The sequence below is a fragment of the Cajanus cajan genome, chromosome 10, assembly GCF_000230855.2.
Source record: "Cajanus cajan strain Asha chromosome 10, NIPB_CcT2T_4, whole genome shotgun sequence".
Lineage (NCBI taxonomy): Eukaryota > Viridiplantae > Streptophyta > Magnoliopsida > Fabales > Fabaceae > Cajanus > Cajanus cajan.
In genome coordinates this window covers 10,405,357-10,549,535 of record NC_138526.1, presented here as the reverse complement: position 1 = coordinate 10,549,535, position 144,179 = coordinate 10,405,357, and the positions used below count along the sequence as shown (strand labels likewise).

At 33.8% G+C, this 144,179-nt stretch overlaps 4 protein-coding genes, 1 long non-coding RNA gene and 2 pseudogenes across 18 annotated transcripts; 2 read left to right on the top strand and 5 right to left on the bottom strand.

Moving 5' to 3' along the window:
• Window positions 1–9,278: 9,278 nt before the first annotated feature.
• Window positions 9,279–12,968, bottom strand: LOC145952677 (uncharacterized). 6 transcript variants are annotated; one of them, XR_014430193.1, is made up of 5 exons: window positions 12,553–12,968; window positions 12,299–12,464; window positions 10,760–10,854; window positions 10,573–10,640; window positions 9,279–9,910 (listed from the first exon to the last, which is right to left on the bottom strand). It is a non-coding gene; the product is annotated as an uncharacterized LOC145952677 (long non-coding RNA). The 6 variants fall into 6 exon arrangements; XR_014430190.1 differs by having other exon boundaries at window positions 12,339–12,464; XR_014430192.1 differs by having other exon boundaries at window positions 10,573–10,854.
• Window positions 12,969–41,779: 28,811 nt separating this feature from the next.
• On the bottom strand, window positions 41,780–42,259 carry LOC145952294 (uncharacterized). Its single transcript, XM_083064636.1, has 2 exons — window positions 42,024–42,259; window positions 41,780–41,942 (listed from the first exon to the last, which is right to left on the bottom strand). Exons 1-2 carry the CDS (start codon window positions 42,257–42,259, stop codon window positions 41,780–41,782), a joined length of 399 nt encoding a protein of 132 aa, XP_082920762.1.
• Window positions 42,260–43,497: 1,238 nt separating this feature from the next.
• Window positions 43,498–46,163, bottom strand: LOC109789850 (uncharacterized). The gene is made up of 5 exons (XM_083064635.1): window positions 45,832–46,163; window positions 45,128–45,714; window positions 44,316–45,006; window positions 44,063–44,204; window positions 43,498–43,965 (listed from the first exon to the last, which is right to left on the bottom strand). The coding sequence occupies exons 1-5, from the start codon at window positions 46,161–46,163 to the stop codon at window positions 43,498–43,500; spliced, it is 2,220 nt and encodes a 739-aa protein (XP_082920761.1).
• A 5,125-nt stretch (window positions 46,164–51,288) lies between these two features.
• LOC114915191 (uncharacterized) lies at window positions 51,289–67,176 on the top strand. 9 transcript variants are annotated; one of them, XM_083065340.1, is made up of 12 exons: window positions 51,289–52,343; window positions 52,447–52,497; window positions 54,955–54,984; window positions 60,814–62,198; window positions 62,349–62,555; window positions 62,655–62,771; window positions 62,852–62,979; window positions 63,059–63,226; window positions 63,296–63,400; window positions 63,488–63,563; window positions 63,658–63,753; window positions 66,409–67,176. In XM_083065340.1, the coding sequence occupies exons 7-12, from the start codon at window positions 62,945–62,947 to the stop codon at window positions 66,481–66,483; spliced, it is 555 nt and encodes a 184-aa protein (XP_082921466.1). In that variant the 5' UTR covers window positions 51,289–52,343; window positions 52,447–52,497; window positions 54,955–54,984; window positions 60,814–62,198; window positions 62,349–62,555; window positions 62,655–62,771; window positions 62,852–62,944; the 3' UTR covers window positions 66,484–67,176. The 9 variants fall into 9 exon arrangements, with proteins under 9 accessions (XP_082921466.1, XP_082921464.1, XP_082921470.1 ...); XM_083065338.1 differs by having other exon boundaries at window positions 60,814–62,271; XM_083065337.1 differs by having other exon boundaries at window positions 51,290–52,343; window positions 60,814–61,754; window positions 61,901–62,555.
• Window positions 51,959–57,186, bottom strand: LOC114915193 (autophagy-related protein 18a-like; annotated as a pseudogene).
• On the top strand, window positions 57,154–60,807 carry LOC145952604 (uncharacterized; annotated as a pseudogene).
• Window positions 67,177–68,028: 852 nt separating the features above from the next.
• LOC114915192 (uncharacterized) lies at window positions 68,029–123,335 on the bottom strand. Its single transcript, XM_083065791.1, has 6 exons — window positions 122,770–123,335; window positions 121,919–121,989; window positions 111,496–112,433; window positions 87,281–87,424; window positions 70,528–71,066; window positions 68,029–68,979 (listed from the first exon to the last, which is right to left on the bottom strand). Exons 3-6 carry the CDS (start codon window positions 112,379–112,381, stop codon window positions 68,338–68,340), a joined length of 2,211 nt encoding a protein of 736 aa, XP_082921917.1. The 5' UTR covers window positions 112,382–112,433; window positions 121,919–121,989; window positions 122,770–123,335; the 3' UTR covers window positions 68,029–68,337.
• Window positions 123,336–144,179: the final 20,844 nt, after the last annotated feature.

Here is a 144,179-nt window from a genome sequence, read left to right as displayed (position 1 = left end):
TTTCCGACGGAAAATTCTGTCAGAAATTTCTGATGGATTTATATTTCTGTCAGAAATTTCTGAGGGATTCATATCTGTCAAAAATTTTCTGTCGAAAATTTACATTTTTCTTGTAGTGAGTAAATGTGAGAATAGTTTCCAAGCCCTTAAGGAGAAGTTGACTAGTGCACCTGTTTTAGTGTTGTCTGACCTTAGTAAGACTTTTGTGGTTTATTGTGATGCTTCTAAGATAGGTTTGAGTGGAGTGTTAATGCAAGAAGGAAAGGTTGTATCCTATACATCTAGACAATTGAAAAATACATGAGAAGAATTACCCCACCTATGATCTTGAATTAACAGCTGTGGTATTCACACTTAAGATTTTGAGATATTATTTGTATGGTTCAAAATTTGAGGTGTTTAGTGATCATAAGAGTCTTACGTATTTATTTGACCAAAAGGAGTTAAATATGAGGTAGAGGAGATGGTTAGAGTTCCTTAAGGACTATGATTTTGATCTTAGTTATCATCAGGGCAAAGCCAATGTGGTGGCTGATGCTTTAAGTAGGAAATCTTTGCATTTGTCTTCTCTTATGATTAGGGAGATGGACCTTTTGGCTCAATTTAGAGACTTGAGTTTGACTTGTGAGGTGACTCCTAGTAGTGTAAGACTAGGTATGACTCGAGTAACTAGTGATCTGTTGAGGGAAATTGGAAAAGCACAGTTAGTGGATTCGTTTTTAGTTGCTAGACATGATGCTATAGGACAAGGTATTAAAGGAGAATTTACTTTGGGTGTAGATGGATGGTTAAGATTTAGAGACCGAGTGTGCGTGTCTAGTGACCCTACACTTTGACGTTTGATCCTAGAGGAAGGTCATAGGAGCAAGTGTAGTTTTCACTGTAACACCCCAAATTTTTCTACTAATACTATGAATAATTATTATTTATTTTTGTATTTTTAAAGGTTTTTAATAATAATCATTTATGAAAATTATTTTTATAATATTATTAATTATGACATTTTGTTATAATTATTATTTGAAGAAAATCATGTTTTAAATTATATTGATATTTTATTTTAATTTGATATATATATATATATATATATATATAATTTATTTATTTATTAATTAGTAATTCTGGATTTTCATAGCCCCGGAACGGGCCGTTCAACTTTGGGAACGGGTCGTTCCAACTCGAGCATGCATGGGTAAAATTTCAACCCAGAACGGGCCATTCCACTTTGGGAACGGGCCGTTCCAGATGTGGTTTTAAAGAACAAATTATTGACCCAGAACTGGCCGTTCTGGTTTTGGAACGGGCCGTTATGGGAGAGGCTTTTCTACATGTTCTATGTGCCTAGAACGGGCCATTCCGGATTCAGAACGGGCCGTTCTGGCCAAATCCTGATGCCTATAAATGCGTTCCGGCACTCCAGAAAAACGCATTTTTCCACTTTTAACCTTTTTCTTCTACACTTTCTGGAGACTAAGGGGAACCCGGAGGAGGAGATCCTGCTTCAGTTTCAACCCTTGTTTATCGAGGTAAGGGGGGGAGTGAGAAACCTCACTCTGGGTATGGGATTGTATGCTGGGTAGTGGGATTGGCCCTCAATTCTGTGTTTGTTGTATTTTTGTATGCTTATGTATGAGGGGTTTTCCCCAATTGTATCTATTTTGCCTATTATTTTCTTATATGTAATTAATTGTATGAATTGAGATCTATGTTCCTATGAGAAACCCTAAGGGAATGCATTGATAATTGTAAGAGGCAAATTTTAAATATTTTCTGTTTTACCTTCTGAGTTTTCTGTTGTGTTTCTTGATATTTGCTAAGTGAAAATATGTGTCTAATTTTGAAAATAAATAAGTTTTGATATGAATTAGAATGCTCTATGGGTTCCTGTGGGAACCCTATGAGAAACAGACATATTTCTAATATTTTCTGTTTTACCTTTTGATTGTTCTGTTGTATTCCTTGTTGTATGAGATGTATGAGTATATGTTTACTTTCGCAAATATATGAGTTTTGATATGAATAAAAGTGCTCTATGAAAATTCTGAATATGATGTGATAATGCGAATGTGATGATGAAATGTAATGAGGAGATGTGTTGAGACATGAAAATGTGATATGAGAAAAACATGGAGTCTTGATTGACATGCATCATTTGCATAAATGTTTTAAGGGTACGATATGGAATACATCGCCAGAGAAGGCCCCCTAGTGTAAAAGCTTTGGGGATTAGTCCTTAGAGATAGCTCGGTTTGGAAGTCCTAGTCTCGCCCATTGTGTGCATGGGATGTATCTTGAGCGACTTAGCTATCCCGACGAGACTCTAGTCGTATATCCGTCTAGTGAGAGTGCGCAGAGCGTGTGACCTGGCATGTACTCCTAGACTACTCTTCGTGTATTGCTAGCGGCAATATGCCATGTGATGTTTTACTGGCGCCACATGTATGATAATGTGAAGTCTGTGTCCATGCATGAGCATTCTTATTATTTAATGATGATAAATTACTATTTGTATGACTTGGATGATTGGATAAGCTATTGTTGTTGATTGATCTATGAGGTAATTGTATTGTTTGTGTTTGGCTATCCGGTGTGCGTTCCTACACCGTGAGCCAGAGTGAGATGTTTCTCACTCCCTTCTTTTGTGTTGTTTCTCTTGTTTGATATACAGGAGACCATCAGTAGCATGAGGCTGAGGATCTGGACGATGGAGCTTAGGCTTCTATGTGGAATTTTGCTCTGATAGGACATGTGACATCGGGACATAGATAGAATTAGAATATGATGTTGTTTATGTTTTATTAAAATATGTATTTTGGAAAATTCAATTTTTATTCTTTGTCATTTTATTTGCTATTTGGATTAAGTACATGAATGTGAATTCTCTACTCACATGGTTATTGGAATTGTCGTTTCAATTTTTAAATATATTTTTTTTTAATAAGATATTTCTTTTTTTAAAATATTTTTTTGCTATGATAGGACATGTGACATCGGGACATAGATAGAATTGGAATATGATGTTGTTTATGTTTTATTAAAATATATATTTTGGAAAATTCAATTTTTATTCTTTGTCATTTTATTTGCTATTTGGATTAAGTACATGAAGGTTAATTCTCTACTCACATGGTTATTGGAATTGTCGTTTCAATTTTTAAATTTTTTTTTTCAATAAGATATTTCTTTTTATTATTATATATATATGTTGGGGTAGAGGGTGTCACATTAAGTGGTATCAGGGCCTGGTTGATCCAATCAACCGTGTGTGTTATGTGCTTATCACGACTCTGTTGTGTACTCTGCCTGTGCCTTGTTTGTTGTGTACTATAATGATGTTTTGCTTTGATGATGATGATGTTCTTCTTGTGTTGACATTGTTGAGTTTGATATTGTTAAGTTATTTTGTAATTATAGGAATGATAGTCATGATATTGTTAGCTAATACCATTATGACCGTTCTTCTTCATTCTTATGATTGCTTATTTGTTTGATACTTCTTGCTTACGTAAGAAGTAGTGGTTGAGTGATATCGCTTGTGTTGCAAGAATATGTGCGAGTAGTGGTAGACGAGATATTGTGCTAATATTGTAGGAACTATTGAGGCCTTAGATTTAGGTAAGACATCGAGTTTTTTTAGTGTATTAAGAGTTTACGATTGGTGGAATTTTTGAAAGCTATAGTTGTAGCGATTGAATCCAAGGATAATGTATGTTGAGAATTGGAGTTTTGGTATTCTTAAGGAGAGATTGAAGTGTTGATGATTTCTAGAGTTTGATGGTTGCATGTTGACCTTTTATGGTTTAGGTAGCATGTGAATTTTATTTTCTAAGCCTTTTGTACTGAATATGTGAGTTGTTTGGTTTAGATTTGTAGTGGGAAACTTTGATATGAATTTGAGGTGGAAAGGAGTAAGTTTGGAAGGATTGAGGTATTTTGTGGCCTAGATGTTGATGCGTTATTGTGTAGGGGATGTTTGCACTCCAGTTATAGCTACTTTGGTGATCAAAGGTTTAGTTGTAAGCGTTGAATATATCTGTGGTGATTTTTTAATTTTTCGCTAAGAAGATGATCCTTTTAAAATCTCATGTCTCCATAAGAGTTGTAGCTTATTCACTTAGCTTTCTTTGGTGATAGGTTGAGATCACGTGGATGAGTATAACTCTCTATGTGTTGTTTTCTTTGATAGTTGTTGAAAGGAGAAGTAGACTGTAATAATGTTTTTGGGTTAGTAGGCAATGCAAGGATAAGAATTGATTTAGTTAAGATGTTTTGGGGTGTTTTTATGTGGATTGAGAGGTTGTTTAAGGTTGTATGATGCTCTGTGGTAAAGGTTGTTCATGTACATGCTTATGGATGGTATATATGAAGGTTTAAAGTAGGTATTCTAATATGATTTAATATGAATGTATGTTGATATGTGGATAGATGACCTTAGGGATCAATTGGTGAATGTCGTGTGGTTAGTGAGATTGATCTTAGGGTGTGATATGATCATATTGTAGTTGAGGGTGGAGATATATCCAAGACGGTTGTATGTTAAGTTATCTAAGTATTACTATTTGATTTTATCTTATTTTATTTTATTTTATTTTATTTTTATTTTATTTTTATTTTTTTTATTGTATGAGGTAAGTTTTCTAGTTCCTGTAAATTCCAGTTGAGGTAAACATGGATCTGTCTCAGGTAGAAGTTGTGTTTAAGTGGGGAGATATCTAAGCCAGTTAGTGAGGATAAGAGTTTTATGAGGTTAGCTTATTATTATTGGAGATTTATTGAAGGAATTTCTAAGGTAGCATTGCCCTTAACTACATTCACTAGGAGGAGTATTGTCTTTATGTGGGATAGTAAGTATGAGAGTAGTTCCAACTCTTAAGGAAAGATTGACTAGTGTTAATATTATTGGATTTTAGTAAGCCTTTTGTGGTATATAGTAGTACTTATAAGATGAATTTGGATGCATTGTTGATGTAAGAAGGAAAGGTAGTAGCTTATGTTTCTAGGCAATTGAAAATTCATCAGAGGAACTACCTTATCTATGAGTTAGTGGTTATGATATTACATTAAGACTTGGAGACACTACCTATATGATTCTAAGCTTGAGGTATTTAGTGATTGTTAGAGTCTTAAATATCTTTTGACCAAAGGAGATAGTTGGAATTTCTTAAGGACTAGGATTTTAATCTCAGTTGCTATCAAGGTAAAGGCAATGTGGTGACAGATGCCTTAAGTAGAATGATTTAAAGGTTAAATTTGATTGAAGAGTTTAGAGATTTAAGCTTGATTTGTGAGCTTACCCTTAGAAGCATTGAATTGAGTATGTCGAAGGTGACTAGTGAATTAATGGATGAGATTAGAGGAGCCTAAGAGTTAGATCCTTTCTTAGTGAACCAAGTAGAGAGGATTGGTAAGGGTATAGATAGCCCTTTTTGAGTGGAAGTTGATGGTGTTTTGTGGTTTCAGGATAGAATCTATGTGCTTAATAATCCCGAATTAAGGAAGATGATCTTTGAAGAAGGCAATAAGAGTACTCTTAGTATTCACTTAGGAGTTATTAAGATGGATTGTATGCTCATAGCCCTTTTGTTTTTTGTATTTTCTGTTGTGTTTCTTGATATTTGCTGAGTGTAAAAATGTGTCTAATTTTGAAAATAAACAAGTTTTGATATGAATTAGAATGCTCTGTGGGTTCTTGTGGGAACCCTATGAGAAACAGGCATATTTCTAATATTTTCTGTTTTACCTTCTGATTGTTCTGTTGTATTCCTTGTTGTATGAGATGTATGAGTATATGTTTACTTTTGCAAATAGATGAGTTTTGATATGAATAAAAGTGCTCTGTGAAAATTGTGAATATGATGTGATAATGCGAATGTGATGATGAAATATAATGAGGAGATATGTTGAGACATGAAAATGTGATATGAAAAAAACATGGAGTCCTGATTGACATGCATCATTTGCATAAATGTTTTAAGGGTACGATATGGAATACACCACCAGAGAAGGCCCCCTAGTGTAAAAGCTTTGGGGATTAGTCCTTGGGGATAGCTCGGTTTGGAAGTCCCAGTCTCGCCCATTGTGTGATGGGATGTATCTTGCGCAGCTTAGCTATCCCGACGAGACTCTAGTAGTATATCCTTCTAGTGAGAGTGTGCAGAGCGTCTGACCCGGCATGTACTCCTAGACTACTCTTCGTGTATTGCTAGCGGCAATATGCCATGTGATGTTTTATTGGCGCCACATGCATGATAATGTGAAGTCCGTGTCCATGCATGTGCATTCTTATTATTAAATGATGATAAATTACTATTTGTATGACTTGGATGATTGGATAAGCTATTGCTGTTGATTGATCTATGAGGTAACTGTATTGTTTGTGTTTGGCTATCCGGTGTTCGTTCCTACACCGTGAGCCAGAGTAAGATGTTTCTCACTCCCTTCTTTTGTGTTGTTTCTCTTGTTTGATATACAGGAGACCATCAGTAGCATGAGGCTGAGGATGTGGACGATGGAGCTTAGGCTTCTATGTGGGATTTTACTCTGATAGGACATGTGACATCGGGACATATATAAAATTAGAATATGATGTTGTTTATGCTTTATTAAAATATATATTTTAGAAAATTTAATTTTTATTTTGTCATTTTATTTGTTATTTAGATTAAGTACATGAATGTGAATTCTCTACTCACATGGTTATTGGAATTGTCGTTTCAATTTTTAAATATATTTTTTTTCAATAAGATATTTCTTTTTTTAAAATATTTTTTTGCTCTTATAGGACATGTGACATTGAGACATAGATAGAATTAGAATATGATGTTATTTATGTTTTATTAAAATATATATTTTGGAAAATTCAATTTTTATTCTTTGTCATTTTATTTGCTATTTGGATTAAGTACATGAATGTGAATTCTCTACTCACATGGTTATTTGAATTGTCATTTCAATTTTTAAATATTTTTTTCAATAAGATATTTCTTTTTATTATTATATATATATATATATATGTTGGGGTAGAGGGTGTCACATTCACCCAGGAGCGACTAAGATGTATTAAGACCTTAGGAAGGTATTTTGGTGGTTTAGGATGAAGAAAGACATAGCTGAATTTGTGAGTGCCTGTTTAGTACGTTAGAACCCTAGATAGAACATCAGAAACCTTCAAGACAACTTTAGTCTTTAAGTAATACCCGAATGGAAGTGGGATAACATTTTTATGGACTTTGTAGTTGCTTTGCCTAGGACTGTGAGAGGGCATGATTACATTTGGGTTATAGTTGATAGGTTGACTAAGAGTGCACATTTCTTACCTATTAACATTAGGTATTCTCTAGAGAGATTAGCTAGACTATATATTGATGAGATTTTGAGATTGCATGGGATACCATCTAGTGTCAGATAGAGACCCTAGATTCACCTCTAGATTTTCGGAGAGCCTACAACGAGTTTTGTGGACCCAACTTAGACTTAGTTTAGCTTACGACCCTCAGACTGACGATCAGACTGAGAGGACTATCTAATCCTTAGAGGATTTTCTTAGAGCCTGTGTGATGGACCAAGGAGGTAGTTTGGATAGTCTTTTACCTTTAATAGAGTTTACCTATAATAATAGTTATCACTCTAGTATAGGTATGGCACCTTATGAAGCCTTGTATGGTAGGAGGGGTAGGACCCCTTTGTGTTGGTGTGAGCCGGGTGATAATGTTATCTTAGGACCTGAGATTGTGCAACAAAACCACCGATAAGGTTAGGATGATACAAGAGAAGATAAGAGCAGCTCAGAGTAGACAGAAAAGTTATGTTGATAGGAGGAGGAAAGACTTAGAATTTCAAGAAGGTGACCATGTGTTCTTGAAAGTCACTCCGTGGACTGGGGTTGGCAGGGCATTGAAATCAAGAAAACTTACTCCTCGATTTATTGGCCCTATCCAAATTCTAAAAAGAGTCGGTAGTGTTTCCTACCAAATTGCTTTGCCTCCTAATTTGTCAAATCTTCATGATGTTTTCCACATCTCCCAACTTCGGAAATACATTCATGATCCTTCGCATGTGATCAAGTCCGATCATCTTGAGGTTAAGGAGAACCTGACAATGGAAACTACTTTGGTGAGAGTCAAAGACCGAATGGTGAAGCAACTTAGAGTTAAGGAAATTTCTTTGGTGAAGGTAATTCGGGGAGGAGCTACACATGAAAGTGCTACTTGGGAGCTAGAAGAGAAGATGAAAGCGTCATATCCATTTTTATTTTCTTAAGGTAATTTCGGGGACGAAATTTCTAAAAGGAGGGGAAAATTGTAACACCCCATTTTTCATAATTTTATTGAGGGTAATTTAGTAATTTTCATAAATTTATAGGGGTGATTTAGTAGCCCAAAACGGGCCGTTCCCAAATTGGAACAGGCTGTTCTAAACTACTAAAATGAGGTTGATTTAGTAGTCCAGAACAGGTCGTTCCAAACTACTAAAAAGGCCTATAACCCTAATTGGGAACGGGTTGTTCTAAACATAGCTGTTATGGGTTAAAATGTAACCCCAGAACAGGTCGTGCTGGTTTTAGAACGGGCCGTTCTGGATGTGGAATTTTACACTAAACAAATAAGTTCAGAATGGGTCGTTCCGGATTTAAAACGGGTCGTTCTAGCCACTCTTCATGCCTATAAATACCACACTCTAGCACTCCCAAAAGCACACTTTTCACTTCTGACTTCTTTCTTCTACACTCTCCGAAGACCAAGGGGAACCCATAGGAGGAGACCAACCAGATCCTGCTTAGTTTCAACTACTGCTTAACAAGGTATGGGGGAAAATGGGATATTTATGTGTAGAGTCACAGGAGGGAATGGGTGGAAAGAGTTCCTGTTGAATTTTTTTAATAATTTTATAATTATTTCTGTTTGGAGAGTTATTGGTATTATGAGATTCTGTATGTGTTTATGATTATGAATACATGAACAATTGTTAAAAATGATGATCTGGGAGAGAGAACGAAATTGTAGAAAAGTACTTGTGAGTTAGGTTTTGGAAAAATTGGGGGTTTTACTAATTGAGTTAAAATTCTATTAAATTGGTGATTCAATTGAGTATTATATGAATTTATAAAGTTATTGTTATATTATATGGTAAAAATTGATGATCTAGATGTGAATTCATGGTGAATTGCTTGAGGGGTATGTGAACAACTATTTTATGTGAACTTATCTATTTTATGTATGTGATGTCGAATTGAGTTATGGAATGTGGTGTGATGCCTTCGCACAAATGTATACATTATATCTACCGTTTTAGTATTGAATTGATAACATGATGTGGTGAATGGTATATTATTGTTCAATTAATTATGATGTGAGTATGTTGACATGAAATGAGATGTTGTATTGATTTTGAATAAAATGTGATTGTGGTTCCTCACACATATGAATCACTACTACAAGATACATATTTTACATTGGTTCTCTAAGGTCATCTACATCGGTTCTAAAACCGATGTAGAATAGAGCGACGTAGAAAATATATACATTTTTACATCGGTTCTGAAAAACCGATGTAGATTTAAGCATAAATCTACATCGGTTCTCTGGACAATCAATGTAGATTTAAGAATAAATCTACATCGGTTGTCCAGAGAACCGATGTAGATTGCATTTTTAAAATAAATAAAAAAAGATATTTTTTTTGGTAATGAAACTGGGACAATTATTGCTTGAATATTTTAGCACATTGCTCACTATCAACAATAACTTGCCTACATTTAAACCAAAAATAAAAACACTAGAAACCTATCAGGCAAATTTGCAGCAGATCCTGTAATTGGAGTACGTGTATCAATAGGTGATTCCTTATTGATATAGATGTCATTTGGCCTAAGGATTTTCCCTGGAGCGGCAATACCATCATTATCAAGTATCTACAGAAAGCAAAAAAAAAAAAAACATCCAATGGCATAAGAAACAATGTCAGAAAACTATATCATTCAAATTAATAACAGGTAAAAGAGAACAAAGAATTATGTAGTGTGTTTACCGTACTAGTTTGGTTTACACATGAATAGAAACACAAGTAAATTATAAAACTATAGATAGACACTTTCAAATACCCTATAAATTACAATATTTCAAGAAAGATATACAAATGTTAGCGTGTACAGATAGAACAGTCTCTTTCAGTTAGCTTGATAGTTGTATCTATCACTTTCATTTTTACAGTTGGATAGGTATAACCAACTCCAACACCATACATTAGGTGCTTTTCCTATAAGTTAATTTTAGATTTCAATTATAAATATTTTGTCAGTATTCCATTTTCTCTCCTTGTTAACTTAAAACTACTTAATTCATTAGTCTTATTTAGATCATACTATTACTTAAGTCATAGTATGATTATCCTTAATTTTTAAGAAAAAGGATAATCATACTGTATAAAGCAAATTAATAATTTAAGAAGAAAAAATAATTTATATAAATATGAAAGAATGAAAATATAACACACTAAGAGGCACTCATGACATCTATATAAATACTTTTCTGACCAAATATGAATAATAGATGAAGGAAACCATAATTTGCTTACATAATAGGTACGCCCCACCACAAGATATCTAGTTTAACATGAACCCCATTTCCACTATAAACCAACTCCTAAACAGAAGACAAAGGCTCGTGAGGTACACTGCTATGAATTTGATGCATGATTGCATGTGTCTAAACAATTTACAGAACACAAAATGGACAAAAGAATCACCCATTATGCACCACACCTGGCCAGCATTTCGAGAATCAGGATCAATCTTAAGACATTGCTCATAAGCATTAAGTGCACGAGCTATATCACCAACATCCCTATAAAGAACTCCTGTACAACGTAAATAGAAAAGCATATGATGAAAGATGATGAGCTCAGAATTTCATTGACATATGCCTGTGAAATAAATCATATTTTGTAATTAAATATAACGAATAACAGCTTATTTAGGGGAGAAGAAGTGGTAGGATGAATTCCAGAATCCTCTATGGATCAATGCAAAGAATACAAACACAGTTATATTTTTCAAGAAAAGATTTATAACCAGCTACTTGGCTAATCTCGAGGAATATATCAATTAAATAACTATTTAACTACCAAAGAAAATTCCCAACCCAAAAGAAATCAAGTATACTTGACTTGTATATGAGCATTCTTTGCCATTGTCTTCTGACCATGATGATAAAAGTCTAAAACGGAACTCAATAATTATAAGAAACTTGGTAGAATCACACCAAAAAGTTAGCAGTAGTAGTTGGAACAATACTACTCATATACACTCACATAAATTAAGGAGGCAATACTCATATAATGGAATTTTTTTATTATATATTTCAAATTATGAGGGCAATTTGTAATTATACATGTATATTATATTGAGAAAAATTTAGAAGTTTCTGGAGGCAGCTGCCCCACAAGCTCTAAATTCACCTAATAGGCAAGAAATTTGAACCCAAAAACAAAGCCACAATCAACCAAGTTAGCCCAGCTAAAACTCAGCTTATGAACCAATCAATAATGAATCATAGAAACAGAACACAAAATTCTCTTATGGATTATTTAATCAATATGGAGGGGTCAGTGCAAGTTCTTTTGGCCTTCTTTATTCCACTTTCCCCTAACAATTAACATCACCCTTACTGCCTTTCTCATGAATGAAAACAATTAGAAGCCAGAAGTTCAATAGCTTAATATCGGCATTCGGATTTTCAAAAAAATCCAAATGTCATAATACGTAGATACTTAGATAGCTTCTCATAGTGCTACTCTTTTTATTTAAGATGGAAGAGGTGAATAAATCCAAAACGAATAACGAAATTACAGTTATCAACCCCCGAAAGAGAAAGCATCAGCTAATTCTTTAAAATCAGTATCACCAGCTAACTAATAGGATAAACGGCAAATTCACACAATGCACCTGAAACATTTCAAATCAAACAGCAAATTGAAACCATTGCAAGCTAAACACAACCAATCAGCAACGAAGATCCACATCTTCCAAGCAGAACTTCTCACATTACATCGAATTTAACAATCGACTAAGCGCTTCACAACATTCAAATCATCCAGATAAAACGCAAACCCCTCACCCTCACCACCTCAAAAATATTAAATAAAACAATGAAAGGGAACGTCGATTCAAACGCACCACAAAAACAAACTCCAGAATCAGTCAACAGGCACCAAACAGCTCGTTTAAACAACGATATTCAGAATGAAAAAAAAAAAGAGGGAAGTAGAAAAGAACAATTTCCTTTTGGAATTGAAACCCTACATTACAGATCTGGAAGCGGAAGTGGTTCGGCGGCACTCACCGATGGTAGGGTTTAGCAGATTCCTGGTGAAGGAAGAGGAAGAAAAGAAGTGGCAGGGTTTAGAGTTTAGCCGATTCCCGGTGAAAAATGCAAATACGCAGGAAATTTAGTTTGCAAACTCGTAACCTAATAGGCAATAAATAATAAATAAATAAAGCCGAGAGAAGCACGATCAAGAGTGAAAAAAGGAGTTTCTCGATGCTAAAAGACTTACGAGATGAGGGGAAGGCAGAAGGTGAAGCATCGCCACCGCCGCCCTAAAGGTATTGTGCTTCCAATGGAGATGAGCGTGTGCGAAAGTTTGCGAAGTCCCTAAAGGGAAAGGAGATCAATTGCTCAACTATTCTACATCGGTTAAAAGGAAACCCGATGTAGAATACTTCATGTTTACATCGGTTTTACGAAGAACCAATGTAAATGTACTTATAGTTTCTACTAATTTACAAGTTTGCCACCGCATATGTTTTTTACATCAGTTTTCGAAGAACCGATGTAAATGCAGCGACGTAAAACAGTAATTTCCTAGTAGTGATAGGGATGGCACGACCCTTGGGTAAGTGATGCTACAGGGATAGCGTGACCTTGACATAATGTGGGATGTGTGAGGTAATTAACACATATCATTTATGTCAGGATGGCACGACCTTGGGCAAGAGATGTTACAGGCGTGACCTTGGCATAGTGTTAATTGTAAGATTTGTGTTGATTATGAATAAAATGTGATTATGGTTCCTCACACATATGACCATGGATGGCATGACCTTGGGTAAGTGATGATACAGGGATGGCATGACCTTGGAATAGTGTGGGATGTGTGAGGAAATTAACTTGTATCACTTATGTCAAGATGGCACGACCTTGGGCAAGAGATGCTACAGGGGTGGCGTGATCTTGATATAGTGTTAATTGCAAGATTTGTGATGGATTGGTGTAATTGTGAATTGTGATGTGAAGATGATGCATGATTTATAAAATTATGATATGTAGAAATGTTTGTGAATATTTCATTAAGTAATGAGTTATGATGAAATTATGTTATGGATTTTCCTTGTGTGTACTTTACATATAGATGTTTTCTTTTCTCAACATACAATTTGTGGATGTTTTAGGTGAGGAAGATCTGGTTTTGAGTGTTATCCATAATGTCAACAGTTGAGTTGTGGGTGTGCTCTGATAATGTGACATCGGGGCGGAGGATTTGTAGGACATAGATTTCTATATGTAGTTGGAATTGTACTAATTATTTTTAAAACAATTTGAAAACTCTTATGTTTTATTTTCTAAATTTTTATTATCTTGGATATTGAAGAAAATTTATGAAGATTCTCATGTGAACCCTTTTACCAATATTGAAATATATTTTTTTCTTAGTTTAATTACATTATTATGATATATGTGTTGGGGTAGTAAGGGTGTCACAGTAATTGTCACACAATTTGCACCTTCAAACAAGACATAAAACATGTAAAACATCACACAGGGATCATGCCCAGCGCATTAAATGTCGCACCAAAAGCAGAGTATCATGCCTGGCGCACTTTGAGTGTGCCTAGCGAGTTAAATATCACGTCTAAAGCGGAGAAATTTGCCCAACAAAACTTTCCTGCATCCAGCTTAAAAAAATTACACCCGGCTTAACTATTAAGCCTGACTTAAAAAAATTGCGCCTAGCTTAACTGTTAAGCCCGGCTTAAAAACTGGGCTTGGCACGAAGAACTACGACTGGCGCCCCAACGCAAACCTACATTACTTTGTGAAATTTTGCGTATTTCACGACCAATCACATAATTATAGCATTCAATTGGTAAAAACACTTCAAATAACACCCAGATCACGAATCCATACTCAATTTTATGTAAACTACCTTAAATCTTGTGAAAAGATCATACCCCTAATTGTTTCTCATAGGGTTTCCCACAAGAACCCACAAAGCACTCTAATTCATATCAAAACTTACCTAATTTCGAAATCAATCACATATTCATGCATCACATCCAACCAGGAACCCAACGAAAAAATCAGATATTAAAACAGAAAAATTTCATAATTTGCCTATTCCTAAAGCATATATCAGGCAAGGGATTGCAGCCAATATTTCTACCGAACAATTATTCTCATACCCCTAAGCGAGGTTTCTCACTCCCCTTTACCTTGATGAACAGAAGATGAAGCACGAGCAAAATCAAGTTTGTTCTTTCCTTCTTCAAGTTCTCCTTGGTGTTCAGAAGCATAGAAAGAAAATGAGTTAGGAAGAAGTGAATGCATGGAATGACTCAGATAACTTCTAATAACCTCCCTTTTTCTCAAATTAATAAAATAATAATAATAATAATTTACAAAAGACTACTATATCCTTCCTTCCCTTCAATAAAATAATAATAATCATAATAATAATAATAACAATAATAATAATAATAATAATAATAACAAAAATAATAATAATAATAATAAACATATCTTCTCCCTTTCATAAGATAACTTAAACATAATTATTAATAATAAAATACATTTCATAAAAATAACTCCTGCTCCACTAATTAAACAAAACATAATTACAAATCATGTCACATAATTAAAATAGAGCTCATATCACTAATTAAATATTATTCAAAATTCTAAAATAAATACATTAAACATTAAAATAATTTCTAAAATACTATTTATTATAAGATATGAAATTCAGGGTATTACAACTCTCCCCCCTTTTTGAAATTTCGTCCTCGAAATTTACCTGCTAAGAATAATATCGGTTACTCTCGTATTTGGCTCTCAAATTCCCAAGTCGCACTCTCCTTGATCCTTTATCAAAACTATACTAGTAATAAAACCCATGTAACCTCACTACCTCACTGATGTACAACTCTATCAATCTCTCTAAACAATATCTAATATTAATAAGGGTAAGGTGAGCAACCTTGCTGAGTTTATCAAATATAACCCAAATAGAATCAACTTTCTTAAGCATCTCAGGCAAATCTACAACCAAGTTCATCGACACAGCATCTCACTTCCAAACTAGGACGTCTAAAGGCTACTAAAGTTCTAAATACTTCTAGCATATTAAACGCGAGTACATAAATTCTTGTACTTCTCTCTCCACCTTAACCCGCTAGAAAATCTTCCTAAGGTACTGATACATCTTAGTAGCTCCCAAATGAATACTAAGAGTACTCATATGTCCTTCTTCTAAGATCATTTTCTTAATTTCGGATTACTAGGCACCCAAATTTTGTTCTTGCACCTCAAAACAACGTCGATTCCTACCAATCTTCTCCACTTGGTTCACTATGAAAGGATCTAACTCTTGGGATTTTCAAATCTCATCTATTAATCTATTAGTCCCTTCCAACATACTTAATCCAATGCTCTTAAGGGTGAGCTCACATATCACGCTTAAGTCTCTAACCTCCTCAATCAAATCTAACCTTTAAATCATCAAAGATGATAGATGAATGGTCATCCTACTCTAGGTGTCTACTATAATATTAGTTTTACATCTATGACCCTCTCCAAAGATCAAGTGCCTAAGCGTAAGTTCACTTGGTACATATACTCAGTCTCCAAGCCTTACCACTCCATTTATACCCAAGGCAAACTCCTATCCACTACCTTGTCCTATAGCCTCATGTGTTGTCACCAAAATGAATCAACTAATTATGCTTCTCCAATTTCCTTCAACAATCCACTCATTACTCGAGTCATACCTAGTTTCACACTACCACTACAAGAAATTTGTCATTTTGCGTGTTTTTTTTCATATTGTGGCGGTTTTCACCTCCCTCAAAATAAGTAATGGGGTTTTATAAAAACGTCGCAGTTACGTTCGTGACAAGCAATATACGACATTTTTTGCCAACCTCCACTACCTTTTTCATTCTATAGCATTTTCTTTAGAGGGGCTTTTTGACCTCCTCAATTTGAATGATGTTTTTTTTAAAATTTCACAAAATATTTTACTTTTTTTAATCTAAATTACATTTAACCTGTATACAAAAAATTAAAGAGATACGCATAACATAATTCAAATCCCATTGTATAATATTAACTTTTTTATTAGAAAAAAAAAAAGAATTAATAGGTCGTTCCCAAACTGGAATAGACCGTTTCCAAACTACTAAAATGGCATATACACCCTAGATTGGAACGGGTCATTCCAACACAGGCTGTTATGAGTAAAATTCAAATCCAAAACTGGCCGTTCCACTTTGGGAACAAGTCGTTCCAAACATGACTGTTACAAGTTAAACTCAACTCCAGAATGGGTCGTTCTGGTTTAAGAACGGGGCATTCTAGATGTGAATTTAACACAGGATGAATGAATCCAAAATGGGCCATTCTAGATCCAAAATAGGTCTTTCTGGCCACTTCTGACATCTATAAATGGAAAACTCTAGCACTGCTCCTAGACACACTCTCTGAAGACCAAGGAGAACAAAGAGAAGGAGATCAACCGGATTTGGCTATAGCTTTATCTTCTGCTTATCCAGGTAAGGGGGAGTGAGAAACCTCGCTCGGGGGTGTGGGAATAATTGTTGGATAGCAGGGTTGACCCCCAATCCCTTGCCTGATGCATGCTTTTAAGAACAGGAAAAATATGAAAGTTTTCTATTTTGTTTTTTGATTGTACTGTTGTGTTCCTTGTTGTTTTCTAAGTGTGAATATGTGTTTAATTTCAAAAATAGATAATTTTTAATATGAATTAGAGTGCTCTATGGGTTCCTAAGAAAACCCTATGAGAAACAGGCATGATATGAATGTTTTCTATTTTTCTTTCTAATTCCTCCATTGTGTTCCTTGTTGAATGAGATGTATGAATATGTGATAGACAAGTTTTGATATGAATTAGAGTGCTCTGTGAGTTCTTGTGGGAAACCTTATGAAGTAAAATTATGAATATGATCTTTGGATGATTTTGAGGCAATATATGTAAAATTGATGATGGCTTCATGTTTAGGATAATTTCTTGGTATGATTTATGTACTATTTTGATGTATATGACTACGAGGAGTTTCTTGTATAAGACTATGTGAATATGACATGAGAGTGTGAAAGGTGAACATATGATCTGTGATATGATATTGTGAAATAATGTGAGATGAGATATGATGAGACGTAATAAGTGAAATGTTTAGTCAATGAAATAGTGAATGTGTGACATGCATCATGTGCATATAAGACTCTAGGTGTGCTACTTAGGCCGCATACCAGTGATGTAACAACCTATTCCAGGTGTACTTTGGGTCACCAGTGATGAAATGATTTATTCTAGGTGCGTTGCTTAGGCCGCATACCAGTGATGTAACAAGTTATTCCAAGTGTACCTTGGGTCACCAAGGATGACATGATTTATTCCAAGTGTGCCGCTTAGGCCACATACTAGTGATGTAACAAGCTAGTCCAGGTGTACCTTGGGTCGCCAGTGATGAAATGATTCATTCCAGGTGTGCCGCTTAGGCTATATACTAGTGATGTAACAAACTATTCCAGGTGTACCTTGGGTCACCAGTGATGAAATGATGAGAAATGTGAAACTTCTGTAAGGAGCCACATGCATGAATTTATGAGTCGAGTCCATGACATTATTGCATGATAAGTGAATGTATATGAATTTTAATGTATCTATAACTTGAGAGTTATGCTTGGTTATGTGTAACTTGTGTGGTATTTTTTATGATTATGTGAGCATTACCTAACATTTATTTATGCACCTGAACCTGAGTGAGATGTTTCTCACTCCCTTGTTATTCTATGTGTATTTTATTGTGTTGCAGGTGATCATCAACATGAGGATGTTAGTGATGAGGCTTAAGCTTCAGTTGGGCGTGCTCTGATAGGATATGTGACATAGGGGCGTAGTTAGGACTAGTTTAGAATGTTGTTTCCATTGAACTGTTTTGAAAACCTCAATTTCTTTCCTTTGTAATTTTCGCATTGAAGATATTGTTTATGAGTTTATGAATGTGATTCCTCTAAGTAAGATACTTGAGAATTTGGTTTCATTTATGAAAGATTTTAATTATTCCTATTTATTGCATAATCATGAATGTAGGGTAGAGGGTGTCACATTTAGTAGTATCAGAGCCCGGTTGATTCAAACCGGAATGTATGTTATATGCTTATCATGATTATGTTGTGTACTCTGACAGTGTTTTTCTTATTGTGTACTTTGATGATGCTTTACTTTGTTATGATGATGATGATGCTTTGTTTGTGTTATTGTTGTTGTGCTTAATTGGGTGTTTATCTTCTCGAAATATGGATGTTAGACATAATAGTGTTAGTTAATATCATTATGACTGTTCTTCTGCATTCTCATGATTGCTTATCTGTTTGATACTTCTTGCTTACATAAGAATTAGTGGTTGGGTGGTATCGCTCGTGTTGCAAGCATATGTGCGAGTAGTAGTGGACAAGCATTATGCTAATCAACTAGAAACTATTAGAACCTTGGATGTGGGTGAGACATTAATTTGTCGAGTGTATTAATAGTTCATGATTGATGGAGTTTCCAAAATCTATATTTGTGGGAATGAATTCAAGGAAGTTATATGTTGAGAATTGGAGTTTTGAGTGTGCTTGAGGGAAGGCTGAAATGTTAGTGATTTCTTTGAGTTTTGATGCTTGCATGTTAACCTTTTATGGTTTAGGTAGTATATAAGTTTTATTTTCTAAGTTTTTTATGCTGAATATGATGGAATAACACTAAGGCCAAGAAGTCCAAGAGGTGATGTATTGAAGGAAGCAAAAGGAATGGGTTAGTGTTGAAACACCATAGGAGGAGTGAGGCCACTTTTGGACCATAGCTCCTAGGTTTTTATTAGCATAACATTTATTTTTATTCCTATTTTGCCCTTATCTTTAATTTCCTATTTTACCCTTGTATCTTGGGGTATTTTAGTCCTATAATTTATTTTACTTGTATTTCCAATTTTACCCTTGTATTTTGGGGTGTTTAGGACTTAGAATTTATTTTTCCTTGTATTTCCCATTTTACCTTTGTATTATGGGGTGCTCTAGATAGATTAGGTTTTTAATTTGGGCTAGGGTGTTACATTAGAAGGGTGACGCATTTTTGGTGTTCATTGGATCTATTTTTGGTGTTAGAAAGGCTTAGGCCCAAGTGGAGGGCAAAGGTTGCATGGTCTTATCATGCACCTAGATATAACCAATCTAAACCCAAAGATTCCATCCTTGGCCACCAAGTTGCATCTAGGGTTCATTTGCGTTTCATTTGGAGTGCATTTGCCTTATGAAATGCAACCCTAGATGCCTCCCCTCCTATAAATACTCAATGTTCCACACCTTGTAGATACTTTGGAAATTGAATATAAAGAGAGCATTTTTGCCTTTATATCATCCTTAGTCACCTTGGCTATTTTCGGCCACCTCCCATCCTATCTCCACCTTGAGAGATAAACCCTAGAAGTGGCCTTCATCTATCTTGAAGTGAGCCAAACCCTAGAGTACCCTCTCAAACCTTTCATCAAACACTTCATCCACACTTTCCATTTTTATCCATTCCACCATATTCCTTCTCTAAATCACGCATCACCCTTGAAGGACTTGATCCTTGGAGTAGGCTTCCTCTTCCTTTGCTCATCATCTCATGTTCATGCAAGTGAGGTTGCCATCAAGTGGTATCTAGAGCCTTGGTTCTTCAAGGGTAACAATCTCTTTATCTCTAAAAATATTCGGTCATGTCATGTCTTCCTTACATGTCTCCTAAGTGTGCCTAAATGAATCATCATCATTGCCATATTTTGATGATCCATAAATTTCTTCTCATGTGGTGATTCATACCATATGTTCTTTGTGAATCATCTTGGCATTTTAGGCTTTCTTATTTAGGTTCTTGCCTTTTTCTTTAAATTGTTGATTTGCTGGAAATTTTGGGCTGCATGTTATACATTAATGTTTTTATTTTTTTAATCCATCCGGTTTTGTCATGAACTTGTCTCTTTGAACTACCCTAAAAAAAAAAATTCCAAGTTTTTATGCTTAGCCTTTGAAATGAACAAAAATTGACATGCATGCCACTTGTTTGATAAAATGGCCGTGATTCCTTGATGTGCTTTAGAGAGTCAATCATGCATGCTAATTAGTTCTAGCATGTTCTACATTCCTAAAATATCATGTGTGATTAATTCCTTTACACATACTTGCTTCAAATTTTCGGCCAATTTTTGTGTATTCCTTGGTGAACTTGTATCCTACATGATGTTTGATAATTTGAGTGTGAAATTGATTTCCATATGCCTATCTTTGCTGCTGGACGTGGGCTATTAAAAACCTAAGAAAAACACTCAAATTTTGTCTCATTGAGCTAGTGTAAGTTGTTAAAAGAATACTCCAAAAAGTTGCTAACAAAACCACCAAAAACAAGTGTAAAACCCAAGCAAAGGAATAGTATAAAATTCAAAAAAAAAAAAAGAAAAGAAAAGTGGCTGGACTTGGAACATTAAAACCAAGACTTGGACAAGCCCAAAAAGAACAAAGAAACCAAAAACAAGAAAAAGGGAAACCTTTGCTAGACTTGTGGAGTTTTGGACCAACTTTTATACCATAGCACTTGGAGTTAATTCTTGGACCCTTGGACAATGCTTAATGGCCAAATGAGACAATAAATCAAACATGTTAAGTGCATAATTTTTCTTTTAAGCCTACTTGCTAAATTCTATTCTAGTGCCATTCTAGGAATTACTCTTTTGGGTGCTTTCCTTTTATTAATGTCCCTTAATTTTAGTTTTTGAGTCTTCTTTCTACTCTTAAGTTTGTCTCATAAATTCCATTTGAGTTTAGCCTTTTCTTAATTGTGCCTTTTTAGTTTTTCTTTCTTGGACTTTTGTACTCTTGGGTTGTGTTTTTTTCTTCTTGACCTAGGTGAGGAAAGCTTCTAAACACCATACACTTTCTTGGTGGATTGAGTGGAGGGGCTGTCCGATTTAAGTTCAAGGAACTTTGGAGGATCACGCCAAATCAAAGAGTGCAAACACCATTGAAAGGATAACCTTGGGTGTTCATTGTGAAGGGGTGGAGATTTGAAGACTTGGAGACTCATAATTTTATTTTCTTACTTGTTTCTTTCTTGTTTTATTTTTGGCCTTTTTGTATTTGGCCTTTTCTTTCTTTCATTTTGGGTTGTAATTGGCCATTTTAAACCTCTTCATTTTTTTTGGTGGTAGTTTCGTGTAGTTTGAAGGTGATTTGAAAACCTTCACCTAGGAAACCGACTAGCATATACTTGTAGACCCCTAAAATTGTCCGGGTCGGAAATAAGTCTCAAAGACTCTCGAAGACCGAAGGAAAGTCAGCCGGAAGGACTCCTGGAAGACCCTAGGATGATTATTTGTAGGTCTAGAAGTCTTAGAGTAGCTTAGAATAAGGGTGTGTGAGGATTGGAGCTCAATACGCCCTCCCAAAGGTTCAGTACGGCCGTACTGAGCTATTTGAACTACAATACGGCCGTACTGAAACCAATACGGCCGTATTGAAGTTTTTGAACTTCAATACGGCCGTATTGAATTCAATACGGCCGTACTGTAGTTCAAAAACTCAGTACGGGCCGTATTGACCTCCCAGGCCGTATTGCGCCTCAATCCTATAAATAGGACGTCATTGGCACGTCCTTCCACACTTTTTCCACACTTCTGGACCCTCGTGCTGAGTATTCTTGGGTTTTTGAGCTATTCTCTGCCCTAGAAGTCTCTCCGAGAGTCGATCCGACGAAGTTCTTGAGTCATGAGCCATTAGCTTGAGACTCGAACAAGTCGAAGGGAAATCTCTTTGATTTCCATAGTAAAAATTATCTTTAGGGAAAGGAGCGAGCGTACGTGTAGTGGGAAGGAGCGCCAAAAAGCCTCCTAAACTTCGTTTTGAATATATAAAAGCCCGCTTCGAAGGTTTCTTTCCAAATCCTTTCTTTTACTGCTTTTATTTACTGCTTTCTGATTGTTGCATTGCATGTTTAGAGTTTTCATCATGTAAATATTTTACTTATAATAGTTTCTAATAAATAGGGGTAATTTAGTAATTTTATGCTATTATTTATGAAATAATCCGTCATAGGTGTAGACCCCTAAAATTGTCCGGGTCGGAAATAAAGCTTGAAGACTCTCGAAGACCAAAGGAAAGTCAGCCGGAAGGACTCTTGGAAGACCCTGGAAGACCCTAGGATGATTATCTGTAGGTTTAGAGGTCTTAGAGTAGCAAAAAATAAGAAAGTGGAGGGAATGAAGCCCAATACGGCCTCCCAAAAGTTCAGTACGGCCGTATTGAACCTTTTAAACTACAATACGGCCGCACTGAACTCAATACGGCCGTATTGAAGTTTCTGAACTTCAATACGGCTGCACTGAACTCAATACGGCTGCACTGAACTTCAATACGGCCGCACTGAACTCAATACGGCCGTATTGAGGTTTTTTGAACTTCAATACGGCCGTACTGAATTCAATACGGCCGTATTGTAGTTCAAAACTTCAATACGGACCGTATTGACCCCCAGAGGCCGTATTGCGCCTCATCCCTATAAATATGACGTCAATCGGACGTCATTCTACACTTTTGGACTGAGTTTTAACCCTCTTCTTGAGTATTCTGGGTTTTTTTGAGCAGTGCTCTGCCTAGAAATCACTCGGAGAGTTGATCCGACGAAGTTCTTGAGTCACGAGCCATTTGCTTGAGTCTCGAACCTAGTCGAAGGGAAATCCTCCGGATTTCCATAGTTAAAATTTTATAGGAGGGAGCGAGCGGTCTTGTAGAGGGAGGGAACGCCAAAACGCTTCCCAATTTCTGTCAAGATATATAAGAAAGCACGCTTCAAAGGTTTATCTCTTTAAAGTCCCTTCTTTTATCGCTTTCTGTGTGTACATATTTAAACTGTCATCATGTAGATAGTTAATTTATAATTGCTTAGAATAAATAGGGGTAATTTAGTAATTTCGCACTATTATTTTTAAATAATCTGTCATAGGGAACCCGAAAGGGGCGCTGTGGGGTGCTAACACCTTCCCCACGCGTAACCGACTCCCTTACCCGACTCTGGTTGTAATGGCCGAAGTCGATTTTTGAATCGATTGCCTTAAACCTCTTTTTCCAATGTTTTGAGTAAAACATTGGTGGCGACTCCATGAACCCTTCCTTTTTATGAAAATCGCTAATCCATGGAGGGTCCCGCTTGGGATTAACATGGATTGGTGAGCCTTTTAATAAAATTGCTCGTTTGATGAGGTCTCAGTTTGAGAATAAGTCATTCTAGCAATCCATATTTTTAAACAACTAAAAAGAGTCCAACCATCCTTCGCGAATGCCGAAAGCCCGTTTCGGGCCGGTGGCGACAGATGGCGACTCCACTGGGGAAGCCTCGAGAGTCAGTCCCATTTAGTGACAGATTATTTTTAACAAATAATAGTTAAAATTACTTCATTACCCCTCGCTTGTATGATAATATGTTTTATCTATTTGGCTTTAAATAACTGTTGTATGTTTAGTTTCTGCAATTGTTTGAAATATAAATTGCACACAAACCTTTGCACACAACAGTTCCCTCTATACCCGGGGGCATGAGTGGTAAGCCATAGGGAGTGGATGTTAGTACGGCCGGTTGTCGAATGGGTCTATAGGTGCCCGTAGACCGTTGTCGGAAAGCATCACTCAAGGTGATAACCATGAACTCGAGTCCGACAGTGCGTTGGAGCTTTCCATCGACTTACGACGAGAGGAATTGGGTCCCTATAATGGGGGCACCTTGGGGGCCTCAGACCGGTGAGAACAGTTAGAACCACCTTGAATATGCACCTTTCTGCAGGATACCCCTACCTCGTGATTCGCTCGTGACTGTTCGTGGATGAGTGAATTGTTTGTGCATTTTTATGTGACATTGTATGAGCATACATTGCACCTTTTAAACATACAACATTCCTTTTTAAATAAAAAGAATAAATAGAAATAAAGATCTTCTAGTACATGGTGTTAACATCTACCATCATCACATTCATGTAGGTAGTTTCCCTTTTCACCCAAAAATACAAAAAAAAATAATAATAATAATAATAATAAAAAAATACCCAAAAAAGAAAAAGGGTTATTTATCCAAACCAAGCAATATCATGCATCATCTTAGGGACATCCTAAAAACATGATAATGCTTAGTTGAATAAACACAATGCATGCATATTCAACGCCATCATCTCATATCATGCATTCTTATCAAAGATTATGGAGGGATCTAGGTTTGCATTTCATACATCCCTCCTAGTAATTCATTAATAAACATTAATAAAAAGAAAGAATTAATCGATGCGTATGTTCAAAGAATGGATCGCACGCCGTTTGTTATTAAGTGTAAGCCAACAACCGCGCCAAGCGAGCGCACATCAACTCCGTTGCTGGTAATCAAGACGAATAAAGGGGAAGGTCCAACACCATTAAGGATCACTGCTCCAAGACCTTTCCCCTACGAATCAAATAAGGCTGTGCCGTGGATATACGACATCCATTCTTCTGCCGACAGCGATATCTCTAACATCGCTGGACTTGGGGGCATGACTAGGAGTGGCAGGATCTACACTCCCGATGATCTTCATGATAAAGCTCCCAAGAATAAAGAAAAAGAAAAAGAAAAAAACCGAGGAAAATAAAGAATCCGAGGAGGAGACTGATGAGCTATTAAAATATATCCGACAGAGCGAGTACTCCATCATGGATCAACTTCATAAGACACCAGCAAAGATTACTCTGTTGTCGTTGATCCTATGCTCCGAAACGCATCGGCAAGCTCTGTTGAAAGTCTTGAACGAGGCATATGTGTCGCACACTATCTCCCAAGACAAGTTTGAGGGGATTGTTAGTCACATCACGGCTAATGATCACCTCACTTTCACCGATGAGGAAATCCCCGCTGGGGGACCGAATCATAACAAGCCCTTGCACATCTCTGTAAAGTGCAAGGAGTATCACATCGCAAAAGTCTTGGTGGATAATGGATCTTCCTTGAATGTGATGCCAAAAAGAACGCTCGATCAAGTGGTAATCAAGGGAGTCCAAATGCGCCCGAGAAACATGATCGTTCGAGCCTTCGACGGTTCTAAAAGAGAAGTGGTGGGAGAGATCAATCTTCCAATCCAAATTGGACCCACTATCTTTAATGTCGAATTCCAAGTGATGGACATTACTCCTGCATACAGCTGTCTCCTCGGCCGACCTTGGATTCATGATGCGAAAGCTGTTCCCTCTACGCTCCACCAGAAAGTCAAATTCATAGTGGGTGACAAACTGGTGACCGTACAAGCTGAAGATGACATACTCTTCAGCAAGCCATCCGCCATACCTTATGTGGATGCAGCGGAGGAAGCTTTAGAAACCGCCTTCCAAGCATTGGAAATTGCCAATGTTGAAACGTTTCCCCAAGAGATGAAGAAGGTAGCCTCCATGCTCACCAAGAATGGATACTTGCCAGGACAAGGACTTGGCAAGGATTCCCAAGGAATTCTCGAGCTACCTACTATCAAGGATAATCCGGGGAAACAAGGGTTAGGATACAACCCTAATAAAGATCAAAGGACGAAGAGGAACCAAGATCCTTCTCGACGTTCTTTAAGCCAGATCTTTAGGAAGGCCGGTTCACAAACGTCAAGGCCGGTCGTTGTCATCAAGTGCTTTTCTCCTTCTGATAGGGATGTATAGACCTGATGACTATTAGAGATTACTCCTCGGGGACAGCCCGACCCCCGAGCCTCGATAGGGCACATGTTTCCACTATGATTATAATAAAATCATTCTTCATTATTTCTTATTGCTTCTTTTCTTGCTTACAATAAATCTCTAGACCACAGTATTTAACCCTGTTTGAATAAACATAAATGAGGTTAAAATCGTCTTAATAAAAATAAACCCGCATCTTTTTTATGTGGAAGTGTGTGACAACTTGGAGCACCTTTCCTTGGCCTCAATAAGTGCCGTCATGGATAAAAAGAAATCCATTCAGGACAAAAATCCTAAAAAACAAAAAGCTCGGCAGGAAACCCAAAAAGGGGACTGTGCAAAAATAAGAGCAAAAGACCCGCTAGGAATCCCACAAAAGGGTGACCTAGGCAAAAATTAGGGTTACAAAATAAAGAACAAAAACAAAAGCCCGCTAAAACTCCACAAATGGGTGTTTTAGGCAAAAGTTAGGGCAATCGAAAAACAGAATAAATCCATGATGGTACCACCAGCTGAATTCAACAAAGGGGCTCAAGAAAAGCTATCCAAGTTGTCAAATCACAAATGTTAATAACCAAGATGTGCTTAACTTCATAAGTGTTTAATCAAACAAGCCTAAACACTTAAGCCTACCATTGGCCAAGCCATTCTTACAAAATCCATTTTTCAAAAAATAAATAATCCCCTCTAAAACACAAACTTTCGAAAAAAATATCCTTTCCTTCTTTTCTCTCTTGTCCCAAACGATTTTTGAATAATCTAGTGGAAACATGGAGATATAGTAGTCAATAGGAGAGTTGACACATCTTCTAAAGGAAAGGAAAATCATTTGGTTGATGACACCAAATCTCAATATAACATGCATCATTCCTCGGTTACAGAAATCGGCAGCACACAGCCCGTCTAGAGGAATGGCAAAAATCCAAACAGAGAAACGCATCGGTTAATTCTTTTGAAAAGTGAATCAAATAGAATTAGGTGCATCATACTGCATACATGCATACAGATGATAGGTGTAATGGAAGATCACTTATTCTCTGTTTATTGAAAAAAAACAAAAAATATAAACTTCAGAAAAACAATACGCCCGTATCATGTTCAGTACGCCCGTACCAAAATTAGGGTTATGAACAAATTTTCAATTCAATACGGGCATACTGAAATGATTAACGGCCGTATTGGCAATAACAGAAATCCTCCCTCACGTCGATGACAAAATTCCTCCAAGAAGAAGAGGATAGGGGGAGCCATTCATTTTTTCTAAAAAAAAAAAAAAAAAAAAAAAAAAAAAAAAAAACACAAATTAATAAAATAATTAAACTTGCATTTTGTGCATCACGCACATTAATTGCACATTCAAAGACCTCATCATGAGGCAGTCGCATAAAATAGAAAAAATAGAAAAATTGCTTGTGTATGACAGCGGCAAACAAAATGCAGAAATTCAGAAAATCAATAAAACGTACAGAATAACTGAGCCTGGAGAGGCTTGCCGAAATAATACTCTCAGAATAGCTGAGCCTGGAGAGGCTTGCTGAAATAATACTCTCTCAGAATAATTGAGCCTGGAGAGGCTCGCCGAAATAATACTCTCTCAGAATAACTGAGCCTGGAGAGGCTCGCCGAAATAATACTCTCTCAGAATAATTGAGCCTGGAGAGGCTCGCCGAAATAATACTCTCTCAGAATAACTGAGCCTGAAGAGGCTTGCCAAAATAATACTCCTCAGAGACATTTCTGTACAGAAAAAGCCAAAACCAACAAAAAAGGCAAAAATACAGAAAAAGCCAAAATCAACAAAAAATACAGAAAAAGCCGAAATCAACAAAAAAGGCAAAAACACAGAAAAAGCCAAAATCAACAAAAAAGGCAAAAACACAGAAAAAGCCAAAATCAACAAAAAGGCAAAATACAGAAAATCCAACAAATTATACAGAATAACTGAGCCTGGAGAGGCTTGCCAAAATAATACTCTCCAAAAGACATCTCAGCTTGCATTCTTGGGCAGAACAAGAAAAGCAACTCATCGTACAGAATAACTGAGCCTGGAGAGGCTTGCCGAAATAATACTCATACAGAATAACTGAGCCTGGAGAGGCTTGCCGAAATAATACTCCCACAGAATAATTGAGCCTGGAGAGGCTTGCCGAAATAATACTCCCACAGAATAACTGAGCCTGGAGAGGCTTGCTGAAATAATACTCCCACAAAATAATTAAGCCTGGAGAGGCTTTCCGAAATAATACTCTCCAAAAGACGTCTCAGCTCGCATTCTCGGGCTGAACAAAAAACCAATTCATCATACAGAATAATTGAGCCTGGAGAGGCTTGCCGAAATAATACTCCCACAGAATAATTGAGCCTGGAGAGGCTTGCCGAAATAATACTCCCACAGAATAACTGAGCCTGGAGAGGCTTGCTGAAATAATACTCCCACAAAATAATTAAGCCTGGAGAGGCTTGCCGAAATAATACTCTCTCAGAATAACTGAGCCTGGAGAGGCTCGCAGAAATAATACTCCCCAGAGATATCTCAGCTTCCACTCACGGGCCAAATTCCCCAGTGAAAGCTATCAAACCAAGATCAGCAAAATTCCCCAAGGGAGGCTTAATCATCTAAACAGAATATCTAGTCAAAGGACTTAAAACTTCCTCAGTGGAAGATAGCTCTCCAACTCAGGCGTTGAGTGAGTCTAAGCCTGTAGAGGCTTCCTAAATAATACTCTGGGATACATAAGATCCCCAAATCCCCAGTCGCCTACTCAAGAGGCATTCCTACAAAAAGGAAAAAATCAAAAGATCAATAATCATTCCCCAAGTGGAATCCGGCTCTTGGCCAAACATCAAGCGTCAAGATGATCTGCCTAACAGAAGAGGCTAATCACAATCAATGACAAAATCCCCCAGCGGATAACAGCCTACACAGAGGCGACAAAACCAGAAAAACAAAAAGAGTCACCCGAATAAGGATAACCGGGATACTCCACCAACGTCGAAAGGACGTCAGCCAATCATAAGGCACCGCTCATCTCAGAAAGAGCATCTTCGTGTCTACACCCCAGGGAAACAGAAATTCCTCAATGGGCACCAACTATGCAAAGGAAAGTTGGGACACAAGAACCTATGAGTAACTGCACATCCCCTAGACGGATCCCTGCGTTATCCAGCCCTTAGTGGCACAAAAATCAAAAACAATCGTCAAAGCAGCATCGTGGACTGTGGAGACAAAATCAAAATCAACATCCAGAACCCCCAGTGGATAATAGCCTACATAGAGGCTACAAAATCAGAAAATCAAAGAGAGACACCCGAATAAGGATAATCGGGATACTCCACCAACGTCAAAGGACGTCAGCCAAACATAAGGCATCGCTCAATTCAAGAAGAGCATCTGTGTCTACACCCCAAGGAGTCAGAAATTCCCCATGGGTACCAACTATGCAAATGCAAGTTGGGGCACAAGAACCTATGAATGACTGCATATCCCCTAGACGGATCCCTGCGTTATCCAGCCCTCAGTGGCACAAAAATCAAAAACAATCGTCGAAGCAGCATCGTGGACTGTGGAGACAAAATCATCACAAATCCCTGGAGAGGGAAAACTCACGCTACCCAGTTGTCGAGAGCATCGAGGTATGCACAAGTCTGGAGAGACGGTACTCAAACAAAGTCTGGAGAGACGGTACTCAAACAAAGTCTGGAGAGACGGTACTCAAAGTCTGGAGAGACGGTACTCAAAGAAAGTCTGGAGAGACAGTACTCAAAGAAAGTCTGGAGAGACGGTACTCAAACAAAGTCTGGAGAGACGATACTCAAAGTCTGGAGAGACGGTACTCAAAGAAAGTCTGGAGAGACGGTACTCAAAGAAAGTCTGGAGAGACGGTACTCAAACAAAGTCTGGAGAGACGGTACTCAAACAAAGTCTGGAGAGACGGTACTCAAACAAAGTCTGGAGAGACGGTACTCAAACAAAGTCTGGAGAGACGGTACTCAAACAAAGTCTGGAGAGACGGTACTCAAACAAAGTCTGGAGAGACGGTACTCAAACAAAGTCTGGAGAGACGGTACTCAAACAAAGTCTGGAGAGACGGTACTCAAACAAAGTCTGGAGAGACGGTACTCAAACAAAGTCTGGAGAGACGGTACTCAAACAAAGTCTGGAGAGACGGTACTCAAAGTCTGGAGAGACGGTACTCAAAGAAAGTCTGGAGAGACGGTACTCAAAGAAAGTCTGGAGAGACGGTACTCAAAGAAAGTCTGGAGAGACGGTACTCAAAGAAAGTCTGGAGAGACGGTACTCAAAGTCTGGAGAGACGGTACTCAAGGTCTGGAGAGACAGTACTCAGAGTCTGGAGAGACGGTACTCAAGGTCTGGAGAGACAGTACTCAACCATCAGCGTCGTCAGAGGCACGTTGGTGTTCAACTTCCGGCTCGGGTGTCGAGTGAAGTTGATCCTGGAGAGGGTAAACTTAGCTACCGAGGTTGTCAGAAGCGCCGAGGTATGCAACAACCTGGAGAGGCTACTCAACAATTTTCCACCGGAAGACGCTACAAGTCAGAAGGTTGGCACATCACCCGGACAATTGGGTCAACTCCTTTACTTGTCAGCCGGTACACCAAAAGGCCGTCCGACTAAGTAAAGGGGGGGCAGCTGTAGACCCCTAAAATTGTCCGGGTCGGAAATAAAGCTTGAAGACTCTCGAAGACCAAAGGAAAGTCAGCCGGAAGGACTCTTGGAAGACCCTGGAAGACCCTAGGATGATTATCTGTAGGTTTAGAGGTCTTAGAGTAGCAAAAAATAAGAAAGTGGAGGGAATGAAGCCCAATACGGCCTCCCAAAAGTTCAGTACGACCGTATTGAACATTTTAAACTACAATACGGCCGCACTGAACTCAATACGGCCGTATTGAAGTTTCTGAACTTCAATACGGCTACACTGAACTCAATACGGCTGCACTGAACTTCAATACGGCCGCACTGAACTCAATACGGCCGTATTGAGGTTTTTTGAACTTCAATACGGCCGTACTGAATTCAATACGGCCGTATTGTAGTTCAAAACTTCAATACGGACCGTATTGACCCCCAGAGGCCGTATTGCGCCTCATCCCTATAAATATGACGTCAATCGGACGTCATTCTACACTTTTGGACTGAGTTTTAACCCTCTTCTTGAGTATTCTGGGTTTTTTTGAGCAGTGCTCTGCCTAGAAATCACTCGGAGAGTTGATCCGACGAAGTTCTTGAGTCACGAGCCATTTGCTTGAGTCTCGAACCTAGTCGAAGGGAAATCCTCCGGATTTCCATAGTTAAAATTTTATAGGAGGGAGCGAGCGGTCTTGTAGAGGGAGGGAACGCCAAAACGCTTCCCAATTTCTGTCAAGATATATAAGAAAGCACGCTTCAAAGGTTTATCTCTTTAAAGTCCCTTCTTTTACCGCTTTCTGTGTGTACATATTTAAACTGTCATCATGTAGATAGTTAATTTATAATTGCTTAGAATAAATAGGGGTAATTTAGTAATTTCGCACTATTATTTTTAAATAATCTGTCATAGGGAACCCGAAAGGGGCGCTGTGGGGTGCTAACACCTTCCCCACGCGTAACCGACTCCCTTACCCGACTCTGGTTGTAATGGCCGAAGTCGATTTTTGAATCGATTGCCTTAAACCTCTTTTTCCAATGTTTTGAGTAAAACATTGGTGGCGACTCCATGAACCCTTCCTTTTTATGAAAACCGCTAATCCATGGAGGGTCCCGCTTGGGATTAACATGGATTGGTGAGCCTTTTAATAAAATTGCTCGTTTGATGAGGTCTCAGTTTGAGAATAAGTCATTCTAGCAATCCATATTTTTAAAAAAATAAAAAGAGTCCAACCATCCTTCGCGAATGCCGAAAGCCCGTTTCGGGCCGGTGGCGACAATAGGGAACCCAAAAGGGGCGTTGTGGGGTGCTAACACCTTCCTCGCACGTAACCGACTCCCTTACCCGACTCTGGTTGTAATGGCCGAAGTTGATTTGTGAAAATCAATTGCCTTGTATCTTTTTCCAATGTTTTGAGTAAAACATTGGTGGCAACTCCAAGAACCCTCCTTTTTGCGAAAACCACTAATCCATGGAGGGTCCCGTTTGGGATTAACATGGATTGGTGAGAATCCTTTAATAAAATTTTTAGTTCGATGAGGTCTCAGTTTGAGAATAAGTCGATTCAACAATCCATCATTTTTCAAAACTAAAAAGAGTCCAACCATCGTCGCGAATGCCAATGTCCGTTTCGGCGGGTGGCGACAATACTTTAAGTGCTTTCCTTTGCATGCTTTAAAGCTTTGGTAGTATATTTTCCTAGGACTTTACTTTGTTTATTTGTTTCGTTTAGAAGGCTTCATTTGCCTACTAGGGGCGCGTGCACACACACACCTTATTGTTGTGCCAAATTGTTTTGTGAGAAAAGTAGAAAAGGCTTAGTAATTTTTACTTGATAAGGCTTGGTTATTAAGTGATTCTTTGTAGTCCACCTCCCTTTGAAAGTTCACTTTGTACAGTTAGGCCTTTCCTACCTATCTTGCACTTTGAAAACCCTTTTGTGAAAACCTTTTTTTATCACTCATTCTTTGTGAAAACCTTTTTACCAACCTTTTGAAAACAAATTTGTGAAAACCTTTTCTTGATCAAAGATGAGTTCTCATTCTAGTGTCCATGGTCATAACTCTTGTAGTACTAGGTCTAGTGTTAGGGATGAACTTAGGCAACTCAAAGAGTACCTAAGAAAAAAAGAAGAGGAAAATATAAAAAGAGAAGAAGAATTGAGAAGAAAAGAAAAACAGTTTGAAAAGAATAATGAGGAAATAAGAAATTTACTTGCAAAGTTGGTAGAAACTAGTGAATCCACACCTAGGATTGTTCCAACTAGATCTCAAATAGGAAAAGAAGTTAGAGTCCCTAGGAGTATGCATGAGGAAGAAAATACAACAAGAGAGGTAGAACTTAGAAGAAAAGAAAAAGAAAAGAAAGTAGAAAAGAAAGAAAAAATAAAGAAAAGTATAGAAAAAGTTCAAGAGTGGTTAGAAAATGAAAAACAACAACCAACACTCTTAGAGAAAAGTAAGGAGGATCATGTCTCTTCCAAAGGGCTTATGCTTGAAGAGAGTCACTTTCCCATTGAAAATGATTTAAAAAAGACTCTCTTCATTTATCAAGACCTTAACTCTTTCTCCCACGTTGCCACTAGTCATGAAGTGGAGATTCAAAAACAAATCCTTTTTAAAGAAAAAGAATCTCAACTTCAAGATGTAGTGAAGAAGAAGTGGACTTCACTTAGTCCCACTTCTTGTGCTACTTCCTTGGTGGTGCCCAAGGAAGATAAGCCTTCTTTCTTTAAGACTCTTTCTACTTTAGTTGTCCTCATAAAGCACCCAACTTTTGATTTGTATGATTTGTTGGATACATCTCATGGTGTCCTATTTTCTACTTTTGATCTTGAGGGAAGTTCAAACTTATTTCAACTTAACTTGGCTACTTCCCTACAAGACAAACTTAGATTATATGAGTTTTCTAGATTTCTCTTCACACCTTTTTCTCATATGTATCTAACAAATAATGCAATACAAAGTTTTTTAGGTAATTGTTTAGTTAAGTTTTCTTTATTTTCTAGTACATACCTAGGTCACTACATTGGGTACCTCCAACAAGATATTTTAGTTTTTAGAACTAATGCATTAGTGTGCTATAGTTTTAGTCTTTTTACCTTTTTAGGTTTTGGTTATACATCTAGACTTCATGGGGAGAATCCTATCTTTCGTATTAGAGAGTCTAGTCCTTTTAATTTAGACAATCTTTTTAGCATTTTTAGTAGAACTTCTCTTAGGATACACTTTCCATTTCTATCATATACTATTACCTCTAATTCTTATTTTTATGTTTTTGTTGGTCATGATGCCCACCATGAGGAACCTCTTGATTTGAGGTCAAATCCTTTTCAAGAGGGAGGGAATGATGGAATAACACTAAGGCCAAGAAGTCCAAGAGGTGATGTATTGAAGGAAGCAAAAGGAATGGGTTAGTGTTGAAACACCATAGGAGGAGTGAGGCCACTTTTGGACCATAGCTCCTAGGTTTTTATTAGCATAACATTTATTTTTATTCCTATTTTGCCCTTATCTTTAATTTCCTATTTTACCCTTGTATCTTGGGGTATTTTAGTCCTAGAATTTATTTTACTTGTATTTCCAATTTTACCCTTGTATTTTGGGGTGTTTAGGACTCAGAATTTATTTTTCCTTGTATTTCCCATTTTACCCTTGTATTATGGGGTGCTCTAGATAAATTAGGTTTTTAATTTGGGCTAGGGTGTTACATTAGAAGGGTGACGCATTTTTGGTGTTCATTGGATCTATTTTTGGTGTTAGAAAGGCTTAGGCCCAAGTGGAGGGCAAAGGTTGCATGGTCTTATCATGCACCTAGATATAGCCAATCTAAACCCTAAGATTCCATCCTTGGCCACCAAGTTGCATCTAGGGTTCATTTGCATTTCATTTGGAGTGCATTTGCCTTATGAAATGCAACCCTAGATGCCTCCCCTCCTATAAATACTCAATGCTCCACACCTTGTAGATACTTTGGAAATTGAATATAAAGAGAGCATTTTTGCCTTTATATCATCCTTAGTCACCTTGGCTATTTTCGGCCACCTCCCATCCTATCTCCACCTTGAGAGATAAACCTAGAAGTGGCCTTCATCTATCTTGAAGTGAGCCAAACCCTAGAGTACCCTCTCAAACCTTTCATCAAACACTTCATCCACACTTTCCATTTTTATCCATTCCACCATATTCCTTCTCTAAATCACGCATCACCCTTGAAGGACTTGATCCTTGGAGTAGGCTTCCTCTTCCTTTGCTCATCATCTCATGTTCATGCAAGTGAGGTTGCCATCAGAATATGTAAGTTGTTTTGGTTTAGGATTGTAGTGGGAAGCTTGGATATGAGTTTAAGGTGGAAAGGAGTGGGTTTGGAAGAGTTGAGGTATTTTCGTGGCCTTAGATGTTGATACATTATTGTTGTCTGGTGTAGGGGATGTTTGCACTACAGTTTGGTTGTGCCCGTACGAGTTTGTTATTGACAGATTTAGATTTTATGATCTTCACAAAAGTTGTAGCCTTGGACGTTATCTTTCCAATGGAACTGGAATCAGGTAAAGTAGAGATCTAGAACTCTAATTATAGTTGCTTTGGTAATCAAAGGTCTAGTTATAAGCGTTGAATATATTTTTTGTGGTTTTTGAATTTTTACCTAAGAAGATGATCTTTTTAGAATCTCATGTCTTCATAAGAGTTGTAGCTTATTCTCTTATATATCTTTATTTTGAGATAGGTTTGACCTTATTTGGATAAGTATAACTCTCTTCGTGTCATTTTCTTTGATAGTTGTTGAAAGGAGATGTATGCTGTCATAATGTTTTTGAGTTGTTAGGCAATCCAAGGATAGAAACTAATTTGGTTATGATGTTCTAAGGCATTGTCATGTGGATTGAAAGGTTGCTTAAGGTTGTATGATGCTATGTGGTAAAGTTGGTTCATGTACATGCTATATGGAGTAAATGGTGATTGATTCGTACATGCATAGGGATGGTATATATGAAGGTTTAAAGTAAGTATTCTAATATGATTTGATACGCATGTGTGTTGATATAAGGATAGATGACATTATGGTTCAGTTAGTGGGTGTTTGTGTGTTTAGTAAAATTGACCTTAGGGTGTGATATCATCATATTGGAGATAAGGATGAAGATATATCCAAGACAGTTTTATGCTGTTATCTGAGTATGATTTTTGATTGTATGAGGTGTGTTTTCTAGGTCCTGTAATTTCTAGCGGAAATATAACGTAGATTTATCTAAAGTAGAAGTTATGCTTAAGTGGCAGATACCTAAGTTAGTTAGTGAGGATTAGGAGTTTTCTTGGGTTAGCTGATTATTATAGGAGGTTCATCGGGGAAATTTTATAAGATAGTCGTACCTTTAACCAGATTGACTAGGATAGGAGTTGCCTTTGTGTGGGGTGGCAAATGTGAGAGTAGGTTCCAAACTCTTAAGGAAAGATTGACTAGTCTTAATATTACCAGATCTTAGTGAACCTTTTGTGGGGTATGGTGATGCTTCAAAGACGGGTTTGGGTGGATTGTTGATGCAAGAAGGAAAGGTAGTAGCATATGTTTCTAGGAAATTGAAAATTCATTATAAGAATTACCTTACCCATGACCTTGAGTTAGCTGTTATAATATTTACACTTAAGATTTTGGAGACATTACTAGTATGGTTCTAACCTTGAGGTATTTTAAGAGCCTTAAATATATGTTTGACCCGAAGGAGTTGAATATGAGATAGAAGAGATAGTTGGAATTTCTTAAGGACTACGATTTTAATCTTAGTTGTTATCTGGGTAAATCCAATGTGGTGGTCGATGTTTTAAGTAGGAAACCTCTACATTTATCTTCCCTTATGATTGGAGAGATGAATCTTTTAGCTCGGTCTAAAGATTTAAGTTTGGCTTATGAGGTTACCCTCAATAGTGTGAGACTAGGTATGACTCGAGTAACTAGTGGATTGTCAAAGGAAAATTGGAGAAACACAATTAGATGATTCACTTTGGTGGAAAAAGGTGAAGCTATAGGACAAGATAGTGAAGGGGAATTTACTTTGGGTATAGATGGAGTGGTAAGACTTAGAGACTAAGTATGTGTACCTAGTGAACTTACTCTTAGGTATTTAATCTTTGGAGAGGGTCATAGTAGTAAAACTAATATTGTAGTTGATATCTTGAGTAGGATGACCATTCACCTACCGTCTTTGATGATTTAGGGGTTGGATTCAATTGAGGAGTTTAGAGACTTAAGCTTGGAGTGTGAGCTCACCCTTAGAAGCATTGGATTGAGTATGTTAAGAGTGACTAGTGAATTAATGGATGAGATTAGAGAAGCCCAAGATTTAGATCCTTTCTTAGTGAACCAAGTGGAGAGGATTGGTAGGGGTATAGATAGCCCTTTACGAGTGGAAGTTGATGGTGTTTTGGTGTTTAAGATAGAATCTATATGCCTAGTAATCCCGAATTAAGGAAGATGATCTTAGAGGAAAGACATAGGAGTACTCTTAGCATTCATTTAGGAGCTACTAAGATGTATTAGGACCTTAGGGAGATATTCTGGTGGTCTAAGGTGAAGAGAGGGGTAGAGGAATTTGTGTACTCGTGTATAGTATGCCAGAAGTCTAAGGTAGAACACTAGAAGTCTTTAGGAATTTTACAGCCTTTAGACGTCCTAGTTTGGAAGTGAGATTCTGTATCTATGAACTTAGTTGTAGTTTTGCCTGATATGCTTAAGAAATTTGATCTTATTTGGTTAGAGGATACATTCACCAAGGTTGCTCACTCTATCCTTTGATATTAGATATCCCTTGGGAAGATTGATAGAGTTGTACATCAGTGAGGTAGTGAGGTTATATGGGTTTTTCTACTGGTATAGTTTCTAAAAGGGAACTGGAGAGACTACGACTTATGAGTTAGAAAGCTAGATGCGAGGAGCCTACCCATTTATGTTTTCAGGTAAATTTCGAGGACGAAATTTCAAAAAGGGGGGATAATTGTAACACCCCAATTTTCATAATTTATATTAGGGTGATTTAATAGCCTAGAATGGGTCGTTCCCAAATTGAAATGGGTCGTTCCAAACTACTAAAATGGACTATAAATCCTAGGAATAGGTCGTTCCAACACAGGCTGTTATGAGTAAAATTTGAACCCAGAACTGGCCGTTCCACTTTGGGAACGGGCCGTTCCACTTTGGGAACGGGCCGTTCCAAACATGGCCGTTACGAGTTAAACTTAACTCCAGAACGAGCCATTCTAGTTTAAGAACGGGCCGTTCTAGATGTGAATTTAACACAGGACGAATGAATCCAGAATAGGCCATTCCGAATCCGAAATAGGCCATTCTATCCACTTCTAACATCTATAAATGGTAGACTCTAGCACTGCTCCTGGACACCTTTTTTGAAGACCAAGGAGAACCAAGAGAAGGAGATCAATCAGATTTGGCTCTAGCTTCATCTTTTGCTTATCCAAGTAAGGGAGGAGTGAGAAACCTCGCTTCGGGTGTGGGAATAATTGTTGAGTATCCGGATTGACCCCCAATCCCTTGCCTAATCACTATTACAGGATGCATATTTTACATCGGTTCTGCGAAGTCATCTACATCGGTTCTAAAAACCGATGTAGAATAGAGCGACTTAAAAAATCTATACTCTTCCACATTGGTTTTAGAACCAATGTAAATTATGCATAAATCTACATCAGTTTTCTTGAGAACCGATGTAAAAGTATACACAAATCTACATAGGTTTTCCTAAGAACCGATGTAGATTTATGCATAAATTTACATCTGTTCTGTAGAAAACCGATGTAGATTGTATTTTTAAAAAATAAATCATTCTTGTTTTTAGATTCTTTCTAATTACCTGTAATGAACATATATATAAATCTTAGACATTTTTCATATATAAATATAATGGATAAATATTGTGCATCAAGATTAACTTGGCCACCAAATTACAATAATAAAAATCACACAAACAAATTATAATATACATGTTTATGTATAAATTTTAATGAAACGAATAAATATTGATGATGCCTATAGCAGTAGCATAACCATAAAAATGAAATTGAAATCCAAATGTGATAGGCAAATTGTAGTGTCAGATTTGATAAAATATAAAAAATATTATCCAAATGTGTAATTGAATTTGCAAGTAGGAATAATATTGATACCACACTGCCAATCAAAATTAGATGTTTATGGTACACAATTCCCTAAATTAAAGCACCAGACACATCGGTCAGAGAATCCTACACATTAATTGCTCTTGCCACACTCCCTTTTGTGTACTCTAAAGTCATGGTATACAACTCATGATGACTCTCCATAGTGGTTGTGGAGCACTGTGCAGTAATAAGAATAATGCATTGGTTAAGTGGCCTGTTCAAAATCCAATTAGATAACAAACTAATTAAACAAATAAAACATGTAAAAAATAATTAAAAAAAGGGAAAGGATTGTTCTTTTTAATGGTAAAGCAAAATCAATTAATAAAATTACAATTATTAAAGCTTATTTGTTCACTAGATGATTAACGATATTCTTAAAAATTTATAATAAATCAATTAACAAAAGAATTTAAATTGAACGTCAATTTTTTTTTGTTAATTTTAGCAAAAATATCCTGCCTTCAAGGTGTTATTTGGACTATTAATAAAAAGGTATTATTCTTTCAAACTTAACCTTGAAATACTACTATTCTTATGTTCCTTTGCCACATAAGGACACCCTTAAGCTTTTTTCTTGCCAAATTTGTTGTGAGTTGCTTAAACAAATTACTAATTGTAGGTAAGCATTATTGGAGAGGAGATGCAATACAATCCACGCCTAACAAAGGATGAGGTAACGTTTGATTATATCTTTTTTTTATGAGCTCAATCCACTAAATGAAACTTAAAAGTGGTTAATTAGTAGAAAAAACTCTTGTAGAGATCCTAATGGAAGATTATACACGCTATTATGATTTAAATGGTTAAAATAGAAACCAATTTACATCACGGCTGCTACCCTACCCAGTAATATCTAAGTTGTTATAATAGAAAAAAACATTACATTTTTATTGGTAGATAGAAGTCAACCTAACCATTAACTAAATTTGTTTTTAGTAGAACTAATGTAAAATTGCTGATGTAGAATAATAATTTTCTAGTAGTGGGGACAACATGCACATCAGGTTGATCTTTCAGAGTACAACATATCGAATTGCTACTACCATATATATTAAAATTAAAACTCACTGATCAAATATGTTAACATATACATATAAGAAAATATATGACAAATTAAAAATATCTCTATGCACATTATTTTCAAATTTTCTAAAACTCACTAACACAACCAATTCCAATGCTTGCAAGAGTTTATCTAAGAGGTTTTAATGTCAAGCTACAAAAAGGGAAGAAAATAAGCTAACAAATTTAAGCTCACAACAAGTCATTGCAAAGAGTCTTTCCATAGATTTAATTTTGTTCTAAAATTGAGTAAAAAGAAAATAATTAGATGGTAACTTGTGCCCTTAACAAACAAAAAACAGACGAACAACAAAAAATTACGGCACATGCCTCTTAGTTTCGTTGTGACAGTTCAAAATTTGTTGTTGAAACCTTAGACTCAGTAATTACTATACTAAATCTTCAATTATAACAACCATTTTAATCATGAGATTTGAGATATTAACTATCATTTTTCTTAAATTTCTAATATTATAATGCAATTTATGATATTTACTCATCACTTGCTATTAGGTGCAGACGTGTGATTAAAAAATCACGAGAAAGAATCAAAGTAAATAGATTATGGACCTTTATAAGGAATATAACTGGTCCTCGTAAGATTCCTGCAAGTTGAAGAATACTATGAAGGAAGCGAAGTTTGTTAGAGTGAAAACCAAAGAGAAAAAGGAAATAATTGGTTTAATTAATTTTATTTTATTTAAAATCAAATATATAGCTAATTTAATGTAATTTTGTAAGTTTATCCAATTGGCCCGAACTAAATAATAACAAAGCATGCTGAAGAATAATGAAAGACAAAATAAAAAAACCTCGATCAAGCATTTCTACGAACAGTTAGAGTGCAAAATGCAGAATTAACTCATTGAATAATGCTAGAAACAAGAAACATCTCAATTATACATTTCTTTATGGAATTAAGTTAGAGATAACTCAATTCGCATGTAAACAAGGCATTTCTAGTAGTGATCAATAACCTTAATTCATAGCAAATTAATATGTATTTCTTTCTCCGTAATCCACATTGTTGTCTGAAGCTCTGTATTTGGGACATAAATCAAAAAAATTACAAGCTATCCTACTGATGTGAACTATGTCTATATGATAAAAAATCACATCAACTTTCTAAACCAAATTATTTTTCTCTTTCTTTCACGTCAATACCTACCCTGCCCCAATTTAGATATCTAATCCAAATTATGTGATCATTATTTAATACTCTCTAAACCAAACAGTGACACGTATTCAGATAAAGCACCTTGCTGGCATGGGCATTTTACACTACCATCCTTTAGTTAGCTGCTGTCAATCAACAAGTCAGCAACCAAGGATTGTTAGATCAATGTACTATTAACCTCTACGTTTTGTCTATTCAATTCTTGCTTTCTCTAGCTGTGTATATTAAAAAAAATACAACAAACAAGAAAGAGTTTGAAATTCATTACCTGCTATACTAAAGTTATTCTTTGATAAAAAGTGCAAAGATGTAATGCTGCAATTTATTGAATTGACTACACTCTCATATATATACATTATGTGCTATGATCAGTTCTAGGAATTATGGAATTAACCCGAACAACTAAGAAGAACAGAGAACCTTGGAATAGAAAGAGTTCTGAGACAGTATGATTGATTCACAAGATTGGGAAATTTGTTTACACAACTGATTTAACAATTCTGTATCAGACAGTTTTCTAATATACTAGTTGGTTTTCCCAACGAACTACTAACTACTAAAAACATGGAACTTTGACCAAAATAATCCTCCTATTATTAACTATCCTCACTTAACTACCTGTAATTCCATCTAATTACAATTTGACCCGTATCAATGCCCCACCCTTACAAAAATCCTTGACCTCAAGGATGGAAATTTGGAAATCTTTTCATCAAATCATAGTAAAATTCCCAAGTTGAGTCTTCAGGTAGCCGATGCTTCCATTGTACAAGTACTTTGGTGACTGCCTTGCCTTGTCTCTTAACTGTCATACGATCAATTGTAGCTTCTGGTTCCTTCTCATTGCTGGAATCAGTAGCAGAAATAGGAATATTGACAAAAGTAGTAACTTCTCAAACATGCTTTTTCAATTGAGAAACATGGAACACATTGTGGATTTTTGATTCAGCTGGAAGTTGCAGCTTGTAAGCTACTGAACCCACTTGATCAATGATCTTGTAAGGTCCAAAATATTTAGGAGCCAATTTAGCATTGATTCTGAAAGCTACTGAAATTTGTCTATATGGATGTAACTTCACATAGACCAAGTCTCCTATGTTAAACTTCCTGTCAGATCTGTGTTTATCAGCCAATTGCTTCATTCGATCTTGTGCTCTCCTCATGTGGAATTTCAAAAGTTAAGCATTTCCTCCCTCCTTTGAAGACTTCTGTCGACCAACGCCACCTTAGATTCACCAGGTAGATATGGTAAGTAGATAGGTGGGGGCTAACCATATACTATTTCATAAGGAGTTGCTTTAATGGTGCTGTGATAATTGGTGTTGTACCACCATTCAGCCAAAGCCAACCATTTAGACCACTGTAAGGGAGTGTCAGCACACATACACTTGAGATAAGTTTCAAGACATCTATTCACTACCTCAGATTGGCCATCTGTTTGAGGGTGGTAAGCTGTAGAAAGTTGAATCTGTACTCCTTGGAAAGCCATAAGTTCCTGCCAGAATTGACTCACAAAAATAGCATCTCTATCGCTTGTTATGGATTCAGGAAACCCATGCAATTTAAAGACATTGTCTAGAAAAGATTGAGCTACTTCAGCTGCAGTATATGGGTGAGCTAATGCCATGAAATGAACTGCTTTGCTTAGCCGGTCAACTACCACAAAAATAACTTGTTTCCCATAAGAACTAGGCAATCCTTCAATAAAGTCCATAGTAATATGTTGCCACACATGCTCAGGAATAGATAAGGGTTGCAAGAGACCAGGAGATGCCACTGTCTCATACTTACATCTTTGACAAATACTACATTGTTGGATAAACCCCTTCACATCCTTAGTCATGCCCTTCCAATAAACCATTGCCTTTAGTCTTTGGAGGGTTGCAGTTCTTCTCGAATGACCACTTGAAGCTGCTGTATGCATCCAACCCAAAATATCCTGTCTTAATTTGAAATCCTTACCAATAACCAGCCTACCCTTCCTCCTTAACTCCCCTTTATCCCAACTGAAATGTTTATGTAAAGTTGTTTTGGTCTGAACCTCACTGATTAACCTTTGAATATCACCATCACTTTCCCAAGATTGCTTGATTCGAGCTAATAAATCAGATTCTAACTGATGAACTTGGATAGCACAACAATCTGTAGTTCCCAACCTAGAAAGGGCGTCAGCAACAGTATTGTCCTTCCCTTGCTTATATTCGATGGAAAAATCAAACTCCATTAATTTAACTAACCATTTCTATTGAAAAGTGGTAGTTAATCTCTGTTCTAACATGTACTTGAGGCTCCTGTGATCAGTCCTGATAATAAAATGTCTATTTAACAAATAGTGCCTCCATTTTTGGACAGCAAACACTACTGCCAATAACTCCTTTTCATATGTAGAGAGGGATTGTTGTTATTGACTCAGGACTCTACTTATGAAAGCTATTGGGTGCATCTCCTGCATTAGCACAGCTCCAATTCCAAACCCCGAAGCATCTACCTCCACCACAAAGGTTTTGGTAAAATCTGGCAATGCTAAAACTCGTGCCTGTACCAGTTTTGTTTTTAAGGATTGAAATGCCTCCTTTGCTTCTGAAGACCAACAAAACCCTTCTTTCTTTAACATATTGGTTAATGGTTTAGCTGTACTTCCATATCCCTTAACAAACCTTCTGTAATAGCCTGATAAACCCAAAAAACCTCTCAGTTGTTTAATGGATTGAGGCAGTGGCCAATTTTGGATTGCTACAATTTTGCTTGGGTCAGTGGCTACCCCCTCTCGAGATATATAATGTCCCAAGTATTCTACCCTTGTAACTCCAAAATAGCATTTAGACCTCTTGGCAAACAATGAGTGTTCTCTCATGGTTGTCAAAACTTGCTGTAAGTGGCCAATATGGCTTTCTAAACTACTGCTGTAAATGAGTATATCATTAAAAAAAAACTAGCAAGAACTTCCTCAAATAGTCTTTAAAGACCTCATTCATCAATCCCTGAAAAGTGGCAGGAGCATTGGTGAGGCCAAAAGGCATTACCAAATACTCAAAATGGCCACTAGGTGTTTTAAAAGCAGTTTTATGGATATCAATAGGATCCATCCTCACCTGATTGTAACCGGATCTGAAATCGATTTTGGAAAAAATCACAGAGCCATACAACTCATCCAGAAGATCATCAACAAGTGGTATTGGAAATTAATCTTTCACTATATTCTTATTTAATTCCCTGTACTCTACACATATTCGCCAAGAACCATCTTTCTTACCCACCAAAACAACAGGACTTGCATAAGGACTATTACTAGGCTGAATGATACCTGACTTGAGTGACTCTCTCACCAATCTATCAATTTCATCTTTCTGTTGTTTCGCATATCTGTAAGGCCCTTTGTTCACTGGATTAGAGCCCTGCATTAAGGGAATCTTGTGATCATATCCTAATCTCTTTGGAGGTAAGCTGGTTTGTTCATCAAATATATCCACAAACTGACTTAGCAGTTCATCTATTGCTCTTGGTATTTCAGGTTGGTCAGCATGAGTTGTTAAAGAATGCAACAACCCTTCAGAAGCATCACCTACCTGTAAGACAGACAAATGAACACCTTCTTTAAGAGCTTTAGTCACCTGTTGTTTCCTTATAGTTTTAATATTGGTAGAAGAAGCACCTCGCAGCACATGCTTCCTGCCACTATCAGAAAATTCCATAAAAAGTTTGTCAAAATTCCAAACTATATCTCCCAATGTAACCAGCCACTCGATTCCCAAGACCAGGTCATAACAACCTAAAGGTAGTAACATCATGTCAGAAGAAAAATTAGTATTCTGAATAGTCCAACCAAAGTTCTTGACCATTGAAGAAATTCTGACTTTAGTACCATCAACCACAATAACATTCATAGTTTCCATTTGTTGTATCAAGCAACCTAATTTCCAAGCAACTTGAACATCAAGGAAATTATGAGTACTACCACTGTCTATAAGGATATGCAAGGGTTTTTTTTTTATAATAGCCTGTAATTCGCATAGTTCTAAAACTAGCAATACCAGTCAGGGCATGTACAGAGATCTGAGGTTCAATCAAATCCTTTGGACTGTTCTCCACATCCACATCTTCACTAGTGTCAACTGACTCACCATCATCAATTTCCATGACATGAATTTGGAGTTTTTTATGGGTTAATCCGTGTTCTGCGGTAAAAGGTTCATCACAAAAGTAACATAGACCTTTAGCTCTTTTCTCACTCATATATGCGGGTGACAGGTTTCTAAAGGTTTTGGCCTTCATAGGTGTGGATTCTGCAGGTTTAGATGGATTGGATAGAATAGGTGGCTTAGAAGAAAATTGTGGTTTCTGGTTTTTCAGAATTGGTTTGAATTGAGGGTTACTTAAGGTAGAAGCTTCATAAATTTTTGCAAGGGAAAATACTTTTCTTACCGAATCAGGTTGGAACATTCTGACCATCATTTGAACATCTTGTTTTAACCCTCCCAAGAAACAGCTTAATTGGTGTGCTTCAGATAATTCCACGTGTGACACAATCGAATCGAATTCTTCATGATATTCCGTAATAGAACTTTTTTGTCTTAGCTTCATTAAGTCCGCCATTGGATCCTCACAAATTTCCCCAAATCTATCCAGCAAGATTCGTGTATATTCCAGCCAAGAAGGTAAATTTTCTAATCCTACAGTTTTCACATATGCACTATGCCATTAAAGTGCCTTTCCTTCGAAATGTACCACTGCTAACCTCACCTTATAATCTTCAGGTGTGTTGTCAACCGAAAAGAAAGTCTCACACTGGATTAACCATTGTTTAATCCCGTCGCCATTAAATCTTGGAAAGTCTAAACGCGCCAATCTTGTATTGCAAGAATAAGAAGATTCCCCGCCACGTATGGAACTGCCCGAATGAGAAGGTGGTGAGTTATCTTGTGTATGTTTTTGAAACAGTTCTTGCATGTGCTGGATCAAGGTTCGCTGCATCGATGTTGCAAGTTCCATGAATTTCTCCTCCATCTTGGTACTGATGCGCTCTTCCGCTTCACGAACAGATGCTTGAATGCGCGTGTTTTCTGCCATAGATGATTGTGAAGGAAGGAACCAAGCTAATACCAATTGCTATGATCAGTTCTAGGAATTATGGAATTAACCCGAAGAACTAAGAAGAACAGAGAACCCTGGAATAGAAAGAGTTCTGAGACAGTATGATTGATTCACAAGATTGGGAAATTTGTTTACACAACTGATTTAACAATTCTGTATCAGACAGTTTTCTAATATACTAGTTGGTTTTCCCAACGAACTACTAACTACTAAAAACACGGAACTTTGACCAAAATAATCCTCCTATTATTAACTATCCTCACTTAACTACCTGTAATTCCATCTAATTACAATTTGACCCGTATCATTATGCCTGGAACTATACTTACACATCCAGATTCCTCTCAAAAGGAAATTAAGGATAGAAAAGGGGTTATTGGCTAGGCGTTCAAGGACACAAAATTTTCATAAGCCACCGATAAGGACAAAAGTAGAGGAGGGAGGGGGCAAGGGGGAAATTTTCCTTCTTTCTTGTAAGAAATTTAAATAAATTAGAGAATTAAATTTTTTTTTATCATTTCCAGGTGTGTGATACATAGCGTTAGGAAGTTACAATCCATAAGGACAAAGGCTCATCTTTCAAACTATTTTCAAGACAGAAATATTAGATTTAATTAACTTGTAAAAATGGTGGAGTTTTAAAAGCTAAAACATTTGATTCTCCTGTCCTTTACAAAGCCATATCCAAAATAAACAAAAAAGGAACCTTTATCAGCCTATTTTATATGAAAATCAGAATACGAGGTAAAAGTTTCACCTACGAGATAACTACCTAGGTACAAACCGTACAGTCCAGTAACTATTTATTTGAAAATTCCATTGGTAGCAATGTTAACAATGACAAGAAACGGATGCAAGTCGAATGCGGCAGTTAAGTAAGCATAATTAGATCAAATATGAAAATTATTAGAGTCTCCACAAAGACCACTTGTTCTATTTCATTTTATAGCAAAAAAAACCCTAAAAAATACAAATTGCTCCATACCCTCAAACCAGCATTCACGAAGTTCTCAACAGAAAGACACAAATTAAAGGAAAAGAGAAAGAGATACCAGAAAGGAGTTGTAGATGCAGAGAGGTCAAGGCCAAGAGAAATGAGTATCGCATAGAAAAAGGGTTAACCCTAGAAAATGCGAGAATGATGGACAGCGGAGAATGGTAAGTTTATACCTGAGGGTCAAGATTGCCGACATAAGCCATGGCATCTTGCTTCCTCTCGGTGGCGTGTTGACAAAGCAAATTGGCTCCAACAACAGGCACAATTCTTCAAAGAGTGATGAGAAGCTTTCGTTTGGAGAGGGCTTTCTACGGAGATGGCACGAGGGCTTTCGTTTGGAGAGGGTTTGGAGATAGCACATACGCATGGGTGAGGGAAAGCTATTCACTACTACATCGGTCATAAAGGGAACCGATGTAGATATGTTTACTTTGTTTCTCTTATTTACAAAATTGTCACCGCGTTTTCAATTCTACATTAGTTCTCCAATAAACCGATGTAAAATATTCAACATTTACATTGTTTGTTCTTAAAACCGATGTAAATATGCTTTATATTTTTCAAATAATTACAAAAATACCACCATATTTTGTTTCTACATCATTTTTACTAAAACCGATGTAGAATTGGTGACGTTGAAGAGTCCTTTTCTAGTAGTAAATGCATGCTTCTAGGAACAGGCAAAATATGAAAGTTTTCTATTTTCTAGTAGTAAATGCATGCTTCTAGGAACAGGCAAAATATGAAAGTTTTCTATTTTGCTTTCTGATTGTTCTGCTGTGTTCCTTGATGTTTTCTAAGTGCGAATATGTGTTTAATTTTAAAAATAGATAAGTTTTCATATGAATTAGAGTGCTATGTAGGTTCCTAAGAGAAGTTTTTGAGAAATAGGCAAGATGTGAATGTTTTCTGTTTTGCTTTCTGATTCTTCTGTCGTGTTCCTTGTTGAATGAGATCTATGAATATGTGATAGACAAGTTTTGATATGAATTAGAGTGCTCTATGGGTTCTTGTGGAAAACCCTATGAAGTAAAATTAGGAATATGATCTTTGGATGATTTTGAGGAAATATATGTAAAATTGATGATGGCTTCATGTTTTGAATAATTTCTTAGTATGATTTATGTATTATTTTGATGTATATGACTATGAGAAGTTTCTTGTATGAGACTTTGAATATGACGTGAGAATGTGAAAGGTGAACATATGTTCTGTAATATGATATTGTGAAATAATGTGACATGAGATATGATGAAACGTCATAAGTGAAATGTTGAGTCAATAAAATAGTGAATTTGTGACATGCATCATGTGCATATATAACTCCAGGTGTGCCGCTTAGGCCGCATACTAGTGATGTTCGTAACAAGTTATTCCAAGTGTACCTTGGGTCACTAGTGATGAAATGATTTATTCCAGGTGTGTCGCTTAGGCCGCATACCAGTGATATAACAAGTTATTCTAGGTGTACCTTGGTTCACAAATGATGAAATGATTTATTCCAGGTGTGCCACTTAGGCCGCATTCAAGTGATATAACAAGCTATTCCAGGTGTACGTAAGATATTTCCTTTGTAATTTCTGCATTGAAGATATTGTTTATGAGTTTATGAATGTAAATCCTCTACGTAAGATATTTGAGAATTTGGTTTCATTTATGAAAGATTTTAATTATTCTTATTTATTGCATAATCATGAATATGGGGTAGAGGGTGTCACATTTAGTGGTATTGTGACACCCTCTACCCCAACATACATATACAATAATTATAAAACATATTCTCGAGGTAATAAAGATCTTTTGAATTAAAAGAATGATTCCACTAACATAAGAGTAGAGCATTCACATTCACAAGCGTAAATCATGGTCAAATACGAAATTTACAAGAAAATGAAACATGAGTTTTTTCCAAAACTAAATAACAATAAGGAAATCCTAACTAAGCCTAACTATGCCCCGATGTCACATATCCTATCAGAGCACGCCCAACTAAAGCCTAAGCCTCATCACCAACATCCTCATGTTGATGATCACCTGCAACACAATAAAATACACATACAAAGCAAATAGGGAAGTGAGAAACATCTCACTTGGGTTCAGGTGTAAAAATAATAGTCAGGCAGCACACACACAAGTCTTAACAAGCACATCCATAGCTACACATTAATCAGGTGCAATTTTAAATTATACATACAACCGTAACTCATACACAGTCATTCATCATGAAATGATGTCATGAACTCGACTCATAAATGCATGCATGTAGCGCCAGTCACGTGTTTTATAATCACATATCATGTGGTATGTTGCCGAAGCAACATACTTGGAGTAGTTTTACATGCCAGCTCTATCGTGCGCTATCAACTAGAAGGATGTATTGCTAACTAGGGTCTCATCGGGATAGTGAAGCTGCACAAGATACGTCTTATGCACACAAACGAGAAAAATTAGGCCTTCCAAATTGCACTATCCCCTAGGACTCCTCCAAGATGTTTCACACTTGGAGGGCCTTCCCTAACGATGTACTCCATATCGTACCTCATCACATAAATGCATATGATGCATGTCACACATTCACAAACTCATGGACTCAACATTTTACTTGTCAAGGAATTTCATGTTTTATCTCATTTCATCATGTTTCACATTCTCATAGTCATAGTATTCACAATAACACGTAATTCACAACATGTCTCATGTCACTTATTCACATTTCACATTTCATATAATCATACTCATAAAATCATCATTTGGAGATTCTTGTCCTTATCATGCTCATAAAACACATCACTTACGTTAACACAATAATAAGGTAATTCCCACATAATTTGCCCCTTCAAACAAGACATAAAACATGTAAAACATCATAGGGATCACACCCAACGCACCCTAACTCGCGCCCGACGCATTAAATGCCACACCAAAAGTGGTGCATCACGCCTGGCGCGCCCTGAGCGCACCCGACGATTTAAATAACACACCTAAAGGGAAGAAATCTGCTCGACAAAACTTTCCTACACTCGGCTTAAAAAAATTGTGCCCGACTTAACTGCTAAGCCCGACTTAAAAAGACTAAGCCCGGCTTAAAAATTGTGCCAGACACGAAGAACTGCACCTGGTGCCCCAACGCGAACCTGCATTACTTAACTTTGCAAAATCTTGCGTATTTCACTGCCATTGACATAATTATAGCATTCAATGGGTAAAAACACTTCAATTAACACCCAGATCATGAATCCATACTCAATTTTATGTAAACTACCTTAAATGTTGTGAAAAGATCATACCCCTAATTGTTTCTCATAGGGTTTCCCACAGAAACCCACATAGCACTCTAATTCATATAAAAACTTATCTAATTTCAAAATCAATCATATATTCATGCATCACATCCAAACATGATCCCAACAGAAAACTCAGATATTACAACAGAAAAATTTCATAATCTGCTTATTCCTAAAGCATGCATTAGGCAAGGGATTAGGGGCCAATCCTGCTACCCAATAGTTATTCTCACACCCTCGAGCGAGGTTTCTCACTCCTCCTTACCTTGATGAACAAAAGATGAAGCACGAGCAAAATCGGGTTGGTTCTCTCCTTTAGGTTCTCCTTGGTCTTTAGAAGCGTAGAAAGAAAATGAGTTAGGAAGAAGTGAATGCGTGGAATGACTCAGATAACTTCTAATAACCTCCCTTTTCTCAAATTCATAAAATAATAATAATAATAATTTGCAAAAGACTACTACGTCCTTCCTTCCCTTCCATTAAATAATAATAATAATAATATTAAACATATCTTCTCCCTTTTATAAGATAACTTAAACATAATTATTAATAATAAAATACATTTCATAAAAATAACTCCTACTCCACTAATTAAACAAAATATAATTACAAATCGTGTCACATAATTAAAATAAAGCTCATATCACTAATTAAATATTATTCAAAACTCTAAAATAAATACATTAAACGTTAAAATATTTTCTAAAATACTATTTATTTGACTAGTTCAAACTTCCCAAGTTTAATCCAACTTCGTCACGCCTTACGTATGAAATATCCTAATAAACTCCAATGTAGCCTAACTAACTTTTCACATTTTATGTCACACCCTACCCCTATATAAATGGCACCACCTTTAGCTATTTGTAGGTTCTTTAATTACCATACACTAGAAGAAAATTATCATATAGTAACTTACATTGTATAGTAACACTATACATGTCACTAAAAATTACTTTTACTCACATAAGAAATGTAATATATGTTGTTATATATTGTTAAAAAGTGTGGATATACACTATAGTGACATATAAAATATGTTATTAAATCTCATTCAAAATCAACACTAAAATTATGTATAACTATATGTCAAATAAATATATATCCACATATATTAATTATATCTATAGTGACACTTTTTGTATGTAACTATATGTGATATTTCTTTTAGTGTTACTACTACCCTCGTCTTCCTCCCTTCTTGAAGAGCTATATATCTTGCTAGAGTTCAATGTCAAACCCTCACTTATCACTACTAGAAAGATATTGTTCAACGTCGTCAATTCTACATCGGTTTAGGTAGAACCGATGTAAAAATTGGATGTGGTGGCATATTTGTAAATAAGAGTACAATGTAAAGCAAATTTACATCGATTATGGACAAAATCGATGTAAATATTGAGCATTTTACATCATTTTTGGTGAGACCGATGTTGTTTTGAATGCGCGGTGACAATTTTGTAAATATTTACAAGTACATCTATATCGGTTCACGCAATAACCGATGTAGTATAGAGACGCATACGTAGGAGCCCTTTCTCCACGAAAAATTCTAGTGAAGCATCTTGTTCAACACAGAAAGTCGCGCGACCCAGCCATTGTTGAATCGCCATTTCCCCCTGAAGAACCCTGTCTCGAAGCATCTTGTTTGCTTTGTTTGGTGACCTGCGCAAGCCATTTCCCCCCGAAGAATCCCCTCTTGAAGCATGATCTTCTTCTACAAAGAAGTGTTCGCAAGAAGTGTGGTGTAACCCTAAATCGTGTTTCTTCTCTACACGAAGGTTGAAGGTGTGATAGGCAATTTGTTTCGCTTGGGCCGAGCATTGTGGTGAAGCCAAGGAATTCAGTTTTGGTTAGGGTTTCAAGGGGTTTATGGTTTGGCTGACTCTCATCTCCTCTGTCGCCCTATTTACATTTAGTTTACACATAATGAAGTAACAAAGTACAATTTACAATTAGGTTTTGTTTTCATTCACAGGTGACTAAGAACTAGTGATGTTGGTGGATGCAGTTGTAAAGTTCCCTTCTGGTGAGTTTTTGACTATAACAATCGTTCTTGTTGTATACTAAGATTAATTTATATATGATAGAACAGAACAGCGTTGATTTGCTGGCTTGATCTGTGATATGGTTGAATTCACAGTTGATGGTTCCTATGTTATGACTGGTTTTGGGAGGAGTTTTTGTTGCTGAAGTATGTTAGAATCCCTTTGTACGAGGTTTATGTAATAAGTAATGTAATATTTATTTCATTGACATCTAGTTCCATGGGATAAAATTGATGGGTATGTAGTGGATAATAATTTAAGCAAACTTTTGGTTCCTTTTGTTTTGGAGTAGACCATTTTCGTAGCCTTAGCTGCTAGTTTGTATTTTTGTTACACCTGACCATTGTATGAACTATGAAAGTGATCTGTGGTGTTCTGGAAGAGGTTATATGTCAAGGTTAAGGTACTCAGTTTTACAGTAATAAAGAAAAGCAAGTGGTGAAATTTAGAAAAAGAGCATCCCATTTTATAACCATATTAGTGCTTGAATCAACTGAATTTCAAGTTATACTCTACTATGCTATATTGACTGCAGGGGCTCGTTTTCTATGATAAAGTATTGGTGCAGTGGTGATTTTCTTTCAAATCTTATATGAAGTTATTTCAGCAAGTTTATAATAATCAAGAAAGAAATTGCTGTCAGTTGGAAAACAAAACAAATAATTCTGAAGGTCCAAATTTATTACGTCTATTGATTACTATATTATACCGACTGGGGGTGGGGGGGCAGTTTTCCAGAATAACATTGTTGTTGGAGTGATGAATGATGATCTTCTTTTCGAACCCTGTTTATATATAGTGTTTGTATCTAATGTGAGCATGAGATGTAAGAGGAGTTAAATCTTGGTCATGCTACTAAACATGGATAGTCAAGATTGTTTTACTTAAATCTAATGTTGATTATCTATTTATGATTTTATGGTAAAAATCAGTTCCTCTCATAAGAGGAGGAGCTCACTAGATATACTCCTAAATTCCTATGCACACATAATTAATAATTTAATGAATAATGTCTTGAAAGTCTGATATGAATTTCTTGTCAGGAAGCACATAATAATAAAAACAAAGTTGCTGTCAGTTGGCAAAACAAAACATAAGGTCCTAAAATTACTAAATGCATTACATCTGTTGATTTGATAAGTTGATCACAGACCCAAGAGAGTAAAAGTGATGCTTTATTTTTCGCATGATGCCAACAGTCCTGTTGGCTATATTTGGTAATTTTTGTAAAATTACTTGAACTTTATATTTTTGGCCTGGGACCTTGATCATCTCTGCATTGTTATGCTTCAAGTGTTTTTCCTTTAGATAAAATAATTTCATGAAACTTTGTTATAATGTAGTTTCTGGATGCTTTGTATTCAAATATTCATTTGGAGAAATAATATATCTATATTACCTCTTTGACTTATGATACCCTCCACAAGTTGAATGGTGGAAGATGTCCACCTTGGTAATCAAATTTTGAAACACCTATAGATTAGAAACCTTGGTGAAAATATTAGCAACTTGAGAAGCTGAATTGATGAGCATTGGATTACCAGCTATGTGCAATGCACTTTGGCTGTCACAGTACAAAATAGTCATGAAAAGGAGATTGGCGTAGTTCGTAAAGCAAGTAAGCCATTGAAGCTCCTTAGTGGCTGGCATGGCTGCTACCAGTTCAAGATATTTAGTCTCAACTAAAGAGCAAGATATCTTGTTTTATTTGTTGGATTTCCAGGCAATAAGAGAATGTCCTATGAAAAAATAGAATCCAGAAATAGAGTTATGAGTGTCTAAACAATTTCCAAAAATGTATTGACATTAAACTTATAATTTATTTTGGATTCTTACAATTTCCAAAATGTTTAATTCTAATTGGATTTGTGCCTTGGCTACTAGGTATCCATTAATTTTAGCTATAAGATGTAGAAACTCGATATGATAGGCTGGTCATGTGGGGGAGTAATTAGAAACATTTGGTAATTATGCAATCTAATTTGAAACTTTCTTAATATTGGTATCTGTTGAACAAGAAAGCATAGGTGAATTCTATGTATTTAGAGCATAGTGGAGCTATTGAATTTATAGTAAAGAGTATATAATTACAGAATATTTACTTACCTATTTTTGGCTATTTACATAAATATAGAATCAATCTAATTAATCCTATTATACATAGTTACTATATTTACATGATTCTAATGGTATATTAGAATGTGGGGTTAGACGATAATTTAATTTTATTCTAATATAGAGGAATTTTATAGTAGATCAATCACATACTTCTACTAACCAGTATCAACAAATTAAAATAGGCATGTTTCAAATTGATTTGGTGTACTATTTAGTTAGATAGAAATAAATATAGACTCTAATATATACAATATTTTTTTGACTTGGTGTACTCTAATATTTATAATATGACAAAGATTTGTTTGATTTCCTTTTATCAGGTAGCATTGAGGCACAAAACGTGGCTTGAGGTTAGCTATTGAGTTTTGTCACTAGCTTTCTGCTAGGACACTCTTAACTAGATTAAATCCCTTTTAATTTATTTTCTGTGCGCATGTTTGTAGAGCTTCAAAATGAAAAAGGACTTCAAGCAGCAAATAAAAATCATTCATATTTATCATATTTACACCTTACTAACTGAGGTTGATCTTTTCAAATATATGAACAATAAAAATGCCAAATTTCCATTAAAGAGACTCCACTCACATAGGGAAACAAAAGTTCAGGTGTAGACAACAATAATTCAAGTACAAATTAAATTAGAATTATGGTCTATTTGAATAAACTTCTTTATAAGAACTAGTCGAAGAAAACAAGAAAAAATGAAATAAGTTTCTGCACAAACTAAAACTAACTTATGCATAAGTTTAAAATAAGATTTTTGGAGAAGCTAATATAAGAGAAATTCTACAAGTTAACTAATGCATAAGTTAATTTTAACTTATGGAAAAACTTATTTTATCTTTCCTTCCTATTTTATTTTCTCCTAGAAATGCTTGTGGAGAAGTTTATTGAAACAGACCCTTGGGATATGATAAGCAAATTCTTTCACTTTGGTTAGATGATAGATACCTAAGCCCTTTTAACAAGACTTTACAAAGAATATGCGCTCAAAGATTAGCCAAACAACCAATTAGAATTTAGGGGCAAGGGAGAGATTGTAATTTATCAGTTTAGGCAAGCATATGCCTCTATCTAGAAGGAAAAAAAAATTCCAAAGTCTGCATCACGTTTTACAAAAACATTCTCAGAATTATTCGTGACATCAACCAAAGTGTCTATAAACCAACAGAGCCTATGGGGCCTTAAAGTTAGTTCCATCAATATCTAACATAAGAATGTATATCCATTATAAATTGAAGAGAACATATTAAAGATCCACAAGAAGCTGAATCAAGAAACAACCACTATGTAAATCAAATCCATAACAAATTAGAGTTAGATTGGTTCCTTTCCCATCACAGGACCATCCTTTTAGAGAGAAAGACAAATACCAAGCTCTCCACATTCCTTCTCAGTTCCCTAATTTGAAATCAAAGTTCAACACATCATAAATACCAATATTTTCAACCTCCCAATTTCAAACATGAAACAACAACCCAAGAACACTCGAAAAAATAGAAATAAAGAAAAAATCCAAACCACAAGATTCACAGGAAAAAAAAAAGATCGTGCTAACAGACACATAATAAGAAAAGATAGCGTTTAAAATAACATTCACAACGCACAAACCTTTAATAAATGAAACTCTAATTCTGATTGCAAACCAATACTATAAGCAGCCATGCAACCAAGTTGCAATTCCTTGGGTGATTTTGGCATTGTTGTTCATTCTTAATTGAAGTTTCTTCTCATTTACCTATGCTGTTCTTAAATGCATAGAGTATATAACTGAAGTGAAACTCTGATTTTGAAAAGAGAACAATGGAAAAAGCATTTTAAGTTTTGTCCCAAGTGAAAAGCAAGAAAGAATGAGATGGAATAGACCTCTTGGAGCAAGGAACTATCGAGGGTGTTGAAGAGCCTAACAAGGGTGCCCTTGGAGCTGGCGGTGGTGAGCAAGTGTCCATCGTGAGTGAGGGCGAAGGGTCCTCTTGGAGGCGTAATGCTCAACCCTAACCTGGCCCTTCTGCAGGCCAGGGCACACCAACACCATGGTGGCAGAAATATAAAAGAGGTCGTAGAGGCCCTTAGGGTTAGCAATAGTCTCAATCTTGTGGGCCAGGACCACCGCGATGCGGTCACACTAGAGACGGACGCCCTTCACCTCCGACCGAAAAGAGAGCTCGTCGATGCACCAGGACTGGTGGTTGTCCCAGATCATCAACTTGTTCAAAGCCACCGCCCACGAAGGCGAGGATGTTGCATTGGAAGAGCATGTGGACCAGACCCACGCCGTCGTCGGGGCCGAAGTCGCGGCGGAAGATCTCGCGGAAGGGGTCGCAGTTGTAGATGTGGAAGCCATGGTCGGTGGCGGCAGCGAAGCAGCCAGAGTCCTGGTTGAAGGAGAGGTGGAGGAGGGTGGAGGAGTGGGAATCGGGGGTTTGGGTGGCGGTGGCGGTGGAAGGAGCTACCTCGTCTGAATCTAGGGTTTGTAGTGGTGTAGGAGTGGAGGAGGGTTTGGGGATTTGAAGAGAGTGGGAGGGGGTTGTTGATGAGTGAAAAGACAGCATGCACCGTGCGCGAAAAAATTAGAGTCTCGTTTCTACATCGGTCATAAGCAAAACCGATGTAGAATAACTCCTGGATTTCATTTTTACATCGGTTATAAAAAAAACCGATGTAAATATGTTTGTATTTTCTATTTATTTACAAGTTTGCCACCGCGTTAATAATTTACATCGGTTTTACTAGAACCGATGTAAATATGGCGATGTTAAATATTGTTTTTGTAGTAGTGATAATGTAAAATACATTCATTAGTCAACACATAATATCATTGATTTAGTATATGGTTTGCTCTTGTACTATAACGAGACACCATAAATACTCAATTATATGAATAAATTTGTCTCATAGAAGAAGAAAAATGGACCGTAGTTGGATGAATGCAAAAAGAATCACTACTGAGTATCAAAATGGGGTTGAACAATTTTTGGAATTTTCTCAACGAAATCAAGCAGACTTGAATGGAAAATTTTATTATCCTTGCATTAATTGTTTAAATGGGAGAAGACATGCAATTAATGAAATACGAGACCATCTTATTTGTGATTGGTTTTTAATGAGCTATACATCATGGATATGGCATGGTGAAAATAAAGAAACTTAAACTATGTCCCAAGCTAAGCAAGGTGATGTAGATATAGAATATCAAATAGAAGACATGATTCATGATGTGGGACAAGAGTTTTTCTAGCAAGCACAATCACGTGTGTATGACACTTTAAAAAGTGACTCAGAGACACCTTTGTTTCTTGATTGTACAACCTTCACATGATTATCAGCGGTGTTGAGATTGATGAACTTGAAGGCAAAATATAGGTGGAGTGATAAAAGTTTCACAGAGTTACTCAAGTTGTTGAAGTTAATGCTTCCAAAAGACAACACTTTGCCAAATCGTCATTATGAGGCAAAAAAGGTTTTGTGTCCGATGGGTCTACAATATAAGAAAATACATGCATGCCCTAATGATTGCATATTGTATAGAAAAGAGTTTGAAACATTGCACAAATGTCCTCGTTATGGGCTATCACGGTACAAAGTGAAGGATGGTGGTGGTAGTAGTGATGAAGATGTAGTTGAGAAAGGGGCCCCAGCGAAGATGTTATCGTATCTTCCAATCATTCCAAGGTTTAAGCGATTGTTTGCTAATGCAACTAATGGAATGAACCTTACATGGCATGCAGACAATAGAAATTGTGATGGCATGCTTCGCTATCCGGCTGATTCTCCGCAATGGAAAAAAATTGATTATTTGTTTCTAGATTTTGGTAGTGAGGCAAGAAACCTTAGGCTCGGACTTGCTTTAGATGGAATGAATCCTTTTGTTAACTTAAGCACCAACCATAGTTCATGGCCTGTTTTCCTTTCAATTTACAATTTTCCTCCTTGGTTGTGCATGAAGAGAAAATATGTGATATTGTGTATGATGATTGCAGGGCCAAGACAACCAGGAAATGGCATAGATGTTTACCTAAGTCCCTTGATTGAGGACTTGAGAATTTTGTGGGAAGAAGGGGTTAATGTGTTTGATGGGTATCCTCAACAGAGTTTCAAGTTGCGTGCAATGATATTTTGTACTATTAATGATTTTCCAGCATATGGAAACTTGAGTTGATATAGTGTTAAAGGACATCACGCATGCCCTATATGTCAACAGTAGACAAGCTACCTACAACTAAAGCATGGAAAGAAAACTGTTTACACTAGGCATCGAAAATTTCTCAGACCTAATCACCCATATTAAAGATTGAAAAAAGATTTTAATAGATGTCAAGAACATGAAATTGCACCGATACCCTTAACTGAGAAATATTATCTTTGGAAAGATCCAAAAGAAGTCAACTGAGAAAAACTTGTGGAAGAAGATGTCAATATTTTATGATATTCCATATTGGTGCCATCTAGATGTTAGACACTGCATAGATGTTATGCATGTGGAGAAAAATGTATGTGATAGTGTAATAGGCACACTTTTGAACATTAAAGGCAAGACAAAGGATGGATTTAATGCTCGTCAAGATTTGTTAGAGATAGGTATACATTCACAATTACATCCAAGGTCAGAAGGTAAGCGTACATATTTTCCTCCAGCATGTCATACTTTGTCAAGAAAAGAGAAAACAAGTTTTTGTCAATGTTTACGAGGTGTGAAAGTTCCACAGGGATACTCTTCAAATGTTAAGAGCGTTGTATCATGGAATGATCTTAAATTGGTTGGCCTAAAGTCTCATGATTGTCACGTCTTGATGCAACAACTCTTACTTGTGGCTATACGTGGAATTTTGCCTAATAATGTCAGAAGTGTTTTAACTCGTTTGTGCTTCTTTTTCAATGCTATATGTGCTAAAGTCATTGACCCTAAGAAGTTGTATGAGTTGGAAAATGAGTTTGTTATTATCCTATGCCAATTGGAGATGTATTTTCCTCCTGCTTTTTTTGTCATCATGATTCACTTGATTGTTCATCTAGTCAGGGAGATCAGACTATGTGGTCCTGTTTATTTACGATGGATGTACCCAGTTGAGCGTTACATGAAGATTTTAAAAGGGTATAGCAAGAATCCATATCGTCCAGAAGCATCTATTATTGAAAGGTACATTGTAGGAGAAGCTATTGAATTTTGTATAGATTACATGTCCAAAGCAAAACCTGTAGGATTCCTAAGTCTCGTCATGAGGATAGATATAAAGGCAAGGGTACAAAAGGCCAAAAAGTTAAATTCATTCTTCGAAAGGAATTACTTCAAGCACATCTGTATATATTGAACAACACTGAGGAGGTCCTCCCTTACATATCTGAGCATCAAACCCTTTTGAAGAAAAATAACCCTAGAATGAATGAAAAATCATTGGTCAATGAGCATAACAAGACATTCTTAAAATGGTTCAAAGAAAAAGTCTTTAGTGATGATAGTGTTTCTGACACATTAAAATGTCTTGCAAATGAACCTAAATATAATGTTTTTACTTATACCGGATATGATATCAATAAATTTTCCTTTTACACAAAGTCACAAGAAGACAATAGTACCATGCAGAATAGTGGGGTTACTCTTCAGGCTCAATCCATGCATTTTTCTAGTAGAAATGATAAAAATCCTATTGTGGCATCTACAAGTTACTATGGAGTCATTGAAGACATTTGGGAGATCAGTTATGGTGCATTTAAAGTTCTTATTTTTAAGTGCAAATGGGTTGATATTAACATTGGTGTGCAAACAGATGAAATGGGATTTACAATGGTAAACCTTAGCAAGGTGGGTCATAAGGATGAACCTTTCATCATGGCCAACCAAGCAACACAGGTATTTTATGTCAAAGATCCTATTGATGAAAAGTGGTCCGTGGTTCTACAAGGTAGAAGTGTACACAATGTTGATGATTCAACAGTTGAATGTTGGGAGAGTCTTTCTTTCTCAACATGTATGCCTACTAACAATGAAGAAATTGAACAAGATGACGTTCATTCCACTCGTAATGACCATGATGAAGGCATATGGGAAAATATTACTATCTAATTACCGTATTAAGTTATGTTTATCTTGATGTATAATTTAATATTCTATTCATTCATGTTTTTAATTCATTTAATTACTTCTTTTCCAATTGACCTTGGTTATTTTTTTGTCAAAATAGACACATGGATACTCAACCGAGCTCTACTCCTCAAAGCTCCCTTGCTCCTCAAGGCTCCCCTACTCCTCAAGGCTCCCCTGCTCATACAGTCCCTACTTCACAGGCTACATCTAAGAAAAAGAGGAAGTCGACACGAATGAAAAGTTTAGCTCCTAAGCACGTGAATGGGCCCAAAATATCACTTGATGTGGATCCCACTACTAGGATTGTTTCAGGGCCAAACAAAGTTCAATTTGCAAGTTATTTAGGAACCCTTGCTCGAGACAAGATTACTATTTTAGCTCCTTCTTGGAAAGAAGTCCCACAAACAACTAAAAACATGATTTGGTAGGATATTTTGGTATTTCCACTATATTTTCATAATTTGAAAAAATGATGATTATTTTTAATGTTATTATTATTAACTCTTAAATCTGAAATTATTTTGTATGAAGTGTATGACATCAGTGATACTAATATATTCAAGAGTAAAATGTTTTCATCTGTTGCTACAAAATTTAGGCAACATAAGTCTTATCTTACAAGTGAGTGGGTACATGGGAAACACAAGGGTAAAAGCCTTTGTGATGAGTATAATATTGACCCTGAAGAATGGGAAAAATTCATGAAATTCAAAATGACCCTTCTTAGAAGGTAAGTAGTGTTTATTATTTTTAAAATTTATATTATATTTTTATTTATTTTCACTTTTACTTATGGTGTTATTAAATTATTGCAACTTGTAAGAAAAAAAGCACAGGATATCCAAAAACTTAATGATACTCCCCACCTATTATCTCGTGGGGGTTATGAGCTGCTTGTGAGAAATTTTACGAAAAGTGAAATTAAGAGACTTAAGGAGGAAGCAATACAATCTGGTGCTAGTGAGGATGTAGTGATTGATCCTCCACGTCTTCCTCCATGCCATATGTTGTGGAAGATGGCTCGCACAAAAACTTCGAGTGAGATGACTTCTGAGTCTGCTAACCAAATTGCATAAAAAAAATTGTAATTATTTTTTTATAAAAAAATCTCTTTACGTATCTTAAGATTTGTGTTATAATTTTTTATTGTAGGATATATTATAAACAAAGTTTGTTTACTGTAGAATGTGTTAGAGGAGCAATCATCACAAGGTTCTTTTATTCCCGAAGGTTGTCAAGATATAGTGAATACTGCCCTTGGGCGATCAGAGCACCCTGGTCGTGTTCGTATAGCTAGGGCTGGTGTTACTATATATTGGTGATTACTTTGGACCATTGTCACAAGGCTCATCGTTATCTAAATTGAGCCCCCAGGATTTTGAAGCCCTCACACAACAAATATATGTACGGGTCACACAAAGTTTAATGTCAAAGTACCCAAATGTGAGTGCTCAACAGTCATAGGATGTTCCTCCAGTTGAGGTAGATCATGTTATTCTGGCTCGTGCTAGCACTAAAGGCAATTTTCCAACTCCTTCAAGTGCTACTGTTGTTGGTAATCCCTTTGGGGGTGAGCCTCATGCTAATATATCCAATCAATATGAGTTATGCATTAATGAGATTCCTCCTCAGGTAGTGGCCATTGGTAGAGTTTATGAGGGGAGTTTAGCCATACACCATGTGCCTTTGACAAATGATTTGGTCAAAGTGGTTGTTGAGCAAGTTCAAGATTCTAATGCTCCAGTTCCTGTACCTACTTTAGAGGTTCAATTGGTTGGATAGGCCCTACAAATTTTCATTTCATGGCCGAGACATTTTGTGATAGATATTTCAGCCATGGTATATATTTTTTACCTATGGTTTTCATTATTAATATTTTTATTTACCAATACATATTTGCTTATTAATATCAATATTTGATTTTTGATTATTGTATAGGGTATTGATGGAGTAAATATACGAGTACCACCTCTTGATAGGTCGAAACCTAATAGTGATCCTATCAGAGACTTGTGTGAGGCATCAAAGTCCTTACTTTATGGCCAACCTTTTCAGGTGACTTGTCTAACTAATATCAAGAGTATTTAACATATTTTTATTTTAGGTTTGTTAATTACCCAATCTAATCATTTCAGGTGATATGACCTGCAAGTCTATTTGGTGTCAATGATCATGATTTTAAGTTGTATATTTCATTTCAATATATATATGAATTAATACAACGTGAAATGCTTAACATCTCAATCATACGATTATGGATGTTGTAAGTACACAATTCTTAGTATCATTATCTTTTTAATTATAATGCATTCATAATTTTCTTTCTTTTGCATATATTTCAGATATTTGAATCAAAAAATTGAAGAGCTTGGCCATGGTGACTTGTATCGATTTTTTGAGCCCCAGACAATACAGAAATCAGGGAATAAAAAAGCTGAGTCTCAAAATTATATCAATGAAAGGATAAAAACTTCACCAAAGCAAATTTACTTGGCTCCTTATGTCGATCAGTAAGTGCATGTTTGTTAATTGCATTTAATGTATGTATATGTTGTGTAACTAATTGTGGTTCAATATAGAAATCATTGGAAAATCTTGGTTCTTTGTCCTATAAACAATGTTGCAATCTGGTTTTGTTCTTTGCATCGTAAGCCCAATGTACAATTCAAAAATTTAATGAAAAGGTAAACTTTAATTTGTAACACGTACTAACTTTATGCTCTCTATTATAAATTTTAATCATGTAACTTATCTGGATTTGTTTTCTTTAGTGTTATGGTTGTGTATAATGTTATGAGTGGTAGATCTACAATACAACCAAAGAACCTAGATTGGATTTATCCCATGGTAAGTGGTTTGTAACCTCAATATACCTAAAAATGTCTATTTATTAGCTTAATTAAAAAACTATTTATTCAACTCAAATTGATATTCATTTTAGAGTAATCTACAACAAGGACATTATGAATGTGGATACTACATGATGAATTGGATTTTAGACATAATTGAAGGGGAAGTAACAAGTGATTGGATCAAGGTAATATAATTCTTTTATTTTTAACAATATTGATTAATTTCTTTTAATGATTATGATGTAACTAATATCATGATGTATGTTACAACTTTTTGACGATGTTGCACCATTGCTAGAAACAAAATTGGAAGACATTCGGAGTCAATGGGCAAAGTTCTTTTTAGAAAAATTTAGAAATAGATCATGATTTTTGACGATGTTGCATTTTGGTTTCTAGTTACGTGGAGGGTTAGATCACATTTTAGATTTTATTTGTGGCTGATTTGGTGTTGTATTGCTATACTTATTCATTACTATGTTGTACTGGATCAAATTTTAGTTTCTATTTTTGATTTGGTGTTCTACTAGATGTTCAATTTTATCAAGTTGTTCTACTAAGTTGGCTGATTTTCTTGGTTGCACAATCTACCTTTTTTTTACTGGCATTCTCCTTAGCATGATTTTGCTGCAGGTTCATATTTTATTTTTTACTAAACTGTAAGTTTAACTGGTTGATGTTGGATGATTGGAGAAATTGGCTACATTTAGGGCTGGAATTATTGTTGCTCTTATTTTCTTTAAAATTATAGTAGTATAAAAGAATGAGGGTCATCACATGAAAGAATGGCAGTGATCATATAGATGAAGCCCACAAATAGCTTATAATAGTTGCTTGGGAACAAATACCATGCCATAGTGGGCTGGTTCATGCTTTAATATGGTTTGTTAATGTGATTTGGTGGCCAAGTTTTATTTATAAACTTGTTTCAGGATTTTTCTACGTTAGTTATAGATGAAAATTAAAATTAATTACATATGCCATATAGTGTATTTTTTGTGAAAGTGAATTTGTTCTTTTTGTCTATTTTGATTTGTTTGTGGGTTTTGTTTAATCTTTTGATTTCATGCACATCTTCAAAAATTTGGCAGAGAATTATATATGTGTTTATTACATGTTAAATTAGAAAGAACCTAAAATCAAACAAATTTTTCAAAAAAAAAAAATCTACATCGATTTTTTTAGAAATGAACATATGTATATGAGGGTCTAATTTTACATGAGTTCAATAAAAAATAGATGTAAATTTCTATACATTTTTACATTGATTATGTAATAAACTGACGTAGAATTGTATATAAATTTACATCGGTTATAATAAGAACCGATATAAATTGGCGTACAAATTTATATTGGTTATACGAAGAACCGATGTAGATTTATGATTATTCAACATCGGTTTTAAAACTGATGTAAAATTGTATACATTTACTAAGTCACTCTCTTCTAGATCGGTTTTAGAACCGATGTAGATAGTATTAATTAAAGAACTGATGTAGATAACATGTTTTGTAGTAGTGTATTGTATTTTAACATGCTATAGACTGTTGTTCTGTTTCATTTTATTTTCATATTCTTTGGAAAAACTCACATTTTTATTAAGTGTGGAGCAACAATCTTTAAAATATTATATATATATATATATATATATATATATATATATATATATATATATATATATATTATTGTCTTTTCTAAGACTAGTTACGGTGATGGCACCTTAGCCAAGTTAATACACCCGTATCACTAACTTAACGTACTCGATTCACCTACTTTAATATATATTAAAATATTGAGAAAGAAAGAAATAAGATCAAAGGAAAGATAGATCCAACATTTCCTTTTCTTTATTCAAAAACTTAATGCATTCATTTCATACTCGTTTCTTCTGCCTTTGCTATTTCATTTTCACGATATTATTGCTTCACGTGAGGATGATCACTTCTCCTCTTTGTTCTACTTTTTTATGTTCACAATTGCATTGTTACATTTCTTAACATTTGTCGTTGCTTAGTTTTCACATTGTATTGTGGCTTCTCCGTTCACTAAAGGTGAGTTTTGCTATGTTTTAATTTCTTGATTTTGATACTTTTGCCTACTCTAGTTTCTTTTTTCCTTTGTAGGATTTTAGTTACTTCATATTTTGTGATTGTCTTTTGCTTAAAACTTATTGTGACCTAATAATGATACTGTTTTCATCATTAGGTAGTATTAATTTGTTGATTATCGTTTGAGGAATAAGGTAGTTTTAATAAATATTTTTTATTATTTTTTCCACATTTTAAAAGAATTTATTTCATAAAGATTATTGCTCGTCAATTGTTCATTTCACAAGAATTATGCTCGAAAATATTGAAGTCAGAAAAAAGGAAATAATTTCACATACTAGGGGTCTAAACTTTTGTCTAGGAAACAGCATGAGATGGTGAGTAACTCATATTTTATTGTTGGCTATTAGTAAAGAATTAATTTTATAGTTAATTTGAACTTACATGAATAATATGTATTTTAGGAACTAGAGCTTGGACACTCCGTGGGCCGAGGTGAACTGTAAAAGCTCACAAGAAAAAGAAATGGATCCTATATTAATGAGAGGGCAAGATTTGTTGGGATAATTTATAGGGACTTTATAGTATACCAACATCTCTTTGAACTTTGATCGTTATAGAAAATTTAGTTAGTCTAAATGTTATTTTCTTATATTTTTTTTTTTTACAATTTCTCCTAGTGTTGAATATTAATGGTCCATATTATCGGTATTTCATACAAGTTTGTAAATGTTTGTTTGGAAGGTGATCAGATGCTTATATTTAGAACTTGTTTTCTTTTTTCTTTTGCAGGAGAAGATTGCACAAGAAATGAGTCAATTCGAAAATTCTACAACAATTTCATCTAGTGATGTGTACCTTGCTTAGGAAAATTAAGGAGGGCTTCATAGTATTATACCTTTAAGTGTAACATAAGATTTTATGTTGTAGGATTTAGTTCTTCTAGTTATGAATCTGGTGAAAATTCTAATTAAAAAAAGAAATTATTAGTTTTAAGGCTAATCTAGCAACAACAAACGAAAATGTCAAGACATTATTAAAAACTGTAATGCTTGCATATACATTCAACTGAAGGAAGACTATATTCCCCCAGAGTTAGCTTCTATGATAAACAATCTTAGTAATCCAACGGAAATAATTATATTAGCTTGAATGAAATTTATGTCTTATATATATTTTATTAATTATGCTAACATGATGAAATTATTTGTTTTTTTTCATAGGCTGAAAAGTGAGCAAGATGTTCTAATAACACCATGTGAAGGATTCTCATTATAGCTAGTAATCCCAATAGTGTTTGACATATTATGTTGGTTTAGTGAAGCTTTTTGAATAACATTTTACGAACTATATAATTAGTTCAAATTTTATGTACTTAACATATTTGAATTTCACATATTATGATTTTTAGTTCAATTTTTATGTACTTAGTTGAATTCATGTGTATTTGATTGAGTTTGGTAAATCATAATGTTTAGTTTATTTTTGTGTACTTAAGTATTTGCGTTTTTATTTTTTTAATTTATATATATTTAAAAAATTAAGAAATTATTTTAAAAGGATGTTAGTTTTGAAATAATAATTTAGATGGAAAGTAAAATAAAATGTAGTTACTTAAATGATAATATTGATAACTTTTAACCAAAAAGATTTGAATAAAATAATTATTAATTTATAATTATTTTTAACAATTAAAACAATTACGTTTTGTGGCGGTCAAGAAAACTAAATACAAGTTATAAATAATTCAATGCAATTTTTGGCGATATTTAGCCACTAATAAAAATAAAAGATTTAATGGTGAATTTATTAGCAGTTATTTTAAATCTGCCACAAACTTTAAAGGTGACAACTATTTTAACTTTTTAGAAAAACATTTATGGCTGCTTTTAGCTGTTAGAAATTGCAATTTTAACTGTCACAAATTATAAAAAAATAAAAATAAATTAGTGATTAAATACTTTCCCATATATATAATTTCTACTTGAGGACTTGTTTTTAAATAATTCACACACACAATTCAATTCCCTTTGTTGTGTCTTTGTTAACTTCACAAGGTGCTTTCGAAGATGTTGGAAAATAGACTACAAAAGGTCATTTCATGTATAAATTATGCTCTAATCATAGAGGGATGACAAATTTTAGATGGGTCCTTATTGCAAATGAGGTTGTACCTCAACGAAGAAAAGTTAATTACAAAGGAAATGTTATGTTTTAAATTTGAATTTGAGAAAGCGTACAACTCTCTCAATCGGCAATGATAATGTATATGATGGAATACATTTATTTTAGAGCAAAATGGAGAAGGTGGATTAGAGAATGCATATGATATGATCAACTACAATTAAATTATTTACATATCTTATTCATATTTTTGCATCTTTATTAAATTATTGAAATTATAAAAAGAAAATAGGCCAGGATGTTACAAAATATACTTTTGCATACCAGGAAGAATCAACAAACCTTGCTACAAGGATAAAAATTACACGGTACAAATACAATACAATATGAAGCACAATATTTGAAATTGATAAAATATTGTGTGCATATATAAGATCATTAATATTTTTCATGGTTTCGATACAAACACGTGATAATCCCTGTATCATTATTGATGAGTAGCAATGATCCAATTGTCCATCTCCATAAGAATAAAAATGAAAATAACACAAAGGTTCACAAACTTCAGGTTTTGAGTGTATGTCAGGTTACATACCTTCAGTCATCTTGTTTATCCAACCATGTCTCAAACAGAAAAGGATAGTAAGAAATGCGTCGGATAAATGGGTTTCTTGATTCTGAAGGGAACCAGCAGAGAAGAACATACAGAAACAAAAGCATGAGAATGAAGATCACACATAAAACCATAATAGTGGTGGCCAGCCAACTGAGATCACTTATGACAAGGTGGACAGCAGCCATGAATGCCACTGATAGAGATGTAAGAGTGACTCCTAAAACGGGCATTGCCACTTTAAGGGAATAAATGGCCAAAGTTATATCTCCCAATTGAGCCCAAATGAGAATAATAATAGCACTAATGGAACCGTACATGGATACTGTGATGCAGAAAATAAATAGCTTAAACCATGCATGCTTTAGCATGAGGGCCATTCCATGTCCTGGATCAGAGCTATTAGTTCCTCCTGGCAAAGTAATTCCTGTGGAAAATGCTACTGTAGTTATAATGGTTGAAACCAGAATAAGGGTGTTGATTCTGTCCTTGTACAGGTCCATGTTTTCGTTTTGCCATCTCTGATAATAAATTCCACTTTGAGGGAGAGGGACCTTGATAGAATGTGACCCTTTTTCAGCATGTTGCACTACGCAAGCAGATTTAAGTGCAGTCCACACTAGCCGCTACAAATACATGTTTGTGTATCATACATTAAAAAATTCAACAATAAAGAAAGAAATAGTCTAACAAATGTTTAATGAAAGGACTGATGATGCTAATTCTTTTTTGTTTTTTTTGGACAACTTGTGCATGCAAACTATCACAAATAAAGAGAAAGAAACAATGTAAGAGTTTGACCAATAAGAAAATATATAAACAAAATCCTTCCCCTAGCATATTCATCATTAGGTAAATTTCGATCAAATTAAGAACAAAAAAAAGAGTAGATTTCGATAAATCTAAAATTTATTTACTAATGATAAAGTTGTTATCTTAATTTAGAAGAAATTCACTGAGAGGAAGAGGGGGTCTGAGATGGAAATCTGAGATGGAAATCTCTGAGGATGTGTTGGCATGACAAGGTTTTCCCCCATTAAAACTTCTTAACAGGGGTAAGGACATGGCAAAAACAAGGTTTCTTTTCATGACAATAGTGCACTGTTCATTTCTTTGTACTTATGTTGTGATTAAGAGAGCTTCAGGTGTGGTAATTACTTAGTATCCGACAACTCCGGTTGTGTTACATTGGTTAAAGGTGATGATAGGTTTGTATGGTGTAATAATCCCTATTGGATCATGGATCTTATGGTGTCTAGGGAATAGAAGTGTGTTTGAAGATGTTCATGCTCACTTAGCCTATTATATTTCATAAGTTCATTACAAATTTCTAGCAGAACCATATACAAGCACCATAATTTTGAATGTGGATGGTAGTGCTCAGACAAATCAAATATTGGGATTTAGGAGACTTTGTAGAGATCATAATGGTCTTTTCTTAATGGGTTTTTATGGTAGTGTTGGTGAATCTAACATACTCCATGATAAGATTATGGCCTGTTTCATAGGACTTGCATTTGTTGGGAATTTGGTTTCAGAGAACTGATATGTTATTCAAATTCTGCACACAATTCAGTTGGTTCAAGATGAGGTTTAGCATCACTTACCCACAAAGGAGCTCACAATGATTCGTAATTAAATACCAAAGATTGAAATTTCTCTCATATAATATGTTTGGAGAGGGAAATAAGTGTGTTCATCTTTTAGCTAAAATGGTAAATCCACACTGGGAGAACTTGATTACCCTTCATAATCTGCCAGCCAGTCTTGTATTAAGGTCCTACAGGGTGATGGTATCGGAGTTTGTTTAATTAGATCTTAGTTCTTTTATCTTTTTTTTTTTCCTTCATATATCGCTTGTAACAAAAATAAAAAGCTGCTTGCTCTCTTTGATATAGTTATTTTTTCTAACGAAAGTGCATATAATTATTAGTTTAAATATTTTAAATCTACATGGGACTAGTTGTCATGCATATACTACAAACAATTGATGTATGTCATCAATATACATTGAAAAATGGATATGATAAATCATAAATATTTTTTTAATAAGATATAAGTACTCTTTGATTAAGGTGATCAAATGTCGAACTTCTTAAGTTATAAGTTTTGGTATATGATAAATCAAATTGTTAAGAAATATAGAACTTATATAATAATAATTTAATACTTGCCTGGCGAAGGGACGGATTGTTTGGTTTATATTTCAGAGAAATATCAAGAGCTGTTTCATTCTTTTTGTTAACCGAAGTGAGATCTACTCTTTCATTCCATGTTAAGGCATGCACAACTTTTGGATGACACTTCTTGGTAGCCAAATGCAATGGAGTGTTTCCCTCGTTATCCTGGTCATTTATCATGTCTACTAGTCCATCATCTTGCAAGATATATTTTATCACATCAAACTTTCCCATTAGAGCTGCAATGTGAACCATATTTCGACCATAGTTATCAATTATTTCTCTTGGATCTGGACAGTGGTCATGTTCTAGCAATTTCTCCACCACTTTAGTATGCCCACCCGCACAAGCCAAATGAAGAGGAGAAAGACCATCCTTGTCCTTTTCCATGATACAGGAAATACATTCTTGAAGCAACACCTCAACACCATGAACATAACCTATGGATGCGGCATAGTGAATAGGAATCCTTCCTTTGTCATCCTTTAAATGAATCCACTCTTTCTTTGTTGATAATATCATCCGTAAAATACCTGACATATATGTGCGAATAACCAATTAATTGTAGAACCTCATTAAGAAGTATCAACAAATGAATTATGTAGGGGAAACAAGGAATATTAAGAAGAATCCAAATAATTAAAAAGATTTATAAATATTAATACATGAAAAAACAACAATTATAAAAATGAGCTTAATGATGGGAATGTTTAGCTATAGAATACAATGAATTTCATTGATTAATGTTGACCTATCAAGAGAATACTAATTTAATCTATATATGTAACCTTCCCATCTCTTTGGTAGGGATGGCAATGGTCCATGTGAGGGTGGGAAGTAAGGTACCCGTTCCTATACCACCAGAAAAAAAATTAATCTTGTACCATCCTCAAACTTATGTAATTCATGTTTATAAAATTCACAGATATTTATAAAATTTGTTATTTATGTTTATAAAATTTGTAGATTTTTATAAAATTTACCAGATAGGAGTTTAGTCCAATAAATCAACTTAACACCTAGCATTTTTTTTATTACTTGCTATATCAATAAAAAAAAAGTTTTATTTTTCTCTATCATCTTCATTTCTTCTTTCATGACAATTCTCAAGTCAACAACTTCATCAAATCTTTTAGGTTCCAATGTAGTAACATTACATCTAACGTAAATATCTTCAAAGGTTCTACACCTCTCACTCGAAATTCAGTGTTATTATCATAAATTTCTTCATCTTCATAATTTTGCTCTCGCAAATTATCTTCTTCAAACAACACTTGAGCTTTTTTCTTGACATTTCTCCTAATTTCAGTTTGAAAACTCATCATGTTTCGCAATGTGAACCTTTTATTCCAAGTGAACAATAGTATATTATTTAATTCTAATTTATGCAATTTAATAGTAATTATACAAAAAATATTTTGGGGGTAAACGGTGTCGCAAAGAGGATAAGCACAGTGCACCAAATTCAAAAATGTTTATATATGAAATTGATAAATAGTGAAAAGCACGGTATTCAAGTGAAACCACAGGGAACCTCTTTTCCGAAAAGCTCATATAATTAAAAGGTGGGAAGAAGCCTCATCTTAAAAAACTCAAGGGGTGCATACCATCACAGACGTGCATATATATCATCAAAAAGGTTCAACATCAAAAATATGAATATCATATTGGAAAATTCCACAACCTTAGAAGGATACACTACATCAAAAGTGTGTTAGAATGTTGACATCAAAAGAGCGGAATAATAGATTGCAACATGTTCAAAATGTAATTTTACAAAAAAAAAAATGTAGATTCAAATGGTCATATCTTGAGCTCAAAAATAATGAATATGTGAAGACCTTAGTGGTTATGAAGATCCTAAAGAAAGGTCTACATATTTCATGCAGAAGTTGATATAACTCATATGACTTGGATAATGGAAAAAAAAAATTGACATGATACAAACTTTGAAGTTTCTTGACAACATGTCATAACTACAATATTTTTAGCATAACTTAAGCTTTAGAGGTGAAATTAAGGTGTTCTAATAGATATAGATATGGATTTGAGAGCTAACATATTTGTATCAATTAAAAAATTGGTTTGAAGAGAAAAAAGTTATGTCCCGACAATTTTATTTAGTTGTATTTTAAGTATGTCTTCTAAAAACAGGTGTTGTTTACTTGTGTTAAACTCTGAATACCTAATGTGTGGTGTTGTGGTGTGGTTGTGATGCTATTATGGTGTTGTGTAGGTACTAGCTAGTACTATCTTTTGATATGTGTATTTGTTGCATTCCAAGAATTGGTGTGACTATGGTTGAGCAAGAGGTTTTAAATATTGGTTGTTGATTAAGCTTGAAAGGCCACGAAAAAATAAATAAAATACTTGTATATATGGCTGATTGTTATAGTGGAGAAATCCCACCTTGTCTGTGGATACTGGACATAGTCCAAAGGATTGTTTGAGTAAACAAGAAAATTTGTGTGATATTTTCTCTCTTTTTTTATTTATTCATCCATGTCATTGCTACATCAAAGCATATTGAACATCAAAATGTTCTACATATGAGCTTTCTATACATTAGAATGCCAAATATCGTAAAATTGAACATCAAAATCCATAACATCAGAACACTAAGCAACACAATGTTGAACATTAAATGCTATCTGAATACTAAACATGATACTATTTCGCATCAAAATTCATATTTGTGAAAATCCTGACCAAATTTGACATTTTTTTTTCCTTTCAAATATGCATACTTGAGATGTATAAATTTTGTTTGTCAAAAGTGTTAAAAAGAAAGTGTTTAGGGTTTAGAGTTTAGAGATTAGGTAATTAAATAGTATATAAGTGGAAAACAACCCTCACCTTACAAGTCAGTTTTGTAGGGTCGAGTTAGGCCCAAATCCACTATTCTAAGATGGTATCAGAGCTATCCTAGATCCTTAAAATGGGTCGTCTATCCTAGATCATTCAAAAGGGTTACTCACCATTTATCCACGTACCAAGCCCAACAGTGCTGGATATGAGGGGGTGTCTTGGGAATAACCACTACAAGAAAAAAGATTATTATCTACGGAATATTATCTACGGAATTTTTTCCGTAGATAATGCTTAGTTATCTACGGAAAATTATCTACGGAATTTTTTTCGTAGATAATTTTTAGTTATCTACGGAATATTACCTACGGAATTATTTCCGTAGGTAATATTTAGTTATCTACGGAAATTTCCATAGATAACTTATCTACGGATTTTTCCGTAGATAATTTATCTACGAAAATTTCCGTAGAAAACTTCACCCATAAATAAAATTCGTAGGTAAAACATTTTATTTGAAATCAATTAACATATTTTATTATCGTTTCATTTTAATTTATTGTAAAATAATTAAAATATTTAATTTAGCATCATTAAAAAAATAATCATTATAAGATTTATTTTTTTAAAAAATTTAATTATTTATTATAATACTTTTAGTCACCGTATCGACCAAAAAATATATTTTTGATTAAAATATATTTTAAAATTTAGTTAATTCATTATAGTATTTTAAATAAATATTTTTAAAATTGTTATTAGATAAGTTATCTACGGAAAAATTCGTAGGTAAGTTATCTACGGAAATTTCCGTAGATAAGTTATCTACGGAAATTTCCGTAGATAAGTTATCTACGGAAATTTCCGTAGATAACTTATCTACGGAAAAATCCGTAGATAACTTATCTACGGAAAAATCCGTAGATAACTTATCTACGGAAAAATCCGTAGATAACTTATCTACGGATTTTTCCGTAGCTAACTTATCTACGGATTTTTCCGTAGATAATTTAGTAAATAAATTTCGTAGATATAATATTTTATTTGAAATATCAATTAACATATTTTATTATCGTTTCATTTTAATTTATTGTAAAATAATTAAAATATTTACTTTAGCATCATTAAAAAAATAATCATTATAAGATTTAATTTTTTTTTAAATTTAATTATTTATTATAATACTTTTAGTCACCGTATTGACCAAAAAATATATTTTTGATTAAAATATATTTTAAAATTTAGTTAATTCATTATAGTATTTTAAAATAAATATTTTTAAATTGTTATTAGATAAGTTATCTACGGAAAAATCCGTAGGTAACTTATCTACGGAAATTTCCGTAGATAAGTTATCTACGGAAATTTCCGTAGATAACTTATCTATGGAAAAATCCGTAGATAAACTATTTACGAATTTTTCCGTAGATAACTTATCTACGGATTTTTCCGTAGATAATTTAGTAAATAAATTTCGTAGATATAATATTTTATTTGAAATATCAATTAACATATTTTATTATCGTTTCATTTTAATTTATTGTAAAATAATTAAAATATTTACTTTAGCATCATTAAAAAAATAATCATTATAAGATTTAATTTTTTTTTCAATTTAATTATTTATTATAATAATTTTAGTCACCGTATCGACCAAAAAATATATTTTTCATTAAAATATATTTTAAAATTTAGTTAATTCATTATAGTATTTTAAAATAAATATTTTTAATATTGTTATTAGATAAGTTATCTACGGAAATTTCCGTAGATAATTTATCTACGGAAAAATCCGTAGATAACTTATCTACGGATTTTTCCGTAGATAATTTAGTAAATAAATTTCGTAGATATAATATTTTATTTGAAATATCAATTAACATATTTTATTATCGTTTCATTTTAATTTATTGTAAAATAATTAAAATATTTACTTTAGCATCATTAAAAAAATAATCATTATAAGATTTAATTTTTTTTTAAATTTAATTATTTATTATAATACTTTTAGTCATCGTATCGACCAAAAAATATATTTTTCATTAAAATATATTTTAAAATTTAGTTAATTCATTATAATATTTTAAAATAAATATTTTTAAAATTGTTATTAGATAAGTTATCTACGAAAAAATCCGTAGGTAACTTATCTACGGATTTTTCCGTAGATAAGTTATCTATGGAAATTTCCGTAGATAACTTATTTACGGAAATTTTCGTAGATAACTTATCTACGGATTTTTCCGTAGATAATTTAGTAAATAAATTTCGTAAGTAAAACATTTTATTTAAAATATCAATTAACATATTTTATTATCATTTCATTTGAATTTATTGTAAAATAATTAAAATATTTAATTTAGCATCATTAAAAAAATAATCATTATATGATTTAATATTTTTAAAATTTAATTATTTATTATAATACTTTTAGTCACCGTATAGACCAAAAAATATATTTTTGATTAAAATATATTTTAAAATTTAGTTAATTCATTATAATATTTTAAAATAAATATTTTTAAAATTGTTATTAGATAATTATCTATGGAAACATCTGTAGGTAACTTATCTACGGATTTTTTTCGTAGATAAGTTATCTACGGATTTTTTCCGTAGATAAGAAAATTTTCGTAGATAAATTATCTATGGAAATTTTCGTAGATAACTTATCTACAGAAATTTCCATAGATAACTTTACTCGTAGATAAATTCCGTAGGTAATACATTTTATTTGAAACATGAATTAACATATTTTATTATCTTTTTATTTTAGTTTATTGTAAAATAATTCGAATATTTAATTTAGCATCATTAAAAAAATAATCATTATAATATTTAATTTTTTAATTTAATTATTTATTATAATACTTTTAGTCACTCTATTGACCAAAAAATATATTTTAGATTAAAATATATTTTAAAATATATTTTAGATTAAAATATATTTTAAAATTAGTTTTGATTAAAATATATTTTAAAATTTTAGTTAATTCATTATAATATTTTAAAATAAATATTATTAAAATTGTCATTAGATAAGTTATTTACAGAAATTTCTGTAGATAAGTTATCAATTGAAATTTCCATAGATAATTTATCTATGGATTTTTCTATAGATAAATTATCTACGGAAATATCCGTAGGTAACTTATCTACGGATTATTCCGTAGATAAGTTATCTACGGAAATTTCCGTAGATAAGTTATCTATGGAAATTTCCGTAGATAACTTCACCCGTAAATAAATTTCTTAGGTTACATATTTGAAACATCAATTAACATAATTTATTATCTTTTCATTTTAATTTATTGTAAAATAATTAGAATATTTAATTTAGCATCATTAAAAAAATAATCATTATAAGATTTAATTTTTTTAATTTCATTAATTATCATAATACTTTTAGTTATCGTATTGACCAAAAAATATATTTTAGATTAAAATATATTTTAAAATTATTTATGATTAAAATATATTTTAAAATTTTCTTTAATTCATTATAATATTTTAAAATAAATATTATTAAAAATTGTCATCTTAAATTTTTTATTTTTATAAATTAATTGATGATAAAAAAAATAACATACTAATATATGGTTTTAAATTTGATATGAAAATATTAGGATATAATTAGATAAGATTTTAAATTCGTATTTTATTAATGATTGAAAATTTAAGATTATAATTTTAAAATATATAAATTATTATTTAAACTTTTAAATTTATAATCATTAATTTAAATTGTTTCATAATATTAATTTTAAATTGAAATAAGTAGATTGTTAATTATACAAGTATGTATATTTATAAGTAAATATTAATTAAATATAATATAATTATTATTATTATTATTGGTAATATAATTATTATATATATTTTTATATTTTTATAGCGGTCAGAACATACCAAAATGAGAGGGATCCAAAAATAGTATAAGTATGAGATTGTACTTAAATGAATTAATTTGTACTACTTATACTGATAACATGCATTAGCTCTTCTGTAGCCTATCTCATAAGAACTCCACAGTTAAGCGTGCTTGACCTGGAGTAGTATAGGGATGGGTGACCTTCTGGGAAGTTTCCCAGAAAATGTGCAATAAGAACAAAACATGTTGAAAAGTGAAGTGTAATGAAATAGCATCCTTGAGAGGCCAAATATGAGAGTTATTACATTAATAAATTTATTAAAATTAAATAAAAATTTCCTGAAATGAGTTATCTACGGAAAATTCCGTAGATAACATTATCTACGGAAAAATCCGTAGATAACATTATCTACGGAAAAATCCGTAGATAATGTTCCGTAGATAACGTTATCTACGGAAAATTCCGTAGATAACGTTATCTACGACCATTTTATCTACGGATTTTTTTCCGTAGATAATCCGTAGATAATTGACATTTATCTACGGAATTTTATGTTTATCTACGGATTTTTCCGTAGATAATCTTGATTTTTCTTGTAGTGAACTCAAGTCCAACATCGACTAGAGATTAAGCAATTAAATAACATATAAGTAGAAAACAACTTTCACCTCATAAACCAGTTTTGTAGGGTTGAGTTAAGCTTAAATCCACTATTCTAAGAGTAGTACACACACGTTTCGATGTAATTGACGCACGTCTTGTCTCTCAAGATCATCGCTTTGATGCTTTTGTTCAACAATCATCACAACAACCCACAAGCATTATGGCTAGGCTTTAGCACATCTACAAGTAGTTTCCACCTCTTGAGTGAAAGAAGGTCTTCTTTATAATTTTATCCTTTTATTTTCTTAATTCAATCTCTGTTTTGTGAATTTTAGAACTTTATTTGGGACTACTTTTAACATCGGGACTATGCTTGTTATCAGTGTGGGGAGGGATTTATATAACATGCATTATTGTGTACTCCTTAAACACTTTATTGATAGATGATTATCCTTACACAAGGTTGTTGTAAGAAAAAGGCTATATTTTTCCTAAATTTCTAAGAAATTGATGTATTAAAAAAAATTATGGCACTAAGTGAAAGATATAATTAAACATGTGGGAACCTATCACACACTATACACTCTTAAGTCTTTAAATAAAAATATTGGGAAAAGTTCTTCAACTTAGTAAAATGCATGAAAGAATCATTTGTTTAGTGACATTCACTACACTGAGTTACTAGAGAACTGCATGACTATAGAGAAAAAAAAAATAAATAAATAAAGTTTTGCGAGGTACCCATTTGAGGCTTTAGGATATTAGAATGTTCTAGAAAAATGGGCTACTAAGAAAATGGTTAGCGAAAGAAGCAGCTTTTAGTCAACACTCATTTGAGGCTTTGGGTGGCAACTACAAAACATTTGAGTGGAAGACCTATGCATGGTTGGCAAGTAATTGCCTTTTAAGTAGGAAACTTGAGAAACATGGCAATAATTTTGAGTTATTTTTCTTGATCCAATGTTTAAAATTAATTGACTTAATAAAATTCTACACTTGGAAACCTTTGAGCAATTACGAGTTTTTGCCCTAGATTCTACTAATAAATTTTGAAGAAGACACAGTGAGTTCTTGATTGTTAAGATTATATTTTCATGAACATTGATTATTTATCTTTCTTTCTACTTGAGGGCAAGCAAGATTCAAGTGTAAGGAGGTCGTTAAACTTTCAAAATGCTACATTTTGGGATAGTATTCATTGATCTTTTGCCTTAATTTTTTATAGGGGTGTACATTGTTTGATTTTTCAAAAAATCACAGTGAACCACACCACACCATTTTATCAAACTGAATTGGTTTATAAATCATTTGAACCGCATCAATAAACTGGTTCAAAACCAAATCACTTTTATAAACAAGTTCAAAGTTGGTTTAGAATTGGTTTCATAACCAAACCAATTTCAAACTGGTTTTAAGAACTAAACCACTTTTAAACCCGTTTTCTTATGAAAAAATAATTTTTTTCTTTCAAAATTGTGAACAAAGTCATGATCAGTACACTCTTTAGAGATAAATCAAAAATCTTTTACTAGTTGGACATTTAACTCAAAGACTAGTTAAGTAGACAAAACACATCATACAAGGTAGAAAATTTTATATTTTATTAAAAAATATTTTTTAAAAGAAAAAAAAGTTTATACAAACAAATTGGTGGAGGGCCACCTATGACAAAGAGTTGTATGCCCTTATTAGAGCCCTCCAAGTTTGGGAGCACTACTTGATGACTAAGGAATTCATTATTCATACCGATCATGAGTCATTCAAGTACATTAGAGAGCAAGGGAAATTAAATAAAAGGCATGCTAAGTGGGTTGAATATCTTGAACAATTCCCTTATATTATCAAGTACAAAAAAGGGAAGAATAATGTAGTGGTCGATGCTCTCTCTAGGAGGCATACATTGCTTTTATAAAGGGTCTCAAATCCTTGGATTTGATAATATAAAGGAATTGTATGAACTTGATCAGGATTTCCAATCCATCTTTGCTAAATGCCTCCAAAAGCCTTTTGATGGATATTACTTACTTGAGGGATACCTTTATAGGATGGGAAAACTTTGCATACCTCAAGGGTCCATTAGGAAGCTTTTGGTCAAGGAAAGTCATGAAGGGGGACTCATGGGCCACTTTGCGGTTGATTAAACCCTAAGTCTCTTAAAATCAAAATTTTATTGGCCACACATGAGAATAGACGTCCAAAAGCATTGTTCTAAATGCATTACTTGTCTCCAAGCCAAATCTAGAGTAATGCCTCATGGACTCTATACACCCCTTCCTATAGCTAGCTCCCCATGGATTGACATTAGTATTGATTTTGTGCTTGGTCTCCCAAGAACCCAAAGGGGACTTGATTCTATCTTTGTTGTAGTGAACCGTTTTAGTAAGATGGTTCATTTCATACCATGCCACAAAGTAGATGATGCTAGCTATATTGCTATGCTTTTCTTCAAGGAAGTGGTTCGTTTGCTTAGTCTATCCAAGACTATTGTGTCTGATAGGGATGCAAAGTTCCTAAGTTATTTTTGGAAAGTGTTATGGGAAAAACTAAGAACCAAGCTTCTCTGTTCCACTACGTGTCACCCACAAACTGATGGGCAAACCGAAGTGGTGAATAGATCCCTATCCACATTGTTAAGGGTCATATTGAAAGGGAATAAGAAAACTTGGGATGATTGTCTTTCCCATATAGAGTTTTCCTACAATAGGGTAGTCCACAAGACTACTAATCTATCCCCTTTTGAGGTTGTATATGGCTTTAATCCTCTTACCCATCTTGACTTACTACCACTCCCTGATACTACTTCTTTGTTTCACAAAGAAGGAGTATCAAGGGCTAATTTTATAAAGAAATACCATGAAAAAGACAAGAGCGAAATTGAGAAACAAACCCAAAAATATGCCAAATATAACAACAAAGGGAGGAAAAATGTGACATTTGAAGTTTGGGATTGGGTTTGGCTTCATTTGAGAAAGGATAAATTCCCTACTCAAAGGATGTCAAAACTCAACCCTAGGGAGATGGACCTTTCCAAGTTCTTCAAAAGATTAATGACAATGCATACATTTTAGATCTTCTCGCTGACTATGGAGTTAGTTCCTCATTTAATGTTTGTGATCTTACCCCTTTTCTAGGAACTAATGACATGGATGAGCTTCAAGATTTGAGGACAAATCCTTCTTAAGAAGGAGGGGATGATGAAGGGCCACCCTTAGAGCTTCATGTTGGACCCATTACTAGGTCCATGGCTAAGAGAATGGAGGAAGATGAAGGAGATACCATGCCTAGAGCCATACTCATAATGATTGTGGAGTATTGATCCATCTCCTAGGCCCATTTTGAGTAGTATAGGATTTTATTGCTTTATTTCCTTTTTTACCCTTGTATTTTGGGGTACTTTAGATAATATGAATTTATTATGTATTTTCATTTAGCCTTTGTATTATGGGGCAAATTAGTTTAGGATTTATTTTAGGGCTTAAACCTTGACTTGTAAGGTCAAAGTCCACTTTTTTCTATTTTTAGGTCAAAGGGTATTTTGGTCTTTTGGTAGGAAGGAACCTACACATCATCTAGGGTTCATTTAGGTTTCATTTGGCTTGCATTTGGGCTGCATTACACGGCCATGCAACTCTATATGCAACCTTAGATGCCTTCCCACTCCTATAAGTACCCTTAGCCTAGCACCTTGTACACACTTTGGAATATATGAATTTGAGAGAGCATTTTTGCCTCAAATCCTCTCCTTAGTTACCTGGGTCATCATGGCCTAGACCTCCCCTCTCCTCCCTTGAGTGAGTTTAGGGTTTATTGAGTGGTCTTCATCTCCACTTGGTGAAGTGAGCCAACCAAGAACCACCTAAACACATTTCCCTTCCATTTTCTCCTATTTGCCCACCATAAACACCTCACGCCCATCATCCTTATTTCTCCACCCTTGAAGGAACATCCACCATTGAGGTCATCACCTTGGCTTTGGCAAGGAACTCCTTCTCCTCTTGAACGTCATTGGTCATTCCTAGGTGGAAGGAGTCCATCAAAAACTCATAGAAGTCAACTCAAAAGTATTAAAGAACTATAATTGTCATCTGAAAAATTAATTATGAAGCATGATTGGCGAATTGACATTTACTTTAATAGTCTAAAGACAATCAAAAAGTTAAAAAAAAATAAAAATCAAAAACACAATGACTGCAAGCAATATTCAAACATTTTATGCAATAATATAAATCAGTAAAATGTAAGATATGAGAGACATAAATAAATTATTTTGATTAATTTTTATTTTATCATTTAAAAGTGGTGCACCAGTGCATTGAACCCAATTACCAATGCAGTTTGGTTTTAAAAATCCATTTTATGTAAACAATGTGGTTTGGTTTCTTTCAAATTTGTTATGGTTTTTTTTTAAGTGGTACGATTCACTTTCAAATTCAAACCGATTCATTTTTTTTTTGCACGCCTGTAATTTATTGTTAATTTTTTGGAAATACTTCACTTTTTTCATAAGTGTGCAGAAAAAGGGAAATTTAAAATTTATGAGAAATCCATGCAATTAAGTAAGCAATTAGACCCTTACAACATGCACGACAATGTTCAAGCAAAAGCATGCCCATGTCAAGAAGCACTACCATGCTTACTAACAATCATGACTATGCTTAGCAACAACCACAACTGTGGTTGGCCAACAAAGCACACCCAATCTTCTTATGAAGCATATCCATTGTCCCCTTACAATATTATGAAGCATGGGCGTGCTCCCTAAATGCACGGTCCTGCCTGGTCAACTAAGCATGCCCAGTTCATTGAAAGCATGCTTGTGCTTCGTTGTCTTGCACTTAAGCATGCCATAAGCATGGTCATGCTTCTTATATGCACAATCGTGCTTGAAAGTTCGCCTGATTTTTTTATTATTATAAAAAGGGATGTCTAGAACATAGTCTTTTTATACATTTCCAAATTTTACCTCTATTTTATCTTATATTTTCTTTATCTCATGTATTCGTTATTGAGATTTTGTAATAAGAGACTAAAGGTTAAACCCTTGGAGAAGAATTCTTTCTATCACGGTTAATTATTTTCCTTTGTTTAATGGGTTCTAGCAGTATGTCTAGCTAGTTCTTTCATTGTAGGGTTGTGATGTAATTGTTCCCTATGAACCCTCATGATGAATTTATGAATCGTTTACTTTTAATTGTCGTATTATTTTAGTATAATATTTTTTATCTTAGTTAATTAGAAGTGTATGATCAAACTCTTTTAGTTAACAGAAACTTAAAATAATTGAATTTTGAAAATTGACACAATGAAACTATTTTCTGCTTTTCTAATTTAATTAATTTATTAATTCACTTCTGCACGCATATTCTTCATTGTTAAAATAAAACTCATATAATCAATTTTGTTTTATCTTAATATAAAGACTGTTGGCTTTCTAGAATTATAGAATTGTTAATAATTTCATAAGTAAAATTGGCGATATTAGTTCATAATTTATAAATTTTATCTTAGGGAGATCGGAAACAATAAGTCACAACTCTAAGGATTTTATCTTTGAATTTTGATAACAATTTTCTAGTTGTTGTTTTCAATTTATAAATTAATATTCTCTCAATTAAATTTTGTTTCTTCAAACTGCTAAAAACCAAGATTAAGTTGATAATTGCTTGAACCAATCCGTTGGGTTCAATATCTGGACTTTTTCCATTATCACTATTGTGATAAGGTATATTTTCCTTAAGCATATTTCACATGCAACAAAGGATGCACAAACACAATTGATACAAAAAGCTTTGCCCCTTGATGTTGTCCCCAACATCTCTTTTGAAGTCTATATAATAAGAAAATTTCATGAAGATCAAGATTTAGGTTTACAAGAGCCAGAGGAAAAAAAATAGAGAAATATCAAAGTGATTTGACTACAAGAATCAAAGAAAGAAAATTCTCAAAGCGTTAAAGCATTCAAAGTCTGTAACTCATATTTTTTGAAGACATTCTAGTAAATAGTCTTTCTACTCCATGTAACCTTAGTGTTATGAGAGTCCTAAGTGATTTAAAGTGTTTGTAACCTTCTTATTCTCACTTAAGTGAGTTAAATACTTGTAAAATACTTCAACCCTATGCATTGTAAAGCTCAAAGAAGCTTGGTTAGAAAGAATACTTGGGATGTCCAACATGTGGTGTATAGCTGCCACTTTGCAAGCATAGAAAGGTGATAATACTTGGTTAAACTATATTAGTTGAGTAGTGAATATTTTTAGTGTAAGAAGAGACTAGACACAACTCATAAGCTATATATAAGGGTGGACTAGTATAATCTCTTGGAATAATTCTCTCTTTCCTACTCTTTACACACTACAAGAAAAACTGTTATTATCTATAGAATATTACCTACAAAAAATTTTCTGTAGATAATTTTTAGTTATTTACAAAATATTACCTATAGAATTTTTTCTGTAAATAATGTTTAGTTATCTACGGAATATTATCTACAAAATTTTTTCTGTAGATAATTTTTAGTTATTTACAAAATATTACCTACAAACTTTTTTCTGTAGATAATGTTTAGTTATCTACGGAATATTATCTACGAAATTTTTTCTGTAGATAATTTTTAGTTATTTACAAAATATTACCTACGAAATTTTTCTGTAGTTAATGTTTAGTTATCTACGGAATATTACCTACAGAATTTTTTCTATAGACAATGTTTAATTATTTACGAAATATTACCTACGAAATTTTTTCTGTAGATAATTTTTAGTTATCTACGAAAATTTTCAGTAAATAACATATGGTGGGTGGGTAATGAAAAAATTTAGATTACCTACGAATTTTCTGTAGATAACCTTGGGGGATGCAGGATAAAAAAATTTATGCTCTAAGTAATGTAAAGAATATTTGGTAAAAAATAATATTATTAAAATCATCATTTTAAATTTTTTATTTTTATAAATTAATGATAATAAAAAATAACATACTAATATCTGGTTTTAAATTTGATATGAAAATATTATGATATAATTAGATAAGATTTTAAATTAGTATTTTATTAATGGTTGATAATTAAAATATAAAACAAGAATAAATATATTTTTTGAATTTTATATCTTAAATTTAAGATGAATAAATATATTAAGTTAATTAATAATTTATTTAAAATGTTAAAATTTAATTTATAAAAATAATATTTTAAAAAAGAAGGGTTATAATAACACCGATGTAACTTTTACTAAGTATTACACCGTTCAATAACTTTATACTAAATGTGAATTTTCTAAATTCAACCATTAGATTGAAAGTTTTTTACTCTTAGCTCATATATACAAAATTTTATATTAATTCAAGATGATTTGATACTTCATTCTTGTAAAACAAAATTGGCGTAATATATACATTTCAAAATATACTAAAATACGAACACTTTGATTACCTTCAAGTTGTTGTTCAATTTTAACAAAATTTGATATAAACATATAAAGTGATATGAACTTTCAATCTAATAGTTGAATTTACAAAATTGACATTTAATATAAAGTTATTGAGCGGTGTAATACTTAGTAAAAGTTATACCGGTATTATTATAATCCTTATCATTTTAAAATATATAAATTATTATTTAAACTTTTAAATTTATAATAAATAATTTAAATTGTATGATTTAGGGAGATCGGAAACAATAAGTCACAACTCTTAGGATTTTATCTTTGAATTTTGATAACAATTTTCTAGTCATTGTTTTCAATTAATAAATTAATATTCTCTCAATTAAATTTTGTTTCTTCAAACTGCTAAAAACCAAGATTAAGTTGATAATTGCTTGAACCAATCCTTTGGGTTCAATATCTGGACTTTATCCATTATTACTATTGCAATAAGGTATATTTGCCTTAAGCATATTTCACATGCAACAAAGGATGCACAAACACAATTTATACAAAAAGCTTTGCCCCTTGATGTTGTCCCCAACATCTCTTTTTGAAATCTATATAATAAGAACATTTTCATGAAGATCAAGATTAGATTTACAAGAGCCAGAGAAAAAAAATATAGAGAGAATTATCAGTGTAAAGCATTCAAAGTCTGTAACTCATATTTTTAGTAGACGTTCTAGTAAATAGTCTTTCTACTCCATGTAACCTTAATGTTATAAAGTGTTTGTAACCTTCTTATTCTCAATTAAGTGAGTTAAATACTTGTAAAAAACTTCAACCCTATGCATTGTAAATCTCAAAGAAGCTTGGTTAGAAAGAATACTTGGGATGTCCAACACGTGGTGTAGCTGGCACTTTGTAAGCATAGAAAGGTGATAATACTTGGTTGAACTATTAGTTGAGTAGTAAATATTTTTAGTGTAAGAAGAGACTGGACACAACTCATAAGCTATATATATATATATAAGGGTGGACTATAGTATAATCTCTTGGCATAATTCTCTCTTTCCCTACTCTTTATATTTTCACAAGTGCTTTATTTCTTTATTGTCTAACGTATTAAACTAACATGGTTTGAAAATATTTTAAAGGGAAAAAGTTTTTAAACACACAATTTAACATCCTTCTTCTGTGTTACTACGTTTATTTCAACCCCCATTTTCATTTTCACTCTATGGCATAACATAGTGCTTCAACAAATCATGGAAATTACATATATTGAACAAAAATACTTGAAAAGTTGTGTAGTTCATTCAATCCCAATTCCTAAACGTCAACCTCAAGGACAAGGATGATTCCAAAAAATAAACATTCACTACAAGAAAAGTGTCTACCTATAAATGTTTACTATATAGGTAGAACCTCGAATACTTGTACTTACACTTGTTTGTGGTAGTTAAAACCTATAATAAAACTGTTATTATATAACTTACATAATGGACAAATAGGCTATCTGTAGGTAAATATAAAATAAGCATTTACTTATATTTTTTTTTTTAACTTTTAGTTATAGTTTATGTCCATCACTATAAGTCAATTTTCTTGTAGTGATTGTGAAGGCCCAAAACATGAGACAAGTAATTGAAAAATGTATACTCATATGAATCAGAAGTAATATCATGTTAGTTTTTATTAGTGTGATTGATAATAATAAATTAGTTCTTTGTTTTTAAAGGAAGGAAACCTTTTTTTTTTACACTATACCTTTTTTTTATTCCCCCTATCTTTCCCCTTTTTTTCTTATGCCCATCCTATCCAACGATTTCCCTAGAAGAGGTCTCCCAAATGAAAAAGGAAACTAAAAAAACTTAACATTCAAGGAAAATATCATACTAAAACATACAAAAATAAATTATTGGTGATTAATTATAAATTAACATGCAAACTCCTTGAAAATTCAGAGATAATGATTTTTAAATAAAGTAAAAAATTTTGTTTTATCTTTATTCGGCATAAACAATTATCGCTTTCCAAATACAGATAATTGAGTGACTAAACATGATAGCAAATTTAAAATTATTAAACAATAATTACCTTTATCCTTTTTTAAGATTGCCATAACGAGTGGTGATTCTTGTTTGTTTGCTCTAGGGCATTGCTGTGGAAATGGAACCATCGTATCTCTTTGCATTCGCATATCTGCAAATTGGAATTCCACACTATCGAGTGCCAATTCACCTGTTAAAAAATTAGTTAAAAGATAAAAAAGTTGTTAAATAAATTAGTTATGATAAAAAAAAAATGTGAACACCAATATAAGATATATCTTCTTTATTAATTGTTATAGATAAACAAACCTATAATTAACTAAAGGAGAATAATTGCCGAACATACCATTAATGCCTAGTGCAAAGCTAGAGACGCATAAGAACACATAATTTGGATAATGGGAAAATTAATTTTATTTTTTGTATGTACAGAAAAAGAAATAGTTTTAATAAGGAAACTATGGTTAGATATGGGAGAAAATAGAGACTTTGTTATAACAATACGGTTAACTTAGTCATCATTAAAATACACATCAGAAGTCCTCATAAACCAAACAAAATCTAAATACGTTTAAGTGAATATAAAAAGTTAGTGACTAAAAATTAGCGATACCTATAATATTATGTTAAGTCCAAAACCCTTGTGTTTTATTTATGACAAATCTGCGGAACAAGAAAATCATAAGGCTTCTATGTTAAAGTCTACATACTTTTGAGTTTTCTTAAGTGTATTCATAAAGACAAGTTCAGAAAACAAATATGACATAAACTCAGACAAATATGACATACTTAGAAAGTTGAACATAATAAAGGTGTACGCCGGTAGAAAGGTGCAATAGTTTGACACTATCAGACTTGGAAAATTATTTCATATTTTAAAATTTAAAGTAAATTTTTTATTTAATCAGTTTTATATTTTAAGATTTCTTAATTTCTTTTAATTAATGTTTTAATAGGATTAAAACAGTTATATTTTTTAATTGATTTCATTGAGTGGGTCTCTAACTTGCCACTAGTTGCACGATTTGTTGCTACATGTTCAGAGATATATTATATTGTTTTAGCTTTTATTCACTCAGCCATTTTATTGCTTTGCACGTTGGCAATATTATGGTTACACATTGTAGCTAAACCGGATGCACATAGCTACCATTACTTCTTATACATATTTATGGTTTTAAGGAAAAACACACAAAAATGAACAACAAAGATATTTTATACTAATAAACTTTGGCATGTGGGAGAGAAAGAGAACGAAAAAGGAATTGAATGAATTAACATATTAACCCCTTTTCTAGATTATATATGCTAATTATAGCTAATTATTTATGGTTACCAATATTTATATTATTATAATATATAGAAAAAAATATTTAAATGAATGAATTAAATTTATCTAATTAAAGTTTTATTCAATAAAATTAAGTTACTAGCTAGATATTACAAACCATTTTATAACAACTTAGTAAAATAAAAATCCTCATCCTATGCTCTAGATTTTTGCATTTGACTTTCTAACTGCACATCCAATTTTTCTGCATTATGAGATCTCTAATATTTGGGTTTAAAAATATTTATGGGGTTAGACATTTAATTTCATTCACATCTCACACAAACAAATCATAGAAGTGCATAATAAGTTCATACAATTATCAATACACACAACAAATTGATAAGATTTTTCATTAATAATAATCCAAATAATGCAATATGCTTATGAGAATGAGATGCGTATTTTGACAGAAAATATACTTTTAAAAATCATTTTGACTCAACATTTCATGGAGATTTTCCTTTTTGAGTGTCTAGTGAAGCTAGAGCTTAACATCACTCTGTCTAGTGATTCGGCAATGCCCCACTAAACGCGAACAAGTAGACAGTGTAGTCAGAGTGCCAGTGCACCCGGCAAGCTACTAGGGCATAGAATCAAATAAAGACTGGCCATCTATGGGATTGCCCATGCCAAAACACTCCCTAGACTAAAGGTCTATTCCCCCAGACCAGAGGTCTCATCTTACCCATTCTACTCAAACCCCATTCTAACATTGGTAGCATAAAAAAAAAATACCTCAGTCAGACTTTCACAATTATATCAAGCTCTCTCTCACTTGATCCTTTCCTTTGTCCATCTCGTATTATCAACTGTCCTTGACAGTACCCACACTAGTGGAAAAAAAGCTTTTAAAATCGATTACTTTCAACTTTTAAAACCGGTTCCCTAACAGATTTTAAAAGAGCCAATTTTAAAAGTTAACTTTTAAGATCGGTTGTTTTATAACTGATCTTAAAAGTCTTGGCTTTGTAAAAATTAAACTGAAACGGGCTGTTCCAAAATTGGAACATGCAATTCCAGGTTGTAAAAGGCCTAAAACTGTAATTTGGAACGGGTCGTTCTAGCATAGCTTGTCATGAGTTAAAACCAATCCAGAACGGGCTATTCTCATTACAGAACGGCCCGTTCTGCAATGAGAACGGGTCATTCCATATTCAAAATTTACACAGAATTAACGAAACTGAAACTAGAGACACGAGAAGAGCATGAGAATGTTACCTTGATATAGTAGTCTTGCAAAGAAAATGAGAAGCTAGAGACTTTAGATGAGAGCGTGAGAGAGTAAAAAAAGGAATGGAGGGAAAGATCAAAGAGAATGAGAATGGAGGGAAAGATAAAAGGTTTCTGACGAAACTTTTAAAATCGGTTATTTAAGAAACGATTTTGTATACTACATACAAAATCGGTTCTTAAATAACCAATTTTAAAAGTAGCACTTTTAAAATCGGTTAAATTTTGACCGATCTTAAAAGTACTTTTAAGATCGGTTAAAATTTAACCAATTTTAAAAGTGTTCACATTATTTACAAAATTGCCACCACGTGACTTTTAAGATCGGCCACCTTTTAACTGATCTTAAAACCCCGATTTTAAAACTAATTTTTGCACTAGTGCCACTATCACAAATCAATCTCTTGCCACCAATGTCTCGGATAGTAAACATAAAGAAAAGAATTCACATAAAAAGTATCATTTCAAAATTATTAAACTCATTTTTTTTCTATCAAATATCATTGATACAAAATTCATTTCTCAATTTTTTTTTTGAAATTCTTTTCTTTTCCCCCCAAAACTCTTTTAACTCAAAACCACATTATGCAATATGCAATATGCAATATGCTTTACTATTAATCTACCACTTCAAAAAACTAATCTCAATCAAACTTTTCAAATACAATTCAAACAATTTCAATAGCAACATTCAATCATAAATAATCAACCACTTCAGGATTCAACCTTAAAACATCAAATCTATCAAAAAGTACAATCAAATAACATATCAACTAACCTAAGGTTCCATCCATCAAAACTTATAATTAAAGATCAATATTTATTCTACAACTATATAGACATGAAGAAAATTAAACATCTAACGCAGAACTATTTCTCCAAGCTTGCTAGTTTTCTCCTAATTTCCTTGATTTCTTCTTTTCATACTTCTTTTTATTCCTCTTATCTTTTTCATTTCTTCCCCTTTTCTTGAAATTTTAGTTGTTTACTCCTTGTTTTCCTTCTTGGTTGTGGAAAAGATGGAGTATTTTTTGGTGTTTCTTTGGCATTGGTTTATGTCTAGTTGTTAAGGGTTGTTGGTGAGCTTTTTTCTATAGTTTCTCCTATTTATACTAGTCTCCACCTCTATTCTCCAATCTCCTAGATTTGTAGATATTTCTTGATATTTCCTAACATATTTTAATCACATAGTGATTAGTGTCCATTTCGTAGATATTTATAGGACTTTCTAGAATTTCCTTGAATTATTTAAGTATCTTAATGATTAAGTTTCCAATTTATTTAATAATGTGGTGATGAGATGTCCACTTTCTAGAGTTTTGTAGAGTTATTTAGTTATCTTAATGATTAAGTATCTAATCCATTCTAGATTTCTATTTAATCATTTGGTTATTAGATATCTACTTTGGAGAGTTTTGTAGAACTTTCTAGAACATTGTAGAATTATTAAAGTATCTTACAAATTAATTATAATTTTGAGAAACTAATATCATCATTAGAATCTTGACCATTAAAAATATAAACTTTTGTCTCTTGATCGTCTCTTAATTATGTTAATCAATATTAATTAAATAAATTAGGATTTGCTTATGTGTCATAATTTAATTGGTTGAGACTTGTATTTTAATTTCACCTAACTATACATTTTTATTAATTATTCCAAGCATATTATATTGATGATAAAATTATTTATAACCTTTTGAACATTTTTCCATAATTTTCTAGCTAAAGGTTTTAGCAAAATAATTTTTTCTAGTTAAACCCTTAGAGAATTTCTATAAATTTTAATTTAGAGATTTTCTCTCTTAACTGTATTTATTCTTAATCTACACTCAATAAATTATTATTTAAGTTACAAATTACTTAAACTTTCTTAAATTGAGTTTCTCAGATTTTACAGCATGCTCCTAACGCTGTCCGAGAAACAGTCAAATTAGATAATAAAATACATGTTATTAAATTTAGAAAATCTTGTTAGAAAATGTTACATAAATTTCATTCACAGTAACTCACGTAATATTTAATACATATATATATATAATAATTTGCTGAAACATATAGATAAATAGTTACAAAATTTAGGATGTTACAACAACAGCTTTCTTTGATAAAGTTTACATACATGGTATATATATAGAGGGTAAAATGAATAAAGGAAGAAAGAGAAATAATAAAATAGTAACCGAATGCGTAATAGAATGATTGTTGCATGCATGTACGAGACGTGGGTGACGCGGAAGCGAGAATTATGGAGAGAAACGAGAAATTTCTTAAGATCCCCCCGCTAGCTGGGAATAGATATCAGACATTCCCAACTTGGAACTCAACTCTTTTAAATGAGAAGGAGACAATGCTTTTGTATATAAGTTAGCTAGTTGAGAAGATGATGAAACCAGTAACAATTTGAGTAAGCCATAGGCAACTTTCTATCGAACAAGATGACAATTTATCTCAATGTGTTTTGTGCGCTACCTGAAACACTTGGTTGCAAGCTATTTGTAACGCTGATTATTTTTTGCAATAAAGAAGAGTAGGACGAATGAAAGGGAGGCAAAATTCTTCTAAAAAGATAAGTGAACCATTGAATTTTTCATGTGGTGGAAGTAAGAGCTATATATTTTTCTTTTGAGGAGCTGTAGGAGACAGTAGCTTGTTTCTTGGATTTCCACAAGATGAGTGAGTGTCCAAGATAAACTGAGAACCCTGTGATGGAGCGACGTAAGTCCATGCAACCTGCCTAGTCGGAATCACTGAAAGATTTTAGTTGAAGAGAGTTGTTAGCAGAAAGAAAAATACCACGACCGGAAGCTTGCTTCAAGTAGCGAAGTATACAAAAGGCAGATTTTTGATGAGAGGTGGTAGGTTTAGAAGCAAATTGACTTAGGTGTTGTACTGCGTGAGTAATATCAGGATGAATGTTAGTGAGGTAGATTAAGCACCAAATCAACTGGTGATATGCAGATGGATCAATCAAAGGTGTTCCAGTATCAAAAGATAAACCTGCTTTATAATCCATTGGGGTGGAAGATGGACAACATGCTAGTATGCCTATGTTAGAGAGAATATCAAGTGTATACTTGCGTTGACTTAGGTGAATGCTAGTACTGTTTCTAGCAACCTCAAGACCAAGAAAATAAGTCAAGTCTCCAAGATCCTTTATTCTGAATGTTTGGTTGAGAAGATTCGTAATGTTGTATTTTAGTAATATCATTCCCAGCAAAGACAATATCATTGACATAGACCAAGAGGGCTGTGTAGGCAGAATTTGTAAACTTCAGAAATAAAGAGTTATCTACAGATGAGTGGTTAAACCCGTGTGTCATGAGAAAGGTGGAACGACAAGCATACCACTGCCGACTTGCTTGTTTAAGTCCATATAAAAAATGATTCAATTTGCCAACTTGACCTGGTTTAGTGGTGGTTAAACCAGGAGGAAGATGCATGTATACCTCCTCGTTAAGATCTCCATGCAAAAAAGCATTATTTATGTCTAACTGTTTGAGGAACCAATTGTGAATGGCAACTAAAGAGAGAAGAAGACGCACAATAGTCAACTTAGCAACTGGAGCAAAAGTATCAACAAAATCAAGGCCTTCAAGTTGTGTGTAGCATTTAGCTACAAGACGTGCCTTGTGTCGTTCCATTGATCCATCAACATTGTGTTTAACTTTGTAGATCCATTTACAACCAATGGTAGTTTTTTTGGGAGGTAAGGATGTAACAGTCTAGGTATTATTGGCTTCCAAGGCAGTGATCTCATCTGTCATAGCTTTAATCCAACAGTCACTTTTAGAAGCTTCAACATAAGATTTGGGTTCGGTGATGAGAGAAATGGACATAACAAAATGACTGAAACAATGAGATAAGCGATTATATGAAATGAAAGATTCTAAAGGATAGCGAATACCTGGAGATGATGATGGTCCAATTGACGTAAAAGTCACATGGTAATCACATAGATATGAGGGTGGGTGTCGTGAACGAGTAGGGTGACTAGGAATAGGGGATGAAGTTGTAGATTCTAGTGAAGAAATTGAATGAGAAGGTTGAGAAGAGGGTGTAGGATGATGAAAATTGTAGTCGTCAATCAAGGGTTGTTTGTGGAAGATATAGGGAGAGAAGGAGTGGATGACACAGATTGAGCATCTTGAGAGAAATAAGGAAAATGGTTTTCATAAAAAATAACATTTCGAGATACTTAAATGCTGCGAGTATTAAGATTGAAGGTAAGATATCCTTTGGTGTGTGGTTGAAAACCAAGAAAAACACAAGGACTAGCTTTGGGATCCAGCTTTTTACAATGAGCTTTGAGTGTGCTAACATAACAAAGACACCCAAAAACACGAAGGGTGGTAAAGTCCCAAGGTTTGCAATACAATTTTTCAAAAGGTGACATATGTTGTAAGAATGGTGTATGAATGCAATTAATAATGTATGCAACATGTATAAGGGCAAAGTTCCAAAACATAGAAGGTAGTTTGAATTGAAAAAGAAGTGTTCGGGTGACATTCAACAAATGCTGATGTTTTCTTTCAACAATCCCATTTTGTTCAAGAGTTTCAATGCACTTGGTTTGATGAATAATACCTTTTGATTCAATAGTTATTCATGGAAAATTCAAACTCATTATTCTTATAACTTTAACCCGATTTTCAAATTGGTTTTCAATGTGAGAAATGAAATTAGTAACACAGTTACGTGTATTAGCTTTGTTTGCCATAAGAAAAACCCATGTGTATCATGTATGATCGTCGACTATGGTTAGAAAATAACGATGACCATGCATATATGTTTTTGAGAAGGGACCCCAGATGTCAATGTGAAGTAAAGCAAAAGATTGGGACACATGAGAGTGACTTAAAGGAAATGGTAGTTTCTTTTGTTTAGCATGATGACAAGTGTTACACGTGAAATGTTTGTTTCTATATAAACATGGATAATATTGTTTCATAGAATGTAATTTGTCATATGGCAAGTGTCCCATGCGAAAGTGCCACAAATCTATGTTTTGGATGCTCCATTCAGGATTATATATAGTTGACAGGATTGAAGGTTGAACAACAGTAGTCATCATGGTGTGGAGACCAACTTCCTCATCAACTGTACCAATTGTAACACCCCAAATTTTCTACTAATACAATATTAATTATTATTTATTTTTATATTTATGAAAATTATTTTCTTATAGGTATTTTAGTTAATTAAAGGGGTTTTATAGAATATTGTAAAGGTTTGTAATAATTCAAATTATTTATGACTTTTTTTTTCTATTTTTTTAGGCCGGAACGGGCTGTTCCAAAAGTGGAATGGGTCGTTCCAAACAATGTAAGTAAACTATTTTTGATGTAGTAGAACGAGCCGTTCCAAAGTAGTAAAGAAGCCCATTTGGTTATTCCAAAACAGGTCGTTCCCAAAGTGAAACGGGCCGTTCCAAGATTCTAAAATTGCCTAAAAACCTTAGTTGGAAACGGGTCATTCCAACTATGGTCAATAAGTGTTAACATGGGCCCCAAAACTGGCTGTTCTAATTTTAGAACGGGCCGTTCTAGTTGAAAATTTTACATATATTCGAAGGGTCCAGAACGGGCCGTTCCGAATCTAGAACAGGTCATTCCGGGTACCACTCAATGCCTATAAATAGGAGACATGGGGTGAAAAAAATTATAACTGACTGAGAAGGTAAAATCTTAGAGAGAGAAAGAGAAAGAGAGAGAGAGAGAGAGAGAGAGAGAGAAATAAAGAAAGAGAGAGTCTAGAGGAAGAGAGTAACAAGGTCCTGCTCAAGTTTCAGCTCCTACTTATCCAGGTAAGGGGGGAGTGAGAAATCTCGCTCGAGGGTGTGGAAATAATTGTTGGATAGTCTGATTGTCGGATTGGCCCCCAATCCCTTGCCTGTTGCATGCTTCTTTGAAAATGCAAAGTATTAGTGTGTTCTGTTTTATTTTCTATTTGTTCTACCTTGTTCCTTGTTGGAAGTAATGAATGAATATGTAATTAATGTTAAAAATAAATAAGTTTTAATATGACTAAGAATGCTCTCTGTGGATTCCTGTGCAGACCTTATGAAGAATAATTATGACATGACTATGTGGAATATGCACAAATGACATGAGACATAAGAATGGACTATTGAGACAAGTTATGATTATGAGAATATAAAAAATGATGACATGATGTACTAAATGAAATTTTGTAATAAGTCAAATGTTGAGTCAATGAAATAATGAATGTATGACATGCATCATATACATATATAACTCCAGGTGTGCCGCTGAGGCCGCATACCAGTGATGTAACCAGCTAACAAGGTGTACCTTAAGGTCACCAGTGATGTAACCAGGTGTACCTTAGGGTCACCAGTGATGTAACAAGCTAACAAGGTGTACCTTAGGGTCACCAGTAATGTAACCAGGTATACCATAGGGTCACCAGTGATGTAACAAGCTAACAAGGTGTACCTTAGGGTCACCAGTGATGTAACCAGGTGTTTCTTAGGGTCACTAGTGATGAAATGTGAAACTTCCGTATGGCGCCACATACATGCATTTATGATTCGAGTCTATGACATCATTGCATGATAAATGAGTGTATATGTGATATTGATTATGTATATGTATTGTTTACATGTGACTTATATTTATTGTGTGTGTGCTATCTAACCTTTATTTGCACCTGAAACTAAGTGACATATTTCTCACTCCCTTGTTGTTCTTGTATATGTTTAAATTTTGAATGTTCTTGATAAAAGATCAAAATGTGGATCTTTGTCATATTATTTTTTTATTACATGATTTGAAAGTTATAAATTAATTCCTAACTAGGAGGCGCTGCCACCTTTGCTGGAATTAATCTATATTTTCCTTTATATGATTTCTTGAGTTTTGATACTTACATGTTGAATTTTTATGATTTATGAGTTATGAATGTGAATCTTCTACCTTATGATATTTGAGACATTTGTTTTATTCATGAAAGATGTTATCAAACAATGAAAGATTTTATTTACTAAAAAAGAAAAAAAAATTTATTGTTTACATTTATTGTGTATTAATGTTGGGGTAGAGGGTGTCACATTTAGTGGTATCAGAGCAGGTTGATCCAATCGACCGTGAGTTATGAGTTTACTATGCTTGTTTGGTAAATGAATGAAGGACTGAATTGATTGTGGGACTTATTGATATGCTAGTATGATGATTGATGTCTAGTAATTATACTATTTTCTTAGATTATGGCCGGTAGAAATGATCGTACGATTGCTGATGCTCTTCAAGCATTAGCACAAGCTATGAATAATAACAATAGGGCTGAAGTAGCTCCTAACTGGTTGGAGCAATTTCAGCAAAATCACCCACCTACCTTTAAAGGAGGATATGACCAAGATGCTGCTATGAATTGGCTAATGGAGATCGAGAAGATCTTCAACGTTATGGATTGTCCCCTCGCTTAGAAGGTGAAGTTGGCCACCTTTATGTTGACTGTTGATGCTCACTTTTGGTAGGAAGGAGCACTTCGAAGGATCATTGATGGAGGAGTGAACTTGAATTGGGATAACTTCAAGAAGGTCTTTCTTGAGAAGTATTTCCCGGATGATGTGAGGAGTCAGAAAGAAATGGAATTCCTTGAGCTGAATCAATGGAACAACATAGTGGCAGAATATGCTGCCAAATTTGATGCTTTGGTCCGTTATTCTACACACTACCATGGTGAGGGTGGTGAAAGGGCTAAATGCATAAAATTTGTAAATGGTTTGCATCTTGAAGTGAAAACTACAATCAACTATCAGGAAATATATCACTTTCCCACTCTGGTCAATAAGTGCAGCATTTATGATCGTGATAATCGTGCTCGTGCTGCTTTCTATAAAGGAGTTAGAGGTCCTATCCGTGCTGTGAGTTCTAGTACTTCGGGTGGGAATAAGCCTTACTCCGCTCCTACTAGATTTCAAGGGAGTGAAGCTATTGCTAATGGAAGCAAGTCATTTACTAGAGGATCCACTGTTAGTGCTACTTGAAGTGTTGGAGGGTCTGTGTCCACTCCTTCAGGAAGATGTGGGAAGTGTGGACGTATTGGTCCTAATCAGTCTGAGTGTCGTGACAGGGAAGTTACCTGCTTCAACTACAATGGTAAAGATCACATCAGCACCCAATGTCCTGAACCTCCAAGAACACGTGTTATTGGATCGGGTTCGTAAATTGAGCGTCCAAAGACTGTAGGGAGAGTATTTGTTCTTAGTGGTGCTGAAGTTACTCGGTCAGAAAATTTGATACAAGGTACTTGTTTCATAGCTGAGACTCTTTTTGTTGTACTATTTGATTCTGGTGCAACTCATTCCTTTATTTCTGTCTCTTGTGTCCAAAAATTGAATTTGCCTGTGTCTGTTAGATTTTGATTTAGTTTTTGAAACCCCTACTAATGGTCCTGTGACACATCCCTAGTGTGTTTGAAATGTCCTTTGACAATTTCGGATAAGAAGTTTCTAGTTGACTTAATTTGTTTGCCTCTTAGTCAATTAGATGTAATTCTTGGTATGGATTGATTATCTTCCCACCATGTCCTTTTAAACTGCTTTGATAAATCTATTTCCCTTGGTGAATGTAAGAGTACAGAATTTCTTAGTGCTGCCAACATTAAAACTTGTTTAAAAGAAAATGAAAGAGTGTACATGATGTTCGCTTCCTTAACACTTGAGACTGATAGTAAGCTAGATGAGATTCCCTTATTGAGAGAATTTTCAAAAGTATTCCCTAAGGATGTGTCTAGTTTACCACCTGAGAGAGAGATTGAGTTTAGCATAGACTTAGTACCAGGTACCTCACCCATATCTATAGCACCCTATAGGATGTCCCTTAAAGAGTTAGTTGAGCTTAAGAAACAAATAGAGGAACTGCAAGGGAAACAATTCATTAGGCCTAGTGTCTCGCCTTGGGGAGCGTCTGTTTTATTGGTTAAGAAGAAAGATGGGAGCATGAGGTTGTGCGTAGACTATAGGCAACTAAATAAAGTGACCATTAAGAATAAGTATCCATTTCCTAGGATAGATGACCTTATGGATCAACTAGTTAGAGCTTGTGTGTTCAGTAAGATAGATCTAAGGTCAGGATACCATCATATTAGAGTGAGAGCTTGGGATGTTCCTAAGACTGCCTTTAGGACCCGTTATGGGCACTATGAGTATCTAGTTATGCCTTTTGGTGTGACTAATGCACCTGGTGTTTTTATGGACTACATGAATAGGATCCTTCACCCTTACTTGGATAGATTTGTAGTGGTCTTCATAGATGCTATCCTAGTGTATTCTAAGACTAGGGAGGAGCATGTTGAGCACCTTAGGATCGTTCTTCAAACCCTTAAGGAGAAGTAGTTGTATGCTAAATTGTCAAAATGTGAATTTTGGTTGGATAGTGTGAACTTTCTAGGACACGTGATATCCAAGGGTGGGATAGCTGTAGATCCTGCTAAGGTAGAAGTTGTGTTAGAGTGGAGTACTCCTAAATCAGTATTTAAGATTAGGAGTTTCTTAGGACTAGCCAATTATTATAGAAGGTTTATAGAGGATTTCTCTAGGCCAGCTCTTCCTTTGACTAAACTGACGAAAGCTTTCAAGAGCTTAAGAGAAGATTAACTAGTGCCCCTGTGTTAGTGTTACTTGATCCTAGTAAGACTTTTGAGGTATTTTGTGATGCTTCTAAATTGGGTTTAGGAGGAGTGCTTATGTAGAAAGGCAAGGTAGTAGCCTATGCTTCTAGACAACTTAAAATTCATGAGCAAAACTATCCTACCCATGACCTTGAGTTAGCTGCAATAGTATTTGTACTTAAGTTGTGGAGACATTACTTGTTTGGGTCTAGATTTGAGGATTTTAGTGATCATAAAAGCCTTAAGTACTTGTTTGACCAAAAGGAATTGAATATGAGGCAGAGGAGATGGTTAGAGTTCCTTAAGGATTATGACTTTCAATTGAATTATCACCCCGGAAAGGCTAATGTTGTAGCTGACACTTTAAGTAGAAAATATTTGAGAGTGTCTTCTTTGATGATTAGGGAATTGCATATGGTTGAGGAGTTTAGGGATATGAGCTTAGGGTGTGAGTTGACCTTTAAGAGTATTAAGTTGAGAGCTTTGAGAGTGACTAATAGCTTGATAGAGCAGATTAGAGAAGGTCAGAAGATAAATCCTTTCTTATTGAGTCAAGTAGAGAACTTGAATCAAGGTATGGAGAGTGAGTTTAGATTTGGAGTGGATGGAGTCTTGAGATTTAAGGATAGGTTGTGCATTCCTAGTGTGCCAAAGCTTAAGAGAGCAATCCTAAAGAAAAGTCATAAGAGTATCCTTAGTATCCATCCAGGAGCCACTAAGATGTACCATGACCGTAAGAAGATGTTTTGGTGGCCTAAGATGAAGAGGGAAGTGGAGGAATTTGTGTATGCCTGCTTAGTATGTCAGAAAGCTAAAGTAGAACACCAAAAACCTTCATGTCTGATGTAACTTTTAGATGTGCTTGTGTGGAAATGGGATAACATCTTTATGGATTTTGTAGTTGGGTTACCTAAGACTGTGAAGAACTTAGATGCTATATGGGTCATCGTGGATAGATTGACTAAGTCTGCCCATTTTATTCCCATTAATATTAGGTACCCTTTGGAGAGGTTAACCAAGTTGTACATCAGTGAGATCGTAAGGTTGCATGGAGTTCCTACTAGTATAGTGTCTGATAGAGATCCTAGGTTCACCTCTAGATTTTGGGAGAGTTTGCATAAGGCTTTAGGCACCAAGCTTAGATTGAGTTCAGCCTACCATTCCCAAACAGATGGCCAAACTGAGAGAACCATACAGTCTTTGGAAGATTTGTTGAAGGCTTGCATCTTTGAACATGGGGGTAGTTGGGATAGTTTCCTACCTTTGATAGAGTTTACCTACAATAATAGCTACCATTCCAGTATTGAGATGACACCCTATGAGGCTTTGTATGGAAGGAGATGTACAACACCTTTATGTTGGCCAGAACTTGGAGAGAATGCCATGTTAGGACCTGAGATAGTTCAAGAAACTACTGAACAGGTTAAGATGATCCAAGAGAGGATTAGAGCAACCCAGAGTAGGCAAAAGAGTTATAATGACAAGAGGAGAAAAGACCTTGAGTTTAAAGAAGGTGATCATGTATTCCTTAAAGTCACTCCTTGGACAGGAGTAGGCAGAGCACTGAAATCTCGTAAGCTTACTCCACGTTTCATCGATCCCTATCAAATTCTTAAAAGGATTGGTGAAGTAGCCTATCAAATTGCCTTGCCTCCATCTCTTTCAAATCTCCATAGTGTCTTTCATGTTTCCCAACTCAGAAAGTATATCCATGATCCTTCCCATATCATTGAGTCTGACAACATTCAATTGAAGGATAATCTCACCTATGAAATGGTTCCTTTAAGGATTGATGACACGAGGGTGAAACAACTGAGAGGAAAGGAAATCCCTTTGCTTAAGGTCATTTGGGGAGGAAATTTTGAAGAAAGTGCTACATGGAAATTAGAAAGCAAGATGCGATAAGCTTATCCATTTCTGTTTTCAAGTAAATTTTAGGGACGAAATTTCTAAAAGGAGGGGAGAATTGTAACACCCCAAATTTTCTACTAATACAATATTAATTATTATTTATTTTAATATTTATAAAAATTATTTTCTTATAGTTATTTTAGTTAATTAAAGGGGTTTTATAGAATATTGTAAAGGTTTGTAATAATTTAAATTATTTATGAAATTTTTTTTCTATTGTTTTTTAGGCAGGAACGGGCTGTTCCAAAAGTGGAACAGGCCGTTCCAAACAATGTAAGTAAACTATTTTTAATGTAGCAGAATGAGTCGTTCTAAAAGTGGAATGGGCTATTCCAAAGTAGTAAAGAAGCCCATTTGGGTTATTCCAGAACGGGCCGTTCACAAAGTGAAACGGGCCGTTCCAAGATTCTAAAATTGCCTAAAAACCTTAGTTGGAAATGGGTCATTCCAACTATGGTCAATAAGTGTTAAAATGGACCCCAGAACGGGCCGTTCTGATTTTTTGAAAACGGGCCGTTCTGATTTTAGAACGGGTCGTTCCAGTTGAAAATTTTACATATATTCGAAGGGTCCAGAATGGGCCGTTCTGAATCCAGAACAGGTCGTTCCGGGTACCACTGAATGCCTATAAATAGGAGGCATGGGGTGAAAAGAAAATTATAAATGAGTGAGAAGGTAAAATCTTAGAGAGAGAAAGAGAAAGAGAGAGGGAGAGAAAGAAAGAAAAAAAGAAAGAGTCCAGAGGAAGAGAATAACAAGGTCTTGCTCAAGTTTTAGCTCTTGCTTATCCAGGTATGAGGGGAGTGAGAAACCTCGCTCGGGGGTGTGAGAATAATTGTTGGATAGTTTGATTGTCAGATTGGCTCCCAATCCCTTGCCTGTTGCATGCTTCTAGGAACATGCAACGTATTAATGTATTGTGTTTTATTTTCTATTTGCTCTACTTTGTTCCTTGTTGGAAGTAATAAATGAATATGTAATTAATGTTAAAAATAAATAAGTTTTAATATGAATAAGAATGCTCTCTGTGGATTCCTGTGCGGAAATTATGAGGAATAATTATGACATGACCATGTGAAATATGCACAAATGACATGAGACATAAGAATGGACTATTGAGACAAGCTGTGATTATGAGAATATGAAAAATGATGACATGATGTACTAAATGAAATTATGTAATATGTCAAATGTTGAGTCAATTAAATAATGAATGTATGGCATGCATCATATGCACATATAACTCCAGGTGTGCCACTTATGCCGTATACCAGTGATGTACTAAGATATTTTAGGTGTACGTACCGTAGGGTCAACAATGATGAAATATGCTAACAAGGTGTACCTTAGGGTCACCCACGATGTAGCATGCTAACAAGGTGTACCTTAGGGTCACCCACGACGTAACATGCTAACAAGGTGTACCTTAGGGTCACCCACGACGTAACATGCTAACAAGGTGTACCTTAGGGTCACCAGTGATGTAACAAGCTATGAGAAATGTGAAACTTCTATATGGCGCCACATGCATGCATTTATGAGTCGAGTCCATGACATCATAGCATGATAAATAAGTATATATGTGATATTGATTATGTATGTGTATTGTTTATATGTGACTTATATTTGTTGTGTGTGTGCTATCTAACCTTTATTTCTACACCTGAAACTGAGTGAGATGTTTCTCACTCCCTTATTATTCTTGTATATGTTTAAATTATGTTGTAGGTGATCATCATCATGAGGATGTTGGTGATGAGGCTTAAGGCTTCAGCTGGGCATGCTCTGATAGGATGTGACATCGGCCATAGCTAGGCTTAGTTTAGGATGTTATTGTTTTAAAAGCCTTAGTTTCCTTTTCTTTTGTAATTTTGAATGCTCTTGATAAAAGACCAAAATGTGCAACTTTGTCATATTATTTTTATTACATGATTTGGAAGTTATAAATTAATTCCTAACTAGGAGGCACTGCCACCTTTGCTGGAATTAATCTATATTTTCCTTTATATGATTTCTTGAATTTTGATACTTACATGTTAACTTTCTATGATTTATGAGTTACGAATGTGAATCTTCTACCTTATGATATTTAAGACAATTGTTTTATCCATAAAAGATGTTGTCAACTATGAAATATTTTATTTACTCAAAAAGAAAAAAAATTATCGTTTACATTTATTGTGTATTAATGTTGGGGTAGAGGGTGTCACACCAATCTTCTCTTTGGTGTTCACGTCCTGAATAATACAATGTGTGGAATAAAATATAAGTTGCACATCGAGAGAAGAAACAAGCTTAGAAATGGAAATCAAGTTGTATTTAAAATCTGGTACAAAAAAAAACATTAGTTAGATAGAAGGTGTCAGTGAATTTTACTACACTAGCATGAGTGGCAATAACTTGTTGACCTATAGGTAGCTTGATAGTAATGGGATTAATAGAATGATATGTGAAGAAATTTGAAAGTGATGAAGAGACATGATCAGTGACCCTTGAGTCGATGACCTAAGAGGTGGAGATTTTTGTGTTGATAAGAGTAGATAATACTGTACCTGGAGGTGGTGAGGGTTGTGTGGAACATGATGAAACAGAGTTAATGTGGTTGGTGTGAGGGGAAGGTGAAGCTGAGCTGTCATTGGTGCACTGTTGTATTACACCCATCAAGACTTGATACTACTGAGGAGTGAAGTGATAATCCTTGGTGGTAGTGGCTTGTTGTTGATCATTGATTTTACATTCATCAGTCATTGTGCTGTTAACAATAGAGGTCTTACTATTGGAGGTTTTGTAACTTGGAGGAAACCCATGCTTACGGTAGCACACTTCTACAATATGTCGATTTCTCCCACAATGAGTACAGATTTTGACAGACCGATTAGATATTCCTCTATTATTTTTATTTTCATGATTAGAAGGAAAGTCATGCTTTCGATAACACACACTTTCTGCATCCTGTTTACCACAATAAGTGTACGTAATAGAAGAGGCAGTATTGATAATGGTAGTTTTTGTAATAGTATTGCAACAAAATTGGATCCCAAAAGTTGTCGTTCCTACTGCACAACATGTGAGAAGATCTTGGAAATAGGTGGGATGGTATCCATGAGAAGAGCATGGGATCTGACATTGCTGTATTATATTGTTCATTTAATCCATGCAAGAATTGCATCGCTTGGTCTTCTCACTTCCTTTGCACAATGGTGGGAATAACATTACACGAACATTTCTGGGTGCATGAACACGTAGGATCTACTATGCAATTTTCTAACTCATCCCAAATAATTCTGAGCTTTGTGAAAATCTCAGTAATGGAAAGATCTCCTTGCTGCATGGTGGAAGCTTCGTGCTGCAAATCTGAAATACGAAGTAGATCACTTTGGGAGTACCTTGATTCAAGATCATTCCAAATTTAATCTCCTTTGTCCATCTAGAGAATAATCTAACGAATAGGAGGAAAAACTGAGTGTATAAGCCATGTGACAACCATATTGTTACATCGTCTCAAAGTAAGATAAGTAACGTCTGATTTTGGTGGTTGTAGAGCACTTCCATCTACGAACTCCATTTTTTTTTGGCACTGAGGGTCATAAGTATGGATCTACTCCATGAGTGGTAATTTGTTGAATCAAGAACAGGTGATACAAGTGTTGTAGTTGGGTTCTCGCTAGGATGAAGATAAAGAAAACTATGAAAAGGCGTTGAATGAGAATCCTCCTCCATGATAACTTGAGAAGGTAAAAAAACACGCAGTAGAACTTTTCAATGGAAGAGCTTTGATACCATAATAAACTTTGGCATGTGGGAGAGAGAAAGAGAACAAAAAGGAATTGAATGAATCAACAACAACCTACTTTGATAAAGTTTACATACGTGGTATATATATAGACGGTAAAAGGAATAAAGGAACAAAGATATATAATAAAATAGTAATAGAATGCGTAACAGAATGATTGTTGCATGCGTACGAGACGTGGGTGACGCGAAAGCAAGAATTGCGAAGAGAAATGAGAAATCTGTTAAGATATACCAGAAAATATTCTCCCCTTTTATGAGATATATTTTTAATATTATTATAAAAGTGTTTTGTGTTTTGGAGTGATGTTATTTGTTTTAAAGATCCTTTGTTGCACATGATTGATTTAATGAATTGTCGTATCTTAGGAGAGGGGCACATTGCAAATTAATCTATACCAATACAATGGAACATTTTCTTTTTAAGGATGGCGCCTAGTGTGCTTCAACCCAAACTTCTCTAAACTATTATTCTTATTTATTTTAATTTTTGTTATTTTAATTTATTATTTTTTGAAGTTAATTTATGTTGATCTTAACATAATTCATTAATAAATAATATATTTTTTATTACTCATTTCCGTGGTCGACATTTAGAGTTGCACCATCACAAAGGTACACCAAAAGAACACCAACAAAAAGATGCAACAATTTGATACCATGAGAGTTGTACTACCAAAATGATGCATCAAAACGATATCATAAAGATGTACACATTGTAAGATGCACAATATAAAAAGGTTAAACCGTACACATTAGAATGGTGCACAGATCATAAAATTACGGTCAAAATGACATTATCAAAAAGGTGAGACACACCACCAACAAGGCACCGGTGTGCATTATAATGACACTAACAAAATGGTGTATTAAAAAAATTGTAACACCTTAGTTTATCATAATTAAAAATAAAACAAAAAGATTTAAGTCAAATAAGATGTTTTGGGATTTTAAGGAGTTCTTAAATACGTTTCATAATTAAAAGGCTCTTTAGAAAATAAAAAAGGTTTTAATAAATAGAATTTTTTTTAAAAACATTAAGCTTTTGTCCTTGTAAGCTTAATATGCTCTCTTTTTAAAAATGAGTCTTTTAAGTTAAATCTAATTCATTCCTTTCTATTTTGTCGTGTTTGAATCCTATTATCTCTCAATACTATGATCCCAGAGAAGAACTTTGAGGAGGCCAATGCTCACTGACACCTTTACTTTTGGATTTTTTTATTTCCAGGTAAAGGGGAATCTATAAACTTCTTAGAATTAATGCCTCAACAATTGTATTTCACGAAACTTCACATGATGACACTTCACACAACTTCTCATTAGTTAGAACCCTTCATCGATTAGAACTCTTTGTGAGTAGACCTTTTTTGAGATGTCCAACCTCCTTTAAGATCATCAACTATCCCACAAACCAACACAAGACATTTTAGTGTGTTTTCTCATCACTCACACTTTCTGGTAAACTTTCTAGATGGTCATCCATCCCTAAATCGCTCCAAGTTAAGCACGCATAACTATGAACTTCTTAAGTGATGAACTATCTAAAAGTAGATGCATCTTGTTGGTATATGTATCACTAAGTAATTGTTTTAAATTATTCTCAACTGAATAGTTTCACATCTGTACAAATCTTTGGGACTCACTCATTCTGGTGTGTATTTGGGCTGTGATAGAGTGAGTTATCTCACTCATGGGTGTAGAAACTATGTGGATAAAGGAGTTGGGCCTAGATTCTATTGATTGGCATATGATTTTTTTTATTTATGTGATTTTGCTGAATGGGTTGTGAATAGCCGAAAGCATACCTTAACTATTGTATTGGTAGATTGAACTAGTTGTGTTATTTTATTGGAATGTTTTGAGTTTTGATAATTGGGGTTCATAAAGTGATGACCATGAATAATTTATTTGAATACTTGTTTGATTTAATTGATTGAATTTTGTGAAGTTCTATTATCTTGGATTATGTTTTGATAATTGATATATGAATGATTTAACTATGGTATTGGATTGAATACAGTTTGTGATAGATTAGGATTTTGAGAGAGGATTAAATGGTGAACTTATCAAGTGTAATTGAGTGTTTAATTGAATAAAATGAGAATGATTAAGAAGATTAAACTTATGAAACATAATTCGAGATAATGGAATGGATTAGAACTTTAGAGGACCATAAGAAGACTTACCTTGTTACATCATGAGTGACGACCCTAAGGTACACCTTGTTAGCTTGTTACATGGTTGGTGACCCTAAGGTGCACCTTGTTACATCATGAGTGATCCTAAGGTGCACCTTGTTACATCATGAGTGACCCTAAGGTACATCTTGTTAGCTTGTTACATCATGAGTGACCCTAAGATACACCTTGTTACATCATGAGTGACCCTAAGGTACATCTTGTTAGCTTGTTACATCATGAGTGACCCTAAGATACACCTTGTTACCTTGTTACATCGTTGGTGATCCTAAGGTACACCTTGTTAGCTTGTTACATCATGAGTGATCCTAAGGTACACCTTGTTAGCTTGTTACATCGTTGGTGACCCTATGGTACACCTTGTTAGTTCATATATGCACATGATGCATGTCACACATTCACAAACTCGTAGACGGAATTTCATGTCTTATCACATTTCGCATTCTCATAGTCATAGCTTATCTCATCTCATCACATTTCACATCCTCATAGTCATAGTGTTCACATTAGCACATTCTCATTCACATCATGTTTCATGTCATTTATTCATATTTCACATAGTCATACTCATAATTGTTCCTCATAGGGTTTCACATAGGAACCCACAGAGCACTCTAATTTATATCAAAACATATATAATTTTGAAATCAAATACATATTTACACTCTACATCACACAAGAAACGTAACAAAACATTCAGAAAGCAAAATAGAAAACATGCATATTTGTCTTGTTTCTCATAGGGTTCTATCAAGAATCCACAGAGTACTATAATTCATATCAAAACATATTTATTCTCAAAATTAATTACATATTCACACATTACATCCAACATGGAACACAACAGAACAATCAGAAGACAAAACATAAAACATTCATATTTTGCTTGTTCCTAAAAGCATGCATTAGGCAAGGGATTGGGGGCCAATCCTACTACCCAAAAATTATTCCCACACCCTCGAGCGAGGTTTCTCACTCCCCCTTTACTTGGATATGCAGAAGACGAAACTAGAGTAGAATCTGGTTGATCTCCTTCTCTTGGTTCTCCTTGATCTTTAGAGAGTTTGTCTATAAATAGTGTCAGAGTGCTCTATTTATAGATTTCAGGAGTGGCTAGAACGACCCGTTTCAAATCTTGAACCGCCCGTTCTGGATCCTTTCAGCATGTGTAAATTTGGCATGCGGAATGGCCCGTTCTAAAACCAGAACGACCCGTTCTAGGGTTGCGTTTTAACACACAACGATCATATCTGGAATGGCCCGTTCCTAACTTTGGAACGACCCGTTACCAACTAGGGTTATAGGCCAATTTTGTGGTTTGGAACAACCTTTTCTAAACTACTAAATATCAAACTTTTTAATAGCTTGGAACTACCCGTTCTAATTTGGGAACGGTCTATTCTGGGCTACTAAAACACCCTAAATTAATCTTATAAAAAAATTACTAAATTACCCTCCATAAAAAGTATGAAAACTGGGGTGTTACAGAAATAATTTTGGATAAATAGATATGGATACCTCAACATCATAAACACTACATTAACACTTAGAATTTTGTTCTCTCTTTTGGTCACATCATTTTATCTATTATCCTTATATTTATCTATCTTTTCTTTTGGATATCAATTAACATGATAATTTTCATGTATTAATTTTTGTTAATTTTTTCTTTATAAATTTTACATAATTAATTAAATTATTTTTATGGTAATTTATATATAAATTTAAATATATTTTTAATTCACATAAAATGAATGAGTTTTGATTTTATTCCTTGTTGATTCTTTTTTTATTTTTCATCCTTCTAAAATTTGTAAACATAATTTTTGTTTTCGTAAAATGAGTAAATTTTGGTTTTGATTGTATAAAATATATATTTTTTTATTTTTATCTTTCTAAAATCTAAATTTATTATTTTTAGCCCTAATCATCATTTTAAGGTAAATAAAATAATTTCTACTTTAAGAATATATAAATTGTTTTAGATGTGTCAAATATCGATATACTGGTGTTAGGTAAATCTAGTATGACCAAATAACTTTTTAATAAATAAAAAGTGGTTAAAAATGATTACATAAAAATATAAACTAAAAACAATAGTTCTAGTTTTAGAGAAATGAAAAATAAAGAAAAAAATTATACCAAAACCTTTTAATAAATAAAAAATAGTTAAGATGATTACATAAAAATAGGAACTATAAACAATAGCTCTAATTTTAGAAAAATGAAAAATAAAAAATTATACCAAAAACAAATTAAAAGACTAAAAATATATTTAAACTTTAAATATATTAAAAAGAAAAAAAAAAGTTAGCTAGGGACTATGACACAAGATTACCATTTTAACATAATTTTATAATATTTGTAAAATAATTTATAATATTTTTTTTAAAAAAAATTCTTTTTCAAATTATTAGAATATATTAATTTTATCTATTATTCTTTCATGGATTTTATACATTATTTCATTTTCTAAATTCCGAAATTTGTATAGAAATTAACTAAAAAGTCAATGAAACAATTAGCATTAAATAATAAATTTAAATGTTTTTATAACATGTCTTAAATAAATGATACGATTTTTTAACACAATATAATATTAATAAAATTATTATATTTAATATACTATTCAAATTTTTAAACAATATATTTGAGTAATATTTATTTATTTTATAAAATGCTAATTAATAATATTTTTAAAATTTAAATATCAAAATTATTATAAATATATAAGATAATGTAGTGAATACAAATTTTATGCACATTATTATATTTATTATACATATATAAAATATAATATACTGAATAGAAAATATTATATTAATTTATTATATATTTTTTGTGAAAGATCAGCATTGGAAATCATGGTAAAATACGATAGTATTTTATATCATATATATTATATTTAAAATTTAAATATAAAGTGTAAATTAAAAATTAGCATAAGTTCTCTAGATAAAACCTTAATTCACTAAACCACAAATATCAAAATTTGAAAAATATCTAAAAAAGTTTGTCTGGTTTTATCCCGGCCTTTATAAATTTTGATATGTAGATTAAAGTCTAATGAGAATGATTTATCTTTATTTTTTTTCTCTTTCTATACATAAATTAACAATTATTTTAGTATGTAATGTACATGATAGATATTTAATTTATGTAACTAAAAGTTATAATAAATAAATAATTTAAATATATATTATATTACATTATAATTTATAGAAAAATATTTTTTATCAAATAAATTATTTTTAAGATAAATGATAAATAATTTACATCATAAATTTATTTTTAACTATTTATAATTTTATTTTAAGAAAATATTGAAATTTAATTTAGAAATAACACAATGAAAAATTGAAAGAGACAAAAAAAAAAAACGGAAAGAAAAATCCATAAAAGTGTTATTGTTGAAGAAAAATGGTTAAAAACAATCTCATTATAGAATTGTTTCTATAAATTCTCTTTAAAAGGAATTATTGGAATTTATAGAGAAAGTATTTTCTTTCATTTTCTTAGAGTTTCTCCCTCTTTGTAAATACTCAAATTCTTAATGGTATTAAGCATTCTTTTTCCGAGCAATGGCTTACACCGATTTCTTTCTATGCTCTAGCACCTATATATCATATTTGATGATGTAAGAATTATTTTAGAGCATGATCTGTATACATTGATATATAAATAAACCAACAGTAAAATTCGGGGTTAAAATCAATTGGCATCATAGAAAAATGTCTCCTACTAAAGTGAGGTGCACAAGATATTATCACTAAGATTGAGAAAGTTTATAAACTATCCTCATTTTCTGTACCCATAGAAAAAATACAAAGATATAATTGTTGTACCATGTTCGTGTGTTTACGTTGGATTACTTAATATTAAAAAAAAATCAAGAATCTAATAATCAAATCTCATACGTGTAAGAAAATAGTTGAATAATTATTTACTTATTAATAGATTAGAATGGATTTTACGGCTAATTATAAGTATTGTTGTTGTCTTGATTTAATAACATGAATATGTTGTTCATTCGAATATTTGATGCCCCCGACCAAAATGACAGTGAAATGATTAGAATGGAAATTAACATAGTGTAGCAAGAAACAATACGAGGAAATTTGAAGTTATATGTAGCAACAATATATATGTGATTATGTGTACCTCTAAACTGTGGTGGAAGAGGTGGTGGTGCAGCTGGTTCAATGTCTTTGGAAATAATTTCAACCAACTCTTGGTGATTCTGAATCAACTCATCCAATGCAGAGTGTTGGGATCTCAATTTCTCCAATGCATTCATAACAAATTCCTTGTAGCCTCCCTCAATTGCCAAGTACAAAACACATTGGCCATCATTGTTTGTGCGAAACAACGCAACTCGCTCAACCAACTCCGTGAAGCCAACCCGAATCGATGTTTCTTTGGAACGTAGCATACTCCTTACATCTTTGGGAGCATGACCATTCAATAGTGCCTCGTGAAAGAATGTGTTTCCTTGCTTGTTCCTCACCAGGGTTTCTTCGACGGCCTCTTTGGGATTTTCAGAATATGGAAATGGTAAATTCGAGAGACATGCATCGAACAACTTCCTTAGTGTAGAGACGTGCCCATATCTTGCAGCAACATGTAGTGCTGTATCACCGTTCTTATTTTTAGCATGCAAAAGGTGTGATGCATTTTTAGTTATTTTCTCCACCAAGTCGTCATTTTGATACCGAGCTGCAACATGCAACACGGTGTTTCCCAATGGGCTCTTCTGCAATACACACTCATCCGGTATTGGTTTATGATGTTTTATTAAATCGCTTGTTTTCTTTGACAAACACAGATCACGTCCTTGAATTTCATCGGTGGGTTCCGAGTTTTGTGTTTCACTTTCATCAATCTCGTTACTTGAAGTTGAAGGCTCCTCTACTCCAGAGTAATTCTTTTCAATATCATCGGTGGGTTCCGAGTTTTGTGTTTCACTTTCATCAATCTCGTTTCTTGAAGTTGAAGGCTCCTCTACTCCAGAGTAATTCTTTTCAATATCATCACTATTCGTCGACATTTAAGCTGGCCGACCTTTCTCTTCTGCTTCCAGGTACGTAAACTTCCTTTTTCTGTGTCCAAAAATACAAAACTATGTAAATACATCAATTTTACTGCAACTATTTTAAGGCAGACTCTGTTGTGCTTCTGCATTTTTTATGTTCAAATTACACATGGCATTACTAATCTTAATTTGTAAATTTCAAACACACACTACATGAGACAAGTAAGTGACTGATTACGTTTTCAAATTTTGTATGTTAATTTAATTATCTTTCTAATGCGGTGAGACACAAGATTTTCACCCAACCTTATCATATAAAAGTTTAACATGATATAAAGCATTTCCTTCTGCAAGTGTGGCCAACCGGCACTGAAGATGTAGTACACAATGAACTCAAGAAAAGTCAAACTAGTGACATATACTTGATAAAATTTTAGTTGGATTTATTTTGGAATGACTTCACTAGTGCAAAAATAGGTTACTACGTCACCTAATTTACGTCAAAAAAACAAAAATACGACGTTATAAATACGCAGTGGCATTTTCATAAATAATAAGTGACTAATTTACGTCGAACAGTGGGGGGTCCGACATAAATTAGACAATCTACGTCGGAGGAGTCATGTGGCCGACGTAGATTGTATAATTTACGTCGGACCCCCCTTGTCCGACGTAAATTAGCCACTATAATGTCTCAACGTTTCATTCTCATTCCCGCGCTCCCCTTTGTTTACGAAAGCATCACTAAGTTCTTCTACTCTAAGTCTCTAAGTTCGTTTGTTTGCTCACATTTCTCGTTTGTCTAAGTCCTCTAAGAATCTGCACATTCCACATTTGAGGTAACTTTCTTCTATGCATTATTTTGTTTATTTTCTGTTATATGTTCATCTGGAAAGGCCCGTTCTGCAACCAGAACGGGTCGTTCTATTTGAAATTTTTTGTTTGTTAATGGGTTGATCTGGAACGGGCCGTTTCGAAACCAGAACGGGCCATTTCAGTTAAAAATTAACACAAAAGTTTTGCAGCTGGAATGAGCTGTTATGATTTTGGAACGGGCCGTTCCAGACACATAAAATTTTTGTTAATTGTGTATCTGGAATGACCTGTTCTGGTTTCAGAACGGGCCGTTCCAGATGCATTAAAGAAGGACTTTTTAGGCATTGACCTTTAGTTTATCATCGTATTAGTAGAAATATTTATGAATTTTATCCGAAATTACTATCGATTTTTTAGGGTTGTAGTTTAGGTTAGAAAAATTATGAATAACTGAGTGAATAGTTAATTTGTGTTAATATATAGATAATGAATCGAAGTTGGATGAATGCAAGTCGCATTAGTCAGGAGTACAGAAATGGAGTTGAAGAGTTCTTGCAATTTGCAAGAGAAAATGGGAAACCATCAAAGGGGCATATTATTGTCCATGTGTTCGTTGTTTGAATCAGTTACGTCAGGAAGTTGGGGAAATATGTGATCACCTATTTATATTTGGTATTGTGAAGAGTTATACAATATGGACATGGCACAGAGAAATATTAGACATTCCAACGGTGTCAACAACTGAAAATTTTGAAGGGATGGACGATAATTTAGAAGAGATGATACGTGATGTTGGTGAAGAAAATTTTGAAAGAGCACATGTGTATGATACCTTAAAGTCTGATTTTGAGCAACCATTGTACCCAGGATGCAGTATGTTTACAAGATTATTAGCAACTTTAAGATTGTTTAGTTTAAAAGCAAGAAATGGCTGGACTGATAAAAGTTTCACAGAATTGTTGGCGTTGTTGAAGGAGATGCTTCCAAAAGATAACATGTTACCTAATCGCAACTATGAGAAAAAAAAAAAGATGTTATGTCCAATGGGTTTGGAGTATAAGAAGATACACGCCTGCCCTAATGATTGCGTATTGTATACAAATAATTTTGCTACACTGAAAGTGTGTCCGACATGTGGATTGTCACGGTTCAAAAAGAAAACTGATGGAAGTAGTGGTGAGGAAGAAATAAAGGGTCCCCCTACTAAGGTCTTATGGAATTTGTCAATAATACCTAGGTTTAAAAGCTTGTTTGCCATTAAAGAGGATGCAAAAAACCTCACATGGCATGAAAATGGTATAAAATGTGACAATTTTCTTCGACATCCAACTGATTCTCTGCAATGGAAGAGGATTGATGAAACATTTCCAGAATTTGGTGTAGAGTCAAGAAACTTGAGAATTGGTCTAGCTACAGATGGCATGAATCCTTATGGGAACTTAAGTAGTAAACACAGTTCATGGCCAGTTTTGTTGGTCATTTACAATTTGCCTCCTTGGCTATGCATGAAGAGAAAATATATTATGTTGTCTATGACGATATCAGAACCTCGACAACCAGGAAATGACATAGATGTGTATCTTAGTACATTGATTGATGACTTGAAAATGTTGTGGGAGACAGGAGTGGAGGTCTTTGATACATATCGTGAAGAAAAATTTACTTTGCGTGCAATGTTATTTTGCACAATAAATGATTTTCCAGCATATGGTAACTTGAGTGGGTATAGTGTGAAGGGTCATTATGCATGTCCTATATGTGAAGAAAACACAAGTTATACCCAATTGAAACATGGGCAAAAGACTGCGTACACTAGGCATCGTAAGTTTTGTGTTCGTAGTCATTCATACCGTAGATTGAAGATAGCATTCAATGGATGTCAGGAGGATGAAATTGCCTCGACACCGCGCAATGGTGAAGAAGTATATCAGCGGGTGAAGAACATTAACATTGTGTTCGGAAAGACGCAAAAGAAGTCAACTGAGAGAAATATCTGGAAGAAACGATCAATATTCTTTAATCTTCCTTATTGGTGCAAGCTAGATGTTAGACACTGCATAGATGTGATGCATGTGGAGAAAAATGTTTGTGATAGTTTAATTGGGACATTGCTAAACATCAAAGGAAAGACTAAAGATGGAGTGAAAGCACCACAAGATTTGGTGGACATGGGTATACGTTCTGAGTTACATCCTCATTCTATTGGAAGACGCACTTACTTACCTCCAGCTTGTCATACTCTATCAAAAAAAGAAAAAAAAAGCTTTTGTGAGTGCTTACGCAGTGTGAAAGTTCCACAAGGGTACTCCTCAAATGTTAAGAGTCTGGTATCTATCCAAGATTTGAAGTTAATTGGTTTAAAGTCTCACAATTGTCATGTCTTAATGCAACAACTTTTTCCTGTGGGTATTCGTAACATTTTACCATCTTCTGTTAGAGTTGCTATTACTCGATTGTGTTTATTCTTCAATGCCATTTGCAACAAAGTAATTGACCCTGTAAAGTTAGATGAGTTAGAAAATGGAAGCAATCATAATCTTGTGTCAATTGGAAATGTATTTTCTACCTTCATTTTTTGATATCATGGTGCATTTGATAGTTCATTTGGCTGATGTCCGACGTAGATTGTTAAATTTACGTTGGACCCTATGTAGTCCGATGTAAAAAAGTTTACATTATTTTCAAAAATGCCACCGCGTCATTTTTACGTCGGATATGTTTTGGTTCGACGAGAAAATACAGACGTAAAATGCCTGTTTTGCACTAGTGGCAAATAATAATTTGCAGAAATTTCTTACAAATGTTTTTATGACAAATAATCTACAAGAAATTTTTACCAATTTTTTTAATATTTTATTGATCATAAAATTATTTTTTTACGGTAAAAATTCATAAAAAATATGATGAGAATTTTCTTTTATTTCTTACGAAAATAAATTCGCAGGTAATATTTATTGATATTATAATAAATGGTAAAAAATTTCGTAGGTAACTTTTTTTGCAAATTTCCTAACAATTTTAAGTTGCAGGAAAAATAAAAAAATTGTTTAAATTTATAAATTTAATAATTAAAAGTTTTTAATTAAAAATATTATTTTACTAAATTATTTATAAATATATCATTATAATTAATTTTAATTTAAAACTAAATTAAATTAAATATATAAATTTTTATAAATAAGATAATTAATAATAATGAGTTTTAATTGAATGGTAATTAATAAAATTTTATAATTAAAAGTATTTACTTAACAAAATATTATTTTACTAAATTATTTATATATATTTCATAAAAATTAGTTTAATTTAAAATATTAATAAATTAAAAATTATTTTTAATTGAATGTATAAATTAATAATAATGAGTTTTAATTTAATGATAGTTTGTAAAGTAAAATTATAACAAAAAAATTATTATTTTAGAATATTAAATATTTTAAGAGTTAATCTAATTTATAATAACCTCATTTTGTAGCTCAATATGATTGAATTAATTTTCTTTTTAAAGACATAATCTAATTAATATTTAAAGAAAGTATCAAGTCGCACATCGATTATAGATAAGATAATTAAATAGCATATAAGTGAAAGCAATACTTACCTTTCAAGTTAATTTTGTAGGTTGAGTTAGACTTATAACCAACATTCTAAAATTTTAAAAGATTATCAATGACATGTTGGAGGTGTGGAAGCAAATTCTTGATTCTTCATGTGAATTCTTACAAATTTATATGCAAAATCCGCATGAAAAGTTGAATATAATAAAAGAAATTTTAATAATGTTTGAAGCCTGAAATTATTAATTGGTGCACAAATTGTCTTATATTTTAACATTTTATTGAAATTATTATTAATTCACATATTGTATTACACAGCAGATAATATATGAATGGGACACAGTAATTGTTGTCAAGTTAACTAGTAAATTCTTACCAATTTAGTATTCTAGCTAAAAAAAAAGTGTTAATTTGGTGTTATTGGGATATAAACAAGTCTCACATCGATAAAATAAGACAAAAACTAACAACTTATATAACATAAACATACTTCAATGATAGAGAGGCCTTTTGGGTGATGACCAAAAGCAAAATCGTGAGAACTTAGGCCCAAAACGGACAATATCTCATCATTGTGGAGTATGCTTGTATAATAAACTTTCATAAAAATAACCTTCATAAAAATATCCCCTCAGACAAATACCATAAAATAACCCTATCAGGTGTCAAGCATCAAATACTTTCTTGAATAATCTTAGACAAACTAACTAATATTTTAAAAAAAAATTATACAATGACGCACATATTATAATGACACAATATTTATTACTAAAACTACTTTTAACTACATTTTAAATATAATATATGTTGATATATTATTAAAAAGTGTAGATAGAAGTTATAGTGACATACAATATATATTATTAAATCTCATTTATAATCAATACTAAAATTATGTGTAATTATAATAAATTTATACCTACATATTTTATATCATAGTATCAATTTTTGTATGTTACTACATATAATATTTCTTATAGTATCAAGGGTTCATCAATTTGGATAATCTAATAATTTTGAATATTAGAACTCAAACCAATTAAATTAGTTTGCATTTTACTTGATTAGATTGAATATGATCCCAACTAAAAAAATCATCTTTATTGATTTGGATAACAGATATGCACTTTGTAAATCCATTAATTCAATAACCAAACCAAATATATCTATCAAAATTCTAACATTTAGTTTTACTTAATATTATTTGTAGGTAGCTTAGAAAATAATGCATAAAGATTCTTTGGATAATGATCATAATATGAACAATTTAGTTTGTGTTGGACTATTTTGAAAGGTTAACTTAATTTCAAATGTTGGATTACCTTAATTTTATATTTTTAATAATGTAGTTTTTATTAGTCATTTGCTTTATTTTGAACAATTTGATTTTTCTTGAACAATTTGGTTTAGGTCGACTAATTTGATTTATGATGAACAAATTTGGTTTATAAGTTATATTTTTTGGTTTTTGTGTGATACTTAGAGTCATGGAAACTTGCACGAATATTTGTTTATGAATGTTTATTTATGTTATTTGTAAATATCTATTTTAAATTCTTACATGACTCTTTCATTTACATTTTGATATGTTATTTATACTCTTTTAATATATAGATTTAATTTTTGGCACAAAATAATATATTTATATGTTTAAAAAATAAAAATTGTATTTTTTTCTTTTGGAAAACCTAACTATCTAAACTAAACTAATTAAATGTAACTAAATGTTGATTGCATTGGTTTGCTTCAAACCAAATCAATAAGAATTAATTAGTTTGGACATTATTTTACTTCAAAAACACTACTACAAAAGTGTCATTTTCTTGCGAATTTTTTTACAAAAAATATTCGCAGAATTTTTTTTGCAAATTTTCTTGCAATAATAATTTCACAAAATTTTTTTACGAATTTATTTGCAAAAAATAATTTAGAGATATTTCTTACAAATTTTTTTATGAAAAATAATCTACCAGAAATTTTTGCAAATTTTGCTACAATTTTAATGATCATAGAAATTTTTTTCCATGGTAAAAATTTGCAGATAATATTGTAAGAATTTTATTTTGTTTCTTGCATATTTTCTTGCAAAAATAAATTCGTAAGTAATGTTTACTAAATGGTAGAAAAATTTCGTAGGTAACTTTTTCTTGGGGATTTTTCTATCAATTTTAATCCGCAGGAAAAAGCAAAAAAATATTTAAATTTATAAGTTTAATATTTTATAAAAACTTCGAGTCCTGCATTAATTGAAAATACAACAATTAAAGAGTATATAAGTTGGAGCAATACTTACCTTACAAGTTGATCTGGTTGAGTGTTAGACTTATAATCTACCATCTTAGAGTTTAAAAGATTATGTATCACATGTTGGAGGCATGAAAACAAATGTTTCAGATGAATTCATTGTGAACATTTAAAAGTTTAATATCATTAATAGAATTTGTAGTAGTTTCTTTGATTTTTTTCGTATAAAATATTCTTGCAGAATTTATTGCGAAAAAATTCTCAGGAAACTTTCCTGAGTATTTCTTTTTGCAGGAAACTTTCCTGGGAATTTTTTTTTTGCAGGAAAATTTCTTGCGAATTTTAAAATTTGCAAAAACATATTATCCACGAAGCAATTACCTGCAGATAAAATTTTTGCAAAAAAATTCGTAAAAATAATATTTACTGTAAATTTTAATACAAAATTCACATGAAAAATCACATATAATAATAGAAATTCTGGTAATAAAATTGCCTATGAACATCTTTACTAGCTAAATTTGTATAATAAAGACACAAAATGTCTTAATCAAAAAGGAAACAATTAATATGAAATCAGATATAATTTTTGCCGCACGTTGACAATGTTATTTTCTGTTTCACATTCACTGATTTTGAAGCCAACGCAAATGTAATGTTTTTTAACATTTATTTTAAAACACAACATATTTTTATAGTTCTTTTTTTTTTTAAAAAAACAATGTTTTATGTTTCACATTCACTTTGAAGCCAACGTAAATGTTAATGGTTTTTATATCTTTTTAAAACACAACATATTTTAATAGTTCTTTTTTTTTTTTTTAACTCTACTTTTCAATTCATTCATTTACAATACACCAAAACAATCGCATTATAAATAGAAAAGGCAGGAAATTCTTTGTGAAAAATCACCTCATTTTATGACTTACTAGAAAGGAAAGGTGTTACGATGAATTCTAATTTTTTTTTTAAATTTTCTTTTTGCATTTATCCCTCCTATTTTTCCATTATTCAAACAAGTGAAAAATTTTATTTCACTTGTAAGTAACTTCTTTTTATTAATCTACATTCCAAGTCAACTTATTAAAACACAAAGTAAAAGAACTATTTTCTAGAATAACAAAAAGAACTAATATTTTTTTTAAAATCTTGGTCTTGCATTTTTTTATTATTCATAAAATGGTAGATAAAAAATAATCACTAGTACAGAATATACATTTTACGTCGGTTATTTTAGGGTTTTACGTCGTAAAAACCTCCGACGTCGATGCGGGAGACGTAAATTTACATCGATTGCGAAAACCGACGTAAATTTACGTCAGACATGCCAAGGTCTGTCGTAAAAAGTCGTAAAAAAATTAAAAAAAAAAAGAAAAACGAGTGCAAGCAGAACAGGCCGTTCTGGTTGGAGAACAGCTCGTTGTCCAAGCAGCACGGCCCGTTCTGCATGGAGAACAGGCCTTTCTCCAAGCAGAACGATCCGTTCTTCTTGATAGAACCAGGAGTGGGTTCTCCAAACCCGGACTTGGCCACTTCTTTCTCCAGCTTCAAAAACTCGAAATGCAACGCAAATATCACCTTCCTATTCCCGTGAACACACTCAGCAGAAGACGCCACCTCATAGAACCTCGCAGAAAAGCCCATGACCAACGCAACGTCCGAAGAAGAAAAACATCATCACGCGAATCAACCTCTTCTCCAACCTTCCTAAGCTCTAGAGGAAGGTGCGGATGAGGAGGTAGAACTTGTCGAGGCGGAGGGCGTTGATGTCGGACCACTCGCTGTGCATGGTGCGGAGGAAGGTGGACGAGGTCGTCGGGGGAGTGGCTCCGACTGCGAGGGCAGCCACGATTTGAGGAGGAGGCGGAGGGATTTCTCGCGTGTGGCCTCCATTGCACAACGCGCGGGAGAAGGAAATCCTAGATGAAGTTTTTGAAATCTCCAGCTAGTGTACACCTTCTTTTAACGGGCGGTCATGTGGGTTATTTACGTCGGCCCTGGTAAGGTCCGACGTAAATTTTAACATTTATGCCGGACACAACGCATAGCCGACGTAAATAATTTAACTAAAATTACGAAACATGTCACCGTGTTTTTATTACGTCGAGTTTTTGTATGTCCGACGTAAAATAGGTGACGTAATATACTAATTTTTCACTAGTGAATACTCTCAATACTAGCAAACATGGAGTCAATAACAAGGTGACAATTCTTAAATCAAGTACTATCATCCACTTAGTGATTAGTTAAAACTCGTGTTAAGTTTAACTCAAGACTATACTTACCAAGTTGAGTGTCAATAAAAACCTATTTGAGAAATTTCATTTATAATGTTAAGAAATTTTCTTAAGCATGTATACTTGCCAAAGTAGGATTTTAATAATAGACATGAATCTTTTAGTTTTTAATTCAATTAATTCTTTTATTTGAATCTAATAAAAATACTGAATAAAAAAATGATAAGATAATTTCGAATTATAATTCACTTTGAAAAAATACAATATTTTAAACTTTTTAAAACTATTTTGTATTATATGTTATTCCCCTTAACCATTTCATTTTGATTTATATGGATTTACTATTATTATTGAAAATGGAATTGAATTAAGAATATGCAAAAGCGAATCAGCTAATCGGAAATATTCGAAAGAACTAAAATATAATAAAGCATCATAATATATAATAGTAGAAAAAAGACATTTTATGTGACTCCATAAAATAAATTAGTTATTCTAAGAAAAAGTGAATAATTATTAATTTTAAATAGAATAATTATTTTTATATATTATTCCTATTTTATTCTTAAATATAAATTAATAAAAATATAATTGTCTTTAATATATATATATATATATATATATATATATATATATATATATATATATATATATATATTCCCTTTGTTATAGATAAAAAGAAAGAGAGTCCACAGTACCTCGAAAGCTTTAAGATTTCACTCGAAGCTTCTCTCCGCTACAAACGTTTCAGTCGGAATTATAATGTAACCTACACATCAAATATTCAGCTTATATTAAAACATATACTAATAATAGATATTGCAAGTAAAAATATAAAAGAATTATTATTATTATTATTATTGAATTAATATCGTTAGATAAAAGAGACAAAATAAAAAAAAAAACTTTAAGACAACATTAAAAAGATTAAAAACTGTAATTATGGTGAAAAGAATTAAATATATAAATTAAAAAATTTATTTTAAATTATAAAAATTAAAATGTAAAGTAAGTTATGATATATTTAGGAGAGATGATTTACCAGAGAATGGAGAAGAAAGGAGATTATCAAGGAATTAAGAAAAAACACGTGTTGAAAAGAGATAATTTAAGTAAATTTACCAGAAAATTGTGGTACGTACTAATCATGTAGATTTAATTCCACTTTCTTAAGAGTGGATTTATGTGAAATTTTCTATAAAATAAATATATAAACAAGACTACCTCTACATTAAATAGTTAATTAGTAAAATATAAAAATGTAATTATTTAAATAATATATTTTTGTATAAATATTTAACTATAAAAATATATTTATAAAATAGTTTTTAATTTAATTTTACTCTATCAAATAACTATATATTTTACACTAATTTTTACTTTTTTTTATCATATCAATTCTCATTTATTTTCTTTCATTTTCCTAAATTTTTTCTCCTATTCCAAACAAAACATAAAAGTATAGGAATTAAAAAAAATTAATCATAATTAAATTAAAAATTATCACAAAATATTAAAGATTTTGAAATAATTTGTAAATAAAGTCTACCGTATGAGCTGTTGACGATGACGATACGAGTGCAGAGAATGAGGTTCTTGTGGTTGCTCAATAGAAGCTGAGAGAGAAAATTAATTCGTCATGATTGAAATTCTTTTGTTTCCTTTGTTCGTCTCAGATTACTTCAGAAAATTCACACACACACACATGCAGCTGCAAAGATCATAGCACTAAAATCTCTGCGACAGAATCAGAAATCTAAGGCAGTGTTTGGTTCCAGATTCACACAAAGAGAGGATTTTGTTAAAAGAAGAAGGTGGTGTGAGATGGCAGTTGAGTCTAGAACATAAGGGAGACATGATAAGCGTAAAGCGGGAAAAAGAAAGAAAACATCGTAGTTAAAGTTTAAACCTATTGGGCAGAATATACTTTTCCATTTCTATCACTCAACCAACTTTGGTTGTTACAAAATTTTTACTTTAGATGTATATAGAGGGACAAAAATAAGAGATTTATTTATATTTTTTTAATATATAATTTTAATTTTTTTTTGTTTTGCACTAAATTAATATTCTTTGATAGATAATTGCAGACTAACTTTTTTTGGATGAAGAATCACCAAATTATATTTTATTTGTTTCAATAATGTTTTCCATATTTACACGGTCACGTTATCGAACTCTATCGTGCTAAATATTTAAAGAGTTCAACTATCTACTAAGTGTAAATTGTAAATTGTTCAACTATCTACTGATACAATATTAATAATTATTTATTTTTATATTTATGAAGACTATTTTTTTTATAGTTATTTTAGTTAATTAAAGGGTTTTATAGAATACTGTAAAGGTTTGTAATAATTTAAATTATTTATGAAATTTTTTATATAAAATTCTATTTTTTTAGGCCAGAACGGGCTCTTCCAAAAGTGGAACGGGCCGTTCTAAACGATGAAAGTAAACTATTTTTGAAGTAGCAAAACGGGTCGTTCCAAAAGTTGAACGGACCGTTCCAAATTAGTAAATAAGCCAATTTTTGTTATTCCAGAACGAGTCATTCCTAAAGTGAAACGGGTCGTTCCAAGATTCTAAAAATGCTTAAAAATCTTAGTTGGAAACGGCCCGTTCCAATTATGGTAATGTGTGTTAACATGAACCCCAGAACGGGCTGTTCTGATTTTAGAACGGGACGTTCTGATTTTTGGAAATGGGCTGTTCTTATTTTAGAACGGGCCATTCCAGTTGTAAATTTTTCCTATAATGCATGGCTCCAGAACGGGCCATTCTGGATTCAGTACGGGTCGTTCCGGGTACCCCTGAATGCCTATATATAGGAGGGAGGGGCTGTGAAAAATTATAACTGACCAAAGGTAAAAACTTAGAGAGAGAAAAAGAAAGAGAGAGAGAGAAAGAAAAAGAAAGAAAGAGAGAGAAAGAAAGAGGGAATCCAAAGGAGGAGATTAGCAAGGTTCTGCTCTGGTTTCAGCTCCTGCTTATCCAGGTAAAGGGGGAGTGAGAAACCTCGCCCGGGGGTGTGGGAATAATTGTTGGATAGTCTGATTGTCGGATTGGCCTTCAATCCCTTGCCTGTTGCATGCTTCTAGGAACATGCAAAGTATTAATGTGTTATGTTTTATTTTCTGTTTGCTCTACTTTGTTCCTTATTGGAAGTAATAAATGAATATGTAATTAATGTTAAAAATAAATGTTTTAATATGAATAAGAATGCTCTTTGGGGATTCCTGTGCGGACCTTATAATGAGGAATAATTATGACATGACTATATGAAATATGCACAAATAACATGAGACATAAGAATGGACTATTGAGACAAGCTATGATTATGAGAATATGAAAAATGATGACATGATGTACTAAATGAAATTCTGTAATAAGTTAAATGTTGAGTCAATGAAATAATGAATGTATGACATGCATCATATACATATATAACTCCAGGTGTGCTGCTGAGGCCGCATACCAGTGATGTAACCAGCTAACAAGGTGTACCTTAGGGTCACCAGTGATGTAACCAGGTGTACTTTAGGGTCACCAATGATGTAACAAGCTAACTAGGTGTACCTTAGGGTCACTAGTGATGTAACAAGCTAACTAGGTGTACCTTAGGGTCATCAATGATGTAACCAGGTGTACCTTAGGGTCACCAGTGATGTAACAAGCTAACAAGGTGTACCTTAGGGTCACCAGTGATGTAACCAGGTGTACCTTAGGATCACCAGTGATGAAATGTGAAACTTTCGTATGGCGCCACATGCATGCATTTATGAGTCGAGTCCATGATATCATAGCATGATAATTGGTTGTACATGTGATACTGATCATGTATGAGTATTGTTTATATATGATTACTGTTTATGACTTATGATTGTTGTGTGTGCTATCTAACCTTTATTTCTGCACCTGAAACTGAGTGAGATGTTTCTCACTCCCTTGTTATTCTTGTATATGTTTAAATTATGTTGCATGTGATCATCATCATGAGGATGTTGGTGATGAGGCTTAAGGCTTCAGTTGGGCATGCTCTGATAGGATGTGACATCGGGCATAGATAGGCTTAGTTTAGGATGTTATTGTTTTAAAAGCCTTAATTTCCTTTTCTTTTGTAATTTTGAACGTTCTTGATAAAAGACCAAAATGTGCATCTTTGTCATATTATTTTTATTACATGATTTGGAAGTTATAAATTAATTTCTAACTAGGAGGCACTGCCACCTTTGCTGGAATTAACCTATATTTTCCTTTATATGATTTCTTGAATTTTGATACTTACATGTTGACTTTTTATGATTTATGAGATACGAATGTGAATCTTCTACCTTATGATATTTCAGACAATTGTTTTATCCATGAAAGATGTTGTCAACTATGAAATATTTTATTTTTTCAAAAAGAAAAAAATTGTTTACATTTATTGTGTATTAATGATGGGGTAGAGGGTGTCACATTTAGAGGTATCAGAGTAGGTTGATCCAATCGGCTGTAAGTTATGAGTTTACTATGCTTTTCTGGTAAATGAATGATGGACTGAATTGATTGCGGAACCTGTTGGTATGCTAGGGTGATGATTGATTATGTTTATTAATTGTATTATTTTCTTAGTCTATGGCTGGTAGAAATGATCGTGTGATTGCTGATGCTCTTCAAGCATTAGCACAAGCTATGAATAATAACAATAGGGCTAGAGTCGCTCCTAACTGGTTGGAGCAATTTCAGGGAAATCACCCACCTACCTTTAAAGGAGGATATGACTCAGATGCTGAATTGGCTAACAAAGATTGAGAAGATCTTCAATGTCATGGATTTTCCCCTCGCTTAGAAGGTGAAATTGGCCACCTCCATGTTGACTGTTGATGCCCACTTTTGGTGGGAAGGAGCACTTCGAAGGATGATTGATGGAGGGGTGCACTTGAATTGGGACAACTTCAAGAAGGTCTTTCTTGAGAAGTATTTCCCGAATGATGTGAGGAGTCGGAAAGAAATAGAATTCCTTGAGCTGAACAAGGGAACGACACAGTTGCAGAATATGCTGCCAAATTTGATGCTTTGGTTCGTTATTGTACACACTACCATGGTGAGGGTGGTGAAAGAGCTAAATGCATAAAATTTGTAAATGGTCTGCGTCCTGAAGTGAAAACTTCAATTAACTATCAGGAGATATATCACTTTCCCACTATGGTCAATAAGTGCAACATTTATGATCGTGACAACCATGCTTGTGCTGCTTTCTATAAAGGAGTTGGAGGTCCTATCCGTGCTGTGAGTTCTAGTACTTTGGGTAGGAGTAAGCCTTACTCCGCTTCTACTAGATTTCAAGGGAGTAAAGTTGTTGCTAATGGAAGCAAGTCATTTACTAGAGGATCCACTGTTAGTGCTACCGGAAGTGTTAGAGGGTCTGTGTCCATTCCTTCAGGAAGATGCGGGAAGTGTGGACGTGTTGGTCATAATCAGTCTGAGTGTCGTGACAAGGAGATTACCTACTTCAACTGCAATGGTAAAGGTCACATCAGCACCCAATGTCCTGAACCACCAAGAACACGTGTTATTGGATCGGGTTCGCAAATTGAGCATCCAAATACTGTAGGGAGAGTATTTGCTCTTAGTGGTGCTGAAGCTGCTCTGTCAGAAAATTTGATACGAGGTACTTGTTTCATAGCTAAGACTCCTTTTGTTGTACTATTTGATTCTGGTGCAACTCATTCCTTTATTTCTGTCTCTTGTGTCCCAAAATTGAATTTACCTGTGCCTTTATTAGATTTTGATTTAGTTGTTGAAACCCCTATTAATGGTCTTGTGACTACATCCCTAGTATGTTTGAAATGTCCTTTGACAGTTTCTGATAAGCAGTTTCTAATTGACTTAATTTGTTTGCCTCTTAGTCAATTAGATGTAATTCTTGGTATGGATTGGTTATCTTCCCACCATGTCCTTTTAAACTACTTTGATAAATCTATTTCCTTTGGTGAATGTAAGAGTAAAGAATTTCTTAGTGCTGCTGACATTAAAACTTGTCTAAAAGAAAATGAAAGAGTGTACATGATCTTAGCTTCCTTAACACTTGAGACTGATAGTAAGCTAGATGAGATTCCCTTAGTGAGAGAATTCCTAAAAGTATTCCCTAAGGATGTGTCTAGTTTACCACCTGAGAGAGAGATTGAGTTTAGCATAGACTTAGTGCTAGGTACCTCACCTATATCTATAGCACCCTATAGGATGTCCCCTAAAGAGTTAGTTGATCTTAAGAAACAAATAGATGAACTACAAGGAAAAAAATTCATTAGGCCTAGTGTCTCGCCTTGGGGAGCGCCTATTTTATTGGTTAAGAAGAAAGATGGGAGCATGAGGTTATGCGTAGACTATAGGTAACTAAATAAAGTGACCATTAAGAATATGATGGAGTTAGGTTGAAGCAATGGATTGATTCTTGATTCTTGTGATCTTCTCCGAATGTGAATACCTTTTCCTTGAGCTTGCCACAGTTCAAATGGTGGAAGAAGATGATTGGAATGGTAGAAGAATCCCTAAGCTAAGGATGGAAGCATCCAAGCTAAAGATCCAAAGGAAAGCTCACTTTCAAGTTTAGGAATGGAGGTTTTCCTAGAACTAGAGTGGGTGAGGTTTCCGTGACTCTTGGAGAGAATTTGGCTGAAGTAAAATTCATAATTCTCATTCATTCAAAAGTGTTTACAAGAGTGAAGGTTTCAAGCATTTAAAGCCACATATCAAAGGAGTTTTGGAGCCATCCCATGTGCACTCAAAAGTGGTGCCAATTTTGAATTCAAATTCAAATTTGAATTCAAAGTTGAACGTCCACTTGCACATGCCATGTGCAGCCAGCCCTTCTAGAATTCAAATTGCATTTAGAAGTAATTTAGGGTTCATTTAAGTGTACACATGTGCAGCCACCTTTGGCACAAAACATGTGACTCAAATGAAACACTAATTACTCCTAAATGTAATTAACATTCTATGATTCATGCTTTAATACTTAATCCTTATAAATTCCTATTCTAATGGCCCAAATACAATGGCCAAACAAATACAATGGAAAGGAAAAATTACAAGAATGAAAATGAGCTAAATATTGGGTACCAAAAGCCTAAAGGGCCATGAAGTCCAAAACTAGGCCCAATAAGCCTATAGCCTAAAATGTTATCCTATATGGTCCAAAATACAAAACCCAAAATATAGGAAACCTATACTAATATGATATATACAAGACATAAAGAAAATAGCTAAAACAAGATATGACCCATGAGAAGTTCAACTTGGGCCTTCCAAGCCCATCGGGCCCATCGGGCCCATTGGGCCTTGAGTGGCCCAAACATTCATGTCTAGCCCATTCCTCTTGGCTCTTTCAATGTGTCACCTTTGTCTTCCTAGGCATGATTCCATCATTCCCTCCCTCTTGAAAAGGATTTGTCCTCAAATCATGAGGGTTTCTATGATAAACATCACCACCTATAAGAATAAAATACCATGCATGAGAGGTGACATGTTCATTGGGTGGAAATGAAGGATATACCCTGATATGATTCATTTTAGCAAAGAAATTTACACTAAAAACACTAGACTCTCTAAAAGTAGAGATAGGATCCTTACCTAAGCAAAGTCTATGTGTGTAGCTAAAATCTAGAAAAGTAATGAAACTAAGACTATAACAATTGAAAGAGTTATCTCTAAAAACTAAGAGATCTTGCCTAAAGTATACCCTAAATGGAAACCTAGGCATGCCCTAGAGAGTAAAGAAAATAATACAAGAAAACATCCTAAACCATTTTGGTCATATTGTTTGTTAGATACTTGTAAAAAGATAATGTCCCAAGGAGTCTTGGACACTCATATAAACTATTTTTGTCTTGTAGGGAAGGAAACAAATTAAGTTCAAATAAAGATGAACTTCCCATAAGATCAAAAATAGAATATGAAACATGACAAGCTGTATCTATCAAACAATATATTCCAAAATTTGGGTGCTTTATTAGAACAACTAAGGTAGAAGGGGTTTGATGGAAACTTGCTTGGAGAATCTAGATTGATGTGAATCCTCTTCAAGTTCCTCCCTAGATCTTTGGCTCCTTGTTTCTTCCTAGGCTTGGCTAAGGTCTCCAAGGGAGGAGGAGACCTTAGAACCACCACGGTTTGGTGGAGAAACTCTCCCAAGAGGCGCCACTCCTTGTTGAAGAGATAAGCCCCTTCAATTCTCACCACACTCTTCTATGAAGGGATAAGAGAATTGGATGAATATCAAAGAGGTTTAGAGACTTTTAGAAGAGAGAAATCTGAACAATTCTTCAGAAAATAATTCTCAATACATCCAAAAGTGTTTTACAATGAAGGAAAAATGAAAATATAGGAGTAGGAAGCTTGGAGAGCAAGCTAGCCTTAACCATGGTTCACTAGGAACCATGGTAAGGTCTAGCTAAACATCTATGGTCAAGAGGCTTGAAGTGCAAGCTTCTGACTTAGCTTGCTTGGTAAGCTAGCTAAGGAGAAGCTTGTGCTTCAACCTTCCAAGCTTGAGAAGCACCAAGCATTTCGGCCAAGTGTGAACACAAGTGTGAACACATCTAGGTGGGCGGCTCTTTGGACTTAATTTACTCCAAACGGTTTTGAAATTGTTAATTTGGTTTAGTTAGGTTCATTCAATGTGAATGGAACCTAGCTAAATCAAATCTATGAAAAATTAGGAGTAAAATGAATCCAATATGTAAATTTTAGCCTAGGACCACCTTTTGGCTAAATTGCTAGTAACACTCTCTAGCTTGCTAATGGCACTCTAGCTTGCTAATGCCACTCCCAATCCTACTACTAGAAATCTAAGAAAAGAGTGTATTTCTAGTTAGGTTAAATGGAGTCATAGTGCTCAAGTAACCTACCCTAGAAACAATATACAATAGCTACTAAAAGGAAATAAAGTGCCTCACAAATACTAAGGCAAAAATATACCTATACAAGTATCTACTATATACAAAGTACAAGAAATTAACTATACAAGTATGTACAATGGAAACTCAAGAGACTAATAAGAGGAATCATAATCAATGCTCATGAGGAGCGAAGGTCTAAGAAGCACCTCTTCTGTAGAAGTCTCCTCTAGCTTCCTAACCATGGACCTAGTTAAAGGCCTAATGGTCTTCATGGGTGAGCCTCCTTGGATCAACCTTCACCTTTCTTGGTCTTACCTCTTCCAAATGGATCCTTGGGGATTAGATTTCCATCATACCCTCCTCCTTCGAAAGGATTTGTCCTCAAATCCCGTGGTCCTTCCACAAGGATAGCATCACCTACAAAAATAAGAAGCAAAGCATTAGTAATAAAATATGCATATAATACATGTGGAAAGTGCACCCTTTGAGGAATCCCTTCTATAGTCCTACCAAGGGTTCTTAGACTTGGATGGATGGGTTCTTTAAGCATAAGAATAGGATCCTCACTATAGTGTAGTCTAAGTGTAAAACTAAATCCTAAAAATGTGAAAGTGCTAAAACTATAAGAAACTAATGAATTAGTCCTATATACTAAGATATCTTGCCTAAGGTACCCTATGTAGTAACCTAGGCTTCTATAAGAAAACAAAGTGAATATAATAAGGAAACTACCAAGACAACCTTTGATCATATTATATGTTAGATATATCATGGAAGAGGGTGTAAAGAGTTTAGAAAAGTCATAGAATCTAATTTGGTCTTGAAGGGAAGTAGTAAAGTTAAGTTCAAAGAAGTTTGAACTTCCCTTAAGATCAAAAATAGAAAATAAGACACCATGAGATGTATCTAGTAAACAATATAAAACAAAGGTTGAGTGCTTTATTAGAACAACTAAAGTAAGAGAAGTCCTAAATAGACAATGGTTGTCTACTTTGGGCACCACCAAATTAGTAGCATAAGAAGTAAAACTAGGTGAAGTCCAGTTCTTCTTCACTAGACTAAGAACTTGAGATCCATTCTTTTCAAAATTATTTAGGTTGTGGATCTTAAGCTCTAAGCCTGTGGCAACAATAGAAAAAGAGCTAAAATCTTGGTGAAGAAGAAAAGTCTTTTTGCAAATATTTTTAATAGAAAAGTGACTTTCCTTTATCACAAGATTTTTGGAGGAGACACTATCCTCCTTACTCTTTTCCAAGAGTAGTGTATTTTTAACATAGAGAAGGAAAAGAGGTTGTTCAACTAGAAGACATTGTTTTATTGAATGATTTATTGAATATTGACTTCTAGGAACAACTTCCTTGGAAGGGACACTTCCTTCCAACTCTATAACCTTCTCTTCCTCCTTTTCAAAACTTAGGAGGTTTTTTTTTTATTTTCTAAGTTTTCCTATTTTTGTTTTTCTTCCTCAAATTTCTTTTTCATGTATATTTGATCATCCAACACTTGGGAAGGTGTAAGAGGAGTCAAAGTATGTTTCTTGCCTAGATGGACTAGGCGGATTTTATTGGTGATAGCATCATGAATGGCTTTTCTATCATGTTGCCATGGTCTCCCAAGTAAAATATGGCTTGCTTCCATTGGAATGATATCACATAAAACTTCATCTTTGTATTTTCCAATGGAAAAAGGCACATTTACTTGATCCTTAACATCTATAGGTCCATCCTCATTAAGCCATTGAAGTTTATAAGATTTAGGATGGCCTGTAGTAGTTAAGTGAAATTTATCAACCAACCTTTGACTTACAAAATTGTTACAAGATCCACTATCAACAATGAGAGAACATGTTTTATTAAAAATTTTGCATCTAGAATGAAAAAGGTTCTCTCTTTGTGATTGATCTTGTTCTTTTAGTTGGTTAGTTAATAACCTTTGGGCAATTAATAGATCACCCTCACATGGTGTTTCCTCATATTTATGTCTATGGGACCTAGAAGGCCCATGACCCTTATTGGCATGGGGTTTGCTAGTCTCACCCCCCACCATAAGCTTATTCAACAACTCTTTTATGGTTTCATTGTTTTTTTCTTTTTCTATTTCTTTTCTCCTAATATATTCCCTAAGTTTTCTAAGCTCATCTTTGGTGCTTTTATGACTCTTAGGAGAATGTTTACCATGCACACTACTATCATGAGAATGATCACTCATTTTTGCAAGAGAAAAGGTTTTCACAAGTCTTAACAAATTTGCAAAGTGAGTGATAAAGATTTTCACAAAGAGTTTCTCTTTTTGGTGTAATACTAAGTACTTGGAGGTCTAAGTATACAAGTTGCACTATCAAGGGAGGTGAGCTACAAGGAGCCACTTAATAACCAAGCCTTTTCAAGTGGAAATTACTAAACCCCCTTATACCTTTCTTACAAAACAAATTTTTTCACACAAACAAGTTAAGTAGTTGTTTGTGTGTGCATGCAACCCCTATTAGGCAAAGGAAGCCTTCTAAACGAACTTAGAAATTAAAACAAGTTAAGGAAAGCAAGTAAAACATATACTAGTCGTAGGGTCCTAGGGTGGAAGTCCAATTGACACTTGAAGTCTTTTGGGACACTTCCACAAGTTCTATACGTATTATGAAAGCAAATAAAACTAGGCGTGTCCTAATGGAAGCCCAAATGGCACTTAAAGCCTTTGGGGTCCCTTCCACATGTACTAACCGAGTCTAGGAGTCTTTATTTAGTACTATTTAGGAAGTGGTGAGACTTAAACAATCTCCCAAACAACCACTCCTAAATGTAGGTTTGTTAACAAGAGTAAACTTAAACAAAGTTAACCCAAGGTAGGGTTAAAGAGTTACAAGACAATGGAACAACACAAATCAAATCTTCTTGAAGAATCTCCACCAAGGGTGGTTAGGGATAGGTTGGAACAGCTTTGGAGTCAAGATGAAATGTCCTAAATTAGTCTCCACAAATCCGTCACTAAGTGTTCCAATTCCGTCACAAATTCTTCAAAAACCGTCACTAGTTGCTTCCAAAATTCGTCTCTAACTTTGACCTAAAAAATTAAAACAATTCTTGGCTGCAAAATTAACAAACAAGTGAGCCTATCCAAGGTGTTTCACTCAGTTTATGTGTACCTCAATCTCCTTCAAGTATAGACCCCTTTGAGATTAGCCAATATGTCTCAATTAGTCCTTCCTTCCAAGTGTGTTGGCTTGAAAAGTATTATGTCTCAACAAGGTTTAACAACTAAACAAGAGAGAGTAGAGGCCAAGAAGTGAAAACTGAAATGCACAATTAGAAGAAGGCTACACTCTTGTAGGAATTAATGTGACAAAACAAAGACAGCCAAGAAGACACAAAGCAACAAATAAAGGCAAATTTCAAAAGCTAGCACACAAAAGATTAACCTAGGAATGGCACTAGAATTGATTACAAAAACCAAAACAAAATTTGTGCTATTGTTTTGAGTGTTTCAAAGTATTTTTCCAACCACTGGACAGCAAGCAAACCTCAAAAAAAAAAAATTACACAAAATTTCAAGGCCAAGTGCTACTAAAATTGTTTTGTTTTCACCTTGCTTTTTTCTAGGTTTTTCTCTTTTGTTTTCTTTTCTTTTTCTTATATTTTTGTCTCTTTTCTTTCTTTCTTTTCTTTGAACACAGAGAGTAAGCACTTAAAACAGAGGCCACACATTTAATAAAGAGGTTTCCAAGTGGTGGAGAAAAGAGAAGTAAGAAGAGTAGAAGTGTAAGTGTACTAGTCAAAATTTCAACACAGAAATATTACTAGTTTTGATACTAGTTTGTTCTCATTTTTTTGTACACTTTGATTTTTGTTTTTAATACACTTCTAACTCTGTTTTCTTTTTCCAAAACAAGCACAAGACACACAAGGAATTGCTTGCTAAGAAACAAATAGCAATTGAAGTTCACAAAAATTTGACTCTAGAACATGTTAGGTCTAATAACATGCATTGGAATCTTTTTATGAGCACACTAAGATTTAATAATGTTCAACCAGCAATGACACTATATATGAACAGAGGTTAACACATTTAGATTCAAAAAGAAAAAGGCACAACAAGGATTTAATGACAAGTAAAACAACTACACATGACTCTAAGACAAAACTAGTAGATTAAGAAATGAAAAATGCTTGTATTCTTGTTTCTTTTTTTTGGGAGTTTCTTTTTAGTCCGAATTTATAGGAGTCCAAAGGAAGATAAAAGCAACCCTAAAACATTTAAAAAGACATACAAAGAATACCTAAGGCACACACAAAGATTGATTCACAAGAATTTAGAAGATGAACCAAAAACAAGCAAGACAAACACAAGACACAAAAAGGAAATACATGTAGGAACAGTTTAGACACATATTAAGATGGTTTGAACCGAACAAAACAAGACAAAGAAGCTTAGGAACGAATTTACCAAGGAGACCTAGCTCTGATACCAAATGATGGAAACTTGCTTGGAGAATCCGGATTGTTGTGAATCCTCTTCAAGTTCCTCCCTAGATCTTCGGCTCCTTGTTTCTTCCCAGGCTTGGCTAAGGTCTCCAAGGGAGGAGGAGACCTTAGAACCACCACGGTTTGGTGGAGAAACTCTCCCAAGAGGCGCCACTCCTTGTTGAAGAGATAAGCCCCTTCAATTCTCACCACACTCTTCTATGAAGGGATAAGAGAATTGGATGAATATCAAAGAGGTTTAGGGACTTTTAGAAGAGAGAAATCTGAACAATTCTTCAGAAAATAATTCTCAATACATCCAAAAGTGTTTTACAATGAAGGAAAAATGAAAATATAGGAGTAGGAAGCTTGGAGAGCAAGCTAGCCTTAACCATGGTTCACTAGGAACCATGGTAAGGTCTAGCTAACCATCTATGGTCAAGAGGCTTGAAGTGCAAGCTTCTCACTTAGCTTGCTTGGTAAGCTAGCTAAGGAGAAACTTGTGCTTCAAGCTTCCAAGCTTGAGAAGCACCAAGCATTTCGGCCAAGTGTGAACACAAGTGTGAACACATCTAGGTGGGTGGCTTTTTGGACTTAATTTACTCCAAACGGTTTTGAAATTGTTAATTTGGTTTAGTTAGGTTCATTCAATGTGAATGGAACCTAGCTAAATCAAATCTATGAAAAATTAGGAGTAAAATGAATCCAATATGTAAATTTTAGCCTAGGACCACCTTTTGGCTAAATTGCTAGTAACACTCTCTAGCTTGCTAATGGCACTCTCTGGCTTGCTAATGCCACTCCGAATCCTACTACTAGAAAACTAAGAAAAGAGTGTATTTCTAGGTTAGGTTAAATGGAGTCATAGTGCTCAAGTAACCTACCCTAGAAACAATATACAATAGCTACTAAAAGGAAATAAAGTGCCTCACAAATACAAAGGCAAAAATATACCTATACAAGTATCTACTATATACAAAGTACAAGAAATTAACTATACAAGTATGTACAATGGAAACTCAAGAGACTAATAAGAGGAATCATAATCAATGCTCATGAGGAGCGAAGGTCTAAGAAGCACCTCCTCTGTAGAAGTCTCCTCTAGCTTCCTAACCATGGACCTAGTTAAAGGCCCAATGGTCTTCATGGGTGAGCCTCCTTGGATCAACCTTCACCTTTCTTGGTCTTACCTCTTCCAAATGGATCCTTGGGGATTAGATTTCCATCAGAGTCCTAAAAAGAGGAAGGCTTTCTTCCTTGGGCACCTCCAAGGAAGTAACACAAGAAGTGGAACTAAGTGTAGTCCACTCCTTCTTCACTACATCTTGAAGTTGAGATTCGTTTTTCTTTAAAATATTTTGTTCTAGAATATCTACTTCATGACTAGTGGTAACATTAGGGTAAGAGTTAAGGTCTTTATTTAGGAAGAGAGTATTTTGTAAATGATTTTTAGTGATAGAACAACTCTCTTCACTCACAAGTCCTTTAGAGGAAATATTTTCCTCCTTAGTCTTCCCTAAGAGAAATGCCTTTTTTCTTTCTTTTTCTCTTGTTTTTCTCAATTTTTCTTTTGCCAAAATTTTTTCTTCCTTTTGTTTAAGAATGCGAATTTCTTCCTCCAAAATTGCAACTTGTATTTTTCTTTCAAGTTTTTCTTTTTCTCTTGTTAACACTTCTTGCTTTGTCCAAGGTGTTAGTGATTTAAGATTTTGAGTAGGATGTGAAAAACTTTTTGGAGAGCTTGAATCACTGCCATTGGAGGAATGTTTTCTCATGATTAAACAAAAAGAATTTTATATGCTATGCAAAAAAAAATATTTTTGGTCTTTTCTAGGAATAAGACTAACACTTGGAAGTCTAAGTGTACAAATTGCACTATCAAGGGAGGTGAGCTACTAAGAGCCACTTAATAACCAAGCCTTTTCAAGTGGAAATCACTAAACTTCCTTGTGGTATTCTCAATTCCACAAATTGTTTTCACAAACTTTTAATGATTGATGATTTTCACAAGTGTTTTTGATTACAACTAAACGTGAGCAATTTAAATTATACACATGCTAGTTGAATTATTAAAACAAAGTAAACAAACTAAGAACAAACAAATCAAAGGAAACAATATTAAGCAACTAGTAGGATTTTCCCTAAGGGGAAGCTTGAAACATATGAAATTTCCAAGCCACTTCCACTAGTACTACACGTGAGTGACTATAAGGAATTAAATATACCTGAACAGCTTCTTAATACTCCCTCCAAGCTTTACAAATTGATTAAACTTTAAAGAAAAAATGCAAGAAATTTAAGCTAAACTAAAACAAAATTTGTGACGGTTTTAGCAACCACTTTAGTGACGGATTTTCAGCCACATTTTTCCATCACTTGTTTGAATGCTTTAACCCACCACCAACCTTGGTCCTTTGATGCTCCTTGAACCTGCACAGCGAACACGACAAATAGATGAAAGTAGGCTGCTCACAAGTGGAAAGGATTGGTCACTCTTGTGGAGGTGATTTTAGGAGTTTTAAGTCACCAAATTTAGTTCAAATTTTATGGTCCTTGTTTCAAAACTCCTTTCCTATCCTTGTTGAGTCAATGTTTGGTTCTTTAGCAAGGATTTGAGGCAACTTCCAGCACAGAATTTTTAACAAAGAAAACTTAGACAAGCAAGAAAAGCACAATTTATCAAAGCTTATACCAAAATTGAAGGAATAAGTGTTTATGACAAGACTCAAAGAAAGCCAAGGAATTAAAGCAAAAATTAAGACTCAAAACAAGCTAGCACTCAATTAGGAATGTTCCTGGATAGGTACTAGAGTAGATTAACAAAACTAAAAAAAATTTGGAAGCAATCAAAGAAGAGAAACCAAACTAGTAGATCAATTATTTTGTGAAATAAGTGTATTTTCTTCTAATTTGTTCTTCTCGGCTTTTCTTGCTATTTTTTTTATATATATTTTTTATCCTTTTGTTTTTTTTATGAATTCAAAATTCTTTTCCAGAGAAGATATTTTCCTTTTGTTTCAAAAGTTTCACAAATCAAAGAAGTAAGAACTGGATCTACTAGAATTGTAATTTTAAGTGAAATGAAACTCAAGTTCTAGTGTATTCTAATAAAATGTTTGGATCCTTTTTAGCTCTTTGTTTTGCTTTCTTTTTCAATCTCTTTTGTGTCAATATTCTCGGTATTTCTCTGTTTTCCAGAAATCAAACTTGTCAAATTTGGATCCAATACAATCAATACCCTAAAACACAAAGTATCACTTAAAATTTCAAAGAAAAATATGATTGATTCACTATTTTGAAATGGAAGGTGAAATTTGAAAACTCATGTACATAAGAGAATCCTAACTCTAGGAATTCATCAATGATCTAATGATGAATATGAACTCAAAAAATGCAAATAGAAAAGCAATCAAGCAAAGCACATATGATTAAAATGAATCTCGGCCAAATTCAAAAAGGACTCAAAAATTTTCAGCATATGAACATAAGCACATCTTAAATATTTTTTTTTTTGGCATTTTAAAGGACTAACATGACTTGACAAAACTTAAGATTCAAAAATCAAAATCAAACACATGCATAGACAATGAGATGACCGAATCAAATAAAAGAAATAAGCAATGACTCAATCAAAGCAAAAATAAGCACAAGTAGAATGCCTAATTTGTAGTAATTGCCGGATTGAACACAAGTGACAATCACTAACTTGGATCCATCAAATTTAATCCAAAAATTTAGATCCAAACAGAAAAACCAATATGAGACATAGGAGAACACAAAAACACAAAAATATTCGGTGAAAAGAGATTACATAGCTCAAGGAAGCAACCTTGCTGATGATACCACTTGATGGAGTTAGGTTGAAGCAATGGATTGATTCTTGCTTCTTGTGACCTTCTCCGAATGTGAATACCTTTTCCTTGAGCTTGCCACGGTTCAAATGGTGGAAGAAGATGATTGGAATGGTAGAAGAATCCCTAAGCTAAGGATGGAAGCATCCAAGCTAAAGATCCAAAGGAAAGCTCACTTTCAAGTTTAGGAATGGAGGTTTTCCTAGAACTAGAGTGGGTGAGGTTTCCATGACTCTTGGAGAGAATTTGGCTGAAGTAAAATTCAGAATTCTCATTCATTCAAAAGTGTTTACAAGAGTGAATGTTTCAAGCATTTAAAGCCACAGATCAAAGGAGTTTTGGAGCCATCCCATGTGCACTCAAATGTGGTGCCAATTTTGAATTCAAATTCAAATTTGAATTCAAAGTTGAACGTCCACTTGCACATGCCATGTGCAGCTAGCCCTTCTAGAATTCTAATTGCATTTAGAAGTAATTTAGGGTTCATTTAAGTGTACAGATGTGCAGCTACCTTTGGCATAAAACATGTGACTCAAATGAAACTCTAATTACTCCTAAATGTAATTAACATTCTACGATTCATGCTTTAATACTTAAGCCTTCTAAATTCCTATTCTAATGGCCCAAATACAATGGCCAAACAAATACAATTGAAAGGAAAAATTACAAGAATGAAAATGAGCCCAATATTGGGTACCAAAAGCCCAAAGGGCCATGAAGTCCAAAACTAGGCCCAATAAGCCTATAGCCTAAAATGTTATCCTATATGGTCCAAAATATAAGACCCAAAATATAGGAAACCTAGACTAATATGATATATACAACACATATAGAAAGTAGCTAAAATAATATATGACCTATGAGAAGTTCAACTTGGGCTTTCCAAGCCCATCGGGCCCATTGGGCCTTAAGTAGCCTAAACCTTCATGTCTAGCCCATTCCCCTTGGCTCTTTCAATGTGCCACCCCTTGCCTTCCTAGGCATGATTCCATCAGAATAACTATCCCTTGCCTAGGATAAATGACCTTATGGATCAACTAGTTGGAGCTTGTGTGTTCAGTATGATAGATTTAAGGTCACGATACCATTAGATTAGAGTGAGAGCTGAGGATGTTCCTAAGACTACCTTTAGGACCCGTTATGGGCACTATGAGTATTTAGTTATGCCTTTTGGTGTGACTAATGCACCTGGTATTTTTATGGAATACATGAATAGGATCTTTCACCCTTACTTGGATAGACTTGTGGTGGTCTTCATAGATGATATCCTAGTGTATTCCAAGACTAGGGAGGAGCATGTTGAGCACCTTAGGATTGATCTTCAAACCCTTAAGGCGAAGCAGTTATATGCTAAATTGTCAAAATGTGAATTTTGGTTGGATAGTGTGAACTTTCTAGGACATGTGATATCCAAGGATGGGATAGTTGTAGATCCTGCTAAGGTAAAAGTTATGTTAGAGTGGAGTACACCTAAATCAGTATTTGAGATTAGGAGTTTCCTAGGACTAGCCAGTTATTACAGATGGTTCATAGAGAATTTCTCTAGGATAGCTCTTCCTTTGACTAAGCTGACGAAGAAAGACCAACGTTTTGTGTGGGACTCTAGGTGTGAGGAAAGCTTTCAAGAGCATAAGAGGAGATTAACTAGTGCCCCTGTGTTAGTGTTACCTGACCCTAGTAAGACTTTTGAGGTATTTTGTGATGTTTCTAAATTGGGTTTAGGAGGAGTGCTCATGTAGGAGGGCAAGGTAGTAGCCTATGCTTCTAGACAAATTAAAATTCATGAGAAAAACTATCCTACCCATGATCTTGAGTTAGCTGCAATAGTATTTGTACTTAAGTTTTGGAGACATTACTTGTTTGGGTCTAGATTTGAGGTTTTTAGTGACCATAAAAGCCTTAAGTACTTGTTTGACAAAAAATAATTGAATATGAGGCAGAGGAGATGGTTAGAGTTCCTTAAGGATTATGACTTTCAATTGAATTATCACCCCGACAAAGCTAATGTTGTAGCTGATGCTTTGAGTAGAAAATCTTTGAGAATGTCTTCTTTGATGATTAGGGAATTGCATATGATTGAGGAGTTTAGGGATATGAGCTTAGGGTGTGAGTTGACCTCTAAGAGTATTAAGTTGGGAGCTTTGAGAGTGACTAATAGCTTGATAGATGAGATTAGAGAAGGTAAAAAAGATAGATCCTTTCTTATTGAGTCAAGTAGAGAAGTTGAATCAAGGTGTGGAGTGTGAGTTTAGATTTGAAGTGGATGGAGTCTTGAGATTTAAGGACAGGTTGTGCATTCCTAGTGTGCCAGAGCTTAAGAGAGCAATCCTAGAAGAAGGTCATAAGAGTAGCCTTAGTATCCATCTAGGAGCCACTAAGATGTACCAAGACCTTAAAAAGATGTTTTGGAGGAATTTGTGTATACTTGCTTAGTATGTCAAAAATCTAAGGTAGAACAACAAAAACCTTCACGTCTGATGCAACCTTTAGATGTGCTTGTGTGGAAATAAGATAGCATCTCTATGGATTTTGTAGTTGGGTTACCTAGAACTGTGAAGAACTTGGATGCCATATGGGTCATTGTGGATAGATTGACTAAGTCAACTCATTTTATTCCCATTAATATTAGGTACCCTTTGGAAAGGTTAACCAAGTTGTACATCAGTGAAATTGTGAGGTTGCATGGAGTTCTTACTAGTATAGTGTCTGATAGAGATCCTAGGTTCACCTCTAGATTTTGGGAGAGTTTGCACAAGGCTTTAGGCACTAAGCTTATATTGAGTTCAGTCTACCATCCCCAAACAGATGACCAAACTAAGAGAACCATACAGTCTTTGGAAGACTTGTGTTGAGGGCTTGTATCTTAGAACATGGGGGTAGTTGGGATAGTTTCCTACCTTTGATAGAGTTTACCTACAATAATAGTTACCATTCTAGTATTGGGATGACACCCTATGAAGCTTTGTATGGTAGGAGATGTAGAACACTTTTATGTTTGTAGACACCCAATTTCGTCTGGGGGCATACAAACAACAAGATAGGATATCAGAGGGCCCAAAAGCCAAATCAACTATTTTTAGTGGCTCGGAACGGGCCGTTCCAAAATCGGAACGGGCCGTTCCCAAGTTCGGAACGGGCCGTTCTTGAATTGGAATGGGCCGTTCTGAGGCTCCCAAAAGGCCTAAAATTTGTAGGTTGGAACAGGCCATTCTAGACCAGAACAGGTCGTTCCAAACCAATCAAAGGGCCTAAAATTTGTACCCCAGAACAGGCCGTTCTCAAGAATTTTATCCTGATGAAGATTTGTTCCACTATCTTAATGAATAAGTTTTACAAGCATACCACACATGCATCTACTCCTACATTCAAGATAACCACTTTCTTGTCCCCAAGAAAGCACTTCTTGTAAAAACTCACTACAAGAATTCTTTATCACTTGAGACACCTACTCAAGATTTTCCTTACACATTACACAAAAAATTAAAGGAATGAATTCACCTGGAAGCTAAACAAATTAGATTGTGAATTCCAAACAAATCTTAACCTTTCTCTCCCAAGAATGTAGTGATGATGATGATCTCTTTCTGAGCATTTCACAAAATGTTTCTCTTCTTGGTTTCACAAAGAAAACACTCCAAGAAGGTCACAAAGACTTCACAATATCAATTTTTCTCTTTTTTGTTTTAAGTTCATCTATCTTCCTAAAGTTTCAAAGTGTGAAAGTTATTTATAAAGTTTTTAGATCCAGATAATCGATTATTTTAAAGGATAATAGATTATTTCGTTCTTCATGATTTCTGGAAACCACTCAAGAACAAAATAATCAATTATTTTGCAGGATAATCGATTATTCTAGAGGGTACTTCCTGGAATAATCGATTATTTCACAGATAATCGATTATTACATCAAGGCTCTTTTCACCTGTTGTTGGAATAATCAATTACACTTAATGATAATTGATTATTTTGAGATAGCTTTCAAAAACTCAATTTTATGCTTCAAAAATCTTTCCAAGTATTTTAAATCAAAATCACACTCACTCTCAGTCAATTTAGATTAAGATTAACTCATGTACAAAGCATACACATGCAAAATAAACTAATCAAAACAATACAACACATAAGAACTCATGAGCTACTCCTAATAAACTAATCAAAACAATACAACACATAAGAACTCATGAGCTACTCCTATTACACATCATGATATTCATATCTTCCTTTCTTGACTGGTTTGTGTCCTTGGTCAACTTCGACTCCTTTGTTATCATCAAAACTCTCAGAATCCATCCTTTGTTATCATCGAAACTCTCAGACTTCAGGGCTGAGTTGATTCATTACCCAATGAATCTCAACAATCTCCCCCTTTTTGATGATGACAAACCAATATGTTTTGCAAACTAGTATTTCTCATTGTAGCTTATTATGCCTTGTTAATATTCAGACTTGCAAAATAACTCAAACCTTTCTCCCCCTTTGGACAACATAAAAAAAAACAGGTATACATATATATGTCCAGAGATAGGGAACTAATTTTTGCAGATTGCACATGTATAGATATATGTACAAGAGTTACTTGCTCAACTCAAACCTTTCATAGGCATTTTTCCAATATATCCAAATTAATACCAGATTTCATATAAGAGAATTTAATCATTAACACATGTATTTCATACACAATTGATTCAACCACATTCTCATAAGTATAATCTCTAATGCACCAACAAACATTACCAAATGTGCATCAACTCAATCAAAAATGCATACCAATGCTTAAATCAAAATATGGCAATATCAAAATTCAAATCAATGTAACCATGATGAATTCATACCAAACACAATATAAAAACATCACCAAATTTAAATTGCTCCAGAAATTAAAATTGTTCAACCAAAATAATCAAAATAACCAAATTGTTCATACCTTAAAACTATTACAACCCAATTGAAATTTTGAACTAAAAATTTAAAACTAAAATTTGAACTCCTAAAAATAGAACATTCTACGCACATCACTCCGAATCATTTTGCATTCCCAATTGAGCTTTTATCCTCGCAATTTCATGATCAAGGTTATTAAACTAAATCATCAAGCTTATTGATCATTATTTGTTTAAACGGAGAAAATGCCTTAGGCTCCGATTGTTGCTCTTGTTCTGGTTCAAGATCCACTTAAGGTGGCAGTTCCTCATCATGAGATGGAACTCCATCTTCATCCGTTGCCGGTTCTGGTGTTTGAGGAACATCACCCTTGACTACCCATTTATCTTCTTATTTTAGCATCCCCATATGATGCAAAAAAGATTTTTCAATCTTGTTTGAGGCATGGAGTATTATCTTTTTCTCCTCTTGAAGATCTACTCCTGCCTTCTCAAATATTCTTGATAGTAATAAATCATAAGGTATAGGACCATCCTCCTTTCTCCTAGCCTTCCAGATACAATCATTCACAACAGATACCTAGTCTATCTTTTACTTTTTCTTAATTACATGCATCAACAAAATATCATCTCTAGACATTTGAGCATGATTATGAAGCCTAGGTTTAAGCATCCATGCAATTATAAAAGAAATTAACCTAGAGTTTTTCTTCATACCTCTAGCTAGAAATTTGATGTAATTTGTGGTCTCTGGGTTTCTTTAACAATCCTTAAAGGTTGTTAGCTCTTCAAAGTCACCAAAATTGAAAGGTTGGGGCTTCATACTTCCTGTTCCACTTAGCCCAGCCACTTCTTTCAAAGTTAGTCCATCAAGCTTTATGAGTTTTCCTTT

Bases quoted from the DNA above. Each gene is read 5' to 3' on its own strand.
- LOC145952294 (XM_083064636.1), bottom strand. From the start codon at position 42,259: ATGAGGAGAGCACAAGATCGAATGAAGCAATTGGCTGATAAACACAGA. The intron at 41,943-42,023 runs GTTCCATGTTTC...TACTGATTCCAG, and splicing joins GAATCAAAAATCCACAATGT to CAATGAGAAGGAACCAGAAG.
- LOC109789850 (XM_083064635.1), bottom strand. From the start codon at position 46,163: ATGGCAGAAAACACGCGCATTCAAGCATCTGTTCGTGAAGCGGAAGAG. The intron at 45,715-45,831 runs GTTAGCAGTGGT...CTTGCTGGATAG, and splicing joins CCTGAAGATTATAAGGTGAG to ATTTGGGGAAATTTGTGAGG. The intron at 45,007-45,127 runs GTATTGCTAGTT...CTTGGAAATTAG, and splicing joins CTCTGTACATGCCCTGACTG to GTTGCTTGATACAACAAATG.
- LOC114915191 (XM_083065342.1), top strand. From the start codon at position 62,945: ATGCTTAACATCTCAATCATACGATTATGGATGTT. The intron at 62,980-63,058 runs GTAAGTACACAA...CATATATTTCAG, and splicing joins ATCATACGATTATGGATGTT to ATATTTGAATCAAAAAATTG. The intron at 63,401-63,487 runs GTAAACTTTAAT...TGTTTTCTTTAG, and splicing joins TTCAAAAATTTAATGAAAAG to TGTTATGGTTGTGTATAATG.
- LOC114915192 (XM_083065791.1), bottom strand. From the start codon at position 112,381: ATGTCGACGAATAGTGATGATATTGAAAAGAATTACTCTGGAGTAGAG. The intron at 71,067-87,280 runs GTAATTATTGTT...CATATATGTCAG, and splicing joins AATCTTAAAAAAGGATAAAG to GTATTTTACGGATGATATTA. The intron at 68,980-70,527 runs GCAAGTATTAAA...ATGTATTTGTAG, and splicing joins ACAATCCGTCCCTTCGCCAG to CGGCTAGTGTGGACTGCACT.